Genomic DNA, 144179 nt, shown 5'->3' on the forward strand with positions numbered 1-144179 from the left:
CTCTGCGGTACCAAACAGTTGGGTGCATGGGTGTGATCTGGTTGTCCGGCGACATCGGAAACCTGATGTGAGGGTATATTCCTTCTGCTCCGTGCCTCATGATTTACATGTCAGGTTAGACAGATTCCTCAGCTCTCCTTCCCTCCTACCATAGGTAACGGGCTCAGATTATCGGGCCGTACACATTCTGACCATAACCCACATTACGTCACACTGGCATAGGAAAATGGGTCTCTTAACATCCCTACGTGGCGGCTACAGCCGTCGGCACTGGAGAACCCACTGTTTAAAGACACATTAGGGGAAGCCCTGGGTGATACTTTACACATAATACGGGGACGGCCTCATCTAGCATGGAGGAGTGGACTGCTAAGAAGGCTACAATATGTGGGAAATGTCTGGGGCTGGGCTGCGGTATGAAGAGACGAATGGAATCGGAGTTGCTTGCAGTGGGAAGAGACTTACTAACTTTAGAATCTAGAGCAATGGAAGCCGCCCCGGACTCCGCACTGCTACTAGAGGCACTTCAAAAACACACAGAACTCCTAGAACCCCAGAGGTGTTTGAATTATGCAGCGCATTCAGCGACAGCATACTCTAAAACTGATCGATCTGGGGCCTTATTAGCCTGGTTGATCAAGCGGGTCCAAGCCACTAGCCTCATCACTGCACTCCGGTCTCTGGATGGTGAACTTAAATATACACAGCATGAGTTTCACAGGGAACTGACCATGCGCTTTACTCACTTACATAGATCTGTCTTGAGCGTCTCTGACACAAACATTCACTCCTTCCTAGATGGTCTCACCTTCCCTACACTCACACCAGAGCAACGCAGGGAAGGAAGAAGTAAAAGACACGATGCGTGCGCTGCCTACTGGCAAGGTCCCAGGGCCAGATGGTCTCCCCCATGAGTTTTATAAGACTTATGCTGATCCTTTAGGTCCACAGCTATTAGGAGTTTACACGGAAGCATTGGAGGGGGCTGCCCACAAATGCTTCCGTAGAGCTTTATATCTTACTAGACATGCCATACCATATGCACCCACAATACTGATTCTAGGAATGCTGAAAGGAAGGGGTAGACTCAATACAGCACAATTTGCAGACTGGCAGGATGCTGATATACACACACTAGGTGACCTGTATGTGGAGGGTGTGTTCAGGCAGTTCCTCTCTTTGACAGAAGAGAAGGGTGTCCCACCGGTGCAGTTCTTAAACCATGCCTCCTGGATAGATACATTGAGATGCCACTGTGGTAATATCTCGCAGGAGCCCCCGACGCACCTTCTGATGCAGTATGTTCACGTACTGGGTACGGGGCGACACCTCATAAAATGGTTTGCGGGACCCATCCGAGACCACACTTTCACTGATTTAACACCCTTGTATAACAAATGGGGGGCAGACCTGGCACGACCCTACGCATCCAAGGAATGGGGTATGTTGCTGGAAAGCCCTAGACAAATTCCTAGAAATGCAAGATTTAGGTTAATTCAATTCTATACAGTCCATAGGGCCTATCTATGCCCAGATAAAATTTAATAGGTTGTTTAGCAGGACAGATGCTTGTTGCCCGCGTTGCAAACTGATAGATGCTGACCTTTTACATATGTTATGGTCTTGCCCCATACTGCAAAGCTATTTGTTTGGGGTGATTCAATTACTAAACACAAGATCACATAGGACACTGCCGAATACATGGGCGACTTGCATAACAGGAATATTTCTCAGAAATAAGAAACACAAAGCTTCCTTATGATTTTTAGACTTGGGGCTAGTAGTGGCCAAACGGCTAGTCACTCACAGTCGGAAAGCAACTGACCCCCCTTCACTTACAGCCTGGGTTCATTCCATACTAAAATGGGCCAAGGCTGAGGCGGCACGCTGGGGCTTCGTAAGTATCCCGTAAGTATCCCATTTCAGCAGCCTGGGAAGTGATGCTGACGGAGCTTCAAGTAGCATTGCACCGGATGACCCTCTGGCTGTTCCTGACACCAACTAATCCAGTCCACACACAGGACATAGGGTGCACTGTTAATAATGTGATCTGAATTGCGTATGATATATAACATTCAACGGATCAGTATGCTGAAATATGACATTGAGAATGATAAAATGAGGGTCGTGTGAATGGCACTACGGTTATAGATGTGGCTTGTTCTCCCCTCTCCCCAGCCTTCCTTGTTCTTTCCTGTTGTCCCCCATGATTGGATGTTTGTAATTTTATTATTATGGATCTGGTAGCTTGCTCAATAGCCTTGACTCCACGACATAGCCGGCAGGAATCACTAGAAATATGCAGATGGAACACCTCGAGGTGTGAAATAGACACTTGCACTGCGCCTGGAAATCAACTCAGTAGCAGGCCTCGAATGTTATATAATTATCGTATTTTAAAAACGTATTGGCGTGTTGTATGAATATGATTAAGATAAGCTATTGTCCATCTGTACATCGATATAATGCAATGTTGATTTTGGAATTTGCCTTGCCAACTGGTACTGACTAATATTATATATGTCTGTATCATATTTCGCATATATGAAACTTCAATAAACAGATTAAACAAAAATAAAATGCACTTTGAATCGGATGGGGAGACGGAGGTTTAAAGAAAAGAAACTACCCATATCAAGGGGACCTTACATTTACAAAAAACATTATGACCAGTGGCATGTTGAATTGAGGTGAGAAGAGGCTATGCCTAAATGAATTGATCAGTGACGGATAAACGTGCAGACCTGAATCAAGTTAACAGAGATTGAGGAAATTAAGAATGATCCTAATGATCTTATGATATTGACTTGAGAGTCCTGAAGAAGCGCAATTGTGGGTGAAACATGTGTTTGCTGTATTGCTGTATTAAATGAATCATCAAAAGAAGGAATAAAAGAAATGTACAAAGAAACAAAGCAAGAACAAATTATTTTTGTGTGATAATTTCTCAGTACAATGATGTTTATATATATATATATACCCCTTTCTGTAATAAGAACTACTTATGTCCAATAAAAGTGCTCGAAAGCTGCTTTTATTATTAGTGTTGTGAAAGGGACCACATAAGACAAGATTACATTAGTGGCCACCATATGCAAGATTACTAGCAGTGATCACCTTAGTACATCAGGAATGGTTGCCAGCAGAAATGTAAAAAAGGCTTTGTCAATATGGGATGCCTCTACATGGTAATACATAACAGCCATAGCTACAATGCCTTTGACACTGAGATAATAACATTTGGAAAACATCTCTGCAATGCCTCATGAAATATCACTCAAATATCATCTTTAAATAAAATTTGGAAATTCATCTATTTTTCTACAAATATCAGCTTATGAGTTCTGAAAATAAACACATTTGCCTATTGAATATACAATCTCAATCGTGGTATATGTATATAGATTCAACTAAGCAAAAGGTTCTAATTTATTAGCTGGCCTGCACACGGATATCTACTGACAGGTAGCTGGAGAGCTACCAGTAGCTCACGAGCTACTTGTTGGAGAAGCCTGCTAATAACCTTGGCACTGTTTGACGAATCTCACTAAAACGTTTGAAAAAGGTGCTACTTTTTGACTAGTTTGTGCATGGAACATGTTGGGTGATCTTTCATGCGGTGGCCCAGAAAAGTGGTTCCCAAAACACAAAATCCCAATGCATTTTTCATAGACTACTTTAAGAAGGGCTACAGCAAAAACTGCAGAACACAAGTACACCAAATTTGGCTGCAATCTAGATCTTGGTATGCAGATTGTGCTGTTTCTGATTTGGTGTAAATCCACACAGTAGTTTTTGTTAAATTAAGGTTAACAATATATAGATATATTGACAGTTGGGTCCGCAAGAGGCTCGAGAGAGTCTTGCAGGAGCACCAATTTAAAAACAGAGCATTCTGATTGCCCAGGGAGCTTTACTTCCCGTGGGACATCTCGCTTCCACAAGAGTCTGATTGGCATGAGAAACAATGTTGCTGGCAGCATTACAGGACTCAGACACTTATTCCCCTGTCCTCAACATGTAGGGAAAAAAAAAATATATATATATATATATATATATGCAAAAAAGAAGCAGAGAACTCTGGGTAGTTCTCAAGTTTAGGTGGAAAGCAGCTCCTGTATGGAGCACTCTCAACACCAGCGACACTCTAGATCTGCTCACCTCAAATGTCTGTTTTTCTATCAAAATCTTTAAGCATAGGATTAGCACAGTGCCATCCACGCCGAGATAGAAAAGGACAAAGTCTTTTGCCATTTGTACAGCAAAGTCTTTAAGCATAGGACTAGCACAGTGCTGTCCTTGCCGAGCTGTAAAATGACAAAAGCCAATTACCACTCCAGGCACAGTATTACAGCTTTGAGTTGGTAAAATACCAATCAAGCCAACCTGAAATGAGTAAAAGCAACTGTGGCATTGTGCTAATCCTATGCTTAAAGATTTTGATAGAAAAACAGACATTTGAGGTGAGCAGATCTAGAGTGTCGCTGGTGTCGAGAGTGCTCCATACAGGAGCTGCTTTCCACCTAAACTTGAGAATTACCCAGAGTTCTCTGCTTCTTTTTTGCATAATTTATTCGTCACTCTATGCCTGAAAGGGTATTTCTTTGACTTATACTGGGTGCTCCCTTGTGTCTGGTCAAAGCTATACCTCTCTGAAGAGCTCTAATTAGAGCGAAACACTGTGTCAGGGGTTGCTTTTACTCATTTCAGGTTGGCTTGATTGGTATTTTACCAACTCAAAGCTGTAATACTGTGCCTGGAGTGGTAATTGGCTTTTGTCATTTTACAGTTCGGCAAGGACAGCACTGTGCTAGACCTATGCTTAAAGACTTTGCTGTACAAATGGCAAAAGACTTTGTCCTTTTCTATCTCGGCGTGGATGGCACTGTGCTAATCCTATGCTTAAAGATTTTGATAGAAAAACAGACATTTGAGGTGAGCAGATCTAGAGTGTCGCTGGTGTTGAGAGTGCTCCATACAGGAGCTGCTTTCCACCTAAACTTGAGAACTACCCAGATATCTCTGCTTCTTTTTTGCATAATTTATTCGTCACTCTATGCCTGAAAGGGTATTTCTTTGACTTATACTGGGTGCTCCCTTGTGTCTGGTCAAAGCTATACCTCTCTGAAGAGCTCTAATTAGAGCGAAACACTGTGTCAGGGGTTGCTTTTACTAATTTCAGGTTGGCTTAATTGGTATTTTACCAACTCAAAGCTGTAATACTGTGCCTGGAGTGGTAATTGGCTTTTGTCATTTTACAGCTCGGCAAGGACAGCACTGTGCTAGTCCTATGCTTAAAGACTTTGCTGTACAAATGGCAAAAGACTTTGTCCTTTTCTATCTCGGCGTGGATGGCACTGTGCTAATCCTATGCTTAAAGATTTTGATAGAAAAACAGACATTTGAGGTGAGCAGATCTAGAGTGTCGCTGGTGTTGAGAGTGCTCCATACAGGAGCTGCTTTCCACCTAAACTTGAGAACTACCCAGAGTTCTCTGCTTCTTTTTTGCATAATTTATTCGTCACTCTATGCCTGAAAGGGTATTTCTTTGTTTTATATTCACTGAAAAAACCATAGGTTTCACACATGTTATAGTTAGCTGGACATTTTACTGATAAAAAACCAATGAAATTCCCCCATTATAGTTACTGTAGGCAACTATAACTCACGCGACCGTAATCCTCTGCTGATGCTAATACTGTATTTAGACACTTATTTGCCCATGTCTTCTTCCATTAAATTTTAGCTATACATATATTACAAATATTTTTTTTTCATAAAGACACATATGTCATCAGCAGAGGATTACGGTCGCGTGAGTTATAGTTGCCTACAGTAACTATAACGGGGGAATTTCATTGGTTTTTTATCAGTAAAATGTCCAGCTAACTATAACATGTGTGAAACCTATGGTTTTTTCAGTGAATTTGCAAGGTTTTTTAAATGCTAATTCCTAACTATAACGTGTGTGAAACCTATGGTTTTTTCAGTGAATTTGTACGGTTTTTTAAATGCTAAGTTACTTTACGCCATTTGTGGCGTGCGCGCCCACTTAACGCAGTTCGTTCCGTGCGCGCACGGTGCGCTTCGCGCACCGCGTGCCCACGTTACGCTAGATGGGCCATGAACGCACGATGCGCTTCGCGCACCATGCGCACATGGAGGACATATGATGAGCATCGTTGTGACAGGTAAAATATATGTTTTGTTTAGCTCTAATAAGCCATGCACCTTTTGCACACGGGGTGGGGTGAATGTGGATATTTTTTTTATTTTTTTTTAATTATTTTTTACCGTACGCGTACGGTTAGCGTAATCGGCCTAATTTTCGAAAAAATTAAAATTGCCTTTTTTCACTTGGGGGATCGTTGGGGACTCCCTCGACATGGCTAGGTGCTTGGGAGCTGTGTAAACAGCCCCTTTACATGTTTTTGCACTTGGTTTTTCAACCCCCTGTCAGAGTGCGAGAGAGAAAATGGCGGCCGTCGCTTCCTGGTTTCGACCGATTCGAATGTTTACTAAGATCTAAGGGCCAATCAGAATCGCGCTCGCGCACGCCACCGTACGCGTACGGTAAGCGCACCGTAAGCGCAACGTAAGCTGGCTCAGATATATATATTGATTTAAAGGCTATTTTCTCAGAATCTACTGAACAGATTTACACCAAACCTACAAAAGGCACTTCCTTGACCTGAGGACTACCTCTCTGCCAAATTTCAAGTAATTCTGTTCAGCCGTTCGGGCTGTAGCTGTGTCTAAAGGTCCTATGGAAAAATGCGTTTTGGGACCCCCCTTTTATCTCAGCCCCCGCTTGACGAATCCCCCCGAGACTTTCAGGGTAGGAGCGGAGCGTAGCGCCCCACCTATTTTGAAAAATTCGCGAGGATTCGTCAACCGGCGCCAAAGTTATTCAAAATAGAATGTTGCGGATTTCCTATGGAAACGTGGTCCTAACTATAACTACCTACTGGCGACCGCCAGTAGGTAATATATATATATATATATATATATATATATATATATATATATACTGAAAAAACCATAGGTTTCAGGGGCGTTATAGTTAGCTGGACATTTCCCTTGTACAAAACCCTAGAAATTCCCCCGTCATAGTTAGTTCAGCTAACTATAACTCGCGCCCCCGCAATGCACTGCTGATGACGTCACATATTACATCACTCATGACATGCTCAGTGACATCACTGATGACATCACTGATGACATCTGAAATTACATCACTGATGACATCACTGATGACGTCATCCAGTGAGTGTGTGTTTCCATAAATTTTAAATATGGTAATATATATATATAGGGAAGAACCTATGGAAGAATGAGTGGGTGTATAAGTGTGTGAATGGATGATTTAGTAGGTGCGTGACTGACTCTATAAGTGAGTCATTAAACGTATCTTACTGCAGACTAGTGACTAAACTGTGTGAATGTCTGTATCTGTCTGTCTGTTGGTGTATACGCAGCTGTATGGTTTTGTGAATAGCTATATGAGTGTCTCTATGGGTTATTGATTGGTTGTCTGAGTATCTGTTTGGGTGCCTGAGTGTTTGTGTGGGTGGGGTGTGTGTGCCTCTGTGCATACATGTGTGAGTGGGTGATTCTATGGGTGCATGGTTTTAAGAGTGCATCTGTGATGGACTGTATGGTTGGGTGAGTGTATGTATGGGTGTGTTAGTGATTGAATGTATATCTCAGTGGTACATGTGTGAGTAACTACATATTTGAAAGGCAGTATATATGTGCGTAAGAGTATATAAGTGGGTATATGTGAGAGTGGCTGTATGGATGAGTGTGTGCTTTTATCAGTGATTGTATAAGAGCGTAAGAATGTGGTACTATTTTTACGAGTAAGTGAATTTGTGTGTGTATAACTGCATAGGTGAGTAAATGGGAGTGTGATTAATTATTTGCATGACTGACTAAGTGTGAGAGTACCTCTATGGATGATTGGTGGTGTGTGAGTGTCTATGTAGGTGTATAAATGCATATGATAGTCCTGTACTGAGTGACTGTAAGTATGAGTGACTGTACAGGTGAGTGAGTGGATGTGTGTGTAGATCTAAGAGTCAATGAGTGGGTATGTAGTTATTGGTATTGGAGTATCTATGGTTTTGAGAATGGACGTCTGAAATTTTGATTGACTATATCAAGGGGTGTGAGAAGGTGCACTAATTTATCACATGGATGACGTCATCAGTGATGTCATCAGTGATGTAATTTGAGATGTCATCAGTGATGTCATGAGTGATGTCACTGACCATGTCATGAGTGATGTAATATGTGACGTCATCAGCAGTGCATTGCGGGGGCGCGAGTTATAGTTAGCTGAACTAACTATAACGGGGGAATTTCTAGGGTTTTGTACGAGGGAAATGTCCAGCTAACTATAACGCCCCTGAAACCTATGTTTTTTTCTGTGAATTTCAAAGGTTTTTTAAATGCCAATTCCTAACTATAACACCCCTGAAACCTATGGTTTTTTCAGTGAATTTCAAAGGTTTTTTAAATGCTAATTTCTAACTATGCCTACAGAGATAGGACATGTGAAGAAAGAAGAAAAAACGCACAGAAAGAAAAAAAAAAGAAATGCAGAAAGAAGCAACAGAAGTCCTCAAAGACGAAGAAAAGTGCAGGAAGAAGGATAACATGCAGAAAGAACAAACAGAAGAGCAGAAAGAAGCCTTGTTGCAAAATCATCCTGTACCCTCAACTTTTTCAGACGGATACTGGTGGTAACTGAGTCTGACTAACCAGTCCTAGAGCCAGTGCTATGTTAAAAGACACTCAGAATACAGTGAAAACACCTACATACACTAGGGAACACTATGCGTTGGGGTCCCCCTGTGATCAGCATGACCTCCTCTGTAAGCCCCTAGTATATCATAAGGCAGGGGATTAAAACTACCTCTTAAAACGCTCCACAGGGCGTGTTTGCACACGTCACCTCAGGCCCCGTCCCCTCACTTCCCCACTGTGTAAACACGCCCTGTGGCCGTTTTAAGTTGGGAGATTAAGTCCCCTTGAATCCTGAGGGTCCCTAGGGTCCAACTAGACAACTAGGTACCTCCAGTAAGCGCCACAGAGCTGCGTTGCAGAGAGATGTAAAAAGGGGCGCGGCCTAGACCACCTCTCTGCAACGCAGTGGAGTGGTGCTTACTGGAAGCATCTGATGGGCTAGTTGGCCCCCAGGGTCCCTCAGGATTGAAGGGGAATTATTTCCCCAACTTAAAACGCGCCACAGGACTTGTTTGCACACGTTAACTCAGGCCCCGTCCCCTCCCTTCACCACTGTGTAAACACGCCCTGTGGCCGTTTTTAGTTGGGAGATTAAGTTCATTTGAATCCTGAGGGTCCCTAGGGTCCAACTAGCCCACTAGGTACCTCCAGTATGCGCCACAGAGCTGCGTTGCAGAGAGGTGTAAAAAGTGGCACTGCCTGGACCACCTCTCTGCAACGCAGCTCAGTGGCGCTTACTGGAAGCACCTGGTGGGCTAGTTAGCCCCCAGGGGCCCTCAGGATTGATGGGGAATTGTTTCCCCAACTTAAAACGCGCCACAGGGCTTGTTTGCACACGTTATCTCAGGCCCCGTCCCCTCCCTTCACCACTGATAGATAGATAGATAGATAGATAGATAGATAGATAGATAGATAGATAGATAGATAGATAGATAATGAACTTTATTCGATATGTACAAAAACAATATCATAAAAGTGCATACACTTGAATCTAAAAAATCCATTTAAAACAAATTAAAATTTCAGTTATTTTGTAACGTAGTTAAGATTAGATAAAAGTACAGATACACAATCAAAGCATCAAGATATATATCAACTTAGGTCTCCATTGATGTCCGCTGCCTCAAGGTCATTTTCAGGTAAGATGAAATGGCTGCCAGGGCTAAAGGAGTTTCCAGGGTTTTTAGTTTTTGGTAAGCCATTTTACATGAACGTAATCCCCATGATTTAAGCAACGGTTTTAAAAAAATAGTCCTTGGCAATTGATAAAATCTACAGAATAGAATACAATGAATGTTAGATTGGGTTGAAAGGTCATCGCAAGGACACTTCGGTAAGTCACTGGACCAACAATTTGGATTGGGAAAAGTTAGAAGTCTAAAAAAAGTGTTAGTACGAAAACGGGTCAGGAGCATGCGGGTAAACGGAGATGGTTCTAAGAGTAAATATTGCTGGGTACCACTCATAATGGTCGATTCTTGGTAATCCACAATAGTGCTCTTTTGTTTTTCTAAGGACCATCGATGGCAGCTCCAGTAATTTAGAACAAGACGCTTTAACGTGACTTTTGCTATGTTAACTAAGGTTGAAGGGTCAGTAAAAAATTCAGGGTGCCCTATATCAGTGGACAACCTCTTGATGTAATTCAACCATTTTATGTTCTTGGCGTCTTTCAATTTTAGACAGTCTGTAATAATTTCTCTGTTAAAAGGTAACTCTTCATTGGTCCAGACTTTATGCCATAAAATAAGGGGGGAAGAATTAATCGTGTCAGCGATGTATGTGAGGCCCAATTCAGTATGCACCATATAGGTGGAGGTGCCAGGAGGGACAGCCAGGAGATAACGTAAGAAAGCATTCTCGAGGCGTTGAATTTGATCGACGGGTTCAATCCCCCAAATCCCGGATCCATAGGTGCCAGTTGAGATGCACTTCGCCCGATAGATCTGGAGTAAAGGGCTTATTGGTCGACCCCCTAGTTTTTTAGAAAAGTTGGTCAGTGCTCCTATGGCTTTAGACAATGCTAAGCCTCTGGCTTGAGCCGCAGCTCGCCAAGTGCCCCTCTTGTTAAAAATAATGCCCAAATAAGGGAAACTATCAATATTATCCAATTTGTTGCCATTCAGGAAGATAGAACATGGCTTTTTTCCGATCCCTAGGCCACAGGACATGGTGTAAGTTTTGGAGGTATTAACGTTTAGGCCTCTCCTTGACATAAAGTCAGTAAATTCGTTGACTGCCCTTTGTAGCCCCATGCGGGTCTGGGACATAATTGCGGCATCGTCTGCGTAAAGCAAAATGGGTATAGGTTTGCCGTTTATTGTGGGATAGTCATGAAAAGTTCTGTTCAGATGATGGCTAACGGAGTTGATATAAAGGGTAAAAAGTAAGGGAGCTAATATACAACCCTGTCTGACGCCTCGCCTGATGAAAAACCTGTCAGAACATTCTCCATTATTACCATATCTCACGCGGGCCGATGCATCCCTGTACAGCTCTTTAATAAATGAAAAAATAGGGGGATCTAAACCGATCTCTGCAAGGGTTTCCCATAACTGCGTATGGTCGACGCAGTCAAATGCAGAGCTGAGGTCTACAAAGGTTATGAAGAGATTGCCTTTTTTGGCCTGAGTATATTTGGCTATTATAAGGGTCAGATTTAGACCCTGTTCAATAGTGCCCTTACCTTGTCTGAAGCCATATTGCAAGTTGGAGATAATATCTTGATCGCTTAGCCAGTCATGTATTCTGTTTAAAATAATTCGCCGGCTACCTTCATGAGGGAGTCTAAAAGTGAGATTGGGCGATAGTTGGCGGGATTATCCCTCGCGCCTTTTTAAAAAATCGGGACGACAATTGCCTCAGGCCAAGTGGGAATAAAACCAGTGGTGTTCAAAGAATTCAGTACATTGGTGAGCAGTGGAGCCCATAGATCAGGCTGTGATTTAAAAACGTCTATTGGGACGCAATCCGGGCCTGGGGCTTTCCCAGAGGGACTTTGTTTTAGGGCCATCAGTACTTCGGCATGGTCAAATAGAATGTTTAAGGGGAAAAAAGTGGTGATAGTTAAATCAGAGGGGGAATTGGAGTCACTTTCCCTCTCATACAATCGATTAGCCGAATCAGTAGGGTTGTATAAGGTGCTAAAATGTTTAACCCAAGTTTCGGGGGTTATGGCTGAATCCAAAATCGGGGGCTGGGAGGGTAGGAAAAAGGGAGCATTGACTGCCCTCCAGAAGGCGGTATTATCCCTCTTCCCAGAGGCTTCCACGAGGGCTAACCAAGCCTGTGATTTCAGCTGGTTTTTCCTTGCCTGACGCATAGTGCGGTAGTTATGTCTAGCTTGCTGTATTACTAGGCGGTTTCTAGGATTAGATTTCAAAGCTACTTTCAAGAGTCGCAAAGCTTTGGAACAGTTCCTATCAAACCAGCCATGAGTAGGTGGGGGAGATTTCCTTGGGGCACATGCGAGCAGAGTTTTGATTTCTGACAAGATTACAGAAAAAGAATTGGTTATTGTCTGCGGATTTTCTGTGAGTGACAAACAAGTTTGAATGTGATCATATACATTATTAACCAAAGTGTTAAGAAAAGTGAGGGGAACCACTTTGTCCCATTTAAGAAAGAGGCCCATAGTGGTTCCCAGCTGTAGGGGAGGAAAATAAGGGGGATTCTGCCTGACCGTGTCCTTAGCGTACGGGGTTAGCTTTAAGGTTACCCCGATTGGATAGTGATCGCTAATAACAGTGTCAAGGATCTCCCAAGTAAGTATCGACCCTGAGTACCTGGAAGATATAAGTGTATAATCAATCGTAGTATGACAACCTCTCCCATTATAAGTGGGTTTAAAGCACTTGGGTGGGAGGCATAAGTCAGTGACAAAGGATAAATTAAAATGGGATGTTAAGCCATTTAAAAGATCTCCTAGTTTAGAGTGGCGAAAGTGGCTGGGAGAATCGTCCATATCAATTGTCAGTCCACAAGAACCTTTAATGCTCTGTGGGCACAGGGGGCAATTGAAATCACCTAGGAAAATAATTAGAGTGTCAGAATTATTTTGGGACTCTATTTTAATAAGATCATTTTTTAATCCATTAAGCACCAAATCCAAGTGAGAGCTTGGAATGTTATTGTAAAAATTGACCAGGACAATGTTTTTAAAAGAGCCACCGGTCAAGCTAATAAGCTGGTAATTTGAAGTCCCTGTGACAAAGGCTGGTTTTAATCGACATTCTACAGAAATGTAGGTCGAAAGTCCCCCCTTGCTTCTACCATGGGGACTGGGAGAGGCTGGGGTATGAAAGGTCTGATACCCTTAGAGATGGAGCTCTGAGACAGTCCAAGTTTCCTGTAAACAGATAACGCTGTAGCGGGAAACGGTTTGAGTCCATGCGGGGTTAGTCAATTTGTCGAGGAGACCTGCCACATTCTAGGACAAAAGACCATCACCCTGCAGGAGTTCATCCGTACCGGTATTACCAGTCATAGAATCTGTTACAATCTCAGTGGTGTCCGAGGATTGCAAGGGAATTTTAGGGATGGAAATATCACTGTGGGCTAAATAATTGGAAGAAAGATTTGTTATCAAACAATCAGTCAAGAGCATTGGCTCTAAAGATGGAGAGTGAGGGACAATGCCAGAAGTTGACTTCCACCCCATATTGTCAATGTGCGGTATGTTATTCTTAAAATTCAGGTTATCAGGGTCTAGGATAATTGGCAGAATGCTCGTGGTAGAAAAATTATCAGCCACAGGTCCAAAGTTAAAAAGTCAGTCCTGTTCGTCCAAACTTGAAAGAGTGGCATATCTGTTTGAAGTTGGGAGAGTGAAGTGGTGAGCCTGGATGTTGAACCTCGATGGTGGGTGTGGAGATGTGGGATTAGACAAGAGGGAGCGGGGGTAAAAATAACTTAAGTCAACCGTAGAAATTCCCATACCCTTGCTCGGGGTGTACCAATCCACGATGTGGGGTAACACCCTACGATCTCTAAAATTAATTATAATGATATCACCATGGATGTCCTTCGGTCTAGTGCCCAACCATTTCAATCTCCTCACATGTAATATTTCACCATTAATTTCTGGGGGAAGTGTGTAAACATGCCCTGTGGCCGTTTTTTAAGTTGGGAGATTAAGTCCCCTTGAATCCTGAGGATCCCTAGGGGCAAAATAGCCCACTAGGTATGTCCAGTAAGCGCCATTGCAGAGAGGTGTAAAAAGGGGCACGGCCTGCACCACCTCTCTGCAACGCAGAGCAGTGGCACTTACTGGAAGCACCTGGTGGGCTAGTTGGCCCCCAGGGTCCCTCAGGATTGAAAGGGAATTATTTCCCCATCTTAAAACGCGCCACAGGGCGTGTTTGCACACGTCACCTCAGGCCCCGTCCCCTTCCTTCACCACTGTGTAAACGCGCCCTGTGGCCGTTCTTAGTTGAGAGATTAAGTCCCCTTGAATCCTAAGGGTCCCTAGGGTCAAACTAGCCCACTAGGTACCTCCAGTAAGCGCCACAGAGCTGCGTTGCATAGAGTTGTAAAAAGGGGCGGGGCCTCAGAACACCTGTCTGCAACACAGCTCCCTGGCGCACACTGGAGATACCTGTTGGGCTAGTTGGCCCTCAGGGACCCTCAGTATTGAAGGGGAATTAATTCCCCAACTTACAACTGGCCAGGGGGTGCGTTTGCAGAGTGCTGCAAGGAGGGGGCGTGGCCTCCAGCGCGATGCCGGTCTTTTATTTTTTTAATTTTTTTAAGAAGGAGGGCTGTGTGGCCCCCCTTCTTTTTCTAATTTACTGGCCCCATCCCCCAGGGCCTGCACCCTAATTTTTTTTGTTGAAAAAAATAAATTTGGCCCTCCCAAGGCCTTAATCGGCCCCGGGGACCCCAACCCCCGGGTCATGGCCTTTTTTTAATTTAAATTCTTTAGGAGGGGGCTGCGTTGCCCCCCTCCTCAGGCCACTTATGACTCCGGGGACCCCATCCCCCAGGGCGGCCTATATTTTTTATTATTTTAAAAATATATATATTTATGGAAACACCAAGGACATGCTGGACAAACCGTATGTACCTATCACCATGACGATTTGCGTGATATTCATTAAAAGGCGACTATGCATAGAATGAATCCACATGGAATGTATTTACACCGCTAGTGAAGCTTTGACGTGTCTGACGCCCTACCGTGCCTAATCCCGGCGCCCCCGCCGGTGGGTACTCTCCAAGTAGACACCCTTGTCTTTTATTTATACAAACATGGGTAGCTATTGACGGGCACATTTAATATACACACACACCAAAACATTCAAAGGGGATTCGACAAAAATTCGACCAAACTATGCAAGAAACCCCCCTCACGGTTAATAAAAAACACATCCACCGCCGGATGTGTAATACTTTTTATTTTACTCTCTGGAAAGGAGACGAACCTCACTTGAGAGTCACAGCGTGCTCCTGGCTGAGCCCAATGCTGTGTTACACCCACCAGTGCCCGCCGATTGCCTCACACCTCTGTGTTGTATTCCACCACCTAGTGCGTATGCTATAACACTCTCTAGCCCATGTGCACTGTAACACCACCCCGTGAATATGTCATGCCACACTTGCCTTCGCACGGGTTATATTGCCCCATCTAACGTGCCTTCCTCGATGTATATGTTATAACGCACAGCGCTATGCCATACATATTACAATCTGGGATCCATATCTTTGTCATAGTGCATATGCAACGTTACACTCCCCAGCACATATTTTATATTACAACTTTAGAGACTAGTTATGTTACACAACAATGCCCTGTGCATATTACACTCCAAGGCGCACATCACATAGCACGCGCTAGTGCCTGTGCTATCTCGCGCTCTCCAATGAATCTGTCATTGCGCACAATGTATTGCATATTATATTTCACGCCCCGGTTCATCTTATATCACACTTTTTGGTGCATAGTTTATACCATATACTACATCTAGTTTGTATTTTCAATCGTGCTCTCAGGACTATGTTCTATATAACACTGCGTCCACCTACCCTTTTCACGTGCATTACATTTTGCGATGGGGGTGGAGGGTCAGGGGGTATTTCTGCCAAGTGAGCCCGGAGTAACAGTCACAAACGTCCTCTTCTTCCTGAATAGAAGTGAGATTATGCTGCATACTTGTTCATATTTTAAGTAGTTCGCACAGACACACATTTTAAAAACAATAAAGTTCCTAATATCCACCTTCTCTGAACAGTTAGCTTGTTGCCCCATCCACCTCCTCCCTATCCTCTGTTGTCTGAATCCATGGACTAGCCTCCTCCCTCCTGCCATGCATGGTCTGATGTGCTGCCACTGCCCTCCATTTAGCATGATGTACCAGTCCACTCCTCCTGCCCTCCATTGCCCAATTCTATGTCCCATCATTGACCTCCTGCTTAGCCTCTGTGCTTAGCTTGCTGCCCCTATTCTCCTTCCGCCTGCCCTCCGATGTCTTTGTGCATGCCCCTGCTCCATCCTTTTTGCCCACTATGTTCCATGGACCTGCCCCTCCTATCTACTCTGAGTATTCTGTTGAGCTGCCACTCCCCTCCCACCTGCCTAGCATTGTCAGATGACTGTAACCTGCCCCTGCCACCTCCACCCTGCCTGTCCACATGCCATGCCCCTATCCCCTTCCTCCTGTCCTCCATGGTCCATTTTACTGCCACACCCTCTGCCCTCCCTGGTCTGTTGTGCTGCAACTGCTCCTCCTGCCTGCCCCGCGCGGTCTGTTGTGAGGCCCCTTCCCCTGAACACTCTTGTCTGTGCCCAGGTCCTGACCCTCCCTTCTATCCTCCATGGTCCTTTGTGCATGCCCCTGCACCCTCCTTCTTGCCCATCATAGCCATTGTGCTGCCACTAACCCTCCCACTTGCCATGCATGGTCTTCTGTGCTGCCATGGCCCCTCCCACCTTCCCTGTGTGGTCAGCTAGCTGCCCCAGACCCCCTCCCACCTTCCCTCCATGGTCTGTGTGTATGCCACCATAGTCTCATTGTTGCTCTCCATGGTGTGTCTTGTTTCTAGTGCCCATCCTGCCTGACCTCCATGGTCATCTTGCTGCTCCTGCCCTGCCACCTTGCCCCCAGCCCTCTGTTTCCATGTGCAGACCCCTTATTCCCTCCCTCCTGGCTTGTCTGTTCCATTGTAATGCCCCTGATCCGTCCCTCCTGCCCTTTATGGTCTGTTATGCTGCAGCTTTCTCTCCTGTCTGTCCATTATGGTCAGCTAGCTACCATTGCATCTTTCCCATCTGTTCTCTGTTGTCCATGTGCATGGTCCTGTCCCCTCCCTATTGCTTTCAATGGATTGTTGTGCTGCACTCCCGTCCCGCATGCGCTGTGTGGTGTATTGTGCTGCTGCAAACCCTGATGCCTGCCCTGTAGGGTCAGTTTGGTGCACCTCTCCATGTCCCTCCTGTCCTCTGTTATCCGAGTCCATGTCCCTACCCCAATTCCTCCTGCCTACCATGATTCAATGTACTATACTTGCGAACATTTTGAACTTGTTAAGAGGGAGATTTTGAAAAAAAACTGGGGTATTGATTTTCCCCTTTGAGTTACATTGAAAAAGAGGAGATTGAAGACAGGAGACAGATCAAATAAAGCCCATTTGAGCTTAAAAACATTGGACTTTTCCTGGCTGAAACGGGTCTGTTGGCATGTATGGTTGTACTACCACTGCCTCTTCCTTCTGCCCACAATGGTCTATTGTATTGCCACAGCCTCTCTTGCCAGTCCTGTATTGTTGGTTTGTTGCCCCTGCCCCCCTTTCCACTGCCCTCCATAGTCTGTTGTGCTGCCACTGCCCTTCCTGCCTGCCCAGTGTGGTCAAATTGTTGCCTCTGCACTCTCCTACCTGCCTTCAATTTTCAGAGTCCGTGGCCCTGGCCTCTGCCTCTCAACAGTATCCCAATGAACAAATAGATTGCTAACATTCTATATTTATTACAAAAGTGTGGAACGCCTGCCGTCATCTTGATGTAATCAAAACTGTAATACCTAGAGTATTTCCTTTAGAAATTACATATATGAGAGGGTCTTATTTGCATAAAAATTATGGTTAGTGCTCTAAAAAAACTAAAATGAGGACATATTTTCTGAGTTTTCAAATAACGACAAAAAACTTTTAAATTATTTGTAATGTTTATGTTTTTTTATCCAGTTGACCACTTGATTAAATGTTGCACCTTGGCGAGAGGATGTGGTGTTACTTCCAGAGCTGCAGACTTTGCAACTGGGGAACCAGGTTGGAGTTTCTGCTTCAGCTCAACATTCTGTGATTGTGGTCAAATCACTTAATCTCCCCATGTCTACAACCAAAATGAATTTGATCTTGTGTGATGTAACCAATGCTCATGAAAAGCATTCCAATACCTGACAAGTCTGCACTATATAAAACTGCAAATACACAAAAATAAGTGTTTTGCACACTTCTGTCATTGGGCTACATGTGGGCTACATCTGGGTGATATTTGTGCTGCATTTAGGCTCTTTTGTGTCTGGTGGCCATCTTGGGTGATTTATTTGTTATGAAGTTTCCTAATTTCCTCATTTACTGCAGTTTCCTCAGTAGGAAATGCTTTCAGTTTTTTACTTTGATTCCATCAAGAAGGTATTCAGATATGTCACACATTTGCCATAATTTCTGAATGTTAGCACTCTAGTTGCTCATTAGATCACTGTAGTAAAGCTACTGCTCACCACGGAAGTCTGCTGCTGGTATTAAAAGTGCATGTTTCAGTCTGCATATCAGAATTTTTTAATGAAATAGAAGAGGATTGAGAAGTCACTCAAAATGTGCCCTAATTTTTCTCTCTTCAGCACTAATCATAATTTCTATGACAAAATGAACCCCCTCATTGTGTTCCTTTTTAAATTAAATGTTTTAAGTGCTACCACTTTATTCCAATCAAGATGGCTTCAGGTGCGCCATACTTTTGTCACAAGTAAGACTGTTAGTGCTCTAGTTGTTCGTTAGAACACTCTGGGACATTCTGTCATTGGGCTATACTTGGGCTACATCTGGGTGATATTTTGGCTACATTTAGGCTCTTTTGTCTCTGGTGGCCATTTTGGGAGACTTATTTGTTATGATGTTTCCTAATTTCCTCATTTACTATAGTCTCCACAGTAGGAAATGCTTTCAGTTTTTCACTTTGATTCCATCAAGAAGGCATTCAGATGTGTCACAAATTTGCCATAAATTCAGAATGTTAGCACTATAGTTGCTTATTAGATCACTGTAGTAAAGCTACTGCTCACCAGGGAAGTCTGCTGCTGGTATTGAAAGTGCATGTTTCAGTCTGCATGTCAGAATTTTTTAATGAAATAGAAGAGGATTTGAGAAGTCACTTAAAATGTTCCCTAATTTTTCTTTCTGCAGCACTAATCATACTTTCTATGGCAAAATGAACCCCCTCATTGTGTTCCTTTTTAAATTAAATGTTTTAAGAATTACCACTTTATTCCAACCAAGATGGCTTCAGGTGTGCCATACGTTTGTCATAAGTAGGACTGTTAGCGCTCTAGTTGTTCTTTAGAACACTCTGGGAAGCTGCAGTAGGACACACAGGAATCAACTGACAGTCTCTGCCCTTGTTGGATGTACATGTTTTACTGAGAATGTCAGACTTCATTCTCACATGACTGAGAAAGATAATGTGAATTTACAGAAAATATGCTCTCAGTTAGCTTATAGATCACCCTCCAAACCTCTGTGGGAAAAGCATGAGAAAATAGTTTTCTCTCTAACATGATTCATGATATCACAGCAGAAGGCTTTTTCACATGGTAAAATCACCTTAGAACACACCACAATTCCTAAAATGAGTATGGTACCATCAACAAATGATTTATAATGTAACTAAAGTCTTAAAACCATCTATTAACTGCAATGCTTTTTAATGAGGTGCTATCATGTATATTGGTCCCAAGATTGCTGCCAACACTTCTTGGATGAAGTGCTGACAGCCAATCAGATCTCACGATGAGAAGTGTGGTTAGGCTCCGCCCAGATATATATGTGATTTTACTTTTGATTTTCTCAGGTACTACTGAACGGATTTACACCATTTAAGCAAAAGGCACATGCCTGACCTGAGGACTACCTCCTTCCCAAATTTCAAGTAATTCTGTTCAGCCGTTCGGGCTGTACCTTCGACTAAAGGTCCTATGGGAAAATGCATGGGGAACACGCGTTTTGAGACCCCTCTTTTTTCTCAGCCCCCGCTTGACGAATCACCCCGAGACTTTCAGGGTGGGAGCTGAGCGGAGCGCCCCATTAGTTTTGAAAATTTCACGAAGATAAGTCAACCGGCGCCAAAGTTATTCAAAATAGAATTTTCAGATTTCCTATGGGAACTCGGTCCTAACTATAACTATCTACTGGCGACCGCCAGTAGATAATATATATATAGGGGCAGGGTAGGGATACCCTCAACCACTAGGCCCCCCCAGGCCAAACAAAATACATTGCAGCGAATCCGCAGGACTCCCGCTTGAGCACATAAAAAGTACAGCGAAAGGCTGAACATGAGTAAGATAAGAGAATTAGAGAGAGAGTAAGGTAAAGAGAAAAGACAATGATGAAATAAAAAGAAGAATTGAAAGGAAAAGAGCCAGAAATAGACTATTTGTCCTCCAGAAGAAAGCCTCTGCAAGAGAACAAAACACTGAATCACCAGAAAAGGACCGAAGTGGAACACACTGGGAAAACAAATGTTATAAGACACAGAAATTCTTTAAATAAATAACTTCACATTTACGCTACTACAAAAGCCCAAAGCCTTGCAGTCAGAAAACTTTTCGTTTACCTCCCCATATCACAGCAATGGAATACCCGGTTCACAAAACTCTAAATTAACTCCTGAGGACTTTTTTCCGCAGATTTATATAGCGCAAACTCGACCCGAAGGGATTGGAGCGCTTTGCATGAGCAACAGTTACGTTACACAAGGACACATTTTTTTTTTTTTATAGGCACGAGGAGATTAAGTGATTTGCCCAGAATCACATGATGTGAAGTCGACCCGAGACTTGAACAGTCTAGCCGGTGAGACCACATCCTCTCACTTTATTTAGAGTTTGGCAAATGAGATACTCCATCACAACGTTACCAACATATGAATCTATGAATTAGCTGACTTGTCTGAGCTGAGACGACAGCAATCCCGTGCTCGCCTGAGGCTCAAAGACTCCGAGAGTTTTGTCCTGTTAAAACGTGCTACTGTATTATACAAGTACCTCTTTGTGTGTTTATTTATTTTCACACTTTTATATATCTATGTCAGTTTCCTATGACTAGTTTCGGGAGACTAAACTTGAATCATGTACCTGTAAATAAAAAGTTATTAATGTTTCTGCCAATAACTTGAGGCACCCTTCCTTCCCAGAGCCACAGGGAGTCATGCTCAAGTAATAAAAGCCTGCATTAGAGCTCTGTTCAGCCTCTTCCACGCCTATTATGCTGCCATGCTAATGACAGAGCAATGCACTTCATCAAAGCACGCTTTCATTAACAGAAATGCTTGCTCTTGCAAACAAAACGCATTGAAAAATATAGATTTCTGCTATATTTACTTTTATTAAAAGCAAGAGCGGCCCCCTGCCCTGTAATGACCTCTGGACAGGGCATTTCCTTCCTATTACTCACAAGCTGGGTTCGGGGCTCAAGGCAAGCTCTCTGCGCCGGCTATTAGTAGACAGGAAATCCCCCTCTGTCCATTATTATTGCTTTACCACGGGGAGTTATTGGCGCTGAACTCATCAAAGGAAGGAAGCACGAGTCACTGCCCCTCCTTGACCCCCCATTAATGTTCTTTAAATATGATATGGAATTTACAGGCATTGGCAGAGACACGTCCTCCCTCTGCAAAATAAATCGTATCCTCCCTACACCTGCACATCATACAGCAACTGTTTTTTAAATTGCTGGGCTGTAGTAAAAGAAAAACTGAACTTTAAAAGGCTTGTTTATGTTGGAAATATGCAGTTAGAGAGCAGTCCTTTTTATTCAATCAAAGAAATCACAATGGTTGAGTTTCTTTTAATAAGTTTTTAGGTCTCGCCTAGCGACGCAGCACATGTGCTGTGCTTGCCTTGGCGAGATATTGTTGTTGGTTTCTTGACCGAAGGGGGACAGGTCATGTGCGCGCCTGAACAGGAGATGTGCATGTGCACGTCGTCTCGCTGCATCTCTTCCTCCTTGTTTCAGCTGTGACTGTGCAAAATCGGCATGGCACTCTGTGTCTTTCCTGGCAGCATTTCTTTCCTTTGGTGCCAGTGGTGTCTCTTTAGAAACAGAATGTGGCTTAGAAACCCCGGACCCGTGGATGTTCTTCTGCTTAGAAGAGAGTCTGTTTTTCAGGCCTTGGAACCCAAGTCTGTTTTGTATCCGTTCGACCCCAAGCATATGTTCAGTTCCGTATCTGTTTGAAGGTTTTCTTGGCGCTCTTCGGTGCGGATGTGTTTGGCGGTTCAGAGTGAAGGTTTGGTATCAAAGGCTCGGTCGGTGCCAATTTGGGTTCAGTTGCCAGCAGCGCGCCAGACCTGAACTTGTTGTGGCATCAATGCCCGATCAGGATAGAGAATGTCCCTTCTCGGCTCTGGGGCATGCTCTCAGTGTCGGCCTAAACCTGCAGGTTGTGGCGACACCATGGATGGGGAGTGGTGGTGGCAAGTGTATTCATTGCATAGGGGGTAACAACAGTACTCAAAAATAGATAGCAACGTCTTGGTCTTTGGGCCAGAGGCAGTGGTTGGCGCTGGCGACGTGGGCTGTACCGGAGGATCTTCGTCCCATGACGATGTGTGTGGTGTAGAGTGGGCTGGCAATGACCATCCCGCTTCCTACTGGAGCGCTTGCATCACTATCGCTTTGCAGTCGTGGCTGAAATGTACCTCGACTGCGTGCTCTATGCTGTGCATGAGGGGACAGCGTTGATCCAGTCATGTCCGAAGAGTTTTCTTGTTGTTGAAGAATCAGCAGGCTGCGCACTGTTCTCTGTGTTCTGAAGACAGGCACAAATTGCATACGTAGTGTCGGAGTGGGCGTACCTGTCCACACCAAGGGCACCGTCGGAATAGATCTTTCTTCGTCTCCATCACCTGGAGACAGTAATTCTGGACGGGCATTTGTTACTTGGATGCTGGGAAGTCTGTTCCGGTGTGCAGTCGATCTTTGTTTTCTTTTCCTTAGGCTGTGTGGCGTCAAATGCTGCAGCGCTCTTGCTCAGTCCTTCCTAACCCTGATGAAGGAAAAACAAGCATTTGCAATACAATAGGTCTCACATTTACGCGAGTTTGAGCTATTGACATTGCAAATAACAATGCCTTTTATTTTTGTTTTCGTTTTAAAAACATAAATATAATGCCAATAGCTTAAACTCGTGTAACTGCGAGACCTATTGCATTGCAAATGCTTGTTGTAATAATCTAACATTTGTACAAAGGAAGTGTCCATTCACCCGGCCAGCGCACAACTACACGCTCATTTAACAGACTGACGGAGGGAGCGTCATATATGAGACTTCCAGCTCACGTTAGAGGAAAACCCTTAGCCAAGGTGACAACAAAAGGACTTACAAGAGGTTGAAATTGCAACTGAGCCCTGGAAATCGGCCCAAGCGCTTCAAATGAGCTGCGGTGTACTATGGCAGCCATGCATACTCCTAAGAGTGAGCAGAAGGGACTTTTCAGGAAGAAGCAGAGACTTTTTAAGAGGTCTGGCAGAACAGCCAGTTCAAGTGCTGCAAGGCTGGCTCCAGTGACGAGCAGCAGTGTTACAGTGAGCCACCCAGCCACCACCAGGCAAGTAGAGTACATTGCACTCACCCAGAGGTCGGGCTCACCAAGGGTATGAAAAAACAGGGCAGTGGCCTCTTGTGGTTTATTTATTTGAAACGTTTTATATAGCGCTCAGTCCTAGGCTATTAATGCTGGGATTTTTTTATGTAGGGAATTATTTATTTATGCACTTTTATATAGCACGGACATTACCGAGAGGTGTCAGAGCTTTACAATAGCTAAAAAACAGGGCAGTGGCCTCTTGTGGTTTATTTATTTGAAACGTTTTATATAGCGCTCAGTCCTAGGCTATTAATGCTGGGATTTTTTTATGTAGGGAATTATTTATTTATGCACTTTTATATAACACGGACATTACCGAGAGGTGTCAGAGCTTTACAATAGAGTGAAGAACGTTACATGAGAAATTCAGAGTGACAGAAGTAGTAGGTGACAATACCTATAGCTACTATGGTTACTCATCGTGAGAGTTACCTATGTACAACTTACATATTCATTACTGACTATATATTTAGAAAAGTTAAAGTGGTTAAGGTTAAACAAATACATCTTGCATATTTACAGAGTTAAGGAGAAAGGTTGTAATACCATTAAATGTGAGGGCATATGTCTGGTGGGAACCTCTGCAAGGAGTGATTATTGAGAAAAAGGCCTTTGGAGGAGGAAAGTTGTAAAGTCCGTTTTGGAGATCCGGAAAGAGTTGGTTTTGCGAAGGTTTGAAGGTAGCGAGTTCCAAATTCTAGCCGCATTACCTGAGAAAGATTGTGCCATAAGCCTTTCCCCTTTGAAGGATGGAGGTCTGACCAGCAGGTTCTCAGTATTTTGTGAAGGTCTAGAGCCACCTGATTTCTTGAGTTTGTTTGCTAGGTAGCAAGGGGTGGAAGTGGGAATGGCTATATGGGTGATCAAGCATTATACAAGATTGTTATTGCCTGACCGACATCCTCTCAGGCTTTCCTACACCAAACACCACAATGGCGATGAGGATGGGCGCAACATTCACAGAATTCATCAACTGGCAACCATTGTAGATCAGTGAGACCCCCTACCTCTCTCTCATCAAGCAACCAACATGCTGAAGTCCCGCCCACTCTGATGTCCAGCATTGTGTGACAAGGTCCCGTGAGAACTGCGCTCCGCCCACATAATCACCCCTTGACGCAGTGCGAGACGAAGAGGCCTTCTGGAGACCATGGCCCCACACCCACCAGCATGGCTCACACAAATGCAGGACTTGAGTCCTGCATTGAAACACGCACAACACTTCCTAGTGGAGACCCACTAGCTGTGAAAAGAGAAGTGGGAAAATAGAACACTGGCTCCCCACATGGAGAGAAGATAAGAAGAAAGAGAAGGAGAGAGAGCGCACAAAACAAACAAACAGAAACAAGAAAATAAAGGCAGGAAGCAATGGGTGCATCACAGAAAAAAACTAAAAATATTTGTAGAACAAGGAAGACTAAGGGAAAATCAAGGCCATCCACCACATTAATTGACAGCCAAGAAAGATGGTTGCTAACTATACAAAACAGTAACACTGACGAATGAGATGTTCTACCAAGAAGCATACCAGTAACCCAAACTCCAAGTGCCCCTCAGCACATTTGTCGTTGACAGCCCTCACATCATTTAGTGAACTGACAGACTGTGCCCTGGCATCAACCTTGTGCAAGGCACAGGTGGGCAGTTTGAAGAACTACTTCTGAGCTTCCCTTTATATGGAGCGCCTTGTCAATCAATTGCTGCTATTTCACTTCGAAGGAGAAGAAGTGTAAAAACTCAACATGGTAGAAGAACATGACTACAATGCTGCCATAACTAATCTCAATGCACTCTTTGATCCCCAACTAAACCCTCACTATGAGAGGTTCAGGCTCCAACAAGCATGGTAATGTGAAGGAGAGTCAATTAATGATTTTATGTGCAGTTTCCTGAACAAGCACAGACTGTATAAACAACCCAGCGATGAGGTCAGAGTGAAGATAATTCAGGAATGCTGATCCTTGTTACTATGGAGATTAATCTTATGAGAACCAGGGATAAAGTTGGATGCCATGCTCATACTGGATAGGTTCCACGATCTTTCACACAGCCAGTTGGAGGAAATTGTGGGGTCAACAACTTTTCAACATGTAAGACATTTGCTGTTAAAGATTATTGCCACACAAAGGATACTGCAAGGGATGGAAACAGACAATGGTCCGCCATTCCAGGGAACTGAATTTTCAAGATACTGTCCAAACATAGGGACACATCATCGCAAGATCATACCCTGTTGAGTCCAAGCCAATGGGAAAGTGAAGCGGTTCATGCAAACCCTAAACAAAGCTCTAACAATTGGAGTGGAGCAGAATGAAGACTTGAAATGATCCCTCCACAACTTGATGAGGATGAATCAGAACACACCGCATTGCACCACATAGTATGCACCTGCCCTGTTGCTGTTCGAGAGGCCCCTGAAAGACATCATTCCAGCAGCATGAAATAATGCAATACCACTGGGCATTCAATTATGTCAAAAAAGACAGGAGAACAGCAATGACCGAGGGGGTTGAGGAAGATGGGCCCTTCTGCCAACCATAGAGGTAGGAGACAATTTACTAATCAGGGATCGCCACTCAGGGTAAAAGGTTGCCACTCCTATGAAAAGGAGCTATGGTATTTCATTGCTGTGATGCGGACAATGATTGTGGCTCAGAAAGGAACAAAGACCATCTCTTTGAAAATCTCTATGTTTAAAATGATCTCAATGACCCATAACACCCTGTTCTTTGGCATGCCCAGAATCAATACCTCATTCCGAGATAATACCCCCTACTGGAGCTTGTGGTGTAGCATACAGCTAAATCCCTGCCCACTCTGACTATGCTTGGTAGCTAATCAATATCCGATGCATATAAAAGTTGACCCCATTGGGTCCAGTTGTAACCTAAAGTGGGAAGGTATGTAGGTGAGCCACTTGGCCATTACCAGGAACCCAGAGTTCCCTGATGCACCCTGAGGCCGTGGAGCAGCCAAGGATATAAGTAAATTGGGCAGTGACCACTTCTGGTTCAGTCCCAGCCATTAATGCTGAAAGTATTTTTTCCTGCTCATCGCCTGACATCCTCACAGACCACCCCACACTACTCACCCCAGGGCTGACTGACAAGGAGCATAAAGGGGATGTTAAATCAGCAATTGCAGAGCTCCCAAACTTCCTGATTCTTTTAAGAGTAGCACATTTAGTCCAGGATTTCCTTTGCATTCTGGTCTTGTGGTCCTGGATTAAAAGCAGGGCTATAATTATGAAAATGCAAAGAACTTACTGAGTAGATAATCTATTCACATGCAAATAGGAAACTTGCAACTTTGCTGAGGGCCTAAGAGAATATTTAGGGGGAGACTGGGGACCTCTTAGGACCATTTGAGGCAGTACTGAAGGTAGTTCCCTTAAGGATCAAGTGGGGGTTCTGGTATAAAGATAGGAGGGCTTCAGGTAAATGTTAGCCAGCAGTAGGGTCTGAGATTTGCTGAAGGTCTTTAAATGATCAGCAGAGTTAATCACAGGGCTGGTCGAGAGTTGGAAAAAGAATTTTGAGGGTGTCTCACGCTTGGTACAGTATTTTTGAGGGCAATAGGGTAACTACAAGGCTAAGAGTTATGGGTGATGGTATCCATCATGAGAGCCTGTGGGCAGGGTCTGAGCTGGTGTGCGAAATCGCCGAAATGATCATGCAAAATTGTTCAATTAGCATGGAATGTGCTTTGCTGGTACCTTCTGTGGCGTATAACATATGACAGATAATAGAAAGTGTGTGAGGGTTGGTTGAAGGCCGCATGAGAGTCTCGGAGGACTAACTGAGTGGATATGAGTTTTAGTTGTGAGGCATCAAACGTTAGTAGCGGATGATGGAAAGGCTAACAGAGGCATTACTGAGGGTTTGCAGAAGGGCAACAGGAGGGCCAGTGGGAAGCTTTCAAGGCCTTGTACAGTGGGTTTGAGGGACAGCTGAGGGCCCATGTAGGGCTGAAGTTAGGCAGGGGCCCTTGGAGGGGTTGATGTTAGCAGAGTGAGTTTGGGAGCTAACTGAAGGGTACACGCTCTCTAAGGGAAAGCAGGTTTGTTTGACTGCTGGGGCAAGAGGGGCCTGAATGCCTGAAAGGGCATCAAAGGGCAGTGAGGATGGTGTTGGGACTTAGCTGGGGCAACAGGGACGCTCTGAGGGTAGAGTCCAGTAGAACAAATCTGAGCATGAAAAAAGAGTGACGCAAAGTGCCAGCTGTAGGACTCTCTAGCACAGTGATAGCTATAAGAAGGGTTTTCGATCAGAAAATTTAATTTTGAGGTTTTCTTTGGAGCTGTGAGGGGCATTAGGGTGCTCCGAATACCAACAGTGTTCTGCATTTACAGGGGGCATGGGTTGGCCAATCCAACATGGCAGCTGCCTGACCGTGAAGCTCTCGGCTCCGGTCTTGAGATCTGCATCCATCTGCTAAGGTGCACTGACCCCCCGGGCTCCTATAATTTCAGAGCCCGCCTGGTAGGCTTGGACTACTTGTTGCTTGACTTTGCACCCCGGAGGATGAGGGCACTTCGACCCTTGGCCATCTGACCCTCAGCTTTGTGCGTGAGGCCCTCTGCTGTCTCTGGAGGGGAGGTGCAAGGGAGGTGCCCCATCATGGTCCCTTCAGTGGGACCCTCCGCTGCTCCTTGTGCCTCGTCTCTGAGGGCAGCCATAGGAGACGCTGCAGCAGACTAGAGACTGTCTGTTCTTGGAGCCTACCATGTTTCCTTTCAGTGACTGTCTGCTGTTCCCTGGGCACGTGATCGGTGCCACCGGAGAGCTGCTCTTGCTGCCCTGCTTTGTTTGTGCTGGCAGACAGCGGGGTAAGCTCCCCACAGGGATTAGCACTGCCTGCTCTTCATAATCTCTTCCATCTAGACAGGCTGCTTATGCTGCCCCTCCCTTCGCAGACAGGCCCAGGCGATGGGTCTCTATGTCTTTGCCAGGAGATATGGATTGCACAAATCTGACCATGGTGACTGTTCCTCTGACGGACCCCTAATGTCGACTTCAGAGGCGCTCAGGACCTCACTGGGCCTGACAAGTTGGATGCTATCCTGGCGGCAATTGAGACCTTGGGAACCCACTGCAGTAGTGGAGTACATCAACCTCCTCTGTCAGGACCATCGGAAACTGACAGAGCAGGTCACCGATCCAGAACACTCCCTAACTTACTTCAGCCCCAGGAGTCTGATCTACAGAAGCAAATGTGGGAGCTTACAGAGCTGGTTCAGATCCCGGAAGCACGAATGACAGATTGGGAGGGCCGTGCCCAGCGTAGTAACGTAGAGAGCATTGGCCTATCAGAGGGCTACGAGGGCCCAGACATCATATATCACATGCAGAAGTGGTTCAAAGATCTGGTGCCAATTTCTACCTTATCCCATTCTTCTCCATTGAAAGGGTGCATTGTGTTTTCACGAGGGGCCTCCCACCAGGGGCTCCTCCGGGGCCCATTGTTGCCAAACTCTTACATCTTAAAGACTGTGACCCTATCCTACAGGCAGCACGCCAAGCCTCTCCCATTCTGCGAGAAAATCATTGTATATTTTTCTTTCTGGACTTCACCCTGATGGTCCAGCGGAAATGGTCCTTCTTCAAGGGGGTCAAGTGCAAGATGAGAGACCTGAGCTTGAAGTATCCCCTCCTTCTCCCTAAAAATTGAAGGTGATCCCGGATAATAAGTCCCAATTCTTCCTAGAACCCTCAGAGGATTGGGACTGACTAGAGGCCACATTCCCTGCCTTGATGGACCCGGTGGGGACCTCCCAGGGGGAGGCACGGGCTCGGCCAAGGACCCGGGCGCAGCGCCTTCTTCAGGAACCCACATGCCAATCTCTGAATTAGATCCTTTTCATGTGGGAAAGTATAGATAATTAGGAAGGGGGCCCTAACTACTCAGGGCAAATCAATTAATGGGCGGAACCAGGATCTGATGACATCAGTAATGATGAGGCCTTCACAGTGTCCGACAATATTATGTTTTTTACAAGTGCAAGTTCAAAACGGCTACAAGGAACCTATTCACAAATGCCAACCTGGAACCAATGATTGTTCTATGTAGAAAATCTAACATGGGGCGGGCTGCCATCTCCCATCCAACAACATTTATTGGCCAAAACCAGACTAGAAACGTAAAACGGTAGCCCCCACACGTCCAAAGGTCTCAGCAGCAACAGGCCAGCCCCCCTCCACATTGTGCATCTATGCCAAAGCGTAAACATCACCTTACTGCAGGTAGCTCTGTTGGTAGCATGTGGCTTCCTAAAGAAGGCGCTGTGCTGAAGCGCTCATACAGATATTGAACAAAAGCCACAAGACCACCAGAAGATTGATTATATTGATCCATTGTACTGTGTTTTTTAATTACTAAACCACCTTCTGTCATTTAGGGTATAACCATCATTATGTATCACTGATGTACTCTGCTGCCTTAGGAGTGGGTGTGTTTGATTGCATGAATGAGGATACGTCAGCATCAGTGCTATAAGTTAAAAATCTTCTTGCTAAAAGTTTTGGTTAAGAAAGTTATAAATCAATGGGGTGACCCGTGAGACCACTGGACCCGGGTAGTATATGGTACAAAAAAGAAATGTAAAAAAAAAATGGGGGTACCAACCTGCACACCCTGTGATGCAAAGTGTAACTAAGATATGTTAATGTAATCCTATTTATTCCAAACGTGCTGCTATGTGCTTAAAGTTCAGCCTGGATAGACCTGTTAATGCTACATAATGAGGATGAGGTGAGGAAATATCTGTACCGAACACACAGCGCACTGTTGTAATGTCCCTAAGGCTTCTACCAAAAGATATACAAATACAAACAATAAACAATGTTATTCTTTTAAACAGTATTATGATCTTTTTAATTAATCATATTTGTTTTTGACTAATATCACTTTCTTCAGTGTCTTTGTGATCAACACAGTTTCACATTCAATACAAACAGAACATAAATGTTATTCAATTGCAAAGACGTTGTTTGATGCTTATTGTTTGAACATTCTAAAGAACAGAAAATGAACAAAAACCCAATGCATTTCGGGTGCAACCCTTCGTCAGGGGTATAAACATAAAAACAATAATAAGTTGTAATACATCTGAGTTCCAATTCTTTCTTGTCTTGTGAACCACCGGCTGGAACAGATAGAACAAGTAAAAAACAATTAGATTGCGGTATCACTCTATATCCATTCTTGCCACCACTATCTCATGTGCTGGGAAAATTGAGGAACATTATAACCACGGTAAGGTGATCAAATGTAAAAGGTGATGAAGAACGTGGAAACTGAGAGCAACCGGAGTACCCAAAGATGAGATTTGTGATGAAAAGTGAAGCGTAAGGTATGAAAACATACTTATTTGGTGAGGCCATAGAGCTTGCTCTGCGCAAGTGTGAAAATGAACCGTGAAGCGTCACTGTGCGGCAAAGCCCGAAAAAAAGAGCCCAAAGAAGGAGAATCGATGGATGAGAATCGATACGTGACTTAGTAAAGTGAAGTGATCCATGTGCCACTAAACTAAAAACAATTACTAATGTTGATGATATACCTGTGACTATATCCTGCCCTTCACTGTATGAAGGAAAAACGCAGTGAAGCCGTGTAACCCTCAAAGCGAGCTATTTCCTGTGTGAGCAAACATGATAGATATCAAAGTAGGACTCATCAAATGTAGTTAACTGAGGATCACACAGACCAAAAAGGTAAACGTGTTTACCTGTGCCGCTATTAGGGAGTGTTGTAATTCTAATGGGGTACGAGCAAGGATTACCGCGTCGTCCGCGTATAGTAGTGCGGGAATTGGACGATTGTTGATCTGTGGTAGGTCCTGGCTCCCCTCCAACCTCTAGGCCGTTGGTGAATATGGTAAAGAGGAAGGGAGCCAGAACGCAGCCCTGTCTAACTCCCCGCTCCACACTGAACGATGTGGATAGCTGGCCCCCTGTGCCCCCTGTGCCGAACCTGACTCTGGCAGTAGCGTTTGAGTAAAGTCCTCTAATGTAATTGACTAGGGTTTTATCCACCCCTATGTCTAGCAAGATGGTCCATATGTTGGCGTGAGAAACGCAGTCAAACGCTGCGGAGAGGTCGACATATGCCGACATATGCCGTGTAAAGTCTGCCTCTCTTTGCATTTACATATTTTCCTCTTATTAGGACCAAGTTAAGAACCTGCTCAATAGTGTCCAGACCCTCCCTAAAGCCATATTGGAGGTCAGAAATTATGTTATTCTCCTCCGTCCAACATTGCAGCCGTTCAAGTAAGATACGACCCACCACTTTACCTAGTGAATCAAGTAATGAGATGGGTCGGTAACAAGTCGGGTTATTGCGGTCCCCCTTTTTGAAAATCGGAACCAAAATGGACTCCGACCAAGAGTCCAAGAGTCCAACCTTACCAGTAGCTTCCAGGACTCTGTGTAAAAGGGGGACCCATAGATCGATATTTGATTTATATAGGTCCAGGAGCCTTCCCAACCCGGCTAGCTTTAAGAGCTGATTTTATTTCTGCCAAGCTGAAGTCTAAAGGGAGAGAATTTGAGGCATAGCTTGTAATTGATGTGGCCTGTGCGACGGGACCTGGGAGTGGCAAGGGTGGGTCTGTAAGACTAAACATGTGCGAAAAATAGTTGGCCCATTCGTTCTCAGTAATAGTGACCTCTATGGTACCACGTTCTTTTGAGCCTGAGAGAAATGAAGAGTTTATGACCTCCCAAAAAGCTGAGGAGTCCTTTGAGTTACAGCTCTTGTGTAGAGCAATCCAATGCTCTTCTTTTAGTTCATTTCTACGATTTGTGAGAGTCTTGTTATAGAGTTTCCTCCGTTGGGTAACCTCTGTTCTGTCTCTGGGGACTTTCTTTAAAGCTAATTTAAGTGCTTGATGTGCCTTGGAGCAAGAAGAATTGAACCAACAGTCTATCATTTTTGTTTTCGTTTTAGGAAAAATGGTCAGAGCCTTATTTATCTCAGTAATTATGATTTTAAAATTTGCTACAATCTCATGGGGTGAGGAAGTCTCCGCCAGACATGTTGTGAATGTTGCCATGTTCCCTTTTATGATCTTTTCCAGGGGTTTTTCTGGATCGATACATGACCACTTTAGGGCGTAGCCATTTGGCCTATTCATAATCAGATTATCTTGTTGTAGAATTTTTTTTGCATGTTTTGTAGAACTAGCGATTTCCAGCGTGATGGAGATAGGGAAATGATCGCTGTAAGCGCAGTCATGAGTGATAAAGTTGGTAATTAAGTTGACGGCGCTAAGTGCCATGAGTATGAAGTCAATACAGGTCGAGGCTCCTCTGCCGTTATATGTAGGGCTTCACTTGACGGTGGGTGTTAATAGTTCGTTAGAAAAGGTCAATTGGAGCAAAGACATGGTTTCATTCATAAGCGAACCTTTAGAAGAGTGAGAGAAATGGGTGGTGGTATTTTCTTGTGGTCCATAAAGCCACAGGTGATATTGTTTTTCTCACATAATGATAGATTAAAATCTCCTCCCCAAATGAGGATGGAATTTTTTCCTTGGGGATGATTGTAATATTGTAAGAGAAAGTGGCGGATTTCCTTCAATGTACCTATCAGTTGGCAGTCTTGCAAGTTGTTATAGAAATTCACTATCAGCACAGGAGTAAGTTTATTGAATTTTATAACTATGATCTGGAAGTTAGACTCATTTTTTAGTACGCTGATAGATTGTCCTAGGATTAAGTTGGAGATATATGTCACTAATCCTCCCTTAGCTCTTCCTGAGAATGAAGGGAGCGCGGGAGAAAAAAAGGTTCTATAACCATTTAGATGAATAGGAGAAAGTGCCCAAGTTTCCTGCAGGCACAGGATATCGTGGCAACTTACGAATGATAGCCATCCTTCATGATTGATTTTTGAGTGAAGGCCTGCGATATTCCAGAATATTACGCTAACAGGAGAGACAGCAGACGATTTTACTGGTCTCTTTAATGGGATGGGTATTTGATTTTGTTGGTCGGAAGAAAGGTTCTCCGGGATAAGGATCGTTTTTGAGTCTGAGTGGGTTGTACTTGGTAAATTTGTTTGTATTTCTGAGACATTGGGGGTCAGATGTGAAATAACCTGTGGTTGTAAAAAAGATGACAAGGGATGATAAGGGAAAGAGGATGTAAAATGAGTCGATAATAGGGTCTCAAATTCAGGAATGGTAGTTGAGTAACTCTGTTTTTCGTTGCTTACTAACACAGGTTTTGGGGTATTAGGGATCTTTAAGGACGTAGATAGTCAATCTACCTCCTCTATTAAAGACAGTGATTCAAATCTGTTTTGCGTTAAAATGGAACCATTTGGTTTTTTAGCTGGATGGATGGGCGGGCAGTAAAAGAAACCAAGTGGGACTGGGAGAATTGCTGTAGTGTAAGGCAAGAACTCTTCCTTTTGTGCTAGGAGAGAGCGGACGGCTCGTGGGGTGCTAAAGTTGATAATGATACAGTCACCCTGGATAGTTTTTCGTGAGGAGCCAATCTAGCCAACTCTCCGTACCATAATAATTTGGTTGATGTTTTGCACATTAAAATGCCTGTGTTTAGCGAGCCAGTCCACTACATTGTTTTGCAGGGAGGGCCAGGATTCTGTCACTCCTTGTTCTAAGGAATTTGGACAGTCTGTATTTAAGTAAGGGCTTGTAGTAGAAATGTTGGAGTTGCTCTTTAAGTGTGGTTTCTTTTTTTGAACGTGTGTCGTGACTGAATTCTTCTCTTTCGTCCCCCTGTCAGGGGGATAATTATTTGCTTGTTGTAAGGTTTCGATTTGAGGAGAAAGGGTACATTTGTTAGGTTGACATGAGAGATCAGTTAGAGATATAGTGTGACTACCAGGTGTCAAAAGACGATCAGGTCTTGTTACTCGAATTCTAAGTGGGTCGTTAGCTTCTATTATTTGGTTCATCTTAAGGTCCAAGGTCCTGAGTGTTTCATTAAACTTGGTGGTAAGACTGAGAGCCATTTCCTCGAGTTTCTGTTCAAGAATGTTTTTTATTGCTTCTACTGGATGGTTATCGTGGGTTTGTAAATTAATGTCAGGTTTATTTAAATTGGGTGTAAGCTGGGCGGTAAGATGAAATTGCCCTTGGTCTGTTTGTGTTCCTAAGGTGCGCATTTTCGGTTTTACCGAATTTTTGCTCTGATTATTTGACTTCCTTCTCTTCTGTGTGACCCCTGTGGCCAAATCTGATGAGTGCTTAGCTTTCCCCCGGGTTTGTGGCCCCTTCGCACTGGATATGACAGGATGGGTAAGGTTGGCGGTAGTAACGGGTTGTATTTGTGTAGTCAGAGTCACAGATGTAATGGGAGGACTAAGTGAAGAGAGGGTACTTAGAGCTATTTCTCTAGGCGGGGACAGTTGGAAAGGGTCGATTGAGAGTCTCCGCCCGGGACTCGGACCCGGGCGGAGCTTTATAGCGCCTCCTGGCGCGAGACGATTTCAAAGGCGGCAGCGTCGCCTGACTGGAAGCTGCGGGGCTGCTGGATGTTGTAGTCCCGGGCGGGGGGCGGATCCAAGCCTGGCCGGCACAGGAGCCTGGATGGACGCTGCTCGTGTGCCTCAGCGGAGCTCGGCCCGTCTGCACGCAGGTACCCCCAAGAAAGATGTCACACCAGGGACTCGGACCCGGGCGGAGCTTTATACCGCCTCCTGGCGCGAGAAGATTTCAAAGGCGGCAGCGTCGCCTGACTGAAAGCTGCGGGGCTGCTGGATGTTGTAGTCCCGGGCGGGGGGCGGAGTCAAGCCCGGCCGGCACAGGAGCCTGGATGGACGCTGCTCGTGTGCCTCAGCGGAGCTCGGCCCGTCTGCACGCAGGTACCCCCAAGAAAGATGTCACAGTCATTTATCAATACAGCCAATAATATATCCACTCATATACCTATATAAATACCCACACACTTCTACTTACCCTAACACAATCTAAAACATAGTGAGTCACCCAAAGAATTCGTTCCAATGCCATTTAATTTTTTTACACAGTTATACACATATGTACTGTGTTTAACTATTAATGACATAACCACATACTTATGTATGGACCCACTGTCATAATCACTTGCTGTCACACATAGTCACTTATATACTCTGTAAAATACTGCCTTTTACATATGTAATTACTTACACATATATCAGTAACACATCGTTGCATTTACCAAGAAAGCTATACATACGTTCAGTCACCAATACAGTCCTTAGCTCATACACTCATATATGCGTACATGCACAGAATTATTCAGTCACACATTCATGCAAGGAGTCACACACCCACCCACCCACACATACAGAAACTTTAGCACATAAACAGGTTCTAACGCAACAAATCATTCTTGAATATACATTAGCATATAAACATAAAACATTCTTTTATTTTTTTATTTTTTTATTTTTTTGAAACCGTTTATTACAAAGTTCAAAGAATATACAAAGATGGGCCTACAACCTTCAGGCCGGCCGCTAGCGAACAAGAGGAGCATATGATACACACAGTAGAACGCATGCTGCGGCAAAGGGAAACGTACAGGAGTTAGCAGCGTTGATGGCCACACCATCTGGACCCCACATAACGGTTTCTTTTTAACATAAATAACAACAAAAAATCAAACCACAAGGCAACCCACAATCGAAAACAGCAGCATGTGCTCCCCTAGAAGGGGGACCCTACCAATCCATAGGAGTATCAAGGGGGGGAGAAGGTCAGGACAGGGACTGGGTGGACTCAGTGCCCGGTACCGGTGAGATAAACCGGCTAAGGGGACGGGGCAGGCGATGGATCGGGCAATAACGGCGGGGCACAGATTCCCCCACAGATTCCAGGGGCCCCATACGTTCACCCATGTCCCAGGCTTACCTCTCGCTACATACACCACCTTTTCCCGAAACATGCACCAGTCCATATTTTCCTTCCAGGCCGAAACAGTCGGGGACCTCTGGGAACCCCACAGTTGAGCAATATCGCGCTTGGTCACCATATATCCCAGAGTCACCCACCACGTCTGTGGCGCCGAGTAGTCGGTTGGTTCCCACACGTTCAACAGGCATCTCCTCGCTTCGGGCAGTAGCGACACACGCGTAACCACCCGCAGGACCTCATGCACACCACGCCAGAATCGCTCCACCTCTGGGCATTCCCACAAAATATGAAGAAAGGTCCCCAAAGAACCACACCCACGCTTACACAACCCGTCCACAGCATAGCCCATACGCAATAGCCTTGGCCCCGTTATGTAGACCCTATGGAGTATCTTGAGCTGGACGAAGCGAAGGCGGGCCGGTATGGCCACCTCTTTCGGGGAGGCCACCGCAGAGACCCAGTCCTCGTCGTCCAGCTCCAATCCATCGGCAACCCAAGCCTCACGAAGAGTAGTCAGCAATCCCGAGCGGTCATTAATCAGTTTTTTATAGATTAATGAGATCGTGCTTTCCGGTACATGTCCATCCAGCACTCTATCCTCCAGAGGGGAGCACTCCGGGATGGAGGCGACGTCCGGGAAGGCGGAGCATAGTGCATGACGGATCTGCATATACCGAAAGTACTCCCTGTCCTGTAACTGGAATTCCGTCTGCAGCATCTCAAACGTTTTGAATCCCCCCCTCGTCCAGAGATCCCCCACCCTGCTGATGCCTATCATGTCCCACTTCTCGAAGCCCTTCGAGGTCCACAGGGAGCCCAACTGCTCAGATGCGTATAGTGGTGACGCCCGGGTCAAACGATCCTTCCACCCCATCGCTACATTAGCCGCGTGCCACACTCGTACCATGACACGCATGGGGCCCGTCAGACGTGCGTCGAGCGAGCTGGAGTAGAGCGCTCGATTATAGTCACCACCCGGCAGTAGTATCTTATCCATTTCAAAGGCCGGGCTTAGGGCGGGCCCGTATAGGCCGTGATTAATCGCAGCCAGCTGGGAGGCCCAATAATACCGTTTAATATCCGGGAGGGCAATCCCCCCGTCATACCACGGGAGCGTCAGCTTCGCCAGGGCGATACGCGGTCTCCCATCCCAGAACAGGCGGCGTTGCAAACTCTCCACCTCGCGGAAGAAGCGCGCCGGGACGAGGTCCATTGTATTCTGCAGAGCGTACAGGAAACGCGGCAGCGACATCATCTTAAACAATGCCGCCCGGCCGAGCGGTGAGAGCGGCAAACGCCGCCAACGCGAGACATCCTCCTTCAGGCGCTGGAGGGGGGGAAGCAAGTTACGATCATACCGGGCCTCCGCGTCCAGGGTAATGAAGACACCCAGGTACCTAAATCCCTGCGGGGCGATCTGGATAGGACAGCCCCGCGGAAGGATAGGAGCCTCCCCAGAGAGAACATACACGCACGATTTAGCCCAGTTGATGACAAGGCCGGAGTTACTACCAAATGAATGCAATACATCAACCAGTACTATCAGTGATTTACGTGGGGAAGCCAGGTACAGGAGAATATCGTCAGCGTATAGAGATACGCGGTCCTCATACTTGGGGGTCCAGCGGAGACCACGGATAGAAGGTTCCCACCGCAGCCACTCCGCCAGGGGCTCCAAGGCAAGTGCAAAAAGGAGCGGCGATAACGGGCAGCCCTGCCGCGTGCCCCTGCCCAACTCAAACGGAGCCGACACTCTACCGTTCACAACCACCTGCGCCAGTGGGCCAGAGTACAACAATTTAACCCAGCTGATAAACCCTGGGCCAAACCCAAATTTCGCGAGCGTCGCCCAAATATATGGCCATTCAAGTGTGTCAAACGCCATAGTGGCGTCCAAGGACGCCAAGATGGCCGGCTCCCGTATGAACGGGACACGTGCGAGCACCCCATGCAAACGCCGCAGGTTAAGCGCTGTGTTGCGATGGGGAATAAAACCGGACTGGTCCTGGTGGACCAAGTCACACACTACGCCGACCAGCCGATTGGCCAACACCTTGGCGAGAATTTTGGGCTCCGCATTCAATAACGAAATGGGTCGATAGGATGTGACCCGGTCCCGTGGCCTCCCCTCCTTGTGGATAACCACGATGGTAGCCAGACGCTGGTCTAGCGGGAGGGAACCCACCGAGTGGGCCGCAAGGAACATAGCACGGAGATGAGGCGCCAGCGTATCCGGTCGCAGTTTATACAACTCGATGGGAAGACCATTAGGACCCATGGCCTTGCCGGAAGCGACCGAGCGTATGGCGAGGGCAATTTCTTCGGAGGTTGGAGCGGCGTCCAACGACACTCTGTCCTCCTCCGAAAGGGAAGGCAGCGCGATATCTCTGAGCAGGGCATGGGAATCCTCTTCAGAGCGGGAAGACACCGGGGAATACACCCCACGGAAATAGTCCGCGAAGCAGGAGACAATTTCCTCCGGTTCAGTGACACACACACCATTCGTTTTCTCAATCAACGGGACAACTCGACTCGCTCTCTCTTTTTTGTCCAGCCACGCAATCAATTTACCAGCCTTATCACCCACATCATACAGTCTCCCCTGTTGCTCTCTACTGAGGCCCCTGGCCGCCTCCGTGACGAGGGCCTTATAGGCCGCTTGCTTGAGTTGGAGAACATGTAATTTGTCATCCGTAACCCCACATTCTAGATCACCCTCCAACTCGGTTATCTCAGCTTCAGCACGGGTCACCACCTCCCGCTCGCGCCTCCGGGAGTGGGAAATAAGGGACAGGGCCTCTCCTCGGAGTACTATCTTGAACGCCTCCCACAGTGAGACCGCCGATGACACAGACCCCACATTCTCGTCAAAATAGCGCTTAAGGGATTTAATCAGCTCTGCGCGAATGGTGGGGTCACGCAGGTACCAGGGATGGATCGGGACCACCCTACCCTCTCCCCTCGGCAAAATATCAAAGTGCAACAAGAGCGGGGAGTGGTCCGAAATACCCCGTGCCAAATGGCACACCTCTCCCACCCTCCCCACATAAGCCGCTGGGACCAGGACATAATCCAGCCGTGAGAGACTACCATGAGCCCCTGAATGGAAGGTGTACTGTAGCTGCGTGGGATTTTTTAAACGCCAACAATCAACCAGCCCCAGGGTATCCAAGAGGCCAGATAACCACGCTTGGGCCCGGGGGAGATCCCTAGGGGGGTGACGATCCACAGTTCCGGAAACCACAGCATTAAAATCCCCCCCCACCACTAGAATCCCCTCCGGAAGGCCAAGGAGGAGGCGCCCCAGGTCCGCAAAGGTGGTCGTCTGCAGCCCCGGCGGGACATATACTGACACAAAAACGACCACTCTGCCCTCCATTCTGCCCACCAAAACCGTGTAACGTCCCCTATCGTCATGGCGCACCTCATCTATCTCCAACGGGAGCGAGTTTTTAACCATAATGCCCACACCCCTTGAACCAGACGTGAAGCCCGAATGGGCCACAAGGCGGTAGCCCCGTCGATTCATAGCGCAAAAGGAGTTGCCAATGAGGTGCGTCTCCTGCAGAAAAACTATATCGGGCGAAATTCGCTTCAAGAACTGCAGGACCACACCTCGTTTTATCCTGTCCCCCAGTCCATTAACATTCCAGGACAACAAACTCAGTCCCCTACCCCCCATCGTAAACAGAAGTCATCACTCGTCCCCCAGAGAGCACTGTAGAGATAACACAATGATACGTTTGCCTTGTGGTGTAAACGAACAACACCCCACCCCAACCCACCCACTCCAACAAAACTCCCCCCTCCCTGCCCCCCTGCATGAGCCCGGACAGCCCCCCCAACTTGCAGTGTGCCTGTCACCCCTATAGAATGAAACTAGCTAGACCCCCTAGAGGAGGAAAGAGTACCCCTTCTAGACCCCACACAACCTCCATGGGAGGGGAATGTACAAAGACAGACGCTTGATCGAAAGTAGCATCGTATTCGTCCAGAGTGAGGCCCAATATTGACCCCTCAGTCCCGATCCAGTGGGCCGTCTCCTCCCGCCGCCCCCCCCCGCCATCTCGATCACGATCCCCAGACAGAGTGTCCAGCCAGTCCCCGGACGCTTCGGGACGATCAAAAAAGTGCGTGCGACCATCCACCTCCACTCGCAGCTTGGCCGGGAAGAGCATGGCGTATTTTAAGTTCAGGTCCCGAAGTCGGCGTTTGACGCCCAGGAAGCTCAGTCTCTGCTTCTGGACCGCTTGGGTGAAATCAGGGTAAAAGTTCACCTCCATATTTTCCAGCTTAACTGGCCCATGTAGTCTGGAGGCTTGCAGGATCGCGTCTCTGTCCCGAAAGATAAAAATCCGGGCAATGAGAGGTCGCGGAGGGGCTCCGACCTTCGGCCTTCCCCCGGGAACCCTGTGGGCCCTCTCCACGGCAAAAAATTTACTCAGGCCCCGAGGCTGGAGATGGGTAGCGATCAGGTCCTCCACAAATAGATCCGCCGCCGCTTCCTCCCGTCCCTCGGGTACTCCGATGATGCGGATGTTATTCCTCCGGGCCCGACTCTCGGAATCCTCCAGGCGCCGATCCATAAGTGCACTCGCCTGACTAAGCCGGCGCACCTCCATCTGTAGTGCCGCCACCTCAGTCGTAAGGCCCGATGCGGTTTGGGCCAAAGAATCAACTCGGTCGTTGGTCTTGGAAAGATCGGCCCTCACCAGGCCAACATCTACAAGGACCGCGTCGATCTTCTGTGCCAGGGTGTCGAACCGCTGGCCCACCGAGGCCTTCATCTCGGAAATGGCGCCCATGACGTCGTGGAGAGTCAGATCCGTGGGCAAGTCCGGGGCATCAGAAGGGCCCTCAGGGGACTTGTGCGGTCCGCCGGGAGATCCCCTCTGGAGGGTATAGCGGTCCATGCTGTTGGCCTGATGGACGGTGCCACGCCGGGTCGACTTGGTCTTTGACCGATCTCCATCTTGTTTCGTGGCCATCGCCGCTGGTCCCACAATCGCACCAGCAACGCCGTAGAGGGCAGGCAATCAGGGCCACGAGCTCCGGGGGGGCCACCCCAGATCGGCGGGGTGGATCACAGCCGGCAGGCAGGCAGGGTCCCCCAGCGAGGCCACACCAACACCAAAAGCTCCGCGATCTCACTGGCAGAGACGGTGCGAAAGCGAAAGCGAAAGTGCGGGGTACGCGACTCGCCAGGCCCGGCCCGCCGTTGTTGTTCACTTTGCCACTGGGTCACCCCCCAACGCAAATCCGGGGTCCGGCGAGAAGAAGGCCGCAAACTTCAATCGGTGCTCACTCCGGCACCCGAGGTCCGATTTGAGAACGGAAAACGGGTACCACCTCAGCTCAGGCTCACCAACACAGTCCCCTCAACCGAGGCAGGATGAATTCAGGATAGACGTAGGAGGTTGCGGAGGTCCTCGGGAGCCTCGCACCTACGCGGCCATCTTGGTTGCGCGCTAGGCTCCTCCCCCATAAAACATTCTTAAACTTTTTAGAAACTCACAGTCTGTGGATGATGTCATCAATGATGTCATCAGTGATGTCATTTGAGATGTTATCAGTGATGTCACTGAGCATGTCATGAGTGATGTAATATGTGACGTCATCAGCAGTGCATTGCGGGGGGCAAGTTATACTTAGCTCAACTAACTATAACAGGCGAATTTCTCTGGTTTTATATGAGTGAAATATGCAACTAACTATAACGTCCCTGAAACCTATGGTTTTTTCAGTGAATATTTATATATATAGAACAAACAATCTCTTCTTCAGAAGCAACCGGAGGGACACAGCGGGGATATCAGGAAGAATCTTTATTGGAACAACGGCATGATGCGTTCCGGCATGAGTGCCTTAATCAAATGCCTGTAACAACTGAGTTTTCCCTCCAACCTCCTTTTGAAATGTTCAATCACTCGCATTTAATTGCCATCCAGCTGAGCCGAGTTATCAATCCCTGCCTCTCTTCAGCCCACGTCCGTGAACTCCAGTACCCAGCGTGCACCTCTCTGGTTAACTGAGTAAGTACCGTCTCTCGGCTTGTACTTCTCATGGTGAGGGCTGGAAGAATGTTTTAAAAGATTCTGTTGGTAAAAAACAGAGTTGCTGCTGCAATATTTACTTCTTCCTGGTCCCCAAGGCCCATCCCCATATACCAATCTCCAGCCTGCATTGAGACCTCAATACCGTGATCAGGTCTCTCCGTGCAATCACGGGCTGCCACTGCAGCGATGCCTCGCTTTCGCTGGATGCGGCGGTCTGGAGTCATCCAATACCTTGGAAACACTCTTGCTTTTGCCCATGTAGCTCCAAACACTTCGTGGACGAGTTCCCCAGCACGTCAAGGGCAAACGAGCAAAATATAGAACAAACAATCTCTTCTTCAGAAGCAACCGGAGGGACACAGCGGGGATATCAGGAAGAATCTTTATTGGAACAACGGCATGACACGTTTCGGCACGAGTGCCTTTATCAAATGCCTGTAACAACTGAGTTTTTCCTCCAACTTCCGTTTGAAATGTTCAATTACTCACGCATTTAATTGCTGTCCAGCTGAGCCAAGTGAGCAATCCATGCCTCTCTACAGCCCACGTCTGTGAACTCCAGTACCCAGTGTGCACCTCTCTGGTTAACTGGGTAAGTATCGTCTCTCGGCTTGCACTTCTCATGGTGAGGGCTGGAAGAATGTTTTAAAAGTTCCAGTTGGTAAAAAACAGATTTGCTGCTGCAATATTTACTTCTTCCTGGTCCTCAACGCCCAGCCGCATATACCAATCTCCAGCCTGTATTGAGACCTTAATACCGTGATCAGGTCTCTCCGTGCAATCACGGGCTGCCACTGCAGTAATGCCTCGCTTTCACTGGATGTGGCAGTCTGGAGTCATCCAATACCTTGAAACACTCTTGCTTTTGCCCATGTAGCTCCAAACACTTCGTGGACGGGTCCCCCAGCACGTCCAGGGCAAACGCGCAAAATATAGAACAAACAATCTCTTCTTCAGAAGCAACCGGAGGGACACAGTGGGGATATCAGGAAGAATCTTTATTGGAACAACGGCATGATGCGTTTCGGCATGAGTGCCTTTATCAAATGCCTGTAACAACTGAGTTTTCCCTCCAACCTCTTTTTAAAATGTTCAATCACTCTCGCATTTAATTGCCGTCCAGCTGAGCCGAGTTAGCAATTCCTGCCTCTCTGTATATATATATATATATATATATATATATATATATATATATATATTACCTACTGGCAGACGCCAGTAGGTAGATATAGTTAGGACCTATTTTCCATAGGAAATCCGCAACATTCTATTTGGAATAACGTTGACGCCGATTGACGAATCTTCGCGAAATTTTCCATTCTTTTGACCGGCTCCGGTCTGCTCCTATCCTGAAAATGTCACGGTGATTTGTCAAGCGGGGGCTGAGAAAAAAAGGGGGTCCCAAAACACGTTTTCCCCATGCATTTTCCCATAGGACCTGTTGACGCAGCTACAGCCCGAACTGCTGAACGGAATAACACCAAATTTGGCAAAGAGGTAGTCCTCAGTTCAGACTCGTGCCTTTTGCTTAAATGCTGTAAATCCGTTCAGTAGTTCCTGAGAAAATCAAAAGTAAAATCATAGATACAACTATGGCCTCGGAGGATCTGCGCACCCTCCCCGCACCCAGCTCGCATCCTGCCGTGCACAAGCTGTATTCTAATTGGCTGTCAACACTCCAGATCAGGTAGTGTTGGCAGCCATCTTGTGCCTCGGTAGAAAAGAGGCACAAGAAACCTATAAAACAAACGCGAAAAACGCAAAAAGGGGGCAGGGTAGAAACACCCTGACCCTCTAGGCCTGCCCAGGGGGTCCCACAAGGACCCCCAGGGCCAAAAAAAAGCATTAAAAAAAAAATAAAATCGATGAGATTCGAGCACCCAACGTGAATTTCGCCCGAAAATAAAAAAAAAGAAGCGCGGGGCTCCCGGGCTTCTTTGGTAATTGGCCCCCGGGGGGCCAAATCCCGGGGGCAGAATTAAAAAAAGTGTGGGGGTCCCAATCCCCCCCACACTGCCCCGGGGACCGCCACCCCCCGGGGCTTAAAGATAGTATATGCGGGGGGGGGCTCACGGCCATCCCCCAGGGCCAAAAAAATGGAAAAAGAAGGGGGGCTACACAGCCCCCCTTCTAAAAAAAAGAAGAAAAAAAAAGACCTGGATCGGGCCGGAGGCCATGCCCCCTCCTTACACCACTCTGCAAACACGCCCCCTGGCGTGTTTGCAGAGGGGAAACTAATTCCCCTTGAATACTGGGGGTCCCTGGGGGCCAACTAGCCCACCAGGAACCTCCAGTATGCACCAGGGGGCTGCGTTGCAGAGAGGTGTAATGAGGCCATGGCCCTTTTTACACCTCTCTGCAACGCAGCTCCGTGGCGCTTGCTGGAGGTATCTGGTGGCCTAGTTGGCCGCAAGGGGACCTCAGGATTCAAGGGGACTTAATCCCCCAACTTAAAACGCGCCACGGGGTGTGTTTGCACAGTGGTGAAGGTAGGGGGCGGGGCCTGAGGTGATACTGTCCAAACACGCCCTGTGGAGCATTTTAAGTTGGGGAATTCATCCCTCTTCAATCCAGAGGTCCCCTAGGGGCCAACTAGCCCACCAGGTACCTCCAGTAAGCGCCACGGAGCTGCTTTGCAGAGTGTTGTAAAAAGGGGCGTGGCCTCTGAGCACCTCTCTGCAATGCAGCTCCCTGGCGCATACTGGAGGTAACTGGTGGGCTAGTTGGCCGCCAGGGGACCTCAGGATTCAAGGGGACTTAATCCCCCAACTAAAAACACGCCACGGGGTGCATTTGCACAGTGGTGAAGGTAGGGGGTGGGGCCTGAGGTGATATGTGTGCAAACACGCCCTGTTGCGCATTTTAAGTTGGGGAATTAATTCCTCTTCAATCCAGAGGTCCCCTAGGGGCCAACTAGCCCACCAGGTACCTCCAGTAAGCGAACCCAGGGCTGCATCTGTTAGCCCAGCACTGACCCTGAAAAGTAATTCTAAGCGTACTTACTAGTAACTTGTATTTCCTTCCATAGGAATCCATTGTGTGGTTTTCACCAGAAAAGTTTCTAAGTGCCCATTTTTGAAACGTACAAATATTCCTCTAAAATCAGCCGAACTACGAATTCCAATTTACTCACCTACTATCAGGAGAGAACCCAGGGCTGCATCTGTTAGCCCAGCACTGACCCTGAAAAGTAATTCTAAGCGTACTTACCAGTAACTTGTATATCCTTCCATAGGAATCCATTGTGTGGTTTTCACCAGAAAAGTTTCTAAGTGTCCAATTTTGAAACGTACAAATATTCCTCTAAAATCAGCCGAACTACGAATTCCGATTTATTCACCTGTTATCAGGAGAGAACCCAGGGCTGCATCTGTTAGCTCAGCACTGACCCTGAAAAGTAATTCTAAGCTTACTTATCAGTAACTTGTATTTCCTTCCATAGGAATCCATTGTGTGGTTTTCACCAGAAAAGTTTCTAAGTGTCCAATTTTGAAACGTACAAATATTCCTCTAAAATCAGCCGAACTACGAATTCCGATTTACTCACCTGTTATCAGGAGATAACCTAGGGCTGCATCTTTTAGCCCAGCACTGACTCTGAAAAGTAATTCTAAGCGGACTTACCAGTAACTTGTATTTCCTTCCATAGGAATCCATTGTGTGGTTTTCACCAGAAAAGTTTCTAAGTGTCCATTTTTGAAACATACAAAATTCCTCTAAAATCAGCCGAACTACGAATTCCGATTTACTCACCTGTTATCAGGAGAGAACCCAGGGCTGCATCTTTTAGCCCAGCACTGACCCTGCAAAGTAATTCTAAGCATACTTACCAGTAACTTGTATTTCCTTCCATAGGAATCCATTGTGTGGGTTTCGCCAGAAAAGTCTCTAAGTGTCCATTTTCACAAACTAAAAATATTCCTAAAAAATCGTCTGTATGACTTAAACACATTCTTACAACTGTTTACAGGAGATTGGCCACTGCTGGATCCAGGATCCACCATTAGTAAGAAAAAGTAACGATAACACTATTTACCTGCTCAGTTAATTTTCTGCCATAGGATACCATTGGTGATTCTATGTGAAACATTTTCTAAGTGTCAACTTTTAAAATACAATAATATTCCTTAAAAATCACTACTGTAAACAAAAGGCTTTTACTCAACTGTTTACAGGAGATGTCTAAGGACTGAATCTAGGATCCAGTCCTCTGGTTAGAAAAGTAATCCATAAAGTAACTAATTGCATTTGACTAGAAATTCACATTGAGCTCAATGGTGTATTGTGTTTGAAATTGTGTTGCCCATTGCAACAACTGTAACTACTGTACTTAAAAGTCTATTGCCTATTTTCAAAGTATTTAAACTAAAGTAATTCATTCTGAGAAAGTATATTTTGTATTGTAATGTATAATGTAATTAAAAAAATAAAATATCTAAAAATAAACAGTTTACAAAATTTAGTAATTCAGTATCAAAATAATCATTATAACAATTAATATATTAAAAATTTTCATTTACAAAACCTTTGAAATTCACTGAAAAAAACATAGGTTTCCGGCCTGATATAGTTAGGAATTAGCATTTACAAAACCTTTGAAATTCACTGAAAAAACCATAGGTTTCAGGACTGATATAGTTAGGAACTAGCATTTAAAAAAACCTTTGAAATTCACTGAAAAAACCATAGGTTTCAGGCCTGATATAGTTAGAATTAGCATTTAAAAAACCTTTGAAATTCACTGAAAAAACAATAGATTTTAGAGGTGTTATAGCTAGCTGGACATTTCACTCGAACAAAACCATTTAAATTCCTCCGATATAGTTAGTTGTACTAACTACATCTTGCGCGCCCGCAATCCACTGCTGATGATGTCACATATTACATCGTTCATGACATGGTCAGTGACATCACTGATGACATCTCAAATGACATCACTGATGACATCATCCACGTGACAATCAGATACACCTCATCATACACTAGCATAACCTTTCATCACTCACTGTAAAATACAGAGTGCCAGATTTAAAACCATTGACACACCAATACAAGTTTCTAAACACCCACTCAGTGATTCCTAGATCTATACACACATGTTATCACTTACCTATAGATTCACTCATACATGCTGTCAATGATCAATAGAACACTATCAAATATACTTATACACCTACATCGACATTACACACCAGCACACATCCTAATCACTTATGAAGTCATCCTACTCACTTATACAAACAATGGATCAAACTTACTTGTACTTAGCTATACACTTATAAAAACACCACTTCATCTATTCATATAGATAATAAGTCATACTTAGTCTGTTATAAAAACACTATTACAAGTATACAGTTATCCATAAAGTCACTCATACAATCACTGAGTCTTATGTATACTTATTTATATATAACAACTGACACATACACTAGCTTTTATTTTTCTAGTTTGTTGGACATGTACCATTGAGACATATATTTACTCATCGCCACACCCATAAAGATATTCACTCACTCAAACAACTGTTATAACATGTAGTTTTAACTTCATATACCTACTGAATCAACTATTCATACATCTTTGGACAGTCACACACCCCCCACCGAACCACACACACATTCACTCTCCCATACAAATGCTCAGTTAACTAATCAATAAATAATATAGACTTTCACGTAGCTAGTAACCAACTAGTGCAGCAGTTTACACAACAACTGACAAAGTGATACAGAGATTCACACAGTTTAGTCACTATCCAATATATTTAGTGAGACACTATAAATTAGTCAAGTAAACAGTCAATCACACTGCTCCTCAATCGTCCATCCAGATATTTATTTTTATATATCCGCTCATTCTTCAATGCAAATTGCTATATATATATATAATACATATTTAAATAACAAACCAAACCACATTCACTGGATGATGTCATCATGTCATTCATTTGAGATGTCATCAGGGATGTCACTGACCATGTCATGAATGATGTAATATGTGACATCATCAGCAGTGGATTGTGGGCGCGCGAGATGTAGTTAGTACAACTAACTATATCGGAGGAATTTCAATGGTTTTGATCGAGTGAAATGTCCAGCTGCTATAACACCCCTAAAACCTATTGTTTTTTCAGTGAATTTCTAGGGTTTTTTAAATGCTAATTCCTAACTATATCAGGCCTGATACCTATGGTTTTTTCAGTGACTATATATATATACATATATATTTACTCCGCAGTTATGGTTGGCATCATCAGAGATACGGTTTTTAAAATCTTTTTGTCCCTTAATAACTTTGCACCCATTTTGACGAATGTCCGCAAAACTTTGCAGACCTGTGGCACCCATTTCATTGTCAGAGGACTGGAAGTTTCACACGTTTGGTCGAGGGGGTGCAAAACAAGCTTGAAATCCAATACATTTTACATAGATTTTTATATTTCGTGTAGAGTGAAAACAGCAAGTTGGATTTTGCTGAACTTTGGCAGCATTAGACATTTGAGTAGACAGAGGATTCTTTTGAGTGCTGCAGGTAAGTAGAGTAAGTGTTTTTTAAGTTATAAGATTTTTCAACTTAGTGAAATCTTTACAATAATGCTAAAACTAGCCAGGAAGCCCCAACAATGAACTAGACTGCATATGCAAAGTTTCCGATTTACTAGATGGATGGAAACCTATAAACCTAAAACAAATACCAAACAAATAGAATACATCTTAATTTACATACGTTTTCTTTGCATGTTCTCTGACTCACAAAATAAACAAAACAATATTTCTTATGCATCTCTGTGCAACAAAATGAAAAACTGACCTAGCAGTGAGCCACACAAACTATTTGAAGAACATGATAATTGGCCACCAGGAAAAAAATAACCTCCATTTTTATAACAATAACAATGATTGCCTTTCATTCACTTTGGCCTTCATATGCAGCACAATCCTACTAAAAGTAGCAAGGAGGCCCAAAAATAAAAATAGACTGCATATGTAAAGTTTCAGATTTACTACATGAATAACTAAAATACCCATTAGTGGCCACATGCTAATGGAAACCTACAAACAAATACATAACAAATAGAATACACTTTAATTTACATACGTTTTCTTTGCATGCTGTCTGACTCACAAAATAAAACTGTGCCCAACAAGTCTAACAAAAATAATTTTGCTTATGTACTCCTGCGCGACAAAATTAAAAAAAGTGAGCTACACAAACTACTATATGGAGGACATGATTATTGGCCATTACGAAGAAATATCTTAATTATTGTAACAACAATGATTGGCCTTCATTCAATTTGGGATTCATATTTAGAAAAATCCTACTAAAAGTAACAAGGAAGACCAATAAATAAAATAGACAGCATATGTAAAGTTTCAGAATTTCAACATGTACAACTAAAAGACACATTTATGGTCACATGATTATATAAACCAATAAACAAATAAATAACAAATTCAATAGATGAAAAGAAAGAAACCACGTTAAATGTGATTGCCGCTCTGTGTAAAGATAGGAATTCCTCGGGCATTAGCTCCCTAAAAACCTTTCCACCCATTTGACAAATCACCACATATCTTTCCAGATCTATAACATTTTCTACATTTTGAGAGGATGTAAATGTTTGTAGTGAATTGTTAAGAGGGTGTAAAAATAAAAGGGGCCCCCAAAACGCGTTTTTTTCACCAATGCATTTTCCATGGATTGTTGTATTTGACGTAGTGCGAAAATGGCTGAATGGATTTACCAGAAATTTGGCAGGATTATACATTATGGTGCAGATATTATGCTTTTTGGGTACTGCAGTTAAGTGGGGTAAGTATTTTTTAAGTTATAAGGCATTTAAATGTAGTGATATCTGTCACTATAGTACTTTTGCGGAATTTCACAAATGTTTGTGAAACTACAGCAGTAAATGGCTGTAAACATATTTAAAAATATATTAAAAAGTGTAAATAAATATCCCTAACTATTTCCATTTTTACAAAGTGGTGATAGGTAGGGCCCTAATATGTACCTTTATCTAAGGCCCTAACTTTGAACACAGCCAAAGTGTAGTAAAAACAATTTGGCTGCATTTTCATTCTCTAAAAACAGTTGTTACCCAATTATATACAGGCTTGTCATTGCCATGTGCTACTGTATTTTGCAAAGTAATCACAGTATACTATGGCTGAAAATATAACTAAAAGCGTTACAACAAACAAATGATGGACGGAATGCTGACAATGCAGACATTCTCCCCCAGTCAAGAGATCTGGGTTAAATCCATCGTTCTTTTGCCCACTACACCACCCCAGTTTAGACACGGCCATATGCAAATCAGTCTTGACCCTGTGCCTCATGGGAACAGTCCAGCCCAAACTGCCAAGCCATGTCTTCCCTGGACCGGAATCAAGCATCCTAGGACCGGTTTCTGGCTATCAGCCGTCATCAGCCAGGATAGCTTGACTCCAGTGGCGTAGTGAGCACGGGTCCCACGTCTGGGAATACCCATCCCACTTAGGGCGAAAAGCGTTACAACAAACAAATGATGGACGGAATGCTGACAATGCAGACATTCTCCCCCAGTCAAGAGATCTGGGTTAAATCCCTCGTTCTTTTGCCCACTACACCACCCCAGTTTAGACATGGCCATATGCAAATCAGTCTTGACCCTGTGCCTCATGGGAACAGTCCAGCCCGAACTGCCAAGCCATGTCTTCCCTGGACCGGAATCAAGCATCCTAGGACCGGTTTCTGGCTATCAGCCGTCATCAGCCAGGATAGCTTGACTCCAGTGGCGTAGTGAGCACGGGTCCCACGTCTGGGAATACCCATCCCACTTAGGGCGAAAAGCGTTACAACAAACAAATGATGGACGGAATGCTGACAATGCAGACATTCTCCCCCAGTCAAGAGATCTGGGTTAAATCCATCGTTCTTTTGCCCACTACACCACCCCAGTTTAGACATGGCCATATGCAAATCAGTCTTGACCCTGTGCCTCATGGGAACAGTCCAGCCCGAACTGCCAAGCCATGTCTTCCCTGGACCGGAATCAAGCATCCTAGGACCGGTTTCTGGCATTCAGCCGTCATCAGCCAGGATAGCTTGACTCCAGTGGCGTAGTGAGCACGGGTCCCACGTCTGGGAATACCCATCCCACTTAGGGCGAAAAGCGTTACAACAAACAAATGATGGACGGAATGCTGACAATGCAGACATTCTCCCCCAGTCAAGAGATCTGGGTTAAATCCATCGTTCTTTTGCCCACTACACCACCCCAGTTTAGACATGGCCATATGCAAATCAGTCTTGACCCTGTGCCTCATGGGAACAGTCCAGCCCGAACTGCCAAGCCATGTCTTCCCTGGACCGGAATCAAGCATCCTAGGACCGGTTTCTGGCTATCAGCCGTCATCAGCCAGGATAGCTTGACTCCAGTGGCGTAGTGAGCACGGGTCCCACGTCTGGGAATACCCATCCCACTTAGGGCGAAAAGCGTTACAACAAACAAATGATGGACGGAATGCTGACAATGCAGACATTCTCCCCCAGTCAAGAGATCTGGGTTAAATCCATCGTTCTTTTGCCCACTACACCACCCCAGTTTAGACATGGCCATATGCAAATCAGTCTTGACCCTGTGCCTCATGGGAACAGTCCAGCCCGAACTGCCAAGCCATGTCTTCCCTGGACCGGAATCAAGCATCCTAGGACCGGTTTCTGGCTATCAGCCGTCATCAGCCAGGATAGCTTGACTCCAGTGGCGTAGTGAGCATGGGTCCCACGTCTGGGAATACCCATCCCACTTAGGGCGAAAAGCGTTACAACAAACAAATGATGGACGGAATGCTGACAATGCAGACATTCTCCCCCAGTCAAGAGATCTGGGTTAAATCCATCGTTCTTTTGCCCACTACACCACCCCAGTTTAGACATGGCCATATCTCTTGACTGGGGGAGAATTTCTGCATTGTCAGCATTCCGTCCATCATTTGTTTGTTGTAACGCTTTTCGCCCTAAGTGGGATGGGTATTCCCAGACGTGGGACCCGTGCTCACTACGCCACTGGAGTCAAGCTATCCTGGCTGATGATGGCTGATAGCCAGAAACCGGTCCTAGGATGCTTGATTCCGGTCCAGGGAAGACATGGCTTGGCAGTTCGGGCTGGACTGTTCCCATGAGGCACAGGGTCAAGACTGATTTGCATATGGCCATGTCTAAACTGGGGTGGTGTAGTGGGCAAAAGAACGATGGATTTAACCCAGATCTCTTGACTGGGGGAGAATTTCTGCATTGTCAGCATTCCGTCCATTATTTGTTTGTTGTAACGCTTTTCGCCCTAAGTGGGATGGGTATTCCCAGACGTGGGACCCGTGCTCACTACGCCACTGGAGTCAAGCTATCCTGGCTGATGATGGCTGATAGCCAGAAACTGGTCCTAGGATGCTTGATTCCGGTCCAGGGAAGACATGGCTTGGCAGTTCGGGCTGGACTGTTCCCATGAGGCACAGGGTCAAGACTGATTTGCATATGGCCATGTCTAAACTGGGGTGGTGTAGTGGGCAAAAGAACGATGGATTTAACCCAGATCTCTTGACTGGGGGAGAATTTCTGCATTGTCAGCATTCCGTCCATCATTTGTTTGTTGAAAATATAACTAAGGCATAGCTATATTATTAGATTTTGGCACCCTTTCATCACTCATGGGGTCAAATGGGCAATGTAATACTTAAGTCAGATTTACAAAGGAATGCAAGGCCATCATGTGTGGCCCTGCGTTGATTGGTAATTCTGGAAAAATGCGAGGTAGCGCAATTCGCTGTTTTGAGTTATCTGCACACCATAATGAACATTACTGCTCAGTTTCACATACATCTGTGTGCCACGCCACTGTAGCCACTCCACTCTACGCCACTCTACTCTTCGCCTCTCCTCTGTACGAAACTCCACTCTACACCACTCCACTCTACGCTATTACACTGTACGCAATGCCACTGTACGCCACTCCAGTCTACGTCTCTCTACTGTATGCCACTCCACTGGACGCTGCTTCAACTATATGCTATTCCACTCTATGCCATTTTACTATATGCCACTCCACTTTACTAACTCTACTGTACGCTAGTTCACTATATGCCTCCATATTGTACGCTACTCTATTCGACTCCTGTGTATGGCACTCCATTGTACGCCACTTCATTTTATGCTATTCGATTTGACCCCACTTCAATATACGCCACTCTACTGTATGCTATTACAGCCACTCCAGTCTACAGCCACTTCAGTCTACACCACTCCATTAAATGCCACTCTACAGTATGCTAATCCACTGTACAACACTCCGCTCTACGCCACTCCACTCTACGCTACTACACTGTACACAATTCTACTCTATGCCCGTCCACTCTCTGCTATTACACTGTATGCAACCTTTTTTTTGTGAATCTATTTTATTGAATTTTGACATTAGTACAACTTAGGTCACATGAAATAGCGAGCTGTGTTGGGCGCCACAGTCAACATACAAGCTACAGTGATATCATATAGCAATGTTACAGCTCACATTTGGAGTGATGCACAAAGCGGTCAGGCATGTGATTGACAGATATATTGGCAGCCCGTAGTAGAGGGCAGGTGAGGAGTGAGAGACAGGAAAAGAAGGAGAATAGGAAGGCAGAATGATCACATCATTGTCCACATATTGGGTGCCTTCCAGGCCACAAATGTTGGCAAATGTCTGTTGCTGCACATACGTGCAGGTACTGTCTAATGAAACCAGTAGGAGCACTGGTGCTCGTAATGATAGAAACTAGGAACTGTGCATGCAAAAATGAAAAGGGTTAAGGAAATAAAAAGGAGGAGTGCACAGTGTAAACAACAAGCAGTTAACATTTAGCCTGTGCCCCCCCCCCTTCATGTATCCGTACACTACATGGTTCGTAGCACACATGCTCAACAGCGATCGACTGTTACCCCAAGCCTAGAGTGTGTGTCAACTGAGTTCCACAGGTAGTGTGTGTCCACTGGTAGGAGATCGATGTGGCGCATACGCTGCTGTCGCTGACGAGGCTAAGCACTGCCAGAGGCTGGCATGTCAGAGAGGTCCGCGGTCAGCATGCCCAGGCTGTGTTGTAGTGCGAGGTAGATTGTATCCCAGTATATGGCAATAGGTACATTAAGTAGGCCCAGCGTCTCCTCGCGCTTAATAGCGGGGCTCTCCGCTTTGGCCCACGCAAGCATAAAATAGCGCCAAGCTTGTATGTGTGGGGGGTCTGGCGCTTTCCATCTTTTACTAATCAGTCACTTGGCCACTATCAGCCCCATTACACTGTATGCAACTTCAATGTACAACACTCCATTGTATGTCACTCTGCTATGCGCTACTCTAGTACATGCCATTTCACTATATGCCACTCCACTGTATGCTATTTACCGGTATGCCACTCCACTCTATGCCATCCACCCTACTCCACTCCATTCTACACTAGTCTATTGGATGCCATGCCACTGTATACCACTCCACTCTATGCTATTACACTCTACTCCATTCCAGTGTACGCCAATCCAGGCTACACCACTTCACTGTACGCCACTGTACTGTATCCTACTCCACTATATGCTATTCCAGTCTATGCCATTCTGCTCTACACCACTCCACTCTATGCTATTCCATTGTATGTCACTCCACTATTCAACACTCCACTCTACGCCACTTCAATATATGCTGTTTCACTCTACCCAACTCCACTGAACTCCACTCCACTGTATGATATTACACTCTACCCCACCCCACAATACACCACTCCAGTGTAATCCACTGTACGCCACTCCACTGTATGCCACTACACCATACACTATTAGACTCTATGCCACTCCATTGTCTGCCGCTTCAGTCTACGCTGCTACAGTCTACGCTTTTCCACTTTATGCCACTCCACTCTATAGAAATCCACTCTACAAAAATCTACTACACTCAATGCCACTCTACTAGACTCTACTCTACTCTATCCCGTACACTTCACTGTCAAAATTTGCACTCAAGTCTATGCCCGTACACTCCATTGTATAACACTCTACTCCACTCTACAACAGTTTCCAACACTGTTTGACACAGCACTCCACTCTACTGTATGAGACGCTATTCCAAATTATAACAGTTTCCTCACTGCTACACCATTTTAATGTATTTCACCCCACTCTATGGTAATCCACTGAACCCTACTACACTCTACGCCATTCCACTGTACACCACTTCACTCTACTCTATTGCACTCTATGCCACTTCACTCTTCTACACTCCACTGTACAGTATTCCACTGTATGCTACTCCACTTTACAGCAATCCACTCTACGCCACCCCATTATATGACACTCTCCTCCACTCTATATAGCTCCACTCTATAAAAGTCTACCACATGTTATGGCACTCTACAACATTCTACTCCACTCTATCCCTGTACTCTGCACTGTCCAACGCTATACTACACTCTAAGCCCGTACACTCCAATGTTCAAAACACTATTCCACTCTACGACACTCTTCTATATGACACAGCATTCCACTCTACTGTACAAGACCCGACTCCAATTTATAACAGTTTACTACCTACGCTACACCAGTACACTCCACTCCATGCTCCTCTACTCTATGACTCACCAATACAGTCTGTTGTACTTTACTCTTCACAATGTTACACCACACCACTCCACTTGACTCTACTCCACTGTACAAGACTTTGCCTCATTCTAAGCTACTGTGCAACAATCCACTGTATGCAGTGCCACAGATTCACACACTGCTGTACTCTATGCAGCTCCACTCTACAACACTCTACTAGACTGTATGCCAGTCTCCAACACTTTACACCTCTCTATACCCCTTCACTCCACTATATAACACTGTACTATACTGTATGCCACTGTACAACACTCTACTCCACAATACTCTAGTACACTATATGACAACATACGCAACTCTTTGTATGCCACAACACCCCATTTTACTGCACTCTACTCTGACACAGTACTCCACTCTACTCCACTACTCTACTGTATGCCACTCCACTCTACACCACTCAATGCTATTATACTCTATAATCCTGTATGCCAATCCACTCAACCACATTCTACAACACTGTACTGTATGGTACACCACTCCACCCTACAAAACTCAACTAGACTGTATGCCACTCTACTCTGCTATAGTCTATATCACTTTCCAATACTTTACGGCACCCCACTCTCTCTACTGTACAACACGGTACTCACATTTATGAAACTTTACTTTACTGTATGCTATGCCACTCCACTCCACTCTACTGTACTCCACACCACTATAGTCTACAACATGCCACTCCACTCTGAGTCGTTACTCCACTCTACTCTACCCCACTCCAGTATACTCCACTCCAATATACTCCACTCTATCCCACTCTACACCACTGTACTATACTCTGCTCTACGGCGCTCAACTGTCCGACTCTCTATTGTATTCATCTCCACTCTACAACACTGCACCACACTCTATGCCACTGTGTGACACTTTTCTCTATTCTATGCCCATCCACTCTACACCACTGTACTACACCGTATGACACTCGACGACAAGCCACTCCACTATATGATACAGCACTCTACTCTACGACTGTCTCCTCCACTTTACAACACTTCACTTGAATATTCTTCACTCTATGATACTCTACTCCCCTCTGAAATACTCCACTCCACTCTATAACAGTCTACAACACCCTACTCTATTGTTCGACATGCCATTCCATTGTTCAACTTGCTGCTCCAGTCTACGATACTTGACTGTACCATATGAGACACCATGCAACTACACTATATAACATTATGACACTGTACGATATACATATACTGTATGATATATATATATATATATATATATATATATATATATATATATATATATATATATATATATATATATATATATATGTATATATATATATATATATAAATATATTCAATAAAAAAAAAACAAAGGTTAAAGCTTAATTATAATTAGGAAAACATATTTTCCCTATACAAACCAGGTTTAAACTACACAAACTATAACAATTCTAACGTCATAACTTTAATTTACAATTTATCCACCACCTTCAAATTATTATGAATAGCAGACAGTGTTACACACTCTTTTCAGCTCACTAACCAGACAACACGGACTATAACTCACCACTCTTCCATGCACTGTGTTGTGACAAATAATGGCATTTGAGAAGTTATTGTTATTAATGCTATGATTTCACATGATATACATGATGCATTATGCAAGGGTATAAACAGTGCATGGAAAAGGCATGAGTTAAAGTTAATATAGTGTGGTGAGGGAGGAGACAAGACTATGGGGCTTATTTACAAGTCCCTTGCACCTCATGTACGTATCAATCAATCAATCAATAAAACTTTATTTCGGTTTTGTTAAAAAGTACACACAAGTACGACACAATAAAAGTAAATATTGGGAATAAGTTCATCATTAGGATACATCAGTGCTGAGTTAGCAGGAATTTTAGGCGGTACATACTTATAAATCCAGGCATTTTCTATATTTAACAGCCGACTTTAAAAACTCTAATACAAAAAGAATACTATCACTACATAGTAGTTGTAAATACATAATGGCAGGTCTGATCTGATAAAAATCAAGTTTCTTTAAAAGCGGGACCAGATAGCGTTTGCGGGGAAATTCGTAAAATTTACATAAAAACATAAAATGCAGCATGTCCTGCGGAAACTTTCCGTCGCAGCAGCAGGATGCTGCTTCTTTATTAAAAAACTAAATATATTGTCTGACAAGCAAATGATGAAATAAATTCATCCGAAATCTAGTTAATAAAAATTTCTCATGAGAAGACAGAGATCCCATTAGGTAAGGCTCAGTGTGTGGAGTTGTTTTTAACATAAGAAAAGTCCTGACGCTTGATTTCTGTGCCTCCTTAGCTTCCCTCATCATTTTCCTGTCCATCATGAAGGCTGTTTTTATTGCCTCCACATCCCCCTTAGTAATACATTCGGTAGTTTCGAATAGCTCACCCCGCCCTAAGCTTCAGCCAGGGTACAGCAGATGAGTTATCCACAGACAAGCAATCTTTTAAGATCATGTGCGTTAGGGGGATATCTGGGTTTAACCATAGTTTTAACCAGCAAATCAATGGTCGCAGGGAAAAAATATCATTGATATACTGTACCCCCAACTCCTCATGAACAGCTAAATTATATGTACCTTGTGGAAGACACAGTACGCATTTCAGGACAGTATTCTCCACAATCTGTAACCATGTACGTATATGTGTGTGTGTATACACACAAACACACATATATGCATATATGTATATATAATATATGTGTGTGTGAGTGTGTGTGTGTGTGTGTGCAACTGAATAAATGCATTAGAAAACCATTAAAGTAATGTTTAGAATACTTCAACCTTCAACAACTAACAACATTCTCTGAGGGCCTGATTCACTCAGGTATACTTACACTTTTCTCTAAGTTTGCGATTGCTTACTATTCACAAAGATATTTTACTAGTAGTATTTGTACAACTACGGAGTCTCCACACATAAAAAGTTAGGACAGTTGTACTGCTCGATTTTCCCGGCCCTATTGTGTTGACGGGTGATTAGGGTGACTTCAGTCTCTTACCATTCAAGCCTAAGGGTTAGAGTAGTGAATGGAGCCTATTTACTAGGCACTTCGACATGATCCTGTGTTCTTCCCCATAGATCAGGGCTTGCACACATATCCTAGGGGATAGATTCGTTAGTATTAGGGATAACCTGCCCTGTAGTGAGGGTATTTCATGGAGCCGTGCTGAATTCAGGCCTGGTAGGCCTCAAACGGGAGAGACTCCATCTTTCTTTCTGCTCCGGCAGCTTGAGATGCTTCTAGGTTAAGGGGGATGTTTTAGTTATGAGGTGTTATTCGCTTGGAGAGAATCGGTTCAGACCAGCCCTTATCGAAGGATTGTATTTTTCTTCATGCCGAAGACACTACATCAGGCCGGCCGGCTGGGAAAGTGTCCTTGGTACGGGGAGGTACAAGAATTTGGTGGGCGGCAGGTTACGGGCCGGAATTTTCCATGAGGAAATGCACCTCTATATTAGTGAAAGTCTGAGGCAGTTACGGTGCACTTACTTCAGTCCGTAGGCGGCATCTAGCCGTTAGCAGTAAAGCTACTACTTATTCCAGGGAAGACAGATGACAAACTTGAAGGCGGAGAAAAACCGAGAGACAGATACTCTTCTAGCAGAATAGCCAGAGAGGAGAGAGTAGCCGATGAGGAAGAGGTCCCAGTGACTCGGAGAAGGGAGAAGGGAACAGATCCGTGACTGCGGAGGTGTGACTTCCAGGCGAGCCGAGGCACAGACGAGAAGGGAACCTAGATGACCATTGAGTGCAGGCTACACACGACTAAGGTGATGTCGATCCCTTTCTTATTAGAGTGTACAACCTAATCTTTCACTTTTCTTTGCAGGTTATGTGTTACACAGTAATGTTATGTGATTGCGTATATAATGAATAATAAAGTATCCAGTTTGTAGTGAATCAACATGTGCTGCGTGTTCTTGTATAAGAGGGTAGCCTATTCTTCTAGTCAGCTGTGACTTGACATGAACGGATGTTAACCCTGATCAGGTAAGTGGTAACTGAATAAGGGAGAGAGGAGCCCCTCGAACCAGAGAACAGGTTGTGCTCAAACTGGCAGTTCTTGTGTGATCTGATAAATAGTAAAACTGATTCCCTTGTTGTATGTTATGGTAATCATAGGATGAACTTGTACTGAGGCTGCTGTCTGGGCAGGAAGTCCTTGGTCCGTCTGGAACGCGAGGCTGAGGCTGCCGTCTGGGTAGGAAGTCCTGGGTCCGTCTGGGACCGCGAGGCTGAGGCTGCCGTCTGGGTAGGAAGTCCTGGGTCCGTCTGGGACCGCGAGGCTGAGGCTGCCGTCTGGGTAGGAAGTCCTGGGTCCGTCTGGGACCGCGAGGCTGAGGCTGCCGTCTGGGTAGGAAGTCCTGGGTCCGTCTGGGATCGCGAGGCCGCCACTTGTATTATAAGAGGTCTATATATATATATATATATATATATATATATATATATGAGTAGGAATCCCCTGTCCTTAGGTGGTATATATCTGTGGTTACTTGTTGTGAATAGGCCCTAGGGAGAGGGTAACGTTCTGGCTGGGTTAGAGAGGCTCTGATGAGCGGGTTCTATCTGATCCGAAAACCCAAGCAGAACAACAGTCTTATATTTTTATGTGTGGAAACTCCACAGTCGTAAAGATACTACTAGTACAATACCATTGTGAATAACAAACAATCATACATTTACACAAAAGTGTGCGTTTACCTATGTGAATCAGGCCCTGAGATTGTAGAGATAAGAGTTAGTAAAAAGCAGGGGTTACTGACTACAAACCGAGGACAATAATTTCCAGTTAAAGCCTGGGGGCGTATTGGCATTAAGTATGCTAAATGGTGTGGTTCAATGATTATGACATTGACAACAGCGTGTTCCTCTAGTAAGATAACAATGATTATAAGCACTCTAACAGTAAAACCCTTCACTACCTCTAAACTCCATCCATTCCTGATCCCTAAAACTCCAATTTTATGCCTAATCCCGAGCCATCTCTGACCGCTTAAAACCTCTTACCACCCACAAGCTCTACCCATCCCTAATCCCTAACAAAAAACCCTGACCGCCCTTAAACAACACCCATGCACGACTATTAAACCCCTCACCACCCCTAAACTCTACCCATCCCTGAACCCTAAAAACCCTTTTCTACATCTAAACTCCACCCATCCCTGAAACCCGAAAGCCTTTCACCACCCTAAACTCCGCCCAAACCTACCCTAAAAACTCATCACCACCCCTAACCTATCCCCATTTCTGAACCTTAAAAACGCTTGCCAGCCCTAAACTCCACCCATACGCTCCTCAACACTCCTACACTCCACTCATCCCTGAGCTCTAAAGATCCTCAACCCCCTAAACTCCACTGTGAGAAACCAGGGTTTTCTGCAGTGTCCCCCCACTTTTTGGCACCATTTGGACTACTAGATACTAGTTTCCTGACTCTGATTGTGCCCATGGCTCTGCTAACCAGACCCAGGGCCTGTGTTCTGATTAAAAGTACATGGCAATTAGGTATAATTACAATTGGTACTGACAAACTACCTGCAAGCCCCTACTATATAATAGGGCATGTTGGTTTAGAGGCCTTGTAGATTTAATGCCCTTATGTGTGCACTGCTGTATTGCCTACAGTCATTTGTAAGGCAGGCCTGCTTTACAGGCTACTTTTAAAAGTAAATTATATGGAGATTTGACTTTGAATTAAAGGTACTTCTAAAGTCTTAAACTGCCTTATTTTAAAATGTAAGTCACCCCTAAGGTCTCCCCTAAGTATTCCAGGGGTGGGGTGCCTTGTAACTATAAGCAGAGACATTTTAAAATATGTTTTAGATGCCCTGGTGAGGAAAAAACTGCCAATTTCATTTTGCCCTATTGTAGCACAATAGCTCCATAGGCTAACATAGGAATACTTTCACAAAGTAAAACTATTGATAGAAAGGAGCTAAAAATATACTTCAAAACATTAAATGATAGACTAAATCCAACAACTTTCCAAGGTTAGATTTATTATAACTATCACAAAAAAGAAGTTAGAGAAGTTTCTTTTCCGAAGAACTAAAATCCAGCCTTCCAGGAGCCTTTCCTCATTGGCTACCTTTTTGCAGGCTGAGCCAAACTCCTCTGATGCGGTGTGTAATGGCCTGCAGAGAGAAAAAGGACCTCTGGTGAGTGGACTGAAAGCTGCAGAGTTAACTGCTCTACAAAGAGTGAATGCCAGTTAGGGCAGGACACAAGCTCACCCCCACATCCTGCACCCCCTGCCAGACAGGAGCCCAGTAATTCAATTAGCAGAGGGGCTGGGACGATAGTGTTAGGGAAACTTAGGGAAACTTAGCCACACCACTGGGTTGGCTCAACCAGATCTTAACCTCCGTTTTGGATTTTAAAGTACAGTGCCTTCTGGGGCAAGAATATGCCACACTTTTGAGAAAGCTGTCATACTTGTGAGTGGTACCATGTACCCCATTGGGCAGGGGCGCCTCCCTGCTTGTCTCCCAGGAACACTGGATACATATGGGAGTGCTGCCCAGCAACTCAGATCCTGGCCTGATACTACAAGAAGAAGAAAGACTGCCCTGCTGCAACCCTGGCCTGCAACGCCAATGGATGGCACTCTGAATGACTGCACCTGCTGCATACTTTGGAACTACAGCTCTAAGGACTTTGCCTTGTTTCAATAAGAGAAGGAGTAGACTCCCTCAAAGCAATAGGTGAAAAGAGCTCTACCTGCATCAGCTCTACCAAGAAGAACCCACCTGGACAGTGTCCAGGGACTTTTAAGGATTTGGCCAGATGCATTCCGGGAAACGGAGTCCCAACATCCCAAGGACCATCTCAGAGCTTCAAGACTTGATCTTGTAGACACTTGGAAACCTAAAAAGGACATTCTGTAATAAGATCCAGAAGTTTGGAGAATTTTTGGCAAAAGCTCCATAAGTTGACCGACCCGTCATTGAGAGTCAAGCCGCTAATGTTGAACCCCGACCTGGCCTGGATTTCATGCTCATCCCGCTGAAAGCTCTGGAGTTCAAGACTTCCAGGATTTCAGCGAGGCCTCGTGCTGGACTAAGCTACCGTTGTTGACTCCAAACCGACCTGACAAGGTGCTTTGCTTTATTGATGAGAGAAAAAGCTCCAAAAAAGTGACTAAGGACCTCATTATGAGTAGGGCGGTCCCAAGACCGCTGTACCCACGGTGGTGGTCCGGCCTCCTGATTATGAGGTCAGAGGTCAGACTGCCACAACACCGACTCAAGACCAGGATCCCGACGGGGCAGCAGTGGGGAAAGTGGTGATAAATGGCAAAGGTGTTGATGCCGGCACCGCCGTGCTGGTCAAAACCTGTCTTTCTGCCGACCTTTTCATGGTGGGGACCTCGCTATGAAAAGGTCGGCGGAAAGGCAGGGATGGGCCCAAAACAAGGCTCCAGGGCAAAAATTGCCAATGGGGCATTGTGCATGGGGGCACATGTTTTGCCCTCCCTGCTTGCGCTGTTGTGCGTGCACTGTGTGCCATGCACAACATGGTGCATGGTACACAGTGCAGCGATGTGCAAGCAGATCTGCCCCAGAGGTGGCATATGCTTCAGGCACTTTCTATGAGCTGAAGCATGCCGCCGCCGTGACACTGCTGACACAACACTGCCAGCCCGGCAGTGTACTCATAATTCGACGGTCGGGATGTCGCCGGCTTAGTGGCATTCTCCTGACCGCCGCTACTGTGGTCCTGTGGTCAGACCACCAATATCGTAATCAGGCCTAAAGTCAGAAGGTTAAAACATGACCGGGCCTACTTCTCATTGTATAGGACCCGCGCTCCTTCGCGTTCAGCTTGAAACTTTGACTTTGTCCCAGTCTGGAGCGACCAGATGTTCCAAGTTGGTGCTTTCTGTTTTTAGCCACAAGAAAGTATTTCATCTTAAAAATTCAAATCTCCTGTTCTGTACATTGGTTTTTTGTTGTTTTTATGTCATTTTAATCATACAAATATTTCCTATTTTCATTTATTTTTTTTGTATTTTTATTGTTTGTTGTGTCTCATTTATTTAATGTATGGATGTTTAAAAATGCTTCATACACCTGTCTCCTAAATTAAGCCTGCCTGCTCGCAGCCAGCTAAAAAGGGTTGAGCAAGGGAATAATTTATTGAAACCTTGACTCAACTTTATATTGTGGTTGTGGCCCTTATCACTAGTGGTAGGTACCTACTAATAAACCACATTCTATCATTTGAAGATCAGCAGTGAGGATAGCGCCTGTGTTTAAACCACACCTTACAGTATTTAAGTGAAAATCTGTAAAAAAAACCGCTAAATTGACCTAGAGCAAAATGGATTTTCGAGGTTTTGAAATTTGGACAATTTTTTTTCATTAGATCAATTTTTGATTTTTCTAAATTGTTCTTGGGTTAAATTGGTGCCCAAATCTTTTTCGTGACCAAAAACTAGAGATACCGTGGAGCTGGAGCTTGCTAACCTGACTAAACTCACAACAGCTCAGCTTAGGGAACAGTGTAGGGCTAGGGTGCTACCTGCTGCTAATAAGATTAGGGAAGCAGGCCTCAGGGCCTGGGTAGTGACAGCTCAAGGGAATGAAGGGGAGGGAGAAGATGGCCCCTCCAACAACCTCCAGGAGGAGGAAGATGTTAACTTGTCCATTGTTTCTAGCAGTAGATCCAGACATTCAGCTAATGGGAGGAGTGTTGGCGCCCCCACAAGGATGTACCTTAGACAAAGAGAGTTGGAGCCTCAACTCACTTCAATAGTTGAAGAGAAGAAAATGTATTTATTTATTTTATTTAAAACATTTATATAGCACAACTCTCACCTGGCAGGTATCCTGGCGCTGAGAGATTACTCCTAAGATGAAAAGAGACGGGAGACTGGGGAGGGGTTGTGAGGGATTTAGGGGAAGACCCAAGTTTTAATCCGCTTTCTGAATGGAAGGAGTTGTGAAATTTGGCGGATGTCGACCGGCAAACTATTCCAGAGTTTAGCGGTGGCCACTCTGAAGGATCTTCCCCCAGTCCTTACCTTGTTGAATCTGGGTACCCTCACAAGGCAGGCTGAGGCGGATCGGAGAGTTCTGGTGGGGGTGTACCAGGAAAACATTTTTTGTAGGGATCTGGGGCCAGTTCCGTGTAGTGCTTTGAAGACAAGGCAGAGTGCTTTAAAGGCTATTCGCTGCTTCAAAGGGAGCCAGTGTAGCTCGGCTAAGGCTGCTGTGGCCGAGGATCTCCTGGTCAATCCGAGGGCTAGTTTGGCTGCGGCCGACTGGACTCTTTGGAGTCTGTCCAGTAGCACAGCTGGGGACTCGAGCAGAAGTGCATTACAATAGTCAAGGCGACTAAGGATAGTGCACCTGACTATTAGTGCTCGAGCCTGTGCGGAAAGTAGTGGCATGATTTTGCGTAAAGAACGCAGTAGGGCCGAGCAGGTGGAGACTGTTTTGGTTACCTGCGTTTCCATGCTGAGTTTGTTGTTTAGCATAACACCCAGATTGCGGACACTAGTGACCGGCTGTGGTTTTTCTGGGGTTTCCGGGGGCCAGAATTCCGTGGGGAATAGGCGAGGAATCCGGCTCCCAGTGCAGAACAGTACCTCGGTCTTGGAGGAATTGAATTGCAGGGAATTATTGTGCAGCCAGCCGGCTGTGTCTCTTAAGCAGTCGTGGAACGATTCCATGGGAATTGAGTCTTCCCCCTCCCAATGGTGGACTTAGCTAAGAATAAGTGGGCAAGGGAGAAAGCAAAGAGAAATGATGGCAGCGAAGCAGCGGAAGATGTTGAGATTTCCAGGGGTGGTGGGTTTGATGTCGGGCTACCCAAGGGGGTGTCCCTAAGTACAAGGAGGGTGAAGTTGATCCCAATAGCTAGTAGGGATAGGCTCTTGACCCTAGAGGGGGAAGCAGCAGAATCCTACACCCACATGAAGAAATCTCTGAGCAGGAAATTTGATCTCACAGGCAGTGATTCAGGGACACCCAGAAAGTCAACATCCAATGCTGGGTGGACTTTGTGGATACCTTAGTAAAGAGTAGAATGTTGTATTGAGGGTAACCAAGTAAATACCTATGTGGGCCTCTACAATTTGTTCTCGAAGTAGCACATATTGGCTAGTTGCCCCTCAAACGATTTATACCAGCATCTAGTGGCTTCAAAGCATTCTAACTCCAAAGATCTGTAAGCTGATGAATGGGTACAAGCATGAGTAACCAAGCAGTCTCAGGAAGGAGACTCTAAGAAGAGGGGGTAGGTCCACATAAGCCAAAGGAGGGAGGTGGTAAGCACGACACAGAGACTCGCCCAGTATCCCAGAACTCGAAAAAGGTGACGTTCATCTATAAACCTCAGTATCAATTTAAGTAAGATTACCTTCAAAATAGTACAACTTGGTATCAGCTCAACTGAAACCCCAAATACCAGAGGCCGCCTTGCTTCTTTGTTTGTTTGAATGTATTTTGTTGTACTTAAGCTTACAGGTTTCAATCTCCATTTAATCACCTACGATGTTATGGTGCTTGTAGGTGTTGTGTTCATCAATCAGAATTCATGTATGTGTTTCAAAATGTAAATGTCAGTTCATTTTCACTGCATATATTTTACTAGGGACGTTCAACTTACAATTTTGGAAGTGTTGTTAATGTTTAATTGAAATGACTACAACTACCATGATGCCTTGTTTTTGTTTTGTGAAAATATTATTGCAATGCCATTTTGGTCATTCTCTCTTTTCTTTCATATTTTCACATATGTAAAATTGTTATGTATTTATCAATCTCATTTTTATGCTATGTTTTAAAATGTAATTTTTTGTATAATGCTGTACGTTGTCAACTGTTTGTTATTTTAATGAATTGTTGTGATTCGTTTGACAAATCAAAGAATTATGGCTTCAAATTTTTAATGTATGTTATGTTGTATGCTGAATATAAGTTGTTTTGATAATAAATGTACCTTGCAGTGTTTATATGACTAATGCTATTTATCCTTTTAAGTTGTTTAATTTTTCTGAATTTTACCCTGCTAGGCCTTGATATGGTTTGTTTCATGTTTGCTCCTCTCTACTGTGCTGTGTTGAATGTTTGCTGAATTTTATGTATACTTCCTAATTAATTCTTTTAATTTTAGGACATCATTTTAGCTGCTTTTTAGAAGTAGTTTTGTGTAATTTAAACTGTTCTTGTAATTTATTATAATACTACGGAAAGGTATATTCATTATATTAATTCACTTTTTCATTTAAGCCTCCGAATAGTGCCACCAATAACACCTCCTCAACTTTTTCTGCTTTTTCCAACCTCTGGGAGCCACAATGCCAGCCAAGGTAGGAGACAGAGGAGCTGGAGATGCTGGCTGATGAGGTCCTGTCCCTATACAGAAAGCTGTATGCCTCATCAGAGGAATAGGTGCATATTTTAAATGAAAATATAATTCTGACTAACTAAGTTTTTTTACTCAGGCTAGAATGTCCCATTGGTTCCTCAGTGAGGTGTTGTGATTGAAGGGAAGTTTCTGTTTTATTTTAATTACATAGAAAAGTGGGGTGTATTTTTAAACATGTGTTGTGTATTTAACGGCCTTTTTTTGGTATGCATTTCTTTATAAATAAATATATATATATAAATATATATATATATATATATATATATATATATATATATATATATATATATATTATCTACTGGCGGTCGCCAGTAGATAGTTATATTTAGGACCGTGTTTCCATAGGAAATCTGAAAATTCTATTTTGAATAACTTTGGCGCCATTTGACGAATCTTCGCGAAATTTTCAAAACTAATGGGGCGCTCCGCTCCGCTCCTACCCTGAAAGTCTCGGGGTGATTCGTCAAGCGGGGGCCGAAAAAAAGGGGGGGTCCCAAAACACGTTTTCCCCATGCATTTTTCCATAGGGACTTTAGTCGCAGCTACAGCCCGAACGGCTGAACAGAATTATGTGAAATTTGGCAGAGAGGTAGCCATAAGGTCCGTTTGGTGCCTTTTGCAGGTTTGGTGTAAATCTGTTTAGTATTTTCTGAGAAAATAGCATTTAAATCAATATATATATCTATACGCGCGCAGTGTGCGCGCTGGGTGCGCGCACTCAACAGTCCGCGAGCGCACTTCTGATTGGTTGTTACATCTTAGTAAACATTCGAATCGGTCGAAACCAGGAAGTGTCGGCCGCCATTTTGTCTCTCGCATTGAGAGGGGGGTGAAACAGAAAGGAGAAAAACATGTAAAGGGGGCAGGCTGGACAGTTCCTGACCCCCTAGCAGGGGTCAACAGATCCCATGCGGTCCCCCACGAGTAATTAAAACATTTTAATTTTTTTTTAAATAACGCCGAGTGCGCGTAGGGTGCGCGCACTATTGAAATTTAAAAAATATCCACATAGTTCGCGCAGCGTGCGCGCACGTTATAAATACAAAAAAAAGAAAATAGCAATATCAGTCACCCCGTGTGAGCAAGCCGCGCGTAGCGATGCTTGCTTGCATGGCATATTAGAATTACACCAATTTATATCAAAACCCTTAAAAACAATGCGCATCATGTGTCCTCCGTGTGCGGACGATGCGCGAAGCGCACCGCGCGTACATGGCCTATAACGCGTACCGTGGGCACGCAGTGCGCGTAGCGCACCGCGTGCCCACCGTGCGTGCACGGTGCGCAAAGTGCACCGTGCGTGCACGGCACTAACTGCGTGAAGTGGGCGCGCGGTGCGCGAAGCGCACCGCGTGCCCACCGTGCGTGCACGGCACGAACGGCGTAAAGTAACTTAGCATTTAAAAAACCGTACAAATTCACTGAAAAAACCATAGGTTTCACACACGTTATAGTTAGGAATTAGCATTTAAAAAACCTTGCAAATTCACTTAAAAAACCATAGGTTTCACACATGTTATAGTTAGCTGGGCATTTTCCTCGTAAAAAACCAATGAAATTCCCCTGTTATAGTTAGTGCAGGCAACTATAACTCACGCGACCGTAATCCGCTGATGATGACGTCAGATATTACATCACTGATGACATATGTGTCTTTCTGAAAAAAAAAAATATATATGAATAGCTAAAAAAAAAAGGAAGAAGACATGGCTATATAAATGTGTAAATACAGTGATGTAATATCTGACGTCATCATCAGCGGATTACGGTCGCGTGAGTTATAGTTGCCTGCACTAACTATAACAGGGGAATTTCATAGTTTTTTACGAGGAAAATGCCCAGCTAACTATAACATGTGTGAAACCTATGGTTTTTTAAGTGAATATATATATATATATATATTACCTACTGGCGGTCGCCAGTAGGTAGTTATAGTTAGAACCTAGTTTCCATAGGAAAAGCATTTTTTGATTTGCTAATAACTTTGGCGTCGTTTGACAAACTTCCTGAAATTCTCCAAACAAAAATTCTATCTAGGTCAGCTCCTATCCTGAAAGGGGTGATTCGTTAAGCGGGGACTGAGAAAAAAGGGGGTCCCAAAACTTGTATTCTCAATGTTAATTTCCATAGGAAATTTTGTGATGAGCTACAGCCCGAACTGCTAAACGGAATTACCCCAAATGTGGCAAAAAGGTAGAGCTTGGTTCAGAAAGCGACCTGTTTTTGAAATGGTGGAAATCCGTTCAGTTGTTGCTGAGAAATTAGAAAAATAAAAGTTTAGATATCTGGGCGGAGCCTAAGTCGCATGCACGAGCTTCACTGTGATTGGCTGCTAGTAGTCCAAACCAGGAAGTGTTGGCAGCCATCTTGTGGCTCGGTAGAAGCGAGTCACTTGAAAATGGAGAAACAAAGGTATAAAATAAGAGAAGGGGCAGGGTACAAAAACCCTGACCCCCCAGGCCTGCTCAGGGGATCCCAGAAGGACCCCCAGGGCCCAAAAAAAATAAAAAAATAAAAATCAGCATACATTCGCGCTGGGGTCGCGGGTTCTCGCGTTTCATTTTAATGAGGCTCCTGGGTGGGCTAGGTTCTGGGGGAATTTCCGAAAAAATAATAGCAGGGGTTGCGGAGGTGCGCTGGGATGCGCTGGGGTCCGCGCAGCCCCGGGGCTTCACTCATGTTGGGAGTGGGGTTGCGCGGCCCATCTTCTGGAGCCTTCTATGTGCTTGTAAGTTTGGCGTCGTTTGATGAGTCTTTATGAAATTATCCAAAAAGTTTCTCTTTTTTTGATTAGCTCTTATATTGAAAGTTTGGGGGTGAATGGTGTAGAAGGGGCTGAGAAAAAAGGGGGTCCCAAAACGTGTTTTCTCCATATAGTTTTGGTCAGAAACTTTACAGAAGACTATAGGTGAAACTGTTGAAACGAATTACAGCATATTTGTCAGGGAGAAAGGTGATGGTCCAGAAAGTACGCTTTTGTTTAAATGGTGTAAATCTGTTCAGTAGTTTTTGAGAAATGTAACATTTTACAGATATCGATATTTCAGAATTCTGACATGCGATTGGCTGAGGGGTTAAAAGCACGAGAGTGCGGCTCATTGGCTGTGAACTGTTGAAACCAGGAAGTGTTTGCAGCCATTTTGTGATTTACTTTGTCAGCTCGCATGTCTCCGTGTAGAAGCCATCGGGTCTGCAGTTTTACCTCTGCGAGGCAACACTGGCATCTGTGTGAGATATGCCTTTCACGCTGCCTCTTCTTATATCACTAGGTCGCGGCTATGGCTTTAGAAGCTCGTTCGTCGGCTCCCAACTCTCTACGTTTGCAAGCTAGTACGCTGCTGTGGGGCGCACGTGTCCCTTTGCGAGACTGGGTGCAAACTGTTGATAAGTCACACTATATGAGCATTGAAAAGCAATTTTGTGATTGAGTCCGTCAGCTCGCATCTGTTTGAGGAAACTCTGAAAACAAACCGGAGGTCTGTCTGTGCAAGATACCCCTTTCCAGCTGCTTTTTTCCACATAAGCAGGTAATGCACCCTGTTCCTATATCACCAGCATACCCCCAACAACCTTATTGGGCCCGCAAGTCTCCCTTTGCGAACCACTGGTGGGCTCGCAGCTGTTCCGGTGGGACTTCTCAGGGCTGCAGTTGTATCTGTGAAGCCAAGACTGGAAATATATCGCAGGTCTCACTCTGCAAGATACCCCCTTCACGCTCCCTCTGCCAAACATGATCACTTTGGAGCTATGCTTTTAGAAGCCACTGAGTCGGCTCGCAGCTCTCTACCTTTGCGAGCTAAGCCGCTGCTGTGCCTCTTCTTCTTCGAGCTACTAAGCTGCAGTTCCTTTGGGATCAGACGGCCCGTAGTTCTCCCTCTGCGAGTCGAGCCCAGGGCATTTTTAAAAGGAGGTTTGTTTATGTATAGGAAGGGACACTTTCCTGTACATAAAGACACCTTGGGATTTTGCTTTTTCCATGTGTGCTGCATAAGGCAGCACACATGAAAAAAGAAAAAACGAGGAGAAATGAAGCATTTCTCCTCGTTTTGCCACCTTAAGACCAGGATTTTTCTGGTCTTAAGTTCGGCGCTGCCACCTATTATCGCCAAGCTTGATTATAGGTGGCAGCGTCAAAGTGAATGGGTGTAGCGGTGTATGCCGCAACACCTACTGCACGCCCCTTTCAGGATAGGTTTATCGTGAAAGGGGCCCTATTACCAAGGCAGCGCTAAGGCAATTAACATGATAATAGAGCGATACACATATTGCCGCCTTATCGGCAGAAAAGTGCCGATAAGGCGGCAATAAGGGGCTTGATAATATGCACCAGAAAGAGAGAGAAAGTGTGAGAGAGAGAAAGGAAGAAATGGAGAGTGAGTGTTGACACTGGAGAAAATCTTCGCAGCTCACCTTTGTGCCATTGGTGTGTGTCCAACGAGGTGCCAAGTCATAGTGCACCCTCAAGTTTAGTGATCTGAAAGATAGTATAGAATTAGTAATTGTAGAGTACATACAACTGCACATGCATAGTTCTCTCTGTCGAGTGTGCATACGCAGGCTGCAGCACCCCATCCACTCCCACTGCAAGAAGGTGTCTGTGTGCTCATTTGCACTCAGGGTGCTGTACCCCATCCACTCCCACTGCCCAGAGGCGACTTCCCATTCCTGCGCAACCAGACTGTTGAACCCAATCCACTACCAGTGCCCAGAGGGGTTTTCCCGCTCTTGTGCAGCCAGGCTGTTGCACACTATCCATTCCCAGCGCCTAGAGGTGACTGCTCGCTGCTGCGGAAAGAAGCCTCTCTGCTCACCTTCCGCCACCGGCGTGTGCGTAACAGGGTCCACCAAGTGCCAAAGCAACCTTCTCAGGCGTTGAGGATGACTACGCATCATCGCAGGTTCAACAGGCGTTCAGTTCTGGTGGTGTTTAGGGGGGGCGCTAATTCGTGAAACACAGCCCAGCCTGCTAGATAAAAAGGAAGATAAGATTGTGTGTCATGCGTCCATCAAAGGATAGAGGAAGAGAGAGAGAGAAAGAGTGAGAGTGACACTGGAGAAAATGTTCGCAGCTCATCTTTCTGTCTCCGGTGTGTCTCCAAGCACGTTCAGGGACATAGTGCACCCTTAAGGTCCACATCTGAAAGATAGTAGAGAATTAGTAATTGTAGGAAAGTCCAGTATGAAGGAATGAAAAGACAGAACGCGTCTTTTAATCAGCAAGTATAAAGGAAGAATGAGTGAACCCCTGTTAACTTCTACGTCCCAACCTTCTCACATTTAAAACATAACATTCCCAAAGCAACGCGAGGCAGCCACGAGCTGTGAGGGGAATGTCACCCTCGTGTCTGCATGCTTCAATGTTCATAACACATCGTACCTCCTTATTAAAAAATAGAGGTAAATTTAAGGGTACAAAGTATGAAAAAATATATAGTCAACTAGTTTGCTACAGATGTGGGAGTGACGGATAGTTGACTGACTCTAAAAACTGTCCTGCTATTGAATATTTTTTATCAAAATGCAATAAGACAGGGTAAAGCCAGGGTATATACGACTGTGTGCATGTTTTTGTATCCAAGCTGCTGCACCCCATCCACTCCCGCTGCCCAGAGGTATCTGCCTGCCACTGCGCAGCCAGGCCTCACTGCTCACCTTTTCACGGACAGGGCACCCTCAACATCATGCAGTCCCGGTCTGAAAACCAGAAGTTTCACAATTGGTGCTGAGTCTTGATATCGGCATGGCAGAGGATATCGTCGTACACCCATCATCATCGTAAGTTGCATACCCGCTCAGTGCTTGCGGTGCCACTAACTCAGTGACTAGTAAGGGCACGCACGTGGCGGTATGCCCCCCAAGTGCATGACACAGGCCTACACTGCAGTTGAGCAGGGCACACAATAGATGAGGTGTACGGACCACCGGGTTGGACCATCACCGCAGGCTCCACACCCGCTCAGCACTTACAATGCCCTTACCTCAGTGGACCGAAATTCACCGTTTTGTGGCTGTGTGCCTGTGCTGGCCCCAGTGCATCCACTGCGAGCAACTCTAAAATGGCGTCGGGCATGTGCGCCCGGTCTTTTTTATTGGCAGGGTCACGTGTCCTGTGATGCCTGTGCTGGATGGGTATGGATGGGTGTATAGCAGCTGTGAGGGAGTGGCTGTGGCGTGCTGAGAACTAGACCTGTGACCAGCAGATCACTATAATGAAAATGTGGGCCATGTAGTGTTGTTGTCCTTTTTGTAAGCGGAGTGGGCTGGTGTGCCGTATGCCACTGCTGCGTGAGACTGTGAAGAATGACTGCGGAGCTATGGGCGTGGCTCCGTCGTGAGGTATATGAGGAATTAACTGATGCGGGTGTCTGTGTTGTAGTGCTGCCATCATCTGGGTCGTAAGCGCAAATATGTCATTCTGTGAGTGAAGTCTCACAACATGTCCAACATGGAAGGTACGGTGAATCACTGACCCTACATTCATCCATAGTTCCACACATGAAAGATGATGGACATGACGCATTTCTGTGGATTTGATTGTTTATTGCACATTCACTGCAGTGTTGTAGCTGTAGCAATACAGGGCCATGGAAAGTTCAGGTTGCAGTTTTTAGGACATGGAGGGCAGCCAATTAGAGCGAAGCTGGTGTTCGGAGTTAGGCTGCGCCAACATATGTACTTATGTGGTCCTTCGGCTAGACTGCCGACCTTGGTGGTGGAAACCAGGGTTCGAGCCTCGGGGTCGAGTACACATCCTGTGATTATAGGCAAATCACTTATTCTCTGCGTGCTTCAATGTATAATGTAAATACGGTGCTCATGTAAAGCGCTCCTATACCTTTGGGTGGAGTTCGCGCTATATAAATATGCACCAAAAAAAGAAAAAAACTCTGCCAATCCCCACACACTTATTAAATTGACTATACACTCTCCTTGTAGTACTCTAATGATCCAGTCTCTATCTACGTACTTGTACAATGAGCGAGACAAAGTTACATAAGCGAAGTTTTCCCCACTGCTAGAGGTAACATGGTTGCATACGCTGTCTACAGCACAATGTAATGTGGTAGGGTCCATGGGCAGCATCTTGCATACATAATGAACACACGGACACAGATATATAGTTGAACTGGGTATGGGCATGTGCGCTCGACTCCTTTTTATTAGCATGGTCACATGTCCAGTGACGTGTGTGCTGGGTGCATGTGGGGTGAGTGTAAGCCAGTGCTCTGGGAATGGTTGGTGGTGGTAACAGGTACAAAAGTAATTATTGGATCATACACAGAGATTCAATCATAAAGGGTCTATGACTTGTGCTGCAGTAAGGTAGGGGCACTACATGTGAAATAATACACAAAAGATTGTATCGTAAAGAGTCCATGACTTGTGGTGCACTGAGGTAGGGACGGCAGATCTGAAATCATACACAAAACATTCTTTCATAAAGGGTCCATGAGTTGTGGTGCACTGAGGTAGGGGCATCAGAAGCAATGAGCGTGTGCGGAGCCAGCGATGGTACGTGGTCCGGGCTGGCCGCACTGGGAGCCATGTCTTTTGCGTACTGGACTGTGTCCTCTGCTATCCCGACTCGAACAAGAGAATACATTGTCGAAACATGTAGGTTTCAGGGATGCTTTAGTTCAAATTGTGAGATGTGCTGTCCGCAGTGTAGAGTGTCATTCAGTGTTCGTTTGGACTTGCAAGATAAATTTGGTTATTATAGTAAAGTTATAACTGATATAAAACAAGTTCTTGAAGCAAGGATACTAAAAGGATATTGTGGAGGTTTTGAGGGACGTTATACTTAGTTGCGTACTGCACTTTTAATTAATGAATGAAGAGTCAATTTAATTGTGAGTTCTGATGACCGCAGTGTAGGCAGGAAGTAGCGGTCAGCAAGGGCCCAGCTTGTGTGGAGCCTGCGATGCTGCGTGGTGCGATCAGGCCGCACTGGTAGCAATGTCTTTTGCCTACTGAATTATGCCTTATTAAGTCCACGTTTCGATGACTTATGGTGCACTGAGTTAGTGGCACCTCTGGCGCTCAGCGTGTGCACACTCTGCAATGATGTGTCGTCCAAGGGGGCCGCACTGGTAGCAATGTCTTTTGTCTAATTTATTCTGCCTTATTACGTCCACATGGCATTGACTTGTGGTGCACTGAGTTAGTGGTACCTCTGGCGCTCAGCGTGTGCACACTCTGCGATGATGCGTGGTCCGAGGGGGCCGCACTGGTAGCAATGTCTTTTGTCTAATGAATTTTGCCTTATTAAGTCCATGAGGCGTAGACTTGTGGTGCACTGAGTTAGTAGTACCTCTGGCGCTCAGAGTGTGCACACTCTGCGATGATGCGTGGTCCGTGGGGCAGCATGGGGAGCAATGTGTCTTGGCTACTGGACTGCATCATTTGGAATAGCCACTCCACCAGAACTGTGAGCCCTGCTGTCCACAGTGTAGGGTGGAGGCAGCGGTCAGCAAGGGCCCACAGCCACGTGGCATTGACTTGAGCTGCACAGATTGAGAGCATTTGGTCTTCTTAACCCATTATAGTCTCTTGCACAATTTGCATCGCTACTAATCTTGAATTGTGAACGGTGCTAACCCCAGTGTAGTGAGGAGGCAGTGGTCAGGATGGGCCCACAGCCACGTGGCGTAGACTTGAGCTGCACAGCTAGTGGCACCTGAAGCACTCAGCGTGTGCGCATCCTGCAATGATACGTGGTCCCAGCGGGCCGCACTGATAGCAATGTCTTTTGTCTAATGAATTCTGTCTTATTAAGGCTACGTGGTGTTGATTTGTGGTGCACTGAGTTACTGGCGCTCAGCGTGTATGCAGCCTGCGATCATGCATGGTCCGGGCGGGTCACAGTGGGAGCAATGTGTCTTGCATACTGGACTGTGTCATCTGCAATTGGCACTGCATCTGAATTGTGAACCCTGCTGTGTGCACTGTAGATGGAAGGCAGTAGTCAGTACAGACATAAGTCTGCGGTGCTGTGCCGCTGGATTCGCAGGGGGCCTGTGTCGAGGAGGCCTGCATTCATGGTTGCAGCCACGTGGCAGGGTGAGGCCCGCCGCTCTGGCAGACTCATTGGCCTTCCCACAAGTGAACCACGCCCAGAGACCCAGCTTATTTATTTATACTCCTACGCTGGAATGGCGTACATTGGACCAGCGCACTCCGCTTCCGCTTCGAGGGGGGACAACACAGCTACATGACCAAGATCTTCCCCACTGCCTGAGGTAACATGGTTGCGTCCACTGTGCATATCACTACAAGTATCGGTAGTATATGTCCACATGGAGAGGTTTGTGCTTTGCATAGTGAGGTCTGTCCAGCACATCACCGCTACACTAGGTATTGTGTGCATATTATTGATGGGTGACTTCACACATACTTGGTTCTCACCTCTCCCAACATTCAGCTATTGTGTGGCTGAGAGGCCATGGCGTTTTGGGAAGGTCCTTTGTCCTGTTCTGCGCTGCCTCAGTGGTAGTCGGGGGTGTGGTCCCGGGGGGAGGTCCTGGGGGTGGTGGCGGTGGGTGTTGTGGCGTTCTTGGGTGTCGGAGCTGCATGATCAGTAGCTCTATGGCGTTTTGGTCTTTACATGTGGCTCTGAGTTGGGATCCAATTCACACTGTGGAGAATCGTCCTCCTTTACACGAGTTAAAGGCTGATGTTAAATTCTTACTGCTAACTCGACTTATCGCCTGATTTTTGGATCGCATAGCAGATTTGTCTTGCCGTTGAAAATATGGGGAAGTGGTGTTTTCGTGTTTTTTTTGCACGGGAATGCCTTCTCTGTATATTATTGACGTTAGTTGTGGCTCTCATTTGTGGCGATTTTTTTGACGGAAGGTATCGATGGAAAAGTGGTGAGATTTGCAGTTTTCACCAGGTTGAGAATGGGATGATAATTTTAAAACACAGAAAAAAGATAGGTTTAATGGACATTATAATTAGAATTTAGCATTTAAAAAAGCATTGAAATTCACTGAAAAAACCATAGGTTTCAGGGACGTTATAGTTGGACATTAGCATTTAAAAAACCTTAGAAATTCACAGAAAAAAACATAGGTTTCAGGGACGTTATAGTTAGTTGGACATTTCACTCATACAAAACCATAGAAATTCCCCCGTTTTAGTTAGTTGAGCTAACTATAACGTGCAGCCCCACAATGCACTGCTGATGACATCACATATTACATCATTCATGACATGGTCAGTGACATCACTGATGACATCACTGATTACATCTCAAATGACATCACTGATGACATCACTGATGACATCATCCACGTGACAATCTGATGCCCCTCCTCACACCCTAATATAACCTTTGATACCCCACCTGTAAAATACAGAGTTCCATTTTCAAAACCATTGAGACACCGAAACCAGTAACTGCAAACGCACTCACTGATTCCTACGTCTAGAGACACATGCACTCATTCACCCATACAACCATTCATACATTTAGTCACTGATCAATACAACACTATCATATGCAGTCATACAGCTATACAGACACTGACACACCACCATTCATCCTACTCACTCATGCACTCATCGTAGTCAGTCATGGAAAGAATGAATCATAGTTCAATTTACTCACCTACAAACTTTTACACACACCACCTCATTTATTAATACAGATACTAATGCATAGTTACTCTCTTATATAATCACTAATACAAGTATACACTCATCCATACAGCCACACTCACGATCACTGACTCTCACATATAGTCATTTATATACTCCAACTCTCACACACACTGCCTTTTACATATGTAGTTACTTGGACATGTATCACTGAGACATCCAACCTTTCACCAACACATCGATACACACATTCACCCACCCATACAGCTGTTTCCACATGCACTCTTAAACTCATACACCCAGTGAATCAACCACTCACATATGTATGCACAGAGTCACACACCTCCCTCTCACCCACACACACACTCAGTCTTCGATACAAATACTCAGGCAACTAATCAATAACCCATAAAGACACTCATGTAGCTACTGACCAACACATGCAGCAGCTTGCACAACAACAGACATAGTAATACAGACATACAGACAGTTTAGTCACTAAAACATGCATTCAGTAAGACACATTTAATCACTCACTTATACAGTCAGTCACACACCTACTAAATCCTTCAGACACTTATACATCTAGTTATTCTTCAATACAGCTTGCCATATATATAAAATATATTTAAACTTTACGGAAATACATATTCACTGGATGATGTCATCGGTGATGTCATCAGTGATGTAATTTGAGATGTCATCAGTGATGTCATCAGTGATGTGACTGACCATGTCATGAATGATGTAATGTGTGACGTCATCAGCAGTGCATTGCGGGGGCGCGAGTTATAGTTAGCTCAACTAACTATAACGGGAGAATTTCTATGGTTTTGTATGAGTGAAATGTCCAACTAACTATGACGTCCCTGAAACCTATGGTTTGTTCAGTGAATATATATATATATATTCACTTAAAATATATGTCATTTGAGATGTCATCAGTGATGTCACTGACCATGTCATGAGTGATGTAATATGTGACGTCATCAGCAGTGAATTGCGGGGGTGTGAGTTATAGTTAGCTCAACTAACTATAATGGCCGAATTTCTCTGTTTTTTTACGAGGGAAATGTCCAACGAACTATAACGTCCCTGAAACCTGTGTTTTTTCAGTGAATTTCAAAGCGTTTTTAAATGCTAATTCCTAACTATAACGTCCTTAAAACTTATGTTTTTTTCAGTGTATTTTGAAGTTTTTTAAAGGAAAATTTCTAACTGTAATGTCCCTGAAACCTATGGTTTTTTCAGTGACTTTCAAAGGTTTTTTAAATGCAAATTTCTAATTATAACGTCCCTGAAACCTCTGTTTTTTTTCAGTGAATATATATATATATATATACAGACATACATACATATATATATATACATGTGATAAAGATCGCAAGATCAAAACGCGTCTATTTCTTTGCCATTAAAATACCCGTAAACTAAATACCCCATTGGTGTGGCTGTTTCCTCGTGAGAATGGTGGAGGAGGAGTATGATTGGAATATTTATATACAGGAGAGGAAAGAGGGGGAGAGGCAAGTTCCATTCCGATCTATAAATTAAAATGTTGATAACATCAACAACACAGTTATTAATTTAACCACTATAGACTTAAATGCCGCAGAACTCCAACTTTTGTCCTTGGGACTTTCTTTTTGCTCTAAAAATGGTTTTAAATATGTTCAATCACGAATAGACATCTTCAAGTTCATACGTAAACTGAAGTTAATTAAATATCATAAATTAAACAAAGCAAGCGTCATGGCTACTTTGAGAAATATAGAAAATCAACCGAGTGTACAACTACAAGTATCGGATGTCCCTATGCTCAAAACCATGTACACATTGGCAGGACATACTGATGAGGGCCCAACTAATACCCAGCAAGAACTTCACCAAATGGGAGTTACTATTACAAGTCCTGCATTGAGCCCGTTTCGTCCACCCTCTTCGTTTTGTCCTATGATGCCGAGAGATGCCATAGACATTTTTAGCGATTGTGTCATTGAAGACTTAAGAGAGTTAAACAGGACAGTCATACAGAGGAACACACATCGCAGTTATTCAGAACAACAATATTCCAAACTTATGCGCAAAATCAATGACAATAACAACGTTATAGTCAATAAAGCCGACAAAGGTGGCAACATTGTGTGATGGCCTCGAGAAGCATATTTGAAGGAGGCCACCAAACATTTAAGTGATCCTTTATGCTATAGGAAAGCAGCATTCAATGACCTTAAATTGATAAAAGATCAAGTGTTTAAGGAACTATCACAATGGAAGAGGGAAGGTTTAATCAATAAAGATGAATACAATTTTTTGAGAACAGACCATCCTATCACCCCGACTTTGTATTTTATTCCTAAAATACATAAACAAACTAGTCCTGTGCCGGGTCGACCTATAATTTCTGCACAGCGAGGTCTGTTGGAATCCATGTCAAAATACGTGGATTTTTTCCTACATGAACATGTGGAAGCACTTCCCTCTTACATCAAAGATACTGGCCACTTTTTAAGCAAATTAAGAGAAGTTTCTTGGAATACTGAATACTGCTTTATAATCATGGATATTTGTTCCTTATATACCAGTATCAATCACATTGATGGGTTAAATGCCATACAGTGGTTCCTTTCTAGTAGAGATGTACAATTTAACCAACACAACAAAATGTTATTGAGAATGATTGAAATATGTTTGACTAACAATTTCTTTTTATTTATTAAAGAGATATATCAACAACTTCGAGGTGTGGCTATGGGGGCATGTTTTTCTCCCAGCTACGTGCGTTTGCACGTTGGCTGGTGGGCGAAACATGTCCTCGGCCACAGCTACAGTGACACATTCGCAAATAATATTGTCAGATGGTGGCGTTTTATAGACGATGTGTGTGTGATTTGGCAGGGATCTAAAGAATCCGCACAAAAGTTTGTCGATGAAATTAATAACAATAGTTTGAACTTGGAATTCACAGCTACTATTAGCAATGAAAGGGTTGAATTTTTAGATGTTGAATTATATGTTAGCAATAACATCATTCAATCTAAACTCCATAGAAAGGCCACGGCCGGTAATTCGACTTTACATGCTAGTAGTACACATCCCAGACACCTTGTTAAAAGCATCCCCTATGGGGAGTTTTTAAGGATAAAAAGGATTTGCAGCAATGAGAAGGATCTAAGAGATTGGCTAAATGATTCAGTGCAGAGATTTTTGGCACGGGGCTACAAGATGAAGGAGTTGCAGTTAGCTCTGACTAAAATAAACAACATAGACAGAGATACAACAGTATTAAATGAAGAATTTAATGAAGCATCTATTGAAACCATTAACTCTAAAACTAAAAAGTCAGTGGTCAGGCTTATCACTACATTTAATTGTCAAGAGAAACAAGTAAGAAGAATTATCAACATAAGCTGGCTTTCTTTTAAACCTCACATTACTCTTGCACCTGAACTGGATGCCCTGCCAGCTATTACTTTCAGAAGGGCACTTTCTATGAGGGATGCCATAGTAAAAACCAGTCCAGAAGTATGCAATACCAGTCACTGGCTATCCAATAGAAAAGGTTTTTACAAATGTAGTTCGTGCAGGGCCTGCAAGTTTGGAGTCAATAAACAGGAATTTTTAGATGCTTTTTCCCTTTCCCCTTTTAAAATCCAGGGGTTATTCACTTGTAAAACCGATTATGCCATTTATGTATTAGAATGCACATGTCATCTGAAATACATAGGTAGCACTAAACTCCAGGTTTTTAATCGTATTTTACAACACTTACGTGCCATTGTTAATTCGGACTCCACTTATCCAGTCGCGAGTCATTTTAAATTAGTACATCACAATAACTTGAACGATCTTAGTTATTTTGTAATTGACGCAGTGCCTAAATCGATAAGAGGGGGTAACAGAGAGAAAAAACTACGACAATTGGAGAGCCAATACATCTTACAATTAGATACTAAGATGCCAAATGGTTTAAACACTGAAGAAGATTTATACAATTTCTTATAAAGCTGTTTTTATCTGCAAATGATCATTCTTGTCCCTTGAATTATGATAGATATTGTTGTGATCAATGTTTATCGGAATTTTAGTCTTGCATGTTATCGGATTTCTTACTGGTTTTACTATTAATTTGGATTTACTGTTTTTTTATTTGGTGTCTGTGAGATATGAGGTTTCGATTCTTGTTGATCTTGGGTGTATTTATATATTTATCTATTATCTCAGTTTTTAACACGGTGTACTCATGATGTTTGATGAACTGTTGATGATTTCCATCTTGAATATCTGTTTTGCACATATTTATTATACATTAGCAATGTATACACTCTGCTCAATTTTGCACATTTAAATCCTTTAGTAAAATGGTACTTCATGAAGTAGAAACATTATTCTGGCATTACAAAATAATATTGCATTAGCATTTAATATTAAGATGACTGATTAACGGTCAAACTTAGGCGTCTTTTCACTTTGCTTTAAACAATTTGCACATATATTATGCAGGTGATCTATGGTTTTAATAGTGAACTAGCATTTGTATTTATTTATTTATATATGTGATGTTAAATTTGCACAAGTTTTGCACTAAGCACTTTACTCCTTTTTTTTATAGATATGTATGTTTGACAGATTTATGATAATGTGATGATATCAATGCTAGTATATGTTGGGCACTTGCCCTGTATTCTGAAAAGAAAGAAAAACATTTTGGGTATTTTAGATGCCCTAAATATTGGAATATTTAAAGAATTGATTATTTAAATATTTATTTATATATTTAAAAATGTATGAATGGCATATAGCTACAATAGAAAATAGTAAAAAGATTACCAGTAGGGAAAATGTTCTATTCGAAGTTGTATTGTAAGCTCATCACTGTCCTATTTTCATACATACATAGTATGTTTTCCATTTTTATGAAACAAATGGGAGGAGGTTTTCATGCTTGTAACTTTATTTAAACACAAGAAGGTCTTGACATGTCATGTGATCAAGCCCGGGTGAACCCGGGCGAAACGCTTCATGTTGCTGTGAAGAGGAAAATAAACGCACACTGAAGAAATCTCATCTGCGTGGTGGTCCGTTCCTGGTTGTGTTATGCGCAACTCTCGATATTCAGGATTGTGGTCGTGGGGGAGGTCCTGGGGGTGGTGGCGGTGGGTGTTGTGGCGTTCTTGGGTGTCGGAGCTGCATGATCAGTAGCTCTATGGCGTTTTGGTCTTTACATGTGGCTCTGAGTTGGGATCCAATTCACACTGTGGATAGTCGTCCTCCTTTACACGAGTTAAAGGCTGATGTTAAATTCTTACTGCTAACTCGACTTATCGCCTGATTTTTGGATCGCATAGCAGATTTGTCTTGCCGTTGAAAATATGGGGAAGTGGTGTTTTCGTGTTTTTTTTGCACGGGAATGCCTTCTCTGTATATTATTGACGTTAGTTGTGGCTCTCATTTGTGGTGATTTTTTTGACGGAAGGTATCGATGGAAAAGTGGTGAGATTTGCAGTTTTCACCAGGTTGAGAATGAGATGATAATTTTAAAACACAGAAAAAAGATAGGTTTAATGGACATTATAATTAGAATTTAGCATTTAAAAAAGCATTGAAATTCACTGAAAAAAACATAGGTTTCAGGGACGTTATAGTTGGAAATTAGCATTTAAAAAACCTTAGAAACTCACTGAAAAAAACATAGGTTTCAGGGACGTTATAGTTAGTTGGACATTTCACTCATACAAAACCATAGAAATGACCCCGTTATAGTTAGTTGAGCTAACTATAACGTGCACCCCCACAATGCACTGCTGATGACATCACATATTACATCATTCATGACATGGTCAGTGACATCACTGATGACATCACTGATTACATCTCAAATGACATCACTGATGACATCACTGATGACATCATCCATGTGACAAAATCTGATGCCCCTCCTCACACCCTAATATAACCTTTGATACCCCACCTGTAAAATACAGAGTTCCATTTTGAAAACCATTGAGACACCGTAACCAGTAACTGCAAACGCAATCACTGATTCCTACGTCTAGAGACACATGCACTCATTCACCCATACAACCATTCATACATGTAGTCACTGATCAATACAACACTATCATATGCAGTCATACAGCTATACAGACACTGACACACCACCATCCATCCTACTCACTCATGCACTCATCGTAGTCAGTCATGGAAAGAATGAATCATAGTTCAATTTACTCACCTACAAACTTTTACAGACACCACCTCATTTATTAATACAGATACTAATGAATAGTTACTCTCTTATATAATCACTAATATAAGTATACACTCATCCATACAGCCACACTCACGATCACTGACTCTCACATATAGTCATTTATATACTCCAACTCTCACACACACTGCCTTTTACATATGTAGTTACTTGGACATGTATCACTGAGACATCCAACCTTTTGCCAACACATCCATACACACATTCACCCACCCATACAGCTGTTTCCAAATGCACTCTTAAACTCATACACCCAGTGAGTCAACCACTCACATATGTATGCACAGAGTCACACACCTCCCTCTCACCCACATACACACTCAGTCTTCCATACAAATACTCAGGCAACTAATCAATAACCCATAAAGACACTCATGTAGCTACTGACCAACACATGCAGCAGCTTGCACAACAACAGACATAGTAATACAGACATACAGACAGTTTAGTCACTAAAACATGCATTCAGTAAGACACATTTAATCACTCACTTATACAGTCAGTCACACACCTACTAAATCCTTCAGACACTTATACATCTAGTTATTCTTCAATACAGCTTGCCATATATATAAAATATATTTAAACTTTACGGAAATACACATTCACTGGATGATGTCATCGGTGATGTCATCAGTGATGTCATTTGACATGTCATCAGTGATGTCATCAGTGATGTGACTGACCATGTCATGAATGATGTAATATGTGACGTCATCAGCAGTGCATTGCGGAGGCGCGAGTTATAGTTAGCTCAACTAACTATAACGGGAGAATTTCTATGGTTTTGTATGAGTGAAATGTCCAACTAACTATGACGTCCCTGAAACCTATGGTTTTTTCAGTGAATATATATATATATATTCACTTAAAATATATGTCATTTGAGATGTCATGAGTGATGTCACTGACCATGTCATGAGTGATGTAATATGTGACGTCATCAGCAGTGAATTGCGGGGGTGTGAGTTATAGTAAGCTCAACTAACTATAACGGCCAAATTTCTCTGTTTTTTTATGAGGGAGATGTCCAACGAACTCTAACGTCCCTGAAACCTATGGTTTTTTCAGTGAATATATATATATATATATTTTCACTTAAAATATATGTCATTTGAGATGTCATCAGTGATGTCACTGACCATGTCATGAGTGATGTAATATGTGACGTCATCATCAGTGAATTGCGGGGGTGTGAGTTATAGTTAGCTCAACTAACTATAATGGCCGAATTTCTCTGTTTTTTTATGAGGGAAATGTCCAACGAACTATAACGTCCCTGAAACCTGTGGTTTTTCAGTGAATTTCAAAGCGTTTTTAAATGCTAATTCCTAAGTATAACGTCCCTAAAACCTATGGTTTTTTCAGTGTATTTTGAAGGTTTTTAAAGGAAAATTTCTAACTGTAATGTCCCTGAAACCTATGTTTTTTTTCATTGACATTCAAAGGTTTTTTAAATGCAAATTTCTAATTATAACGTCCCTGAAACCTCTGTTTTTTTTCAGTGTATATATATATATATATATATATACAGACATACATACATACATATATACATGTGATAAAGATCGCAAGATCAAAACGCGTCTATTTCTTTGCCATTAAAATACCCGTAAACTAAATACCCCATTGGTGTGGCTGTTTCCTCGTGAGAATGGTGGAGGAGGAGTATGATTGGAATATATATATACAGGAGAGGAAAGAGGGGGAGAGGCAAGTTCCATTCCGATCTATAAATTAAAATGTTGATAACATCAACAACACAGTTATTAATTTAACCACTATAGACTTAAATGCCGCAGAACTCCAACTTTTGTCCTTGGGACTTTCTTTTTGCTCTAAAAATGGTTTTAAATATGTTCAATCACGAATAGACATCTTCAAGTTCATACGTAAACTGAAGTTAATTAAATATCATAAATTAAACAAAGCAAGCGTCATGGCTACTTTGAGAAATATAGAAAATCAACCGAGTGTACAACTACAAGTATCGGATGTCCCTATGCTCAAAACCATGTACACATTGGCAGGACATACTGATGAGGGCCCAACTAATACCCAGCAAGAACTTCACCAAATGGGAGTTACTATTACAAGTCCTGCATTGAGCCCGTTTCGTCCACCCTCTTCGTTTTGTCCTATGATGCCGAGAGATGCCATAGACATTTTTAGCGATTGTGTCATTGAAGACTTAAGAGAGTTAAACAGGACAGTCATACAGAGGAACACACATCGCAGTTATTCAGAACAACAATATTCCAAACTTATGCGCAAAATCAATGACAATAACAACGTTATAGTCAATAAAGCCGACAAAGGTGGCAACATTGTGTGATGGCCTCGAGAAGCATATTTGAAGGAGGCCACCAAACATTTAAGTGATCCTTTATGCTATAGGAAAGCAGCATTCAATGACCTTAAATTGATAAAAGATCAAGTGTTTAAGGAACTATCACAATGGAAGAGGGAAGGTTTAATCAATAAAGATGAATACAATTTTTTGAGAACAGACCATCCTATCACCCCGACTTTGTATTTTATTCCTAAAATACATAAACAAACTAGTCCTGTGCCGGGTCGACCTATAATTTCTGCACAGCGAGGTCTGTTGGAATCCATGTCAAAATACGTGGATTTTTTCCTACATGAACATGTGGAAGCACTTCCCTCTTACATCAAAGATACTGGCCACTTTTTAAGCAAATTAAGAAAAGTTTCTTGGAATACTGAATACTGCTTTATAATCATGGATATTTGTTCCTTATATACCAGTATCAATCACATTGATGGGTTAAATGCCATACAGTGGTTCCTTTCTAGTAGAGATGTACAATTTAACCAACACAACAAAATGTTATTGAGAATGATTGAAATATGTTTGACTAACAATTTCTTTTTATTTATTAAAGAGATATATCAACAACTTCGAGGTGTGGCTATGGGGGCATGTTTTTCTCCCAGCTACGCGTGTTTGCACGTTGGCTGGTGGGCGAAACATGTCCTCGGCCCCAGCTACAGTGACACATTCGCAAATAATATTGTCAGATGGTGGCGTTTTATAGACGATGTGTGAGTGATTTGGCAGGGATCTAAAGAATCCGCACAAAAGTTTGTCGATGAAATTAATAACAATAGTTTGAACTTGGAATTCACAGCTACTATTAGCAATGAAAGGGTTGAATTTTTAGATGTTGAATTATATGTTAGCAATAACATCATTCAATCTAAACTCCATAGAAAGGCCACGGCCGGTAATTCGACTTTACATGCTATTAGTACACATCCCAGACACCTTGTTAAAAGCATCCCCTATGGGGAGTTTTTAAGGATAAAAAGGATTTGCAGCAATGAGAAGGATCTAAGAGATTGCCTAAATGATTCATTGCAGAGATTTTTGGCACGGGGCTACAAGGTGAAGGAGTTGCAGTTAGCTCTGACTAAAATAAACAACATAGACAGAGATACAACAGTATTAAATGAAGAATTTAATGAAGCATCTATTGAAACCATTAACTCTAAAACTAAAAAGTCAGTGGTCAGGCTTATCACTACATTTAATTGTCAAGAGAAACAAGTAAGAAGAATTATCAACATAAGCTGGCTTTCTTTTAAACCTGACATTACTCTTGCACCTGAACTGGATGCCCTGCCAGCTATTACTTTCAGAAGGGCACTTTCTATGAGGGATTCCATAGTAAAAACCAGTCCAGAAGTATGCAATACCAGTCACTGGCTATCCAATAGAAAAGGTTTTTACAAATGTAGTTTGTGCAGGGCCTGCAAGTTTGGAGTCAATTTACAGGAATTTTTAGATGCTTTTTCCCTTACCCCTTTTAAAATCCAGGGGTTATTCACTTGTAAAACCGATTATGCCATTTATGTATTAGAATGCACATGTCATCTGAAATACATAGGTAGCACTAAACTCCAGGTTTTTAATCGTATTTTACAACACTTACGTGCCATTGTTAATTCGGACTCCACTTATCCAGTCGCGAGTCATTTTAAATTAGTACATCACAATAACTTGAACGATCTTAGGTATTTTGTAATTGATGCAGTGCCTAAATCGATAAGAGGGGGTAACAGAGAGAAAAAAACTACGACAATTGGAGAGCCAATACATCTTACAATTAGATACTAAGATGCCAAATGGTTTAAACACTAAAGAAGATTTATACAATTTCTTATAAAACTGTTTTTATCTGCAAATGATCATTCTTGTCCCTTGAATTATGATAGATATTGTTGTGATCAATGTTTATCGGAATTTTAGTCTTGCATTTTATCGGATTTCTTACTGGTTTTACTATTAATTGAGATTTACTGTTTTTTTATTTGGTGTCTGTGAGATATGAGGTTCCGATTCTTGTTGATCTTGGGTGTATTTATATATTTATCTATTATCTCAGTTTTAACACCGTGTACTGATGATGTTTGATGAACTGTTGATGATTTCCATCTTGAATATCTGTTTTGCACATATTTATTATACATTAGCAATGTATACACTCTGCTCAATTTTGCACATTTAAATCCTTTAGTAAAATGGTACTTCATGAAGTAGAAACATTATTCTGGCGTTACAAAATAATATTGCATTAGCATTTAATATTGAGATGACTGATTAACGGTCAAACGTAGGCGTCTTTTCACTTTGCTTTAAACAATTTGCACATATATTATGCAGGTGATCTATGGTTTTAATAGTGAACTAGCATTTGTATTTATTTATTTATATATGTGATGTTAAATTTGCACAAGTTTTGCACTAAGCACTTTACTCCTTTTTTATAGATATGTATGTTTGATAGATTTATGATAATGTGATGATATCAATGCTAGTATATGTTGGGCACTTGCCCTGTATTCTGAAAAGAAAGAAAAACATTTTGGGTATTTTAGATGCCCTATATATTGGAATATTTAAAGAAGTGATTATTTAAATATTTATTTAAAAATTTATGAATGGCATATAGCTACAATAGAAAATAGTAAAAAGATTACCAGTAGGGAAAATGTTCTATTCGAAGTTGTATTGTAAGCTCATCACTGTCATATTTTCATACATACATAGTATGTTTTCCATTTTTATGAAACAAATGGGAGGAGATTTCATGCTTGTAACTTTATTTAAACACAAGAAGGTCTTGACATGTCATGTGATCAAGCCCGGGTGAACCCGGGCGAAACGGTTCATGTTGCTGTGAAGAGGAAAATAAACTCATCTGCGTGGTGGTCCTTTCCTGGTTGTGTTATGCGCAACTCTCGATAATCAGGATTGTGGTCGTGATATATATATATATATATTTTTATTTATGAGGTTATATTTATATTTATATGTGTGTATTTATATTAATATATTTATTGTTTGCACTTTGCACATCCCCTTCCCTTTCCTTCCAATGCATATATGGGTGACTATGTAATTGGGTACTCCAACAAGTAATCTTCCTATATGGATCATCAGCCTGTCATGTCAGATACAACATGTGGTAATTGATTACCCCCTTGTTCATCTGCTTATCTGACTATTCTGAGCGTATTTCTAGGAAATTCCTGATCCAAATTTTTGGCTTTTAATCTTATATGTCTTTTGTATCTTGTCCCCCCTCCTAGGAGTTTTGATATTTGATATTTGATATCTTATACCTTACATTTTGATATGTGATGTTTTTACATTTTGGGACACTATGCCATTACGGGTCTTTCAAACTGTATTTTACATTGATTTGTCAGCAGAGATTCACAGCAATTACCTATGTGTAAAATTTCAAAATCTCTGGTACTCCACCAGCATTTTCTCATTGCTGCTCGCTATGTTTCAATTTGGTTTATCTATTGTTCTCCGTTTACATAGAAGAACAAGTAGCATTTTAATGCACATGTGTTAACTCACATCAAGCACTGTTATTTGCACATGCTTAACCCCTTTTACCCTCGGTCAATTTTGAGATTTATTTTTGTGACGTAACACTTCTAGCGGGATGAGTTTTTATATATAATTTCAGTATATCAAACTAGGATGTTTACATTACTTGTATCGTCCATTCCCAACTGTATTTACAAAATTGCTTTGATACAGGTTAATACACGCTAGTGTTTTGTCTATGTCTACTTTGTTTTGACACCACGTGGGGTATTACGTTTTCATGCACGGTCACTTTAAATTTACGCACAAAATGAATCCATGTTGAGTGAACAAGGCTCGCCCGAGCCGAAACGCGTATCGACGACATATGGATAATAAATAATACCGCAAGCACCTACTCTGGGTCTGTGTCCATCCTTTGGTTTCCTATCAATTTGGAGCCCTGCTGGAAAGAAGTGATATATATATATATATATACATACACTTACCAGTGATGTAATGCCTCCTCAAAATGAATACGCATGCTGCGCTGCACTCTCACCCACTGCAGCTTGTGCTCTGTCTGGCAGTAGCCCTTCCTGGACCTGCTGCCAGCATGAGTGGGAGGTGGCGCTGCACCAAAAAAATGAGCCCTTCCAACTCAACCTCATTGAAAAAATGTCATGGCATTACCCCCTCACACCACCATCAACCTCAGGGGATGTGGGGTTCAGATTTGGTGGTATTGCCTGCCTTTGCCAGAGCTGGAAAGTGGGAATGGGGATACCTGAACAAAAAGGTATCAAAAATATAAATAAGCACACAGGGGTAGTCAGTAACTAACAAAAAGTGAAAATAAAGTTGGAAAAGGGAGAGTTGGACCAGAATAGGCAGATGATGGGGCCTAGGGAGTTGGAAACATGAGGCATAGCTAGGCTGGAGTAAAACAAAATGGTTGCACACTTGCGCAATGTGGACTTACGTTCATGCTATTTTTGAGATGCTAAATGTGTTTCCCACAAGTCATATTTTGCTGAAAGGTGATAGGGATGCATTTCATGTAATTGTTTTAAAATTATGTATACTTTTGTGAAAGGAAATTACCCGAATTTCGCTCACCATGTTCCTTATTGCTCTCTCTTGTTCACAGTAGATTGAGAAAAGAGCACTACATTGACAGACACTTTTTATTTGAAGGGCGCTGTTCATGCAGCGTATGAAGTACCGGGCAGTACTTGTCCTTTTAAAGCACCGAGGCCAAGTGGCGGCTTGCCGAGGGAGTGCTGCGGGGCGGTGAGGCTCAGCGGTGGAGGAACAGGGTGGGGAGGTAGTGATAATTATTTATTTATTTACTTACTTAACTCCATTCCTCCGTAAGTCGGAGTCCACTACCCCCTCACCCTGCCCCTCCTCCACCCCTCCCCCGCCTCACCACCCCGCAGCACTCCCTCGGCGAGCCACCACTGCTGAGGCCAGAGACTGCCTGTGTGTATTAAATGGAGCATTGCTTAAAACAGCACCTTCATTTCTCATTCCTTCCGGCTCATGTACAATATCTCCCCCCCTCACTTTGCCTCTTCAGCACAGAGCAATCAGACAGGCTAAAACAAAACTTGCATTAGCCGAGTTAGAGGAATACTAGCAAAACATTACTTTAAGGGTGGCCCGAGTTAAAGGCTTGCTGCTAGTATTTGTGCGTGACCAGCCAGTCACAAGTCGATTTGTGGCAGGGCCCACTCCGACCTTCATCCTCCCCCTGACGATTCATTGAGTATCAATCATTAAATTGGGAAATAATTTGATCTGCTGCTAGGAGCGCTTTAGAACTCACACTGCAGTAGAAGGCACAATATATGCTATTTGTATTTCGTTCTCAAATATTGAAAACAATTACAGTGGAATATTTGTACTTTGTGAAGGATCCACCGCTGTTTGTTTGCTGAACTGATAAGTCGTTTAGAAATAAAGAATTTTCTGGTGTTTTGAAAGCATGCTGTTACTCTGAGTGTAAGACCGCTTTGCGAAGATACTTTTAATAATTTACATATTTTAAAATATATTCAATTCAAACTGAAAATGTGCTCAGAAGTTACAACTATTGACGTCGTCTGTGTTTAAAAATAGTAATTTTTTCACAACCTTCACTCCAATACTTTTTCGCACTCTGTAGTTGCTTAAATTTTATTTTTTTATTGCTTCCTAATGTTCTCGTGATGTTCAGAAAAGCAACGACTTTCATTACAAAATGTTTCGAATTGAGAAAAAACAAAAACATTGCATTGCCAAGTCCGCTGAGGTTTTGCTGGTAAATGAACGTTTAAGATAAATTTGCAAAAAATGAAAATGCAGTTTAAATATTTGCTCCTTCTATCTGCCTTCGACGTGATCCCTGTGTAGATTTCCTTTTCTTGTCTCTCTTTGGGCAGGGGTCAAATTTCACATTGCCTGGTCCCTCTTTTACATCCCCACAATCTTTCACCCGGCATCAAACAAAGGACGCTTTGTCCCCGCATCTTTATGACCTGTACATTTCTCCCTCTGTGTAGTTTGAAAAAACCCGTGCCCGGAGAGCCGCGTTTCTCAAATCTCAGAATTTCAATAGGGTCCGGACCTGCCATTTTCTTATATTGCATCTTAAGGGAGGGCAGACTTCTCCGGGTGCAAGATGTAAGACCCCACCCAAGCCACCCATGCTCCCAGAGGCTGAGGGGAACTGGAGGTCAGTGGGGCTTGTGATCTCACAGGGGTGACTCAGGCGGAAGTTCTGTGCATCTGGAGGGATTTTCTCACAGCTGGTTTCAGTGTGGGGGCCAGGGGGCCCTGGCGGCGGCCTGAGAGCTGATACCGCTGTTTCAGATGAGGCGTGATGACGTCAGCGAGGAGGAGAGTCCACAAGTCTGACACCTGGAGAAATTGACGTCTCTATGACATGCCATACTTCAATGGGTGTTTTCCTATTGCCTGTAGAACTCCGCACTGATGATGCACCATAAAGCCCCGGGGAGGTGGTGGAGCCCAGGCTGTGTGGGGGGTTGCATGCCCCCACATATAATTATCCATGCCCCAGGGAGGTGGTGGTCCCCAGGGCTGCAGGGGTCCCCGGGGGCCCATACTAATTATTTGACCATTCTCCCCGGGACCTGGCCCACCCGGGGGCTTATAGAAAATGAAGCGTGGCAGCCCGTGCTTCATTTTTTTATTATTTTTTGTGTCTGGATTCGTGCACCCAGCCGAACTCGGCCATTTAAAAAAATGCTTTTTTTGGCCCCGGGGGTCTTAGTGGGACTCCTTGAGCAGGCCTAGGGGGTCAGGGTGGTTCTACCCTGCCCCCTTTACTTCATTTTCAACTTTAAAAAAAATAAATTCTTGTGACAAGGTGGCTGCCAACACATTCTGGTTCATAGTGTTGGCATCCAATCAGAATGAAGCTCGTCCTTGGGAGGGTTCGCAAATCCTCCTCAGTGCTCGGATATCGTTATTTTTTTTATTTTTTTAAGTATTCAGCAACTACTGAACGGATTTACACCATTTAAAAAAAGGTCTACCTTTTTGCCAAATTTGGTATAATTCCGTTCAGCAGTTCAGGCTGTAGCCTGTTCCAAAATTGCCTATGGAAATTAACATGGGGTAAACACGTTTCGGGACCTCCCTTTTTTCTCAGCCCCCACTTGACGAATCAACTCAAAACTTTTCAGACAGGAGCTGACCTGAGTAAACCATTAGTTTTGAAAATTTCATGAAGATTCATCAAACGGCGCCAAAGATATTGGCAAAAGAAAAAATGCTTTTTGAATAGAAACGAGGTCCTAACTATAACTACCTACTGGCAACCGCCAGTTGGTAATATACACATAACTCTCACTCCAGCCAGAAAGAGAGCACACACACAAGGCTATGGATTTTATGGCTTCTTTATTTCATTCAGCCTGCCTCAACCCACAAAGCCAAGAGAGACGCGTTTCGGCCGCAGTGGCGGCGTTTGTCAATCTATTTTGCGCCATTTTAAAATTCCTTATATACACGTCATGAGTTATAGACATAGAAAAGTTGCAACAGCATCATTAAACAGTATAATACAGTATAATATATCTATATATATATGTATAAATATATATATATATATATATCAACTTTCACTTCTTCAGAGAAACCGGGACACTTTCAGCGTCGGTGCAGTTACGGGTCCGAAGCAGCCCAATTATTTACATTATTTTCACTGAGTACCAAAGTACTATTGCACTCTCGTCAGGAAGCAATAACCGCTACGAGTCCATCCGTCAATGAAAGATCGTATTTATTTCATTTCATAATACAGAGCATCAGCCAGATAATTACCCAACGCGTTTCGGCGAAACTCGCCTTGGTCACGGGTAAGTGAAAGTCTCAAAAACACAAATTTAAGACTTCATGTTGCGTACAATGTCATATACATAAACATAGACGACAGACTTGCACATCAATCTGTAACATAAAAGTGGCGGCCATTTTGGAACAGTCTTATTTCCATTGTAACCTAAATATTTAGTAAATAAAGTTCTAGTTGAAAAAATACTAACATTTATACACAAACTGGATTTCTCCACAAACTCAAGTGTATCTAATGCGATCTTCACCAATTCTTTTACCCATTTATTCATAAAATTGCTGCCTCCAATTCCCAGTGGTTTTGTATGCCGTGTTTCTCCTCGTAAATAGTTACATATTAATAAATACATAATGTATCAATTAACGGCATAAGAGAAACTACCACTTCCTTCAATGGCTGTAAGAGCATGAAGCTGATAAGCTCCCGCTCATCTCGCAGTTAAACTGGAAATTAATAAACATCCAGTTACTGCCCTACTCTGGTTGCTATAACTGGTTGCTATAACTAAAGCTCCTGTAACATAGCAGCATCACTTTAAAAAAGCATGCCCCCAGTGGGGTTAAATTCATATACTTTAAATAATGAAAATCATACTCAAATAAGACATGTCACACATAAATTCTATATCAGCATATCGATAGTACTGCAATGTTTATAGCAAACCCATTCAGTGCAAGTGGACATAAGTATTTTCCAATATCAGACGTAATAGCCAGGGCTTCTTCATTGCTCATGAAGATCTACAGAGACTGAAATAAAAGGAAGAAGAGATCCAAATGGAAAGATCACAATGTGAAACACGAGAAAAAGAAAAAGAAAAAGACTGGACTTCATGTTGTTCAGCTTCGCCTACCACAAAATATTCAACATACATCCTATAACATTCGACAAAATTAAACAAAATGGATGAATAGATACACATAATCACACAGAAGCACATAAACGCTCCAATAGCAAAGTTCATCATTACTAAAAAGTTCTTCACAGAGAATTCACTGAAAAGTGCAAAATAGAAATAAAACCAGAAAACGAACTAGAAAATCCCCACTGCACATAAGGGAATATCAAGAAATATCAAGAAACATCCGGGGTGGGATACCATAAATATCCGGGGTGGGATACCATCATCATGATGACAAAAGTTTAGCAGTAATGGCCCCTCCCATCAAACAAAATCATTCCCCCAAATGCCAAGACATTTCCTCCTCAGAATTTAATCCTTCAGGGATTTTGGTATTCAGATCTAAAATGTACCACGACTCCAACTGCCGGAGTTTGCGTATCCTGTCACCCCCTCTTTGTGTTGCCAATACCCTATCGATAACAAAGAATTTCAATAAGTTTCGATTACTCTTATGGAATCCCTCAAAGTGTCTGGCAACTGGAGACAGTTTGTCCCTGGTGTGGATTGCCCTTTGATGTTCCAAAACCCGTTTCTTTGCAGTGAACATCGTGCTACCCACATACTTCTTTGCACAAGGGCAAACCAAAACATAAACACAAAAGTCCGACATGCAAGTAAGATGTTTACTTATGTTTCTCTCTGTGTCGCTGACAGGATAGTACACTTTCTTAACATTGGCACTGAACTTACACGCTTTACAGGACATACAGGTAAAAAATCCTTGTATGTCACTGTTAGTGTTGTAGTTACTTGTTACCTCATTCTTACAGAGCTTGTCTTTGAGGGAATCAGACTTCCTATAAGTGATACTGGGCAAAGAACCTATTCTGTCTTTCAGTATTGGTTCAGTTGTTAGAATCTTTCAGTGTTGATTTAAACACTTACGTATTTCCCAGGAATTAGAATGATATGTGGTTATAAATCTTATAACCCCATTATTCAAATCATCATCCCCTTTGTCTCTAGGTACCAGCAATTCATTCTGCGTGAATCTCTTCGCCTTCGTCAATGCTTCCTCAATGACCTTAGGAGTATAACCTCGCTCTAAGAATCTTTGAGTCATACATTCACTCTCCACAATAAAATCCGTCTCCCGACTACAATTTCTCCGTGCTCGGATGAACTCCCCATAAGGAATGCTGCGGATCAGTGTTTTGGGGTGTCCACTCTCTGCGTATAGCAAGGTATTACCTGCCGTGGATTTTCGAAAGAGCTTAGAAACCAATCTGTTCTCCACTGCCTGTATATGTAGATCCAAAAATTCCACACTATAATTGCTTACAGTGCCTTCGAACTTCAGATTCATCTCATTCTGATTTAAAGCAGAGATGAATTCATTCGCTTGTGATTCAGACCCACCCCAAATGATAAAAAGATCATCAATATACCACAGCCAAAGTTTGACATGGCTGGGGTACAGATGTTGTGTCTTCGACACCTGCTGCTCCCAGCAACCCATAAATAAATTAGCGAAGCTGGGAGCAAAACAGGTTCCCATCGCAGTTCCTTGCTTCTGCCTAAAGTACATTCCATCAAAAATGAAGAAATTATTCTCCAGGCAAAAAGTCATCATCTGTAATAACATCTCATTGTGCTTAAGAAAGGAGATGGAACGAGAGTTAAGAAAATGTTGGCAGGCTTGAATTCCTTGGGCGTGTCTGATTGATGTATAAAGGCTACAGACATCTAACGTGATCAAAAATAGCCCTCTCTCCACTCAAAATCCTTAATCAAACTCAAAAAGTGTCTGCTGTCCTTTATAAATGAAGGTAGTTTTTCTACATAGGGATGCAAGAAGTAATCAATGTATTTTGATGTTTTCTCTAATAGGGAGCCCATTGACGACACAATGGGCCTCCCTGGCGGACTCACGGCATTTGTGTGCAGTTTAGGCAATAGATACAATATGGCAATTTTGGGATTCCGATTCATCAGAAAAGCAAATTCGGCCCATTCTAAAATACCTGTTGTCTGCCAAGATTTCAACAACCCATGGTACCTAACATTGGATTCCTCAATGACAGTGAGTGACACTTGCTCATAGCAGTCCTTACACTGTAATTGACGAACTCCCTCCTTTATGTAATCATTGGTATTCAGAATAACCACATTACTGCCCTTATCTGACTGGCGTATTACAATGTTAGAATCAGATTGCAAAGATGTTAAAGCCAGTCGCTGTTCTCTAGTCAAATTATCACCATGCCATACCTTCTTCTTGGCAAGTTTCTTTAGATCTTTAATGACTAGTGTCTCAAAAATATATATCCCACACACTGGTAAAGTGGGATTGAATATTGATTTTGGTTTAAACTTATTAGGGCAATTGAGATCAGTCTTAAAACCCAATGACACCGCATCTATTTGTGCCACTTCAACATCATCTGCATTCTCTGCTTCCAATTCTTTAAGTGCAATCAGGGTTTGTACTTCATTAATGGTTTCAACAACAGGATTCATGTTACTTCCTGTTTTAGGTTGCACCAAGTTCTTGCTATAAACATTGCAGGACTATCGATATGCTGATATAGAATTTATGTGTGACATGTCTTATTTGAGTATGATTTTCATTATTTAATGTATATGAATTTAACCCCACTGGGGGCGTGCTTTTTTGAAGTGATGCTGCTATGTTACAGGAGCTTTAGTTACAGCAACCAGTTATAGCAACCAGAGTAGGGCAGTAACTGGATGTTTATTAATTTCCAGTTTAACTGCGAGATGAGCGGGAAATTATCAGCTTCATACTCTTACAGCCATTGAAGGAAGTGGTAGTTTCTCTTATGCCGTTAATTGATACATTATGTATTTATTAATATGTAACTATTTACGAGGAGAAACACGGCATACAAAACCACTGGGAATTGGAGGCAGCAATTTTATGAATAAATGGGTAAAAGAATTGGTGAAGATCGCATTAGATACACTTGAGTTTGTGGAGAAATCCAGTTTGTGTATAAATGTTAGTATTTTTTCAACTAGAACTTTATTTACTAAATATTTAGGTTACAATGGAAATAAGACTGTTCCAAAATGGCCGCCACTTTTATGTTACAGATTGATGTGCAAGTCTGTCGTCTATGTTTATGTATATGACGTTGTATGCAACATGAAGTCTTAAATTTGTGTTTTTGAGACTTTCACTTACCCGTGACCAAGACGAGTTTTGCCGAAACGCGTTGGGTAATTATCTGGCTGATGCTCTGTATTATGAAATGAAATAAATACGATCTTTCATTGACGGATGGACTCGTAGCGGTTATTGCTTCCTGACGAGAGTGCAATAGTACTTTGGTACTCAGTGAAAATGATATATATATCACTCCGGTGGCGAAACGCGTCATGACAGAAGGGAGACTCTTATACCTTTTCAAATAAAGAGTTTTCACCGACGAAGAGGAGTTCGTGTATTCTTGTTTGTGGAGAAACTGATGAATACTTCGTGCCTATATATATATTCACTGAAAAAACCATAGGTTTCACACATGTTATAGTTAGCGGAAATTTTACTGATAAAAAACCAATGAAATTCCCCCGTTATAGTTAGTGCAGGCAACTATAACTCACGCGACCGCAATCCTCTGCTGATGCTAATACTGTATTTAGACACTTATTTGCCCATGTCTTCTTCCATACATTTTTAGCTATACATATATTACAAATATTTTTTTTTCATAAAGACACATATGTCATCAGCAGAAGATTGCGGTCGCGTGAGTTATAGTTGCCTGCACTAACTATAACGGGGGAATTTCATTGGTTTTTTATCAGTAAAATTTCCGCTAACTATAACATGTGTGAAACCTATGGTTTTTTCAGTGAATTTGCAAGGTTTTTTAAATGCTAATTCCTAACTATAACGTGTGTGAAACCTATGGTTTTTTCAGTGAATTTGTACGGTTTTTTAAATGCTAAGTTACTTTACGCAGTTCGTTCCGTGCGCGCACAGTGCGCTTTGCGCACCGTGCGCGCACAGTGAGCACGCGGTGCGCTTCACGCACCGCGCGCCCACTTTACGCAGTTAGTGGCGTGCACGCACGGTGGGCACGCGGTGCGCTACGCGCACCGCGTGCCCACGTTACGCTAGATGGGCCATGTACTTACTTGTAGGTACCAAAAAACAAACAATAAACACAAGGGCTCTTTTTAGAGCCACCTTATATCTAAACACTTAAATGCGATTTTTTTAAAATTTGTTTTATTAAGTTTTTTTTCGGGTGCGCGCTGGGTGCGCGCACTCGGCGATATTTTTTAACAAAATATTAATCTTTTTTTTTGCCCTACAAGGTCCTACTTTGACCCCCTTACAATGCCTACTGGGTCTATTTCTACCCACTCTGCCCCCTTTTCAAGTTCTCCCCCTTTGTTTATCACCCCCTCTTTATGCGATAGACAAAATGGCGGCCGCCGCTTCCTGATTTCCACCGATTCGAATGTTTACTAAGATCTAACAACCAATCAGAATTGCGCTCGCGCACGGCGAGGTGCGCGCACCCAGCGCGCACGGAGCGCGCTTAGATATATATATATTGATTTAAAGGCTATTTTCTCATAATCTACTGAACAGATTTACACCAAACCTACAAAAGGCACTTCCTTGACCTGGGGACTACCTCTCTGCCAAATTTCTAGTAATTCTGTTCAGCCGTTCGGGCTGTAGCCCTGTCTAAAGGTCCTATGGAAAAATGCATGGGGAAAACGCGTTTTGACTTTCAGGGTAGGAGCGGAGCGTAGCGCCCCACCTATTTTGAAAAATTCACGAGGATTCGTCGACCGGCGCCAAAGTTATTCAAAATAGAATATTGAGGTTTTCCTATGGAAACGTGGTCCTAACTATAACTACCTACTGGCGACCGCCAGTAGGTAATATATATATATATATATGTATATATATATTTATCATCTACTGCCGGTCGCCAGTAGGTAGTTATAGTTAGGACCTATTAGCCATAGGAAATCCGCAACATTCTATTTAGAATACCTTTGGCGCTGGTTGACGAATCTTCGTGAAATTTTCAAAACTTGTGTCCCGCTCCGGTCCGGTCCTATCCTGAAAGTCTCGGGCTGATTCGTCAAGCGGAGGCTGAGAAAAAAGAGGGGTCCCAAAACGTGTTTCCCCATGCAATTTTCCAGAGGGACATTTAGTCGCAGCTACAGCCCGAACTGCTGAACGGAATTACATCAAATGTGGCAGAAAGGAAGACCTTGGTTCAGAGTCATGCCTTTTGCTTAAACGGTGTAAATCCGTTCAGCAGTTCCTGAGAAAATCAAAAGTAAAATCACATATATATCTGGGCGGAGCCTAACCACACATCTCATCGTGAGATCTGATTGGCTGTCAGCACTTCATCCAAGAAGTGTTGGCAGCCATCTTGGTACCAATATACATGATAGCACCTCATTAAAAAGCATTGCAGTTAATAGAAGTTAATAGAAGGTTTTAAGACTTTAGTTACATTATAAATCATGTGTTGATGGTACCATACTCATTTTAGGAATTGTGGTATGTTCTTAGGTGATTTTACCATGTGAAAAGGCCTTCTGCTGGGATATCATGAATCATGTTTGAGAGAAAACTATTTTCTCATGCTTTTCCCACAGAGGTTTGGAAGGTTATCTATAAGCTAAACTGACAGTATATTGTATATTTTCTGTAAATTCACATTATCTTTCTCAGCCATGTGAGAATGAAGTCTGACATTCTCAGTAAAACATGTACATCCAACAAGGGCGGAGACTGACAGTTGATTCCTTTGTGTTCTACTGCAGCTTCCCAGAGTGTTCCAAAGAACAACTAGAGCGCTAACAGTCCTACTTATGATAAACGTATGGCACACCTGAAGCCATCTTGATTGGAATAAAGTGTTGACTCTTAAAACATTTAATTTAAAAAGGAACAACATGAGGGGGTTCATTTTGCCATAGAAAGTATGATTAGTGCTGCAGAAAGAAAAATTAGGGCACATTTTGAGTGACTTCTCAAATCCTCTTCTATTTCATTAAAAAATTCTGACATGCAGACGGAAACATGCACTTTCAATACTAGCAGCAGACTTCCCTGGTGAGCAGTAGCTTTACTAGAGTGATCTAATGAGCAACTAGAGTGCTAACATTCTGAATTTATGGCAAATGTGTGACACATCTGAATGCCTTCTTGATGAAATCAAAGTGAAAAACTGAAAGTATTCCTACTGAGGAGTCTGTAGTAAATGAGGAATTTAGAAAACTTCATAACAAATAAGTCTCCCAAGAAGGCCACCAGAGATAAAAGAGCCCAAATGTAGCACAAATATCACCCAGATGTAGCCCAAGTATAGCCCAATGACAGAATGTCCCAGAGTGTTCTAAAGAACAACTAGAGCGCTAACAGTCTTACTTATGACAAAAGTATGGCACACCTAAAGCCATCTTGATTGGAATAAAGTGGTAACACTTAAAACATTTATTTGCAAAGGAACAAAATGAGGGGGTTCATTTTGCCATAGAAATTATGATTAGTGCTGCAGAAAGAAAAATTAGGGCACATTTTGACTTCTCAAATCCTCTTCTATTTCATAAAAAAATTCTGACATGCAGACTGAAACATGCACTTTGAATACCAGCAGCAGACTTCCCTGGTGAGCAGTAGCTTTACTACAGTGATCTAATGAGCAACTAGAGTGCTATCATTCAGAATTTATGGCAAATGTGTGACACAACTGAATGCCTTCTTGATGGAACCAAAGTAAACACGCATTGAAAATGCAATAGGTCTCGCCCTCGTTTAAGTTAAAGCAATTCTGTTTGTAATTAGGTGGCTTTTTAGCTTTGCTTGTATTAGTGTTCTTCAAAGTTTCATGTACATAACATGCATATGTATGCATATATGTATATGTATGCATGCATTTATATTTGTATTTATATAGATATGCAGATTATATATATGTTTATATATGTATGTATATATATACATATACATATGTATAAATGCATGTGCATACATATGCATATATATGTGCATATGTGTGTGTGTAGAGAGAGGTAGAGGTGTAGAGGTAGAGGTGTAGAGGTGGAGAGGTAGAAGTAGAGAGGTAGAGAGGTAGAGAGTAGTAGAGAGAGAGGTAGAGAGAGGTAGAGAGTAGAGAGTGAGTAATAGAGAGTAGAGAGTGAGTAGTAGAGAGTAGTAGAGAGAGTAGCAGAGAGTGAGTAGTAGAGAGTAGTAGAGTGATTAGTAAAGAGTGAGTAGTAGAGAGTGAATAGTAGAGAGTAGTAGAGAGTAGCAGAGAGTGGGTAGTAGAGTGAGTAATAGAGAGTAGTAGAGAGTAGTAGAGAGTGAGTAGTAGAGAATATTAGAGAGTGTGTAGTAGAGAGTGAGTAGTAGAGAGTGAGTAGTAGAGAGTAGTAGAGAGTGAGTACTAGAGAGTGAGTAGTAGAGAGTAGTAGAGAGTGAGTAGTAGAGAGTGAGTAGTAGTGTGAGTAGTAGAGAGTGAGTAGTAGAGAGTAGTAGAGAGTGAGTAGTAGAGAGTAGTAGAGAGTGAGTAGTAGAGAGTGAGTGGTAGAGAGTGAGTGGTAGAGAGTGAGTAGTAGAGAGTAGTAGAGAGCGAGTAGTAGAGTGAGTAGTAGAGAGAGAGTAGTAGAGAGTAGTAGAGTAGTAGAGAGTGAGTAGTAGAGAGTGAGTAGTAGAGGGTAGTGGAGTAGTAGAGAGTGAGTAGTAGAGAGTAGCAGAGAGTGAGTAGTAGAGTGAGTAGTAGAGAGTAGTAGAGAGCAAGTAGTAGAGTGTGTAGTAAAGAGTGAGTAGTAGAGAGTGAGTAGTAGAGAGAGTAGTAGAGAGTGAGAAGTATAGAGAAAGTAGTAGAGTAGTAGAGAGTGAGTAGTAGAGTGAGTAGTAGAGAGTAGTTGAGAGCGAGTAGTAGAGAGTGAGTAGTGGAGAGTGAGAAGTAGAGAGTAGTAGAGAGTGAGTAGTGGAGAGTGAGTAGTAGAGAGAGAGAGTAGTAGATTATATATATGTTTATATATGCATGTATATATATACATATACATATGTATAAATGCATGTGCATACATATGCATATATATGTGCATATGTGTGTGTGTTAGAGAGAGGTAGAGAGGTAGAGGTGTAGAGGTAGAGGTGGAGAGGTGGAGAGGTAGAAGTAGAGAGGTAGAGAGGTAGAGAGTAGTAGAGAGAGAGGTAGAGAGAGGTAGAGAGTAGAGAGTGAGTAATAGAGAGTAGAGAGTGAGTAGTAGAGAGTAGTAGAGAGAGTAGCAGAGAGTGAGTAGTAGAGATTAGTAGAGTGAGTAGTAAAGAGTGAGTAGTAGAGAGTGAATAGTAGAGAGTAGTAGAGAGTAGCAGAGAGTGGGTAGTAGAGTGAGTAATAGAGAGTAGTAGAGAGTAGTAGAGAGTGAGTAGTAGAGTATTAGAGAGTGTATAGTAGAGAGTGAGTAGTAGAGAGTGAGTAGTAGAGAGTAGTAGAGAGTGAGTACTAGAGAGTGAGTAGTAGAGAGTAGTAGAGAGTGAGTAGTAGAGAGTGAGTAGTAGTGTGAGTAGTAGAGAGTGAGTAGTAGAGAGTAGTAGAGAGTGAGTAGTAGAGAGTGAGTGGTAGAGAGTGAGTGGTAGAGAGTGAGTAGTAGAGAGTAGTAGAGAGTGAGTAGTAGAGAGTAGTAGAGAGCGAGTAGTAGAGTGAGTAGTAGAGAGAGAGTAGTAGAGAGTAGTAGAGTAGTAGAGAGTGAGTAGTAGAGAGTGAGTAGTAGAGGGTAGTGGAGTAGTAGAGAGTGAGTAGTAGAGAGTAGCAGAGAGTGAGTAGTAGAGTGAGTAGTAGAGAGTAGTAGAGAGCAAGTAGTAGAGTGTGTAGTAAAGAGTGAGTAGTAGAGAGTGAGTAGTAGAGAGAGTAGTAGAGAGTGAGAAGTAGAGAGAGTAAGAGAGAGTAGTAGAGTAGTAGAGAGTGAGTAGTAGTGAGTAGTAGAGAGTAGTTGAGAGCGAGTAGTAGAGAGTGAGTAGTGGAGAGTGAGAAGTAGAGAGTAGTAGAGAGTGAGTAGTGGAGAGAGAGTAGTAGAGAGAGAGTAGTAGAGAGTGAGTAGTAGAGAGTAGTAGAGTGAGTAGTAGAGAGTGAGCAGTAGAGAGAGAGTGGTAGAGAGTGAGTAGTAGAGTAGTAGAGAGTAAGTGGTAGAGAAAAGTAGAGAGTAGTAGAGTGAGTAGTAGAGAATAGTAGAGAGTGATTAGTAGAGAGTAGTAGAGTAGTAGAGAGTGAGTAGTAGAGAGTGAGTAGTAGAGGGTGAGTAGTAGAGAGTAGTAGAGTAGTTGAGAGTGAGTAGTAGAGAGCGAGTAGTAGAGTAGTAGAGAGTGAGTGGTAGTGAGTAGTAGAGAGTAGTAGTGTGAGTAGTAGAGAGAGAGTATTAGAGAGTAGTAGAGAGTGAGTAGTAGAGTAGTAGAGAGTGAGTGTTAGAGAGTAGTAGAGAGTAGTAGAGAGTGAGTAGTAGAGAGTGAGTGGTAGAGAGTGAGTAGTAGAGAGTAGTAGAGAGTGAGTAGTAGAGAGTAGTAGAGAGCGAGTAGTAGAGTGAGTAGTAGAGAGAGAGTAGTAGAGAGTAGTAGAGTAGTAGCGAGTGAGTAGTAGAGAGTGAGTAGTAGAGAGTAGTGAAGTAGTAGAGAGTGAGTAGTAGAGAGTAGCAGAGAGTGAGTAGTAGAGTGAGTGAGTAGTAGAGAGTAGTAGAGAGTGAGTAGTAGAGTGAGTACTAGAGAGTAGTAGAGAGCAAGTAGTAGAGAGTGTGTAGTAAAGAGTGAGTAGTAGAGAGTGAGTAGTAGAGAGTGTAGTAGAGAGTGAGAAGTATAGAGAGTAAGAGAGAGTAGTAGAGTAGTAGAGAGTGAGTAGTAGAGTGAGTAGTAGAGAGTAGTTGAGAGCGAGTAGTAGAGAGTGAGTAGTGGAGAGTGAGAAGTAGAGAGTAGTAGAGAGTGAGTAGTGGAGAGTGAGTAGTAGAGAGAGAGTAGTAGAGAGAGAGTAGTAGAGCGTGAGAAGTAGAGAGTAGTAGAGTGAGTAGTAGAGAGTGAGTAGTAGAGAGAGAGTAGTAGAGAGTGAGTAGTAGAGTAGTAGAGAGTGAGTGGTAGAGAGTAGTAGAGAGTAGTAGAGTGAGTAGTAGAGAATATTAGAGAGTGATTAGTAGAGAGTAGTAGAGAGTAGTAGAGTAGTAGAGAGTGAGTAGTAGAGAGTGAGTAGTAGAGAGTAGTAGAGTGGTAGAGTGTGAGTAGTAGAGAGTGAGTCGTAGAGAGTAGTAGAGAGCGAGTAGTAGAGAGTGAGTAGTGGAGAGTGAGTAGTAGAGAGTAGTAGAGAGTGAGTAGTAGAGAGTGAATAGTAGAGAGTGAGTAGTAGAGAGAGAGTAGTAGAGGGTGAGTAGTAGAGAGTAGTAGAGTAGTAGAGAGTGAGTAGTAGAGAGTTAGTAGTAGAGGGTGAGTAGTAGAGAGTGAGTGGTAGTGAGTAGTAGAGACTAGTGAATGAGTAGTAGAGAGAGAGAGTATTAGAGAGTAGTAGAGAGTGAGTAGTAGAGTAGTAGAGAGTGAGTGGTAGAGAGTAGTAGAGAGTAGTAGAGTGAGTAGTAGAGAGTAGTAGAAAGTGAGTAGTAGAGAGTGAATAGTAGAGAGTAGTAGTAGAGAGTAGTAGAGAGTGAGTAGCAGAGAGTGAGTAGCAGAGAGTAGTAGCGAGTGAGTAGTAGAGAGTGAGTAGTAGCGAGTACTAGAGAGTGAGTAGTAGAGGGTGAGTACTAGAGAGTAGTAGAGTAGTAGAGAGTGAGTGGTAGTGAGTAGTAGAGAGTAGTAGAGTGAGTAGTAGAGAGTAGTAGAGAGTGAGTAGTAGACAGTGAATAGTAGAGAGTAGTAGAGAGTGAGTAGTAGAGAGAGAGTAGTAGAGAGTGAGTAGTAGAGAGTGAGTAGTAGAGAGTAGTAGAGAGCGGCTAGTAGAGAGTGAGTAGTAGAGAGTAGTAGAGTAGTAGAGAGTGAGTAGTAGAGAGTAGTAGAGAGTGAGTAGTAGAGAGAGAGTAGTAGAGAGTAGTCAGTTAGTGTCAGTCAGTGTCAGTCAGTGTCAGTCAGTCAGTGTCAGTCAGCCAGTCAGTGTCAGTCAATCAGTGTCAGTCAGTGTCAGTCAATCAGTGTCAGTCAGTGTCAGTCAATCAGTGTCAGTCAGTGTCAGTCAGTGAGTCAGTGTCAGTCAGTCAGTGTCAGCCAGTCAGTGTCAGTCAGTCAGTGTCAGTGATTGTCAGTCAGTTTCAGTCTATCAGTGTCAGTCAGTGTCAGTGTCAGCCAATCATTGTCAGTCAGTGTCAATCAGTCAGTGTCAGTCAGTCAGTGTCAGTCAGCCAGTCAGTGTCAGTCAATCAGTGTCAGTCAGTGTCAGTCAATCAGTGTCAGTCAGTGTCAGTCAATCAGTGTCAGTCAGTGTCAGTCAGTGAGTCAGTGTCAGTCAGTCAGTGTCAGCCAGTCAGTGTCAGTCAGTCAGTGTCAGTGATTGTCAGTCAGTTTCAGTCTATCAGTGTCAGTCAGTGTCAGTGTCAGCCAATCATTGTCAGTCAGTGTCAATCAGTCAGTGTCAGTCAGTCAGTGTCAGCTAGAGCAGCTCTGCTGACCTGGTTCTCTGGCTCTAAAGCAGCTCTGCTGACCTGGTTCTCTCCCTCTAAAGCAGCTCTGCTGACCTGGTTTATCTGGCTCTACAGCAGGTCTGTTGACCTTGTTCTCTGGCTCTAAAGCAGCTCTGCTGACCCGGTTCTATGGCTCTAAATCAGTTCTGCTGAGATGGTTCTCTCCCTCTAGAGCAGCTCTGCTGACCTGGTTCTCTGGCTCTAGAGCAGCTCTGCTGACCTGGTTCTTAGGCTCTAGAGCAGCTGTGCTGACCTGGTTCTCTGGCTCTAAAGCAGCTCTGCTGACCTGGTTCTATGGCTCTAAAGCAGCTCTGCTGACTTGGTTCTCTGGCTCTAGAGCAGCTCTGCTGACCTGGTTCTCTGGCTCTAAAGCAGCTCTGCTGACCTGGTTCACTGGCTCTAAAGCAGCTCTGCTGACCTGGTTCTCTCCCTCTAAAGCAGCGCTGCTGACCTGGTTTCTCTGGCTCTACAGCAGCTCTGCTGACCTGGTTCTCTGGCTCTAGAGCAGCTCTGCTGACCTAGTTCTTAGGCTCTAGAGCAGCTCTGCTGACCTGGTTCTCTAGCTCTACAACAGCTCTGCTGACCTGATTCTCTGGCTCTAGAGCAGCTCTGCTGACCTGGTCCCTTGGCTCTTAAGCAGCTGTGCTGACCTGGTTCTCTCCCTCTAAAGCAGCTCTTCTGACCTGGTTCTCTCGCTCTAAAGCAGCTCTACTGACCTGGTTTCTCTGGCTCTACAACAGCTCTGGTGACCTGGTTCTCTGGCTCTAAAGCAGCTCTGCTGGCCTGGTTCTATGACTCTAAAGCAGCTCTGCTGACCTGGTTCTCTGGCTCTAAAGAACCTCTGCTGACCTGGTTCTCTCCCTCTAAATCAGCTTTACTGACCTGGTTCTCTGTCTCTAGAGCAGCTCTGCTGACCTGGTTCTATGGCTCTAAAGCAGCTCTGCTGACCTGGTTCTCTGGCTCTAGAGCAACTCTGCTGACCTAGTTCTCTGGCTCTAAAGCAGCTCTGCTGGTCTGGTTTCTCTGGCTCTAGAGCAGCTCTGCTGACCTGGTCTGGTTCTCTGGCTCTTAAGCCGCTCTGCTGACCTGGTTCTCTCCCTCTAAAGCAGCTCTGCTGACCTGGATCTCTGCCCCTAGAGCAGCTCTGCTAACCTGGTTCTCTGGCTCTAAAGCAGCTCTGCTGACCTGGTTCTATGGCTCTAAAGCAGCTCTGCTGAACCGGTTCTCTGGCTCTAGAGCAGCTCTGCTGACCTGGTTCTCTCCCTCTAAAGCAGCGCTGCTGACCTGGTTTCTCTGGCTCTACAGCAGCTCTGCTGACCTGGTTCTCGGCCTCTAGAGCAGCTCTGCTGACCTGGGTCTCTGGTTCTAGAGCAGCTCTGCTGACCTGGTTCTCTAGCTCTACAACAGCTCTGCTGACCTGATTCTCTGGCTCTAGAGCAGCTCTGCTGACCTGGTCCCTTGGCTCTTAAGCAGCTGTGCTGACCTGGTTCTCTCCCTCTAAAGCAGCTCTTCTGACCTGGTTCTCTCGCTCTAAAGCAGCTCTACTGACCTGGTTTCTCTGGCTCTACAACAGCTCTGGTGACCTGGTTCTCTGGCTCTAAAGCAGCTCTGCTGGCCTGGTTCTATGACTCTAAAGCAGCTCTGCTGACCTGGTTCTCTGGCTCTAAAGAACCTCTGCTGACCTGGTTCTCTCCCTCTAAATCAGCTTTACTGACCTGGTTCTCTGTCTCTAGAGCAGCTCTGCTGACCTGGTTCTATGGCTCTAGAGCAGCTCTGCTGACCTGCTTCTCAGGCTCTAGAGCAGCTCTGCTGACCTGGTTCTCTGGTTCTACAACGGCTCTGCTGACCTGGTTTCTCTGGCTCTACAGCAGCTCTGCTGACCTGGTTCTCTGCACTCACGATGCACGCACCCGACTTCGCAAAAATATATTTAAAAATAATATACGTTTATTATAAGTACAAATATATTATTTTTATGAATATCTTAAATAATCTCTTGCCATTTGAGATGTCATCAGTGATGTCATCAGTGATGTCACTGACCATGTCATGAATGATGCAATATGTGACATCATCAGCAGTGCATTGCGGGCGCGCGAGTTATAGTTAGCAGAACTAACTATAACGGAGGAATTTCTATGGTTTTGTACGAGTGAAATGGCCAGCTAACTATAACACCCCTGAAACCTATGTTTTTTTCTGTGAATATATATATATATATATATATATATATATCTACACATATATTCCACAATTTCATGCAAATATTACAAGATTAACATTATGTTAATAAAAAAAATACATACTTTTTGGGATACAAATGAACACACACACACACACACATATATATATATATATATATATATATATATATATATATATATATATATATATATATATATATATATATATAGATATAGATATAGATATAGATATAGATATATATATATATCTAGTGTTTATATAGGGCTTACTACCATTGATGAGGCATCAATGCTCTTTTTTGGCAAGTAGCACACCACTCTGGAACCAGTGGTGAATTAGTATAGGAAAATCTGAAATTATTGAGTTGTGAACATGTTAGTCTGTTATGTGGACTGGAAAGGATATTGGAGGAACAGAAGAATGAAGGGTTTGCATTTATATAGCGCTTGCTACCACTGATGAGGTGTTGAAGCACTATTCAGCAGGTAGCACGCTACTCCGGAAGCCAAAACATGACATGTTAGTCTGTTATTTGGATTGAAAAGGATAGTGGAGGAATAGACGAGAGAATGATCTATTTTTTATTTTTGGAGCTCATAGCAGTAGGGGGAGGTCTGAAATGAGTAAAGGGGAGGTGAAGGGGAAGATTCAGAGGGACGGGAATAGAAAGGCTTGTTTTTGGAGATCTGAATTGTAAAAGAGGTATGAGATGATGCAAGGAGGGTTGAGGAGGCAGGAGTCTAGGAAGGGTTATTTTGTGGATTATAGTCCTAGAATGGGGTTTGGGATGAGCGCGAGAGTGGAGGTAGAGGATATATTGAGAGAGGTATAGGGTGAGGAATAGGGTAGTGCATTGGAAAGAGTAGTATAATTATTATACACATTTATACAAAGCAATACACACATGTAGGTACACATCTATAATCCAGATAAATGCTGCTTGAACAGAGAAGGAGGTTCCACCTATGTTTTTTTTCCTGTATGCTGGGAATTTGAGGCGAGGTGCCAATCTAGAGAGGAGATTCCTTTGTTGAATGTATTTGTTGATTTTATGCCTGTTGAAGAGCGGTCCTGTTCCATTGATTGCTTTGTTGGTGATACAAAGCAGCTTGAACATGGATACTCTAGCAACCGGCAACCAAGACAGGGCCTTCAAGACAGGGGAGATGTGGGCTTGTGGTGTTATAGGTAAGAGTAGTCTGGTAGCCGCGTTCTGAATCCGTTGGAGTCTTTGCATAGTTGTTAAAGATGATCCATGGTAGAGGCTATTGGCGTAATCGACTGTAGACAGAACAAGAGAGATAGTAGCCTGGACCTTGTGTTAAAATCCCAGGTGGGGGAAGATGCGTTGCAGAGTTTTTATAGTAACAAAGCTTGATCTTGCTACTTTGACAACTTGGGCATTCATTGATAGCATGGGGTCCACAGAATTTCTGAGGTTTCTTACTTCCTTAGATACTTTAGGTGGTGTTCCCAGATCGTCAGGCCAGGTGGCGAGTGGGCCATAATGTTTCCAATCGCCATACATGAGTATTTCCGTTTCGGAGGGATTCAATTTGAGATGGGTCCATGTCATCCATGATCCACAGCTTTGAGACAACTGAAAATGTGTGAGTTTCCAATGTTTTAGGGGCTTTCCAGTTTAACGAGTATTTGTGTGTCATATGCATAGTTACAGCATGTGAGGTGAAATTGATTGATCAGTGCAGGTAAGTGTTGAATGTTGAAAAGGATGGTTGAGATGATAGAACCTTGAGGGACCCCTGCTTTTGTGAAGTACGGTTTGGATGAAAAAGGAAGGGTATGGATGACACTAGTTCTGTTTTGAAGGTAGGAGGATGTGATGCAGTCAAGATCAGTCCCCTCTATGCCGGCTTCATAGAGTCTTTGTACTAGAATGTCTTTGTACTAGAATGTCATGGTCAACCACGTCGAAAGCAGCTGAGAGGTCCAAGAGAAGTAGTGCAGCATCCCCGTACCAGTCAACTGTGTTCTTAAGGTCATCCCAGATGGCAACAAGGGCAGATTATGTGCCTCTTCCTGGAAGGAATCTTGTTCAGAAGTCTGAAAGTATGGAATTATCTTGAATGAATTGTGACATCTGGGCAAATGGTGCTCTTTCTATCAGTTTGCCCAGGAACGGGCCATTTGTAATTAGTCCTTAGTTGTCGGTTTTAAGTGGGTCTAAGGTTTTTTTTTTTGTAATGGGCATATGTATGACCTTTTGAGATCTTCTGGAAATATTCCAGTAGTTAAGGAATTGTTGATGATTCTTCTTACTTGTGTGGCAGCAGAGAAAGTTAGAATAATTTTCTAGAAGGTTTCAGTAGGGCTGCCAGCAGGCCTGTTTGCTTTGACCAGGTCCATAAATTCATTGTGTGGTATTTGTTGAAAGAAATGGAGATACTGGATTAGCGTACTCTTGGATTGTTGTTTTGGGAAAGGGTCAGTGCTGGAGGATTTTCTTTGTTTTGAATAGGAGTTCAACATATCTGCTTTGGTTGTGTAATGATTTGCCAATTTGTCTGTGAATTCTTGAGTAATGGGATAAGCTCCTTCTAGGCAATTTGGTTTATGAAATTTGGTAAGAATTTTATAGAATTCTTTAGTTGCACATTTGACATTTTTAATTCTGTCTGAATAGTATCTTTTTTGATTGCTGACTTGTATAATCTGTTAAGTTTCTGTACGTGAAGTTTGTCTTTATTGGTGTTTGTTTTGAGCCAGGTATGTTGTAGCTTTCTAATTTGTTGTTTTATCTCTTTTATCTCTGTATTTCTTCAAGGTGCTTGTTTTCTTTTGTTCTGTTGTGTCACTCTTAGTGGTATTAGGATATCTAAAGCTTCCTGTAGCCACTCATATAGTTTTTGAACAGAGTGTATTGAGTCTAGATCTGTACTGGACGTTAGTTGTGATTCTAAGTGTTCAAATTTGAGTTTGTTCCATTGTCGATAGGTGGATGCACCGAAGGTGGTTTTAGGTATGTTGCTTTGTGTTTTATGTTGGAAAGTAAGCAAATGGTGGTTGGACCATGTGTCTGGAGACATTGTTTGAAAGGTAACTAGTTCTTGTATTCGCAAAGTGACATCTAGGATTTGTCCAGCGATGTGTGTGGGTTTGTGGATGATCTGATCCAGGTTCAGTGCATCTAGGCCAGTGATGATTGTTTTTGGATGGGGCATATTAGGTTTTTCAAATGTTTAGGCCACCCAGCATGCATAGGTTGGAGTGTAGTGTTATAAGGTTTGAAACTGTGTCTAGAAGTGTGTCTGGGAATGTTGCATTGCTAGGTGGCGGTCTGTAAAGGAGCAGGAAGTTACAGGAGGAAGGTGGTATAGGGTTGCATATGGTAAAGAGTGTGTCTGGAAATGTTGCATTGTTAGGTGGCGGTTTGTAAAGGAGCAGGAAGTTACAGGAGGAAGATGGTGTAGGGTTGCATCCGGTGAAGAGGGCCTCACAACCTTGTATGGAGATGTCGTCAACTTTAGTGATATTGTTAATGTTTGCTGGAACACCACAGCTAGGCCACCTCCTCTTTTGCCTATACAATTGTGTGATAGTTTGATAGCCTAGAAAAATGGCTTCATGCAAGACTGGAGCCATATAATCTCCCAACCATGATTCAGGTATGAAGAGTAAGTCAAGTTGTGTGTCAGTGAGAAGATTGTAGATGTGATACTTGTTTTTAGAGAGTGACTGAGCATTTATTAGTAGGCAGATTAGTGAGTGTGCTTTGGTGATGGTGTGACTTTGCTTTGTAGAAGAGTGAGCAGTATTTTTTGGGCTTGTAGCAGGTGTGCCCTTAGTGCTGGTATTTGCTTTACGAGGATAGCAATCTAGTGTAGCTGTTCTGTATCATATTCCTCATCTTGCAGTGTAAGAAGGCATTTTTATGGGTCTGCGTGTGTAGGTGGTGGAAATGGTGTTTGAGACTGAGTTGGTGAGTGTGTTGTTTTTGTAGAGTATTTTATCCTAACAATGGTTCACACCGTACACAAAATACTCACTCAGAGTCACAAAATGTTTAAATAAAACAGCACTAAACCCTAAAGTGAAGAAAAAGTGTATGGCCCTTATGTAAGAAACAAATTAAGTTATAGAAACATATAAAACATTTTTATTTCATAAATAAAAAACAATTTCGTGAGGTTCAAACATATAAGCTGGTACATATAACAATTAATAAACATACACAACCAGACAAGTGGCATACAAAAAGAGGTTACATAGAAGTCGGAGTTCCAAACAAATACTAGAACTACAACACACAGAACAATGTGTCCTCCATAAATTGTGGCCACAGTTGCGTCGACGGCGTTTCGACCTTTGTCATAAGTACATGGTCATCTTCAGGACTGATAAATAACTGAGCATCCCACCAAATAATCTAAAAAGTACAAAAATGCCATATCAATGATTCTTAAAAACGGGCCAAACACAAAAATGAAACAAATGTGTGAAGAAAATTAAAAATAAAAATAAAAATAAATAGAAAAGGACCACACCGTCCCCAACAAAAATTGGGGCTTTGTGTAAAAAACAAACAATAAAGTTCACCACAAGAAGAACGTGTGACCCCAAGAAGGAACAGGAAAGTAAGCCCATCTTCTTCAGACTAACGGTGCATGAGATATATAAATAGTACCCCATACTCACTTTATTAGCAAGAAATTCTGAAGCAAAATGTAACTCAATGCTTGTCATAAGAATCTTTGTCTGTACAAGAAAAAAGAAGGAAAAATCTATGGGTCCCCTAATAATACAGAGCAAATCCCCAAACAATTAAACACAAACCAAATTACTCACATGTTTGTGTGAAAGGGGGGGAAATTAGCAGGGCAGTCTATACAATTCGGCTTCCTTTGAACCATTAATTTCAACAGCTGTAAAAAATACACCTGAATGAACAACCTAATGGAGACGCGTCTGTGGATCTTATCAATGGTTGGCTAATGATTTATGAAAGAATGATGATGAAAAAACATTCATTACCTGTATAAAGTTAATCGTCTACAGCCAACTATAAATGAAAGGGGCCTTTCAATGTATTGCTCGAAAACTCGCAAACTACATAGAGAAGAAAAAATGTACTGGATCTCTCCATGTGTTGCTCAATAGTTCTAAATGCCATATCTAAACTCGGGACACAGAAGTTTGAAGAAAACTTACCATCCGTGAATTCACTACAATCCTAGCGACTCAATCGCCAAGTGTCCGTCTCTGCTGTTCGGCGGCCACAAATGTTCTCCTTTTACCGCACACGCCGAGACCTCAGTAAAACCAAAAGAGGACTAATGTGCGTAAACAGCTAAATGCGCGCCATCTTTAAGTAAGTAAATATCGTAATGGCAATATGAGGCAAAACTTGCCAAATGATCATAGCCGCAATACATCCTATCATCGTTAAACTAACAGGCATCAAAAACCGCCAACATATTCATGTGCAAACCACAATTATATGCGGAATGCACCGAGAAGATAAACTAAACACTCGCACAAACTGCTGAGTAAGCGCCATCTTGGAAAGCGGTATTGACCTCATAGAATTAAAATGTTTTTAAAGATTTGGGCTATTGAAACCGACACCAAAGAAAGTGTGAAAGAAAAATAAGAATAATGACAACAGTGTATTAACAGTTGATAAGACATCGCTTAGTCATTGATTCATTTGTCAACATAGCGATCATCAAAAGCTGATATATTTACAAGTAATTGTCAGCCGTTCACTATTTCAGCATTTTAACTACTCAGAATACAATAATGATTTGCAAATTAAGCTTCATTCCTAAATGTATACGGTGGTCAGATCAAGATCTCAGTCAAAATCTCAGAATATCCCAAATTTTACATTTGTACAACAAGTAGGTAACATTTATCAAAATAATACAATAACGATCAAATCAAGATCTCAACCAAAATCTATGAATGCCCCAAATTTTGCATTTGTACAATATGCGGACAACATTTATCAAAACAGTACATGGCCATAAAAACTTATCACAGTTCTCTAGGTTATTGCAATTCATCACGTTACTGCTCAAAAGATTGAAAATACAATCAGTCAAGTTATTAAGAACTCCGTCAGATCATACTCACAGGGGTAATAATAATAAACAGTATTATACGAGAGCATGTTTTGCAAGACAAATACATATTGGTAATTCTATTCATTCAATATAGATGTTACAATAACTACACCCAGACAGGATCAAACACCTATTGATACAGCACAAAACTAGGGTGTTATCCAAAGGTTAAGGAATGACACTCCTCCATAGTATTCAAACCCCTATTTATGCTGTCACAGCGAAGGATCCAGCGGCATTCACATTTATTTAGAATATTGGCAATACTGCCACCTCGCAAGGGTGTCCGTGTAACCTCAATTACTTGCCATCGCAAATCAGAAGGCGCGTGATTCATTTCAAGAAAGTGAGACACCAGGGGTGCATTCTCTGTCGTACAGCGAATGCCACTATTATGTTGGCCCAGACGTATTTTGATTTTCTGGGTTGTCTGTCTGATGTAAATAAGATCACATGGACACCAAATTGCATAAATAACATTTTGCGTATTACAATTTGAATGTTCCCGCAGGTCATGACATATGTTAGCCTGAATGAACTGTTTGGTATTCAAACTAGAGTCGCACATTAGGCAGCCGCCACATCTGTAATGACCCACTATTTTATACAGCCCCCACAAAGTGGTCAAATTAGGTACCTCCACCTGAGGCAGTGCTGCTCGGACTAGATGATTACGCAGATTTTTTCCTCTTTTATATGAAAAGAGGGGTTGTTCATTGGTAATACCCGTGGACATCACCAAAGGCCAGTGTTTCTTAATAATAGCCGAAATACGATTACTTTGGGTCCCAAATGTAGTGACACATGGGATCCGCATGGTTTGTCTCTTTATTTTTGGAATCAGCAAAAATTCACGGTGGTTATACCACACCCTTTTCATGGATCTTTTTATCAATTTGCGCGTGTAACCACGTTGTCGTAATCTCTCAGCTAACTGGCCGACCTCTTGGAAATAGTAATTCTTAAAATAACAGTTTCTACGAATACGTAGAAACTGCCCAAAAGGCAGGCCATCTCTCAAGCCTCTTGGGTGGTTGCTGGAATATTCAAGTAGTGTATTCCGAGCAGTAGGTTTAGTAAAGAGTTTAGTTGTTGAAGGATCATGCGGAAAAATGGTTAAATCCCAACAATCTATTTGTGTGCTGCTGAAATGAGAAGTGAACTTCAAATCAGCTGAGCAAGAATTTAGCCAATTTAAAAATTCCGTCAGTCCAAAACAAGTTCCAGTCCAAATGAAGAACATGTCGTCAATATAGCGTCGCCAATGGCGTACCCTAGAGGACTATGGATTTGTTGTACAGTCATAAATAAAGTTTTTTTCAAAATTATCCACAAACAAAATCGCAAAATTGGGGGCATAAGAAGCCCCCATCGAAGTGCCCCTTGTCTGTAAATAAAACTGTCCATCAAATTCAAAATAATTTTGTGTCAAAGAAATAGTCAACAGATCAACAATGAAGTCCGTTGGTACCAACCTAGGGACTGGACGAGTGTCAAGAATCTGTTTAATTACTTCTATTCCCTGAATTTGGGGAATGTTGGTATATAAGGACTCAAGGTCCAAACATACCAACAATTCTGAGTCAGGAAAAAATATCATTTTCTCCAATTGTACAATAATATCGCCACTATCTCATACATAACTCCTAGTTGTAGTGGTGAAGATCCTAATAAAGATATCAATATATTTACACAAGGTTTCTAAGACCGACCCACAGCCGGAGACTATGGGTCGGCCTGGAGGGTTTTCAGCATCCTTGTGCACTTTAGGGAGTGTGTACAATAAGGCAGTCCTTGGGTTCTTTGAATTAAGAAAGGCAAATTCTTTTTTGCTGAGAAACCCAGCTACGTTTGCGTCAGTTGTTACCTTTAGTATGGATTTTTGTATATCCATCAAGGGGTTACTTCTGGAAATACAGTAATGTTCAGTATTATCCAGTTGTCTCTTAATCTCAGATTTATACTTATCAATAGACTGGACAACAATCCCACCACCCTTGTCTGCACTTTTAATAATCACATCTTGATTTTGTTTTAAAGCTTTTAAAGCTTGTAGTTCATTCAAAGAGATGTTATATGGTATATATTCAAAGTGATTATTTAAATTATAGACTTCTTTCAACACCATGGATTCAAAGGCCAACAACTCAACCGGCATTTTATTAGTAGGTGGATTAAAACTTGAAAGCGGTCTCAGTCCAGATGGATTCAAATAGTCATTGCTTGTATGTTCCAGGAAGAACGCCTTCAGGTGCAACTTCCGGAAAAATTTTAACAATTCTAGTTGGATTTCAAAAAGAGAAGACTTTTGATGTGGGGACAAAACTCAAGCCCTTACTCAAAAGGGAAATCTCGCCAGTAGACAACAAGTGATCAGATAAACTAAAAATTGGTATACATTCGGAATTTGGAGCATTCAAATCTACATCAATTAGTGGGGCTGAAAAATCAGTTCCTGATGTTAACAGATCAATTATTGGGGCGGACCCCATTGATAAAATTTCCGGCGAGTCTGTCTTTCTCCTGATGGAAAATTCCACCATGGTTGGGGGGCGGTGGCTGGGTTCTCCCTCGTCCCCTCCCTCCTCTGCCACGTTGTTCTAAAAAAGATGGATTATAACCTACGGACGAAGGACCAGGTCTTGGATCTGTATTCTGGTCTGATTCGTCTCCTGAACTTGCCGATGATTCAGAGACAGTGATGGCATTGTTATTCCTGAAGCGCCCCCATGTAGGATAATTCTCATTATATTGAGATTTCGGCTGAGAATAACATTCATCTTGTAGATATGGGTGAGCTTTTAGTTGGCTGAAAGTTGCTATATCTTTTTGAATTTTATTCATTTTTTTTATTTCGTTCAAACTTCTCAAATTCCAAAATAGTCCTGTTAAATTTGTCAAGGGCTACTTTTGCTCCATTTACCGCATCACCATCCTTCCATCTCCTTTCTAAATCAGCAATTATTTCAAGTTTCTTTTTGCTATGTTCTAAGGCTGTGTCAATGCCATGGACAAGCCAATGGCGTGAACTAGTCACTCCAATATGGCTAAATCCTTTTCTGAACTTGGGATCATTAATGAAGATCACAGGGACATTCCGTACCTATAATCCTACCGGTATAACATCTTTTTTTAGGTATTTCATCATCGTTAAAGCATGTAAGGTGGTACAAACATGCTTCTTTCTACACTGTTCTAGTTCATCAAGCAGTGCCTGGGCTTCGCTGACAACTGGCTGGGTCTCTACGGATCCCAGCAATGATGGACCATTCTTAATTCTGGCAATATACTCCTCCGAATATGTAGGTACATCGAGATTGGCCATAACACATTCAGGCCAATAATCAAAGTAAAAACAAGGAGCCCTCACAGTTAAGCAACTGTACTTAAGTAATTAACCACCACAGGGGCAGCCCTAACCACCTGAACCAGGGGCAATTAATATTTTATCCTAACAATGGTTCACAGCGTACACAAAATACTCACTCAGAGTCACAAAATATTTAAATAAAACAGCACTAAACCCTAAAGTGAAGAAAACGTGTATGGCCCTTATGTAAGAAACAAATTAAGTTATAGAAACATATAAAACATTTTTATTTCATAAATAGAAAACAATATCGTGGGGCTCAAACATATAAGCTGGTACATATAACAATTAATAAACATACACAACCAGACAAGTGGCATACAAAAAGAGGTTACATAGAAGTCGGAGTTCCAAACAAATACTAGAACTACAACATACAGAACAATGTGTCCTCCATAAATTGTGGCCACAGTTGCGTCGACGGCGTTTCGACCTTTGTCATAAGTACATGGTCATCTTCAGGACTGATAAATAACTGAGCATCCCACCAAATAATCTAAAAAGTACAAAAATGCCATATCAATGATTCTTAAAAACGGGGCGAACACAAAAATGAAACAAATGTGTGAAGAAAATTAAGAATAAAAAGAAATAGAAAAATATAAAAGGACCACACCGTCCCCAACAAAAATTGGGGCTTTGTGTCAAAAACAAACAATAAAGTTCACCACAAGAAGAACGTGTGACCCCAAGAAGAAACAGGAAAGTAAGCCCATCTTCTTCAGACTAACGGTGCATGAGATATATAAATAGTATCCCATACTCACTTTATTAGCAAGAAATTCTGAAGCAAAATGTAACTCAGTGCTTGTCATAAGAATCTTTGTCTGTACAAGAAAAAAGAAGGAAAAATCTATGGGTCCCCTAATAATACAGAGCAAATTCCTTATTGTGCAGTAGACATGGAGATGAGAAGTTGTGAAGAGTGGCATATTGCTTATTTTGTTGGCATCTGTTTGGGGTGCAAGGTGTATGAGTTAGGGGTGGTGGTGCAGCATATGGGTCATGTTGTAAGGTTCTAAATTATCCAATGGATGAAAGGTAGTTAAACGAGAGGGAAGAGAGAAAGCTTGGCATTAACAGTGGTTTATGGTGCGTATTATTTGTGTAGTAAGGAAGGTGGGAGTGAGTGTATGTATTTAGTTTGTGACAGAAAATATTATGAGGTGTTGCGTGTGTTAGATTTTGTTGTGCTGGTATGTGGGTTATGTTTTGTTTTAGAGGAATAGTGAAAGGAGGTGATGATGTATTTGTTTTTGTTAGAAGAATTTGTATTTAAAGTATTGTTGGTGAGTGGAAGCTACAAGGTAAAGGGTGTGGTGATGTGTTTCGTAAAAGAATTTATGTGGTGTGGGAGAGGGAATGAACAATAGTTAAAAGTGTTTGATAGCTAAAAGAGGTAATATGTGTGGTGTTGTGTGGTTATGGTATTGTGGTAAAAAGAATAGGAGGATGTAGGTGGATGAAAAGATGGAAGGCTGTGTATAGAATTGTTGGTGACAGAAAGGGGTCTGGTAGGAGTAATTAGAGAAGGCAGTGTGTTTCTGGATGGGATATAGTTAGTTATGGTGTGGATTTGGGTTGTGGTCCTTATGAGTGGATTGGTTAGTGGTGTAAGATAGAGTGATATTTTGTGTGTAAGTGAAGTTGCAAATGTGGGGTAGATGGGTGCAAAGGTTTGTTTTTTGGGATTTTGCAGTGGGTGCTGACATTGAAAAGTGCATAGGGTTAGTTTGCAGTAAATGAGTAGAGTAGATTTGCTGTGAGTGTGTTCATTTGGTTGTGGATGTGGATGGGGTAAGGTGGGTGCTGGTGAATGGGAAAACAGGTTGCATCTCAGGTCCTAGGCCTGACCAGTACTAAACAGGCCCAAACAGGCAGCCGCCCTTGTCCTATCTGCCCTTAGCCTCGACACTTGGGCTGAGAAGCCCTGAACATGGACCTTACATAGCCCTAATTGTCAGGCTACCCCTTTGGCCAAGGGGAATGCTAGCCCTAACCCTAACCTATGTCCAATATAAACCCTAGCCCCAGAAACCAAACAAAAAACCCTAAACCTATTCACCAATGAGACCTTTACCCAAAGCCCTACGTCCAGTAGAATCACTGACCCAGGGACCAGGGACCAATCAGAGCCCTAGACTTATGATCCAATCAGAACACTAACCCTAAGCCCACCAGATACAGCCACTAATCAGTGCACAGATGTAACGTTCAATAACAGTTTATATGAGGTGTGTGTGACCTCAAACACAGGCTGCTTGGAAGAGGGCTGGGAGCTGCTCCTGAATTCAGAATCTCCTTGGAGACAGACAGGCTCAATGCACACGCTGGAGTTCTGCAGGTAAGGGCCTAAACTAGGCCTCTAACAATGCTGCTTTTTCAACACTTAAAAACTCACTCTACTAGCCAAAACATGATTGCTACAATCACTTTCTAAACACAGTTTAAACACTAAAAGCAGATTACTACAGTCTCAGAGCACACTCTGCCTAGCCCCTCTCTCTCTCTCCATATAAATATATATTTCAATATATATTTTTAAAAATTGATATTTGCAATTTTGAAAATCCCACAAATAACTCCTAGATGATGTCACTGACCTGGATTAGTAAAATAAGGACATAACAAGTGCTAAGTTAACTCAACAGGTTATTACAAAATTGTTTTTGTTTTAAAAAAACAAAAAACTTTGCTGTTTTAACTTAGTAAAACATGCTTGTAATTGATTTCTCAAAATTGTGTTACATCAATACAAACAAACAAAAGCATCACAATTTTTTTTTCTTCATTTTTTGTATCCATACAGGTCAACTTACACCAGAAGGAGATATGGAACGTTTTCACCAAAAAGGCACGGGCCCTGGGCGTCTTCCAGCAGCACAGCAACCACTGCACAAAGAGATGGGAGGACCTATGACGCTGGACCAAGAAGTCAGCAGAAGTTGAACTCGGCTATTCCTACCAATATTCACATCTTGTGCGCCACACCCTGACCCTCCTAATAGCCCGCAGCTTAATGGGCAGCTCAAAGCAAGACAGCAGCGTGAAGAGGGTAAGCTGTTTTTGGGGTTTTTCATTTTAAATAAGTTTTTGTTACAGCAACAAATTTTGACATCAACATTAAGGTTGACAAATTCAGAGTTCTTGAAAGTGTAAGTTTTGCAGTTTTTTATTTAAATTTGTAGAAAATGATACCAATATATATATGATAATTTTCAAAAGGGCTGTTTGAGCAGACACATGGATGCCTCAAAAAATTATTAAACATGAGTTTGTTTGCTGTTATAAGGGACAGTTGGACCAAACAGGCCAAACCTTTTACTTGTTTTAGGTGTGATGCTCCATCACAATTGTGAAGGATGTTATGTTACCCCTATTACAAGTGACATAGCATAAAATGCACTAATGATACATTGAATGTTCCAAATGTCACATTTATTAGTTAGCATTATAAACAAACAATAGTAACCATGTGACGCATATTGCCTGGAAACATATGATTAAATGGCTACATTGTTGATTGAAAACATAGTACAATTATGTTTTTGATAAAAAATACAATTTAATTTATGTCAAAAATGGCAGTTTTGCATGATGTCTTACTCATTCACAAATGTACATGTATGCCAGTCTGTTTATTTAAAAATTAGTTTGATGGGCATACATTTTTTAAAAAAACAGACAGGAATGTAAACACATTGATGACAGAGTTACATATATCCAGAAACATACATTTTATGTCCATTGTTATGACCAGATGATAAATTAATAATGAACAAAAATACATTACTTAAAGGGACTTTTGCAGATGTAATGTTGCATCACATACATGTTGGAGTAACCCATCTGCAAAACTCAAAATCAGGCACAAAAATGATTCATGAGGAAATATTTGAAATACATCAAAGTTTAATGTTTTTAGATCGCCCCCCTCCGCCACCCTGCCAAACAACTCCCCCTGAAGGCCGCCGGTTCACCACCGAACTCCAAGCTGCCAGGCGCACCTGCAGACGCCTCGAAAAAAAATGGCGAAGCGGGAAAACCACAGAAGACCTGAACAACCACAGGAGTGCCCTGAAGGAGTACCACCAGCTCGTAAGGGACACCAAACGGACCTTCATCAAGAACAAAATCGACACCAATGCAACCAATGCCAAAGAACTCTTCAACGTCATACAGCAATTCACCAAACCCCCCAGTGAGGCCATGGACGTCACACCATCCCAGGAACTCTACAACAAGTTCAGCTCCTACTTCCATCTGAAAATCAAGGCCCTCTACAACTACTTCAGCAACCCAACGCCGTTCACCACCCCCTCCCCTTCCGCTGAATACGAGCCGGCCATCACCACCTGGACTCCCGCCACGGTGGAACTCATCACCACGACCATGATGAAAACCTGATCAGGAGTCCCCACGGACCCCTGCCCACCACACATCTACCACAGGGCCCCCACCACCATCGCCCCTGAACTAGGATGGACCATCAACGCCTCCCTCCCATCCAGCATCTTCCCTGAGGACAGGAAGTGGGCAGAAATCAAGCCCCTACTTAAGAAGCCCATGGCCAACTCACCGGACCTGAAGAACTACCGGCCCATCTCTCTGCTCCCTTTCACTGCCAAAGTCACAGGAAGACTCCTAAATGCCCAGCTGACTGTGTTCATCGAAGATAACTCCATCCTAGACACCTCCCAGTCCGGATTCCGCAGCAACCACAGCACTGAGACCACCCTCCTCGCCGCCACTGACGACATCCGCATGCTACTCGACCAGGGACACACGGCAGCCCTCATCCTACTAGACCTCTCCTTGGCTTTCGACACCGTCTCACACCACACCCTCGCAGCTAGACTGCATGACGCAGGGATACAAGGGACCGACCTCAACTTGATCCGCTCTTTTCTTTCAGGCAGAACCCAGAGGATCAGACTCCTCCCCTTCCTCTCTGAACCAACAGAGATCACCTGCGGAGTACCACAGGGATCATCGCTCAGCCCCACGCTCTTCAACATCTACATGGCCCCCCTTGCCACCATCGTCAGACAGCATGGGCTCAGCATAGTGTCATACGCCGACGACACCCAGCTCATCCTCTCCCTCACGAAGGACCCCGAAGACACCAGACTCAACTTCTAGGAAGGAATGAGGAATGTCGCGACCTGGATGAAGGATAGCTGCCTGCAGCTCAACTCAGAGAAAACAGAGGTCCGCATCCTGGGACCCTCAACCTCCGCCTGGGACGACACTTGGTGGCTCTCTGCCCTCGGGAGTCCTCCCACCCCTACAGACCACGATCGGAACCTCAGCATCATCCTTGACTCCTCCCTCACCATGACCCACCAGATCAACACCGTCGCCTCCACCAATTTCAACTGCCTCCGCATCCTTTGAAAGACCTTCAAATGGATACCCACAGAGCGCAGACTGGACTACGGAAACGCCCTCTACGCCGACATCAACAGGACCCTTCTACACAAGCTCTAAACCGTCCAGAATGCTGCAGCCAGACTCGTCCTTGCGACTCTACGGCATGAGCACATGACTCAATACCTTTGAGACCTACACTGGCTCTCCATCGAGAAAAGAATAACTTTCAAGCTCCTCACCCACACCTACAAGTCCCTCCACAACATCGGACCCAAATATCTCAATGAGAGAGTCTGATTACACGCACCCAAAAGGAACCTCCGATCCACCGACCTCTCCCTTGCAGATACCCCCCGCATCCGCAGAAGCAGAGCTGGAGGAAGGGCCTTCTCCTACATCGTAGCCAAGACCTGGAACGAGCTCCCAGCCAACATCAGATGCTCCCCGAACCTGCACACTTTCAGGAAGGACCCCAAGACCTTGCTCTTTGAATGAGACAGAGCTGCCCTCCTCCCCCCAGCGCCTTGAGACCCTCACAGGTGAGTAGTGCACTTTGTAAACCCCCTGATTGATTGATTATATTGTAAATTGCATTTTGAATTTTAATTTTAAACATTTATATCGATCAGAGTATTTAAAATGTACTGTAATGCTGTGCCAATGTTTGACTAAACTGAAAGCCAGATCTTTTTCTATTTTTCACAATAGTAAAACAAACTAGAAATAACTTAAGATATTTTGGTGTCATTTTCTTTTATAGCTGTACTAAAGTGGATTAAAAATGTGTCAAGCCCTATGTATTTACTTATCTGTAGAAGTAATTTGAAGCTACCCAAAACATATTTTAGGGTTTCTTCAATAGCATAAGTAAATACATAGGGCGTGATACATTTATAAGCAACTTGAGTACTGAATCCATAAAATTAATATTAACATTTTAAAAGTACTTCTTACTTGAAGAAAGTTTTACCATTGTGAAAGGCCCAAACAAAATAAACAGACTTTCAGATTATGCAAATATTGATACAACATCACACTAAATATTAACACACATTGATTCATATTTTTATGTTTAAAAATAAAATTAAATCAGCTTTTTTTGCTTTGTACACACAATGTACAAAGGGATTTCTGTCATATATAAATTTTTGTGAAATAAATTCACTATGCAAAACAACAAATCAAAACCATTTAGAGGTGGAAAACAGCTCCTGGAGAGAATCGAAAATGTTTAAGAAAAATTATCAAAAATAAGATTGGAGCAATAATAGAAAATTACAAAACTGTGACCAAATGATTTCTATAGATGTTCTCTACATGCAGGAGATAAAGATGAAATAAATCGATGTTAAAAGCCTTGAAGCAGATGAAGTATAAAAATTAAGAAAATGTTTTGAGAAAAAACTTCATGGTCAGTTATATTTACACAGATACAATAAAACTATTGTATATGTCTTTACAGCATCTTCAAGTGCAGGTGAAGGAGACATTGGCCACAAAGTTGGGAAAGCAGCTGGCCACTGTGTTTCGGGTGGTGAAACATCTGACACTGATGGACACAGAGGCACGAAGCGTGATGGGACTGGAACGGAGGCCACCACCTAGTCATCTTTTTCGGAGGCCTCCACAAGTGACCAGTCCCTAGTGGTGGTGAACTCTACCGGAACTGTACCGACAGCATCCTTCTTCTACCAACCAGAGACACATCTCCACCCTCCCTCTTGCTACCCCCTAGTTGGCCAAACCCGACCCCTTAATAGGGCTCGGGTCTGCTTTGCCACAGGTACCTCACATCCGGCCCTTGTCACCCCAGCTGCAGTGAGGAGGCTATTGACCTCTTATGCAGCATCTCTGTAGGCCAAACTGCCATAGGGAATGGCATTCAGGGTCTTACTAGCAAATGCAACAGATCATTACATTTCTGGATGCCATTCACAGATTAATGTCTGGCATGAAAAGATTGTTTGCCAAATTAGCAGCCTCCTCACTCACCCCAGCTTCCCAACCAGCCCAACATTCTGCCCCAAATGCAGGTCCCTTCCTCAACCCGAATCCAAACTCCCACCCCAATCCCAAGCACACTCATGTCTTTGCAGGCACCCACTACAACAGACACAAGCAACACAATCACACACACACACACACATAAGCACAAACATACAAACAAATACAAACAAACACACAAACAACACACACAAACTATTGAAACTATACCCACAGGCACCACTACCACACCTACAACCACCGCAGCCACCAGCACACTCATAATCCACCATAATCACCACCACACCCACAACCACCACCACCGCCGCACCAATCAATCAATTTATTTTGATTTAGACCTCTACAGAGATCAACAAAAATTATTACAGATTCAATTAATTATTATTCATAATACATACCACATACATAACAATTATTTCAAATAATTTTAAAAGGATTTAAAAAATGTATACAAATTGTAGCATACAAATTTATAGGGAGGAGATCGTCATAATTCTATAAAGTATTTATATTATAGCGAAAACATATGGGTTTTAAATGTTGGGTTTCTACCAACCACCACCACCATACCACAACCACTACCACACCCACAACCACCACACTCATGACACCCACAAGCACCACCACAATCTCCACCACAACCACCAACATATTCACAAGCACCACAACCACCACCACACCCACAACCACCACCACACCCACAAGCACCACAACCACACAACCACCACCACAACACACTTATCAATAGCATCACACTCACACAAAAGCACACCCACACACAAAACACCAACCAAACATACACCAGACCCAGATGCAACGGCCAAAGATACAGACACAAGCACCACAATCACCACAGCCATACCAAACACTACAACGGCACACTCATCAAAGCCAACAGACTCACACAAAAGCACACCTACACACAAAACGACACCAACCAAAAGCAAATGCACACACTCACTAAAAGCTCAAACACCAGCCAAAAAACTCACATCCAAATATACACAACACACCCCAAACCCACATGCAACTGCCAAACATAGACACAACCACATCACCCACTCCCGCAACTTCTATCTCTAAAACCCAATCCTCTAACAGCCCTCCTACCCTTACTCCTCCTTCTGACTTCCCCTACTACATTTCCTTAACTCCTACCAAACCTAAATCCACCCCATTTAAAAAAAAAATCTTTGAGGTGCCTGCTTTGTCCCCAATAGATACCCCTTCTTGAGGAGGTTACCCTTTGGAGGGAGTCTGTTTAGGAGGCATGTTAAGGGCAACAAAGGCACAGCCTGTTCTGTCATGAAACCCTTTTGTTCTCCTTTTGTCTTTTTATCTTAATAAAACTCATTTATAAAATAAAAATATTTTCATTTTACAAAGTATGTCCTAAACATTATTATTCATTTACAAGTCCTTGATTATTAAAATGTTAATGCTTACAATGTGAAATACATATTCTTACTTAGATTTATGACAAAAAATAGGATTTTTTTTTAAATGATGTGTACAGCCATAGCATTAGTGATGAAAGAATTGTAATGGACATTAACGTTTTGCTGCAAGCATTCATCATGATAATGGTCACTTAAAAAACCTATTTTTTGTGTAAGTGTTAAAACCGGTGTGTTTATTTTAACTTAATAAGTTAAATAAATGAACACATATGCATTACACATTAGAAAAAAATAAGAAACTAATTTTGATAAAATACAGAAAATGCACTAGACAAGGGAAAATGTTACATAAATAAATATATGAAATGATTTAAGTTCAGAACTACCATTGATTTTACATTTATTTGTAATAAGATGTTTTACCTTGTCTAGTGTAATTACTTAAATTGAAATTATTCAAAAATTGTGCAATGTGTAGATTCATAATTTGTATGAAATTTGCTTAATGTCAATTGTTGCGTAAGTGTCCTTTATCATGAAGACAGCTTGTACCAAAGTTGAAAATAATTTTTTTTTAAATACAGATGTATTTCTTTACATTTCTTAAACAACAACATTACACACATATGCATTACACATTAGGAAAATATTGCTTGTAAGAGAGATTTCAAAATGCATGTGTCCAGAGCTAATGTAAACAGACAATTCAAAAGAAAACAAGTAAGAAAAGAAGCCTACCTTCGATTCCAGCAACAATGGGGTTGATTTGCTTTGTGGTCAAGTAGCAGCAGCAAAGGAAGGACTTGGGCAATCAGGTTCATGATCATGATGGAAACAGAAGTGAAAAAAGTAAAAAAGATAAATTTCTTCCTTATTTACCCTCAAAACCGCCAACTCATGTGTGGAGTTTTCCCCGCCACAGTTACGTCGGCGGGAAGGTAAATATTGGGTGTACTCCATCCGACAGCCACTTTTGCCTATGGCGCCATCAACGCGAGACAAACATTCTGACAGAGATGGCGGTACTTGGACGGACTATCTCCCATAGACCCGACAGCAACTAAATTGAGTGGGTGAGTGGAGAAACCAACGAAAAAAAGTGACGGTGGTACCAGATCTGCCAATATCTAAATCAGGCACATAGCCTTAAACAGAGTTCTTCCTCACAGTAATTCCCAGCATTCACAGTGAGACACTAGATATAAATAAAATAGTAATCAATAGTACATGTAAACATAATTTCAGGTATGATTTCCAAGTCAATCAATTGTAATACATACCCAACAATAGTATTTTCAAAGTGCTTGTATTCTGTAAGTAAAGAGTAATATATAATATGGTCAGTATGATTTTATGTAAGGCATGCATAGTTTCCAAACCACACCCTTTGTGGTAGAATAATTCAGCTCCCACCTATTGCGGATATATATTTCAAACATTCATTTCAAAATCATTTTACATAATTATCAGTGCTGTTAAGGACATTGAATAAGGGCCACTCACTGATATGTCAGAGCTCAGGCTGTACCTGCAGCGACGTTCAGAATTCAATGGGAGCAGTTATGTCACTATAGCAGTTCATTCCTTTCTTACTCATTGTGGTGGGAGGCATTGTTTATACTTTTAGGAAAATTCTTATTCCTTTTAGGACTAGTGGGCGATCCATCCGAATCTGCTTTTCCTTCATGATATCACCAGGTCGGACAACTACTTGTGCCTCTCCCCTAGAAATCCTTCAGTCTCAGCCTTAATTGAGTGCTAATGGAGCAATCACTCTTCGCAACGCTCACCTGAAAAGTCCTCATGCTGTCAGTTCAGTTTTGTTGTGAACAGCAGAGGGGCTGCTGTCCATATTGATGACATCATTAGCTGTCTTCCACCTAGGAGTTCTGTGAAATGTAGTTCAAAACCCCCCTCTGGAGAGCTGACTCAGACTGCTTCCTTTCATTTGTTAGTTTTCATGTCTCTGGTTCATTTTCCTAGAAAACATCAGTTACTGCCCCACATTGATGATCTTATGAATCTGTCTCCCTCCTTGGAATTATGAGGGATGTATTTCGAAAATACCCCTGGAGAGAACAAAATTAGATTGCTTTTTACCTATTGATAGTCCCCTACCGTTTCCCCAAATAGAAAGTGGGTATTTATTCAAAACAGGACAGCTTCTATATGTGTTGACTATTTCTCCTTACCATTTTTGCTTCATATATGTGTAAAGTATTGTGGGGTATGTGGTGCCCTGTTTCTGCTGAAATTGTAGGGGGGCTAATGATGTTGTTATCTGTCCTGTCTCATAGGGTTCTCTGCGCATTATTGAATTATTTGGAGACCACACATCTCCAGGTATATTCACAGATACAAAAAGATACAAAAAGTAATTGAGTACTAAATGAATTTAAGCAAATATATTGCTGATTTCAAACAAAATTTCAATTAGGCCAGTTTCTGTTGTGTGTAATTTTGGGAGCATGTGTGCTTCTCGTTTTCCTCAGAACCATTGTTAATTACATTTCTGAGAACCATCCATTTAGATCTAATGCAGAGTGATTGTTTTTAAGAAAGTGGCCAACCAAAGGAGAAGTAAAGGTTTTACATCAAATTCTCAATTTATGTTGCCCATTCATTTTCCTGATTTCTTGATTACTCTTACCAACATATGCCTTACCGCATGGACACATTACACAATAATGCCATATTTTTGGTTTTACAACTTGTAAATTTCATATGTATAATGGTAATATTGCTGTAGGTAAATTTCTTGCCCTGGATGGTACTTTCATATAACATTCAATTTCCACACTTAGAAAGTCTCTTTACTGGGGCAAGTATAAATAGGCTTCTTGTATCTGGTTGTGTTTTATTTTTTTCCGTGTTGGATTGGACCAAGTTGTCTCTAAGGTTTCTATTGCTTTTGAGTAGAAAGAGAGATTGACTCTTGCCTTGATCCATCCCTTAGATAATGTGCCAGTTGCTTCTGATGGCTTTCTTAACTAGACTTGTATTAGCATCGAAGATGGTGACACAAACTAGACAATTCAGTTATTTTCTCCTTGTTTAATGGTGAAGTCCATAAAGTTTATGTTTGGTGCAATTCTACAAGAACTGGGCAAAATCAAAACAAGTAACAAATATGTCAAGAGCATCCTCTCCTTTGATAAACTACAAACCCACAAACGACTAAAGTGCTTGGAAAATATAATCATTAAACCTATCAACCACAGCCAGAGCAATTGTGATCATGAATAGGCCAGATTATGAAAAGAAGGAAATGAAACAACTCCAGCAAGAGGAACATTACAGAATGATTCATCTAATGATCCCTCAGCATTCATTCAGGACAAAATCAAAACAAACATTTGGAATAGGTATAACAGGAGGATGGGTATCAAATGTATACTTTACCAAACGTACATAAAGATCAGCTACACCCTCCCGGCCAAACAATATTATCTAGGGTTAATTCAGTCTTGGAGCCGTTGGCAAACTATTTGCATGTTTTCATCAAACAATCAATCAAGCAGATTCCAAGCTACATAAAAGATACCATGGACATCATAAATAAGCTAAATAATAAGGAATTTAATGATCAGTAGGAAATTCTAGTGAGACTGGACACTGTCAGTCTTTACACTAACATTCTTCAAGATGATGCAATAGAAGCAATGGAAAGCTTCCTGGAAATTAGAACATGGCTCCATCAAGTGCCCATCATGTTCATATTGGACTAATATTTTTCTACTTCAACCACCACTTCTAGGTGCAAGTGAAGGGGGATACGAACGGGCTAATGATGTGCACCAGAGATAGCCAGAATGTTTATGGTTAAGTATGAAGAGAGATGGCTAGACAGTAACAAACCCATTTCAACATCATAGTACTGCATGGAAGCAACGTATTGATGATGTTATCATGATCTTGAGGGGAAGTGAAGTATAACTAAGTAATTTTGTAGAATGGTTAAACAAGTGAGTACAGACATACAATTTACAGAGAACCTCACCATTGCATATGAAGAAGGCCGCTCATATGCTATATTACATACAAAAGAAATTAAGATAAATACTTTCTTTCACTACTTCAGTTTTCACCAAAGAGATTTAAGAGACAATCTTTCCCTCAGTCTATTTTTACGTATCCTCAGAAAGAGTTCTAAAACGGAAGGCTAAAGAAATCATGACCAAGGAGATTAGATAAGCTTTCTGTGGGTAGAGAAGAGGGGACCATTACAACATATTTCCCTTCCTGGAAAAAATAGAGATAAGCCTAAATAATTAGATTAAGGAAATAACAAGACTATGAAAGAGTATGTTAACAAATCTCATGATAACCCCATTTTATAATTCAAGTGCTAGTTGGGAAAACAAGTAAATCTGGTGCTTTTTCTTTCAAGAATTGATCTACCATCACACTTAACATTATTTGAATTAGATACATAACCAGAATCATGGACTTTAGAGTATATGGCAACCCTATCCATGCTCTAAGTTTCCCCATACCACATTGCATTTTACTTGTTTCATTGTTAAAGGTGGAAAGAACTTCTTGAATTTGTTGAGACCCATATTAGGTTTCTTCACCACCACCTTCCACCAGGGATCCTTTCCACCTCATTTCTTATCATACCAGTGTTTGTATTTCATTTGATTGAGAGCTACCGTTTTTGTCTTATCTGTTTTTACAAACACCAGTTTTCTTTCATTTAAACAATGGGGGAGAATGTTTAACCTGGTTTTCTGCCCTTCAAGAAGGAACAAGGTGTGATTCCAATGACTGCATTAGGTGAAGAGTGATATAGCTACAACATATCATGTTAGGTTTTGGATGTGGGCTTGTCTGCAATATAGGCCACGTGGTTCGCCTCTTTATTCAACATTAATCATTCTTATTACTCTTTCAACATGCCCTTTGGCTTTGGGTCAATAGAGTGTTGTCCTAATGTGATTAATGGATAAGTCCTTTAGAAATTCTTTCATCTCTTCTGACACCAACTGCACATCATTGTTGGTGACAACGGTGCTGTCGATTCCATCTGAAGAAAATGTATCCACGAGAAATTCAATTATTGTCGTGGTATTGATATTTACAATTGTAATGGTGATCAAATGAGAGTTGTAGTCAACTAATACAAATATGTATTTGTGATTAATATAAGTAGGTTTATAGATTCCATAATGTCTAATCCCAATTTGCCCTGTGGTTTTGAAGTACGTCAACTGGAACTAGAACGGCCGTACGATTAATTTTGGTTTTTATCATATAACCTGCATGCATAGCACTCATTCACCTTATCATCCATAGCTTTGTCTATATTGTGAAACCAGTAATCTGCCCTGACTTTACTTTTGGTTAAACATCTTCCTAGGTGGCCTTCATGGGGTATGTCATCAAAGCATCCTCACATTCCCTCAGGAGATATAATTTTGCCCAATCTTATCAAAAGATTACCATCCATGGACAGTTCATTTCATCCATTCCAATAAGGGTGGAACGTGTCGGGTAAATCTCTACACCCTTCCGGATATCCATTTGTGATTCTCTCTTTTAGCAATGCTTTGTCAGTTCTCAGGCATTCCTCCTTTTCACTCTTTGGTACTGCCAGAATGTCAATAGAAAGTACAGATTCCTCTGGCATTACAAATTCATTCTTGTGATTATTAACAGGCAATCTTCAAAGGTAGTTAGCTACAACACTTAATGGACATGGAGCAAATCCCATTTTGAAATTATTACTCTGTAGACCTACAAGAACTGACAATGTTTTAATTTCTTTTGTACATATTGAAGATTGCTCTGTACTATGCGCAACGTGTATAGCTTCTTGTGGGTTAGGAACAGCTAGTAATCTTTGGATTTTAGAGTCATTGGTACATCTGACTAGCTGATCCCATAAGTGTATCGGTTAGGGACCGAAACTTACATGAGGCCAAAATCTTTTGCAATATAAAATGATACTTTTTCATTCTTCTCTTGAACTATATCAAAAAACGTATGCCTCTCTGGAACAACATTATTCTTTTACTTGGAATAATCTTCCAGTTTCTTTAAGGTTATTTGAAATACATTTAGTTGAGGCTCCCCTCCATTTCCGTATAGGGCCAAGGTAGGTTCAGGTATGTCTTCAAAGATCTTGCTACTTTGTACCCCACATTGTGTAATAAAATATGTTGTCTGCATTAAGGGTTAAAATTTTCCCCTCCGATTGCAATTAAATCGTTTTGAATATTTGGATCCGCCTTTCCCAAGGTAATTCTGGTTCTCCTTGATCATTCAGTAAAGGTGTAGGCTGATTCAAACTGGCCACAGCCATATTGGAGAGATGAAAGCTGGAATATAAATGGAAAGGTGAAAGAGAAACCATGGCAAAAAGTAATAGAACTTAACAAAACGAATATAAATGTGGGTAAATTCCCTACTGACCCTAGAAATACAATAAAACATCGATTTGCAAGGCAACTTACAATTAGCTAACAATGAAGTGACCCTGTAAGGCGTTGGAAGGAAAAGCAGACTTGAAATTATGGAGAAACCCCAGCTGATTTTATAGCCACTTTCCAATGCAAATATCTCTTAACATTAATGCTAATTCAAGGGTGATTGTCTGACTGTCCGTTTTGTTTCGATAACTGGCTTCTCAATTGTTCCTATCACATGGTCTCTAGATGACCAGACCTGAAAAGTTAATGGAGACCCCAGAGGAGAGAATGCTGGGAGACAATAAACGGAGTCAGGGAAGAGCTTCCTGGGAATTTCCAAAGCATATCTTTACAAAACTGGACGGTTCCAGGCAGAAGAAAAAAGAACTCCAAAGCCAGGCAGTTGGCAGAACATTCCACGAAGTCACAACATACGAGGTGGAGGCGACGGCTGACAGAAAAAGATGCACCTCTTTCAGAGTTCTCACTAAGAGGAAGGACAGGCGAATGTTCTCAGAGAACTCATATTGTACAAGGGTGAAGTTAGACCGATGCACAGCATCCTATCTTCGTCACTAGTGAAGAAATCAAAACGAAGTGGGTGAGGTGAACTTTTTAATAAGTAATAGTCTAGAGGTGTCTCCTTTCTTGCCTCACAGTGCACTTTCCTGACTGAACCTTCCTCAACATTCTAAATGCACTTCAACAGGAGAGAAGAGAGTGTGAGAGTGGGAGAAGGGAAGGAGGAAAGTTGGAAGAGAATCAGGGAACAAAATTAGAAAGACTATTTCAGAAATGCTACCAATATACTCAACAAATTCCCAGAGAGGCAATAGCCATACAAAGTAATAAAACAATCAATAATAAGAGCATGGTATGCCGAGAGAGTGCTTACATGTGCCCAAAAGCGGAAACAAACTTGACCGCTGTGTTTGTGTCACCACCTTCAACGCTAACACAAGTCTTATTAAGAAGGCTATTGGAAGCAACTCGCACAATATCTCAGGAGTGGAACAATTCAAGCTTCAACCTCTCTATGCACTCTAAAGCAATAGGAACCTTAGAAACAACTTGGTCCATTCCAATACAGAAAAAAGGAAAACATAACCAGATACACAAGAAGTCTACTTGGACTTCCCCATTGAAGGGACTTCAAAGGTGTGGAAATTGCAGGTTCTGTGCAAGTACCATCAAGGATGAGAAATTCTGTCTACAACATCATTACTATTAGACATATGGCATTTTCAAATTGTCAAACAAGAAATGTTTTATACTGTGTAATGTGTCAATGTGGTAAGGCTTATTTCGATTAGTCTAATCAAGAAATCAGGGAAATGATTGGACAACATAAAGTGGGAATTCAATTGAAAACATTCGATATAAAACATTGATTGCAGCTTTGGTTGGCCACCTACTGGAAAACAATCCTACTGCGTTATATCTAAACTGTGCACCTTTAATTCTCAAAAACAAAATCCTGATTTGGAATTTTTCGTTTTTTAAATAAATCAAACTCTCAAAGCATTTACAGGAACCATCGTGCCAACAAGAGATGTCCATTGGGACATATAAAACTTTGCAGGGCAGGTACTCCCTCAGGCTGAGAGAATACTTTACTCCATCACCCTGATAGAGTAAATTCCCATTCACCAAAGTCTAAATCAAGCCCTCTGACCCTTATGGGTCAAAATGTGTCAGCACATATAGAGAGTCTTGAGGAGTGTGACATTACCACAGAACATTTCCCTGCTATAAAATCCAAAAACGATCACATAAATAGACTTGGGGGCCTTTGAATGAAAACGCCCTGCTGTGTGTCGTGTCCTTAGCCCCCACAGACACACAGGAGACAGGTAGGGATCTGTGATTCTTTATTGTTACAGAATGTGTTGCGCTGCCCACACTCACATCTACCCATGCTCCTTCGTCCCTCTGCAATGCCTCCTCCCACACCCTTGACCGGATGTGGTGTCCCCACGGTCCACTGCAGGGTTCTAGTGCCCTGCCCCAGGTCACTACACTGTGGGACCTCATAAACTGCAGATAAGGACGTATTGAACGTCTGTGTTTATTGGTGAGTACTATAAATAATTGTTCCATTTTTGTTTGTTCCAATTTCTCAATTTTTGTGTGTCACATATCAATGTATATTGGTGTCATATTGATGTGCTGAGATGTTATAATATAAAAGCAATATTAAGTAATATATTCACACACGCCGTGTTTAATTCCTGTGTATTTGACACAATCAAATTATGATTGATGTCCAATGGGGGGACCATTTTGTTTGCAATATTGTTTTGATCCCTCCCCTGAGCTAAAACAGGATCAAATCCCGTTTTGTGTAGGTATTTGGCAGTATGCCACTAAGTTATTAAACTGTGTGTCTTTCTGTCATTTGTATTATTGTGGATTTTAAGTAACCATGTGAAAATGTATTTATTCACTCGAGAAAAAAAGTTTCTTTCAGCGATTTCGTATTAAGCATGTCATGTCTTTTATCCTTTCTGTAATGACATTAAGCTTTCCACACGTGCAACTGTGATTTCACATTTCAGAAGCTTTCAATGCAAAGTTTGCTTTCTTCATTTTACAACGCTATTTTAATTGGTTAGAATACAGTGTGAGCAGCACTATTAAGGGAAGGGCCATTATGAAGCACCCCCGCCAGCATTCCTGGGCATATTAAGGTAATCAATTTCTGCCAGCATCTGTACTCAGGAACAAAGCTGTGGAAAGCAATGACTGCAGAGCCTTAATAGTATAAGCCTCGGGAGTAATTATCTGTTGGGTTATACAGATGGCGACATTACAATGGTGTTATGTCCTTCCACCTGAAAACACTTTCAGAGCTCTGTATACACTTCCTTTTCTAAATAACCGATGGGAAACGGTGTCAGTGCTTGACATAGGACTTTTAATGCTTCACCATATTATTATCTTCAGTGACAACTTGTCTAAAACCGTGAGTACGAGGGCCCCGGATTAGGGTCAGGTATATACCGCACCTGTAAATAACGAAACTCTGGGGTGAGATATGTGCCTGCAGAAATTTACCTGGGGAGCATTGCTGAGTGTGTGGCAATGACAGCAAAACTGAGAGTTCTGATATATGAGGTAACAGGAGTTAAGGCTCGTATTGAATGGCCCTCTTGCTGTATACTGCTTAACAATCTTATTTAATCTCACAAATCGGGTTAGGATGCTGTAAAATATGTGCAAATACTAGTATGCTAAGCATACTGTCTACTATCTGCCAATTCTGTTTTGCCATTATATTTAATCCCTGCACTCTCCTGCCCACTACTAGGGAGCCTCACTGTGGGACATTCTAGTGTTCAACCAAGCTTCCCTACCTTCTTTGATATACTTTAACTGAGTTCAGTCTCTTAGCTAATATTCTGAAATTCCCATTCTTTTCTGATCTATGTTGGATTCCTGATAGCCAGTGAGCTGTTTCTCACAAAGACTACGGGCCCGATTCACAAAGGCAATCTGAGACGAAATTCTAACTTTCAAGATCATTTGCGAGTCATATCTTTACATCCACAGTCGGGCCTGAATCTCCAGTTCAAGCTGTACTTTCCGGCTCGGCCCGGAATATCAGGCTGGGGCCGGCAAAGTGTAATAAAAAAAAGGAGCATTAAGAACGTGAGATAAATGGTAGAGGAGGTCATGAAAATCAGTTTGGACAGGGAAAAGGGTGTGGCCAGAGACTATATCGCATCCCAGAAAATGTTGCTCCTTTGCATCATGGTACATGTGGTCCACAATTTGCGCTCCCCTCAGTGTTGACTGTAGTGTTACACCAAACTTTGGTGCAACACTGCAGTCAACACTGAGGGGCCGATTCCGATTCCGGCCGCAAAACGAACCGACCGACACGGACCCGGACCGAATACCGACCGACACGGACCAGCGCCGTACGACCCAACGCGTGTGAATTACAACCGACACGTATGGAATACAAGCCGTACGACCGAGCCGTAGGGAAAATAGTGATCCGGCCGGAAAACCGACGCGATTTTCACCGACCGACACAATCCCGGAATGAACCCGACCGACCCGTACCCGCGATGTACGATTAACGCAGTACGGTGCAATGTGTGTAAAACCAGACCGACTCGCACGGAGACTAAGCCGCACGACCGGCACGCACAGACAACCGGGCACACAAGCAATAGGGACCACCAAGAACGACGCGTACCAAACACAGAAGACAGGCAGCGTGAACGAGGCGGAGAAGCCCACACGAGACTACAGCAGCGTCCGTTTCCGTCACATGAACGTCTCCTTCATGCCTACAAAACACAAAGGAAAAAAGACAAAAAAAGGACCAAACAAGCAATGACAAAGCAAATAAATACCAAAACAAAACATGGGACAAAGACACACCCACAACTCCAACTATATAAAGGACTACAATCACTACCATCATCCCTTGCAAACAGGAGACACAGCCAGCAGCAAACACCAGTACACAGCAACCACAGACACACTCACAACTCACCCATCACACAACTCACACACCATCAGCACCTCATACAAAAGCACACACACATACACACAGTAAAACCAACACCAACCCAACATCACTTGCACCCTCACACACACATCCCCCACCACCACCACCCATCACCATGCCTCCAAAGAAGATTCCAAAGTTCACAGACAGTGAGTTAGAAGTGCTGGTAGACGAGATCATCAGAGTAGAGCCACATTTGTTTGGTACATTGGTTCAAAGGACCCCCATCTCACAGAAAACCAAGATGTGGGCGAGGATTGTGGACAAGGTGAATGCACAAGCATCAACGTTGCGCACTAAGGACGATATCCAGAACAGGTGGTATGACGTGCGCAGGAGGGTCAAGAAACTCATCGAGAAAGATCACGCCTTGAGTCAGCGCACCGGCGGTGGCCCTCCTGCCAAACCAGTCTACTTCAGGACCTGGGAGGAGAAGGTGCGGGACATCCTACCACCAGAGAGCGTCCATGGCCTAACAGACATCCCAGAGCCTGGTGAGTACACAAACAACATACCCAAGATTGTGTGGCAAGGGGACAGTGAAACCATGCACCAAAAGCAAAGCTACACTAACCAATAGATAAACATACCACGATGTGTATGCCAGTCAGACACACACAATACCTGCCATCTCATAGTGACTGGGGACTGTGTCATGACATGTACCAACCTACAAACAAATAGAGCAAGCCAGTGGCACTAAGCCAAATAGACACTGCCAGACAGTTTGCCACCACAAACACACCACCTCACAGTGCAGCTGACTGTCTGGAAGGAATAGTGGGGATGCAGGTGAAGTGAGTGTAGCCAAAAGCATGATGGGGCCTGTAGTCACAAATAATGCTCCCCCTCCTGACTGGCCCATCAAGACCTCTCAGAAACATGCCCACATCACAGGGAGTGGAAAATGACTGACAAGATGGCTGACACTGGCTCCTGCTGTGGGGAGCACAAGGCCCTGCTAGGGCTTGTGTGCAAATCACAAGCAGGACACCACTGACTGACATCCTGAAAGACAACTTGCATGCCCTACAATGGAAGCACGTTTCATGATGGGAAGGAGAACTGACAGCCCTGACCAGACTACTCAGCATGGGGAGACACCCTCCCTCAACACAAACTCCACACTACTCACCGGGTACAATGCATTGACACACACCTCATTGAAATATCAGCAAAAGATACCCCTTACTGGGTGCTGCTGTGTGAAGCACAAAGGCTCACTTGGGACTTGTAGCCAAACAAACACCAGGATTTCACAGTCAGCCATCTTGCCATTGCTGTCACACCCCCTCACAGGGAAGCAGAGTCATGAGGGAGGAAGTATGGGCATGCTGGGAAGGGGGGTGTAGCCAAGAGTATAATGGGAGTCTCGGTCACAGACAACCTACACCCACCCACATGGCCCAGCAAGATCAAACTGAAACATACTCGCCTCAAAGGGAGTGGGAAGGGACTGACAAGATGTCTGACACTGGGCCCTGTTGTGGGGAGCACAAGGCCATGCTCGGAAATGGCTAACATCATACATCAGCACTACACAGTCAGCCATATTGCCATTGCTGTCACACCCCCTCACAGGGAAGCAGAGTCAAGAGGGAGGAAGCATGGGCATGCTAGGAAGGGGGGTGTAGCCAAGAGTATGATGGGAGTCGCAGTCACAGACAACTTACACCCACCCACATGGCCCAGCAAGATCAAACTGAAACATACTTGCCTCACAGGGAGTGGGAAGGGACTGACAAGATGTCTGACACAGGGCTCTGTTGTGGGGAGCACAAGGCCATGCTGGGAAATGGCCAACAACAATATCAAACTCTGTCCGTGACAAGCTGGGAAAAAGCAGTGTACAGGCAGGCATCTGTTTGAAAAGTAGAAAATGTCATGTTTGTGAACCAACGATGCATGTAGAAACATAAATCACATTGTGTGTCTTTTCCAAACACAGGTGGTGCTGGGCACCCAGCTCCAAAGGACAAGGATACCCAGGCCCAGACTCTGGTGGACACTGAGCTCTCTGGTCTGACTCTCTCACTGTCCTCTTTGGATGACGACGACCAACCTGGCCCCTCCGGTGTGAGCCATCATGCAGCACCAGCAACATCAACATCTGCCCCCCTGTACCCACACCTCAAACACTGACAGGGCACCCCCGCCAACACAGACAGACCAAGGACAATCAACACCCACAGCACAGGGACACAGGACCCCCCGGAATCTACAGCCAACACCACCAGCAACACCACCCAAGGGGTCCCAGTGTCACCTGTGCGTACCACCGCTGGTCTTGCCCGTGTGGAGAGGGGTGCTGGGAGGGGTGGGAGGCACAGGGCACGCCTTGCAGAGGGGTCTGGACTGCATGATGACCCCCAACTGGCACGCATCTTAGATGCGTACCAGGATAGCACTGGAGGATTTGGCCAGGTAGTGGGGATCCTCAAGGACAGGCAACATGAGCAGGTCACCCACCATGCCAGCATAGAGACCAAGTGGGATGACATCACTGCGGTGCATCGGGACAAACTACAATGCCTCCGCCAGATCAACACCAACCTGTCCACACCCCCGTGTGCCTACAACATCTGTCGAAACACCATCTGCCAGCGCCACAGGGAGGGAGGAGGACTCTGGCGGAGAGTCCCCTGCACGGCAGAGGCCTGCACATGAGGATCTCACCCCTCCCCCGGAAGAAGAGGCGTCGTCCGAAGAAGGACATGTGAGAGGCAGATGTCCCAGCACATCCCCCAGGGCCTCCAAACCTGTTCTGGACAATGTTCTTTGTGCGCAACCCGTACACCTTGTCCAATCGCACACAACTCACCCACATGACATGGAGGGTGCATGTTGGGCCAATGTATCAGATGGCTGTGGACTTTACTCTGGACATTTCATCTACCAGCACTTCCAACTCCAATGTGAACTTTGGATTCCCAAACCACTGTACAGCACCCACCATCCTGTGTACTTCCCTCACACATGTTTGTAAATAAACTCACCAGTACACCAGACTTGCCTCTGTTGTGATTCCAACTTGTCATGTTCAGGGAGATGTCGATCTGCTACACAACACAGTGCATGCCAAATACGGCAACAATGTGACCAACGTAAGGTGAGTCATGGGGATGTGACACATGTGAGGGAGACACACCACTATGGCAACACAAAACATACTCACCATGGCCATGTTACTCATCACACACAATGATGTTGACCTGAAACACATTGGCATGCACAGACACAACACCAAGCCCAGTCAGTGGTAACAAGTCCACAGGTGAGGTAAGCAGATGTCACTCAGATGTGGGAAGACAGACAACGCACATAACAAAGCATAGCACAGGTTCATTACACATCAGCAACACGTTTATTTCACACTAGTTGCACGGTAATTCTACGTAAGAGTGGATACACTCTCACAATGTGTTGGAGAATGGAAGTCCAGGGATGTGGGGTACATCAGTTGATGGGAATTGTCAACTTCCACACTGGTGTTGGCTTCTGGGTGTTGGGGGTCAGTGTTGACCACACAACAGGCAAAGTACCCTGGGAAGGACAGACAAGATACAGTCAAAAGCACAGAAGATCAGGAGAGAAATGCAATACACATGCACAAAACATGTTGCAAAACACCTACACAAACACTAGTTAGCAGTACTACCCTATTGTGGAGTACACACCAGCTGAATGGACACATCACAGCACGCATCCAGTCAAGTGGCACACAGACACACTCAGGCAGCAACAGAGCTGGCTCAACACATTCCAGGCTACCTCCATACATTCACATAACAACCCTGGAAACTCACATTCAGGTGAAAAAGTTGTTGATGAGCTGGGAGCGGACATCACCGTCATCTTCATCATCACTGGCATCTTGGCCCAGGCCGGGATCCTCCACAGGTGCCGGAGGTTGGCCGTCATCCTGGATGAGAGGCACCTCCTTCCGCACCGCCATGTTGTGTAGCATGCAGCAGACCAGTATTATTTTGCACACCTTTGCTGGCTCATATGGGAGGGCCCCTCCGGTCTTGTCCAGGCAGCGAAAGCGGCTTTTCAGGAGGCCGAATGTACGCTCAATCACCCTCCTGCTCCGACCATGTGCCTCATTGTAGCGCAGCTCGGCTGGTGTCACAGGGTTCCTGAGCGGTGTCAGCAACCACGGCATGTTGGGGTATCCGGAGTCACCTACACACACAAAAATGAACAAGTAGCTGAGTTTTGTAGGAGTGCGGAATACAACAGTGACAACCACACAAAATGAGAAACAGTCAGTACACACCGACAAGCCAGGCACGCTGAGCTGGCATCGGTGACATCAGCATTGCAATGCGACTACTCATAATGTAGGCATCGTGCGCCGAACCAGGGAACCGTGTACACACATGTGTGATCGACATGTCAGCAAGACAGACCACCAGAGCATTGATCGAATGGTAGTGCTTCCTGTTCCGGTATGCCTGCTCATGTGCCTGTGGTGGTATCAGGGCCACATGTGTCCCATCAATAGATCCAATGACGTTCGGCATCCTCCCCATTGTATAAAAGGCATCCTTAATTTCAGGGAGTTCATTTGGGCTCGGGAACTTGATATACAGGTCGAGGAAGTGCAACATCCCCTCCAAGACATCGCGTAGCACCTGACTAAACATCGTTTGTGACATACCACCAGCAGTAGCCACAGTGTACTGGAAGGTACCGGTAGCAAAGAAGTGCAGGGCTGCCATCACCTTCACCTCTGGGGTCAGTGCTGTAGGGTATGTCCGGCCAGGTAGCAGCTGTGGCGCCAACTGCTCCGCCAACTCCGGAATCAGTGGCCTGGTGAAGCGGTACCATCTGATGCAGTCGCGTTCCTGGGAACGGACGATGGACAGCTGGTGCCCTGCAGTACAGAGATGCACAAAGGAAGATTGTCAGTACATACACCCATGTGGCCATGATCACCATCACTATCACATGCTAGTTCTTGACATTACACAATGTACTGAGGTGTGTGCTGTTGGGCATGGACACATATGTCACCTACAAGACCACCACCTCACATCTCAATTCCACATGTCTACATGAGTGCCATGCAGTGCAATGGGCCAATCATCTGGCTGTGTCACCCAACCTATGTGCTGCTGCAACGTTAAAAAAACACACCCCAGTGACAATGGAGGCCTCATGTCTCCCAGGCATCACAGATCTCTGCCATGCAGAAACCCAGGCTCCCTGTATTGCCGCATCAACACAGCAATGGACATGGCGTAGCACGTACACACCACAAGGCAAGCGTAAGTCCCACAGGCAGTGGCCACTGTTGTTTTTCTGCCGGCCCTACATGTACGTCTCTCAGACACACACCCCATCAAGGTTGATGCATATACCACATGGATGTGGAGACTTTCACCCATTGGTAACATGTGATCAGCCACATCTGAGACACAACATGCACACAGACTATGGGGGCACATCAGTATTGGGGCTACAGGTCTCACTGTGATGTACATGCCATCACCCCCAGGACTCAGGGTGTATGTGACATGTCTTAAACATATCCAACATGACACTGTGGCCTTGACTCATTCCCATTACTGTCCAATTGCACATCACAGTGGTAATGTGCACAACACACAAAGGATTCTGCCCCCAT

Source organism: Triturus cristatus, chromosome 5_1 (assembly GCF_964204655.1).
Source record: "Triturus cristatus chromosome 5_1, aTriCri1.1, whole genome shotgun sequence".
Lineage (NCBI taxonomy): Eukaryota > Metazoa > Chordata > Amphibia > Caudata > Salamandridae > Triturus > Triturus cristatus.